This window comes from Oncorhynchus masou, chromosome 12 (assembly GCF_036934945.1).
Source record: "Oncorhynchus masou masou isolate Uvic2021 chromosome 12, UVic_Omas_1.1, whole genome shotgun sequence".
Taxonomy (NCBI): domain Eukaryota; kingdom Metazoa; phylum Chordata; class Actinopteri; order Salmoniformes; family Salmonidae; genus Oncorhynchus; species Oncorhynchus masou.
In genome coordinates, this window is record NC_088223.1 from 61,733,597 (window position 1) to 61,855,251 (window position 121,655).

At 41.6% G+C, this 121,655-nt stretch overlaps 5 protein-coding genes across 7 annotated transcripts; all 5 read right to left on the minus strand.

The window, feature by feature from the left end:
* Window positions 1-2,551: 2,551 nt before the first annotated feature.
* On the minus strand, window positions 2,552-8,197 carry LOC135550581 (protein CWC15 homolog). Its single transcript, XM_064981523.1, has 7 exons — window positions 8,109-8,197; window positions 7,374-7,515; window positions 7,109-7,221; window positions 6,832-6,923; window positions 6,628-6,741; window positions 3,114-3,256; window positions 2,552-3,017 (listed from the first exon to the last, which is right to left on the minus strand). Exons 2-7 carry the CDS (start codon window positions 7,502-7,504, stop codon window positions 2,888-2,890), a joined length of 723 nt encoding a protein of 240 aa, XP_064837595.1. The 5' UTR covers window positions 7,505-7,515; window positions 8,109-8,197; the 3' UTR covers window positions 2,552-2,887.
* A 2,596-nt stretch (window positions 8,198-10,793) lies between these two features.
* Window positions 10,794-27,147, minus strand: LOC135550582 (sestrin-3-like). Its single transcript, XM_064981524.1, has 10 exons — window positions 26,833-27,147; window positions 18,524-18,589; window positions 18,043-18,243; window positions 15,134-15,316; window positions 14,715-14,948; window positions 14,416-14,563; window positions 14,196-14,314; window positions 13,818-14,008; window positions 13,458-13,602; window positions 10,794-12,723 (listed from the first exon to the last, which is right to left on the minus strand). Exons 1-10 carry the CDS (start codon window positions 26,908-26,910, stop codon window positions 12,637-12,639), a joined length of 1,452 nt encoding a protein of 483 aa, XP_064837596.1. The 5' UTR covers window positions 26,911-27,147; the 3' UTR covers window positions 10,794-12,636.
* Window positions 27,148-48,056: 20,909 nt separating this feature from the next.
* Window positions 48,057-56,847, minus strand: LOC135550584 (protein FAM76B). 3 transcript variants are annotated; one of them, XM_064981529.1, is made up of 10 exons: window positions 56,385-56,847; window positions 55,378-55,442; window positions 55,197-55,251; window positions 54,944-55,099; window positions 54,656-54,840; window positions 54,372-54,422; window positions 54,158-54,235; window positions 53,762-53,894; window positions 52,409-52,510; window positions 48,057-49,797 (listed from the first exon to the last, which is right to left on the minus strand). In XM_064981529.1, the coding sequence occupies exons 1-10, from the start codon at window positions 56,469-56,471 to the stop codon at window positions 49,708-49,710; spliced, it is 1,002 nt and encodes a 333-aa protein (XP_064837601.1). In that variant the 5' UTR covers window positions 56,472-56,847; the 3' UTR covers window positions 48,057-49,707. The 3 variants fall into 3 exon arrangements, with proteins under 3 accessions (XP_064837601.1, XP_064837600.1, XP_064837599.1); XM_064981528.1 differs by having other exon boundaries at window positions 53,762-53,897; window positions 56,385-56,846; XM_064981527.1 differs by having other exon boundaries at window positions 53,762-53,897; window positions 54,134-54,235; window positions 56,385-56,846.
* A 570-nt stretch (window positions 56,848-57,417) lies between these two features.
* Window positions 57,418-67,960, minus strand: LOC135550583 (myotubularin-related protein 2). The gene is made up of 16 exons (XM_064981525.1): window positions 67,738-67,960; window positions 67,121-67,226; window positions 66,982-67,005; window positions 66,799-66,862; window positions 66,615-66,709; window positions 66,426-66,530; window positions 66,115-66,219; window positions 65,948-66,031; window positions 65,720-65,869; window positions 65,383-65,571; window positions 64,971-65,156; window positions 64,689-64,895; window positions 64,321-64,413; window positions 64,034-64,147; window positions 63,647-63,823; window positions 57,418-59,563 (listed from the first exon to the last, which is right to left on the minus strand). The coding sequence occupies exons 1-16, from the start codon at window positions 67,815-67,817 to the stop codon at window positions 59,402-59,404; spliced, it is 1,941 nt and encodes a 646-aa protein (XP_064837597.1). The 5' UTR covers window positions 67,818-67,960; the 3' UTR covers window positions 57,418-59,401.
* Window positions 67,961-68,181: 221 nt separating this feature from the next.
* LOC135550585 (cGMP-dependent 3',5'-cyclic phosphodiesterase-like) lies at window positions 68,182-116,997 on the minus strand. The gene is made up of 29 exons (XM_064981530.1): window positions 116,647-116,997; window positions 86,932-87,021; window positions 85,408-85,499; window positions 83,140-83,249; window positions 82,638-82,693; window positions 82,485-82,544; window positions 82,225-82,378; window positions 80,461-80,513; window positions 80,280-80,354; window positions 80,137-80,178; window positions 79,965-80,033; window positions 79,697-79,827; window positions 79,437-79,548; window positions 79,219-79,258; window positions 79,078-79,141; window positions 78,905-78,986; window positions 78,608-78,782; window positions 78,354-78,466; window positions 76,437-76,514; window positions 76,190-76,312; window positions 75,906-76,099; window positions 75,721-75,808; window positions 71,030-71,077; window positions 70,792-70,866; window positions 70,601-70,700; window positions 70,112-70,224; window positions 69,668-69,706; window positions 69,439-69,545; window positions 68,182-69,277 (listed from the first exon to the last, which is right to left on the minus strand). Exons 1-29 carry the CDS (start codon window positions 116,749-116,751, stop codon window positions 69,121-69,123), a joined length of 2,745 nt encoding a protein of 914 aa, XP_064837602.1. The 5' UTR covers window positions 116,752-116,997; the 3' UTR covers window positions 68,182-69,120.
* Window positions 116,998-121,655: the final 4,658 nt, after the last annotated feature.

Sequence of the window (121,655 nt, forward strand, 5' to 3'; positions counted from 1 at the left end):
TTTTCTGGAAGCTTGCTTCAGAGCTCGGGTAGTTTCTGTAATACAGGGAGCTAGTTTCTTATGACAAATGTTTTTAGTTTTTAGGGGTGCAACTGCATCTAGGGTATTGTGCAAGGTTAAATTGAGTTCCTCAGTTAGGTGGTTAACTGATTTTTGTCCTCTGACGTCCTTGGGTAGGCAGAGGGAGTCTGGAAGGGCATCAAGGAATCTTTGTGTTGTCTGAGAATTTATAGCACAACTTTTGATGCCCCTTGGTTGGGGTCTGAGCAGATTATTTGTTGCAATTGCAAACATAATAAAATGGTGGTCTGATAGTCCAGGATTATGAGGAAAAACATTAAGATCCACAACATTTATTCCATGGGACAAAACTAGGTCCAGCGTATGACTGTGACAGTGAGTAGGTCCAGAGACATGTTGGACAAAACTAGGTCCAGCGTATGACTGTGACAGTGAGTGGGTCCAGAGACATGTTGGACAAAACCCACTGAGTCGGTGATGGCTCCAAAAGCCTTTTGGAGTGGGTCTGTGGACTTTTCCATGTGAATATTAAAATCACCAAAAATCATAATATTATCTGCTATGACTACAAGGTCCGATAGGAATTAAGGGAACTCAGTGAGGAACGCTGTATATGGCCCAGGAGGCCTGTAAACAGTAGCTATAAAAAGTAACTGAGTAGGCTGCATAGATTTCATGACTAGAAGCTCAAAAGACGAAAATGTCTTTTTTTTTTGTAAATTGAAATTTGCTATTGTAAATGTTAGCAACACCTCTGCCTTTGCGGGATGCACGGGGGATATGGTCACTCGTGTAACCAGGAGGTGAGGCCTCATTTAACACAGTAGATACATCAGGCTTAAGCCATGTTTAAGTCAGGTCAATCACATCAAGATTATGATCAGTGATTAGTTCATTGACAATAATTGCCTTAGGGATCTAACATTAAGTAGCCCTATTTTGAGATGTGAGGTATCATGATCTCTTTCAATATTGACAGGAATGGAGGAGGTCTTATCCTAGTGAGATTGCTAAGGCGAACACCGCCATGTTTAGTTTTGCCCAACCTAGGTCGAGGCACAGACACGGTCTCAATGGGGATAGCTGAGCTGACTACACTGACTGTGCTAGTAGCAGACTCCACTAAGCTGGCAGGCTGGCTAACAGCCTGCTGCCTGGCCTGCACCCTATTTCATTGTGGAGCTAGAGGAGTTAGAGCCCTGTCTATGTTGGTAGATAAGATGAGATCACCCCTCCAGCTCGGATGGAGTCCGTCACTCCTCAGCAGGCCAGGCTTGGTCCTGTGTGTGGGTGAGTCCCAGAAAGAGAGCCAATTATCTACAAATGCTATGTTTTGGGATGGGCAGAAAACAATTTAACTAAAATCCAATTAAATTTGAAAATGTTTCTAATTCCAAAATTATGTAACAGAATTTGGGTATTCCAGAACTGTAATTTACATGTAAATAAACATAACCCTGTTTTATGTTTTTAATACTGCAGATAGAATGCTCTGTGTACCAGAGATGGTACCATTCAACTTGTCTGGGGATGACAAAGAAGGACTTCAACAAAGGAAAAGTAGAAAATTATTGGAAGGGGCCTCTTTGCTGTTAAATTAGAGATGTATAAATAAATGACTGTTGTGCCTTGAAACTACTTTAAAATGTGGAACTGTTGCACTCAAAATGCAAAAATTGATTACATGTTACATACAAAATGTAACATATACTAAATGTATGGAGACAGATTTACATTTATTATGTTACGTCTACCCCAGAGTCCAGATTCTGGGCTCACAGGCGTGGGCTTGATTCAATCAGATCCTCATTAACCGGTGATAACTGACAACTGCATGGCAGTTTCATTGTTTATTATTTAGGCGATGTTGGGGGTGTAACTGTGTTGGAGCTGTGAAATCAGCAAGTGGCTCCCATTATACCTATCGTGGACATTGACATTGGATGCACAATCCCACGTAGCCTGTTACAAGTTCAAACACTGGAATGTGTTGTAATCTACACCTCAATTAGGCTGACATCAATCCTTATTATGTTTCACGACTTTCAATTTGAGTGTCATTTCCATAAAGCCTACACTTTCTCATTCTGAACTTCTAATGCGAGAGGGATTTAAGGACGGATGTGGTTTCGCGACAATGACAAGAGCAGCCGCTCACAGTATTTGATGGCTTTAACGCAGTTACACCTCGACATTGCCTAAATAATAACAGCTGTCAGTTATCCTGGGTTAGCTCCAGAACTGATTGAATCTTAGCCTAAATTGAACATAAACTTCACTTCAGATAGACTTAAATATCCTCTACAGAAAGGTTTGAACCTCCTCTTCATCTCCTAAATTAAAGGCATCAGTCATGAAGGTAATGTGGCACAGAGGCTTTCACCACAAAGACCTTTTTTTATTTTTTTGAAAGGACAGAAAAAAAGTCTTGCTGCCGAGCTTTTAATGGAAGTCATTGCAGAATTCTAACTCCCGGACACAAAACTAAAATCACTGAGAAAAGCATCAAGGCCCTCTCACAGACACAGGGTTTTCTTTTTTGTTGGTTTATTGACATTGGAGCTTAAAAAAGGTAAAAGTTAAATAACAACAAGTTGACATTGATGATGTCACTATTACAACCATTCCTTTCAGGGGTGGAAATTGATTGTACACGAAACCAAACTAGTTGAAATTTGTTTGCAGGTCAGGCATTAGGTTACTTTATATACAGAGGATTTTGTGCGTGTTCCATGTCAACGGATGATACCATTCTTCAGGCTCATTCAATGTTTTCAGACCAATCTCTATCACGTCCTCCTTGTCCTCTTAGAACTGGGAACAGAGCAGAGAGAAATGGAACACCTTCATAGCAGAGCTGCAAGTCCTACTTCACATATTTCTCCATGAATTTCTTGTGGAACTCCGAGCGCAGAGTGTCATTGACAAAGCGTTTCTCCCGGCGTGCCTCATCCACTCCCTTTGCACAGTTCTTGAACACGACGTCATCGTCCCACCTTAAAGAGAAAGAGAGAGGAGAGGATGTAAAGCAACAGTCATCCACAGCCATGCTCTAAGCAGTGGTGTGTGTGTGTGTGTGTGTCTCTCAACACCTTCTCTTGACGCTGAAGGCACTCGGGGTGGGGACTATCTGTTGTTGCTGCTGCTGCTGCTGTCCAGCTAGGTTGAGCAGAGGATTCCCACTAAGGATGTTCTCCATGCGGATCCTCTCCTCCTCTGCTTTCTGCTCCCGTTCCTGGCACAGGACACATGTTGGTCAGAGAGGACCAGGTGCAAAGCTCTCATTCGCTGAAGTATTGCTCTTAGCAACGCTTTCTGATTGGCCTTGATTAAAGATGGTTGCACAACAAGCACTGATCTAAAAAAAAAAAAAAACATCTACAAAAAAGGTCAACATGTTTAACGCTAGAACTACTAAAGCGGTCATTTGGACTGCTCATAAACTACAACTTTTTATTACTCCGAAATGTTGGAAGTCATGATTTTTCCTAAATAAGTCTGTATAACACACTGTTGTTAGAATATTAATATCACAAACAGAACTGGAGCTATAAACCAGTTTTAGGAGGGCAAGTCATTTTTTTTAATGCCCCTCCTCCCAACAGTAGGGCCTGCTCCGCTCTTCCGATAGTTGAAGGTTCCGTGCCCAGTTGATAATCAATCCAATAATTTCTTCGAAACTGAACCTAAACCAAAATGTATTTCACACATATAACAGATGAAATAAATGAAGTAAAGTATGATAAGAGAGAATGGGTATTGATGAGCGAGGGGAAGTAAACGATGCAGAAATAAAATAATGTAATCACCAACTGTGAATGAAGAACAGGGCCGAAGAACAGCATCCGCCATTCTGTTATTCTAACTATAATCTCAAAATGGTATGTACCCTATATCAGTCCACCCTGGCCTACTTGGAGTAGGCTACACAGTGAAAGTGTGCATAATTTACAATGGCAAGAAGACCAAGACGAATGGATGCACATGCTGAGTTAGCATTGCTACAAAATCTGAACGAAAACGACTCAGTTGAGGAAGAAATTAACCATGACCTCTGATGATTATTCTTCTGATTCTCAGCCTCAGCCTGAACCTACACCCCCGAGGCCCAGGCTCGAAAAAAGGCAGAAACAAATGAAAGGTGAGACAGGAAGGGATGGCACGGTTTGGTAGAACAAGCAGGTGACAATGCTACAGGCCGATTATCAGCACAAAATGTAACCACAGAGCGCAGACCCTACATCTCAAGCGGAAAAACAACATCAGCAACGCACTCACCAGCTTTTGTTGTTTGTGTGACATGGACATGCCCCAACTGATGCCATTGCGTGAATATGCACACTGTGTAAGCACAAGCTGAAAATAATAAATGGTTTGACTGCTGCCATATCGACACTTACATTCATTATAATGCCATTATTGCTTTTGTGCCAATTTTCAGTATTTATCAAGCACACCCTTTTGCTTATAATGATGTGTAGACTACATAGTTTTTCATTTTGATTGTGCGTCTTGCTGGTTGGGGTATTTTTTAAATATATTTTAAGCTATTGCTGTGTTTCAACAAATATGCTTTCTGTTTTCATAGTTGTAACAAAGGCACTCCACGAATAAAACTGATTGAACACTTGAATGTTGGTGTTTTTTGTTTTTAAATATAGTCTACAGTAACAAACTAATACAAATACTAGTGTTATTTGAAATATATATATATATATATATATATATATATATATATATATATAGCTCAAGAAAATAAAGGGAACACTAAAATAACACATTCTAGATCTGAATGAATGAAATATATACATTTCCCCTTCATAGTTGAATGTGCTGACAACAAAATCACACAAAAATGATCAATGGAAATCAAATTTATCAACCCATGGAGGTCTGGATTTGGAGTCACACTCAAAATTAAAGTGGAAAACCACACTACAGGCTGATCCAACTTTGATGTAATGTCCTTAAAACAAGTCAAAATGAGGCTCAGTAGTGTGTGTGGCCTCCACGTGCCTGTATGACCTCCCTACAACGCCTGGGCATGCTCCTGACGAGGTGGCGGATGGTCTCCTGAGGGATCTCCTCTCACACCACAGTCTGTGGTGCAACGTGGCGTTGGTAGATGGAGCGAGACATGATGTCCCAGATGTGCTCAAATGGATTCAGGTCTGGGGAACGGGAGGGCCAGTCCATAGCATCAATGCCTTCCTCTTGCTGGAACTGCTGACACACTCCAGCCACATAAGGTCGAGCATTGTCTTGTATTAGGAGGAACCCAAGGCCAACCGCACCAGCATATGGTCTCACAAGGGGTCTGAGGATCTCATCTCGGTACCTAATGGCAGTCAGGCTACCTCTGGCGAGCACATGGAGGGCTGTGTGGCCCCCCAAAGAAATGCCACCCCACACCATGACTGACCCACTGCCAAACCGGTCATGCTGGAGGATGTTGCAGGCAGCAGAACGTTCTCCATGGCGTCTCCAAACTCTGTGACGTCTGTCACGTGCTCAGTGTGAACCTGCTTTCATCTGTGAAGAGCACAGGGCGCCAGTGGCGAATTTGCCAATCTTGGTGTTCTCTGGAAAATGCCAAACGTCCAGCACGGTGTTGGGCTGTAAGCACAACCCCCACCTGTGGACGACGGGCCCTCATACCACCCTCATGGAGTCTGTTTCTGACCGATTGAGCAGACACATGCACATTTGTGGCCTGCTGGAGGTCATTTTGCAGGGCTCTGGCAGTGCTCCCCCTGCTCCTCCTTGCACAAAGGCAGAGGTAGCGGTCCTGCTGCTGGGTTGTTGCACTCCTAGGGCCTCCTCCACGTCTCCTGATGTACTGGCCTGTTTCCTGGTAGCGCCTCCATGCTCTGGACACTACGCTGACAGACACATCAAACCTTCTTGCCACATCTCGCATTGATGTGCCATCCTGGATGAGCTGCACTATCTGAGCCACTTGTGTGGGTTGTAGACTCCGTCTCATGCTACCACTACAGTGAAAGCATCGCCAGCATTCAAAAGTGACCAAAACATCAGCCAGGAAGCATAGGAACTGAGAAGTGGTCTGTGGTCACCACCTGCAGAACCACTCCTTTATTGGGGTTGTCTTACTAATTGCCTATCATTTCCACCTGTTGTCTATTCCATTTGCACAACAGCATGTGAAATTTATTGTCAATCAGTGTTGCTTCCTAAGTGGACAGTTTGATTTCACAGAAGTGTGATTTACTTAGAGTTACATTGTGTTGTTTAAGTGTTCCCTTTATTTTTTTGAGCAGTGTATTTTTCAGATTCTAATGTTACCTGAGACGTTCATAAACACAGCCAAATTATTATTTTTGCGATAGCTAAATGCCTCAATCCCAAATGAATAGGTGAAATAGGCTGGATCTACACAACAGATGCTCATCTCTACATTAGATGACCTTTAAAGTCTGAAAATGTCAGAGATAAATTAATGGATTGTTTTGTTTGATATTAACAAGTCAATAGAGCCCTATTTGCTGCTCCTACTCAGCAACACCTGAAAAATCAATTTGCACTTGGTTGGACTCAACTGGCATGACTGACCCAGCAGCGATTGATTGTCTTGTCGCGACTTACCTTGCGTTCCTGCTCCTCAGCCCGCTCCTTCTTGATTTTCTCCAATTCAGCCAGCAGAGCCGCAGTGTCATCGTCATCACTGTCCTCCTCAGAGTCATCATCCTCCTCCTCATCCTACACCACAAAACAATGAAGATTAGAGGCTGAGCTTTAAAAAAAAGCACAGACTTTACGGTGACTGGTGGATGAACAGGTGGCACCTACGTCAGTGAGAGGGTCATCTGCATCCAGGTTGGCAGCAGGGATTTGATCTAGTCTGGGCCTCTTAGAGGATGAAGATGAGGATGTGGTGTGTTCTGAAAATTGAAGAGACAAACCACCATTTTAATGATGCTGGCTTGAATCCCCTGCAGATGACCCATGTCAACAAAACAAAATAGACAAAACTTTGGGCATAATAGTATGTTAGATGCAAAAATCCCATTGATCTTCTTTACACCCAGTTAAACACTGACATATTTTACGTTCAGGTCAAACTCACCTCTTGGTCCCCTCTCTCTAGTCTTCTCCCGGACAGCAACACGCTCCCTCTCCTCCAGCTCCCTGCGGAAGTCCCGGGCACGCACCTCCTCGGGGGCATCCTGGGTAAGCTGCCTGAGGGAATCACACAGGGAGACATACTGGATGAGACAGCACATTATCTTTAACCAGAGGGACCTGTTCCCAACTACTGGTGCAAGACTTAGCCACAAGGACAAAGACTGATGCCAAGATGCCACAAGGATAGGTGGTGTTGTGTCACTCACCTGTACTTGATCTTAGTGTGACCAGGCAGATCTCGGCTTGAGTACTGTTTGGACAACGCACTGAGATCGCCCTCTCCCTTCCCTCTCCCTCCTCTCGCTGGCTCAAACGTCGGTCTCGCGGCTGTTGTCATTTTTGGTGGCTCTGTAATATTGTGTGAGTGTAATATTTACGGTTCACTTTGTTTATCCCTTTAACTTGCTTTGGCAATGTAAACATGTTTCCAATGCCAACAAAGCCCATTGAATTTAATTGTAGCTGGCTGGAACAGAGGGCAACAAATATAAATAGATGAAATATTTTATCAACATAACGTTAACAGAAATCAATCCGTATTTAGCTAGCTAACGTTAGCTAACTCGCCATGAGAAAAACAACCCGGTGGTAGCTAGCTAACGTTACTTAAAATATCCATATAGGCTTGCTATATAGTTAACCAATCGACCAAGCTAGCTATATTAGATCATTTACAAACGATTTCACCATTGTGTGGGTTTTATTATAACATCGGTATTGATTATGGCTGAGCAAACACCAACACACTTGTCTACGCTAACGTTAGTAGTTACTGTAGTGTAGCAAGCTTTCTTACATGCTGCCAGTTAACGTTAGTATGCTGGAAGAATAACTGTCATAAGGTAATGCAAGCTACAGGTTTACTAAAATAATACCATAACTAGCTATCTTTCTCTTTCAAAAACAACTAGCTAATGTGGACTAGTTTGCTGGAAATGTACCTTTTCCCTCAAACTATCAGAAGAGAAAGGGCCCTTTGCTTTGGATTGTAGACGCTGTTGTCACAGCGTATGAACAACGCCTACGGAACTGTGAAAGGTCAAACAGCAATTTTGAAACGCGTTTTTGCAGTAGGCGTGTGAGAAACGTTTTTCAAAATAGCCACATTTTCATTCCACAGTTTCAATGGTGGAAAAAGTACCCATTTGTCATACTTGAGTAAAAGTATAGATACCTTAATAGAAAGTTACTCAAGTAAATGTGAAAGTCAGCCAGTAAAATACTACTTGAGTAAAAGTCTGAAAGTATTTGCTTTAAAATGTATTTAAGTATAAAAAGTATAAATATAATTGCTAAATCATACTTAAGTATCAAAGGTAAAAGTATCAATCATTTAAAATTCCTTATATTAAGCAAAGCAGACGGCACCATTTAAAAAAAAATGAATGGATAGCCAGGGGCACACTCAGACATTATTTCCAAAAATGCATTTGTGTTTAGTGAGTTCACCAGGCCAGAGGCAGTAATGATGGCCACGTGTTCTCTTGATTAAGTGCTTGAATTTGATCATTTTCCTGTTCTGCTAAGCATTCAAAGTGTAACGAGTACTTTTGGTTGTCAAGGAAAATGTATGGAGTAAAAAGTACAATGTTTTCCTTATGAATGTAGTGAAGTGAAAGTAAAAGTAGTCAAAAATATAAATAGTAAAGTACAGATACCCCCAAAAAACGACTTAAGTAGTACTTTAAAGTATTTTTACTTAAGTACTTTACACCACTGCACAGTTTTTCGATCTCAAGAATGAGAAAGGGCTTTCCTCACCACCTTAAATAAGCATGCCCTATTCAAATAATGTAGAACTAAGAACAGATATAGCCCTTGGTTCACCCCAGACTTGACTGCCCTTGACCAGCACAAAAAACATCCTGTGGGGTTCTGCATTAGAATCGAATAGCCTCCGCGATATGCAACTTTTCAGGGAAGTCAAGAACCAATATACTCAGTCAGTTAGGAAATGTAAGGCTATCTTTTTCAAACAGAAATTTGCATCCTGTAGCACTAATTCCATGAAGAAAGTCCATGGAGAATAAGATTACATCCTCCCAGCTGCCCACTGTGCAGCCATCTTCATCAACCTGGCCAAGGCTTTTGACTCTGTCAATCACCTCATTCTTATCGGCAGACTCAATAGCCTTGTTTTCTCAAATAACTGCCTCGCCTGGTTCACCAACTACTTCTCAGATAGAGTTCAGTGTGTCAAATCGGAGGGCCTGTTGACGTCTGGCAGTCTCTATGGGGGTGCAACAGGGTTCAATTTTCTCTGTAATATATCAATGATTTCGCTCTTGCTGCTGGTGATTCTCTGATCCACCTCTACACAGACGACACCATTCTGTATACTTCTGGCCCTTCTTTGGACACTTTGCTAACAAACCTCCAATCGAGCTTCAACGCCATACAACACTGCTTCCATGGCCTCCAATTGCTTTTAAATGCTAGTAAAACTAAGTGCATGCTCTTCAACCGATTGCTGCCCGTACCCTCCCGTCCAACTAGCATCACAACTCTTGATGGTTCTGACTTAGAATAGGTGGACAACTACAAATACCTAGGTGTGTCTGGATAGACTGTAAACTCTCCTTCCAGACTCACATTAAGCATCTCCAATCCAAAATTAAATCTAAAATCTGCTTCCTATTTCGCAACAAAGCCTCCTTCACTCATGCTGCCAAACATACCCTCGTAAAACTGACTATCCTACTGATCCTTGACTTTGGCGATGTCATTTACAAAATAGCCTCCAACACTCTACTCAGCAAACTGGATGTAGTCTATCACAGTGCCATCCGTTTTGCCACCAAAGCCCCATATACTACCTACCACTGCAACCTGTATGCTCTTGTTGGCTGGCCCTCACTACATATTTGTCGCCAAACCCACTGGCTCCGGGTCATCTATAAGTCTTTCCTTGGTAAATCCCTGCCTTATCTCAGCTCACTGGTCACCATAGCAGCACACGCTCCAGCAGGTATATCTCACTGATCATCCCAAAAGCCAACACCGCCTTTCCTTCCAGTTCTCTGCTGCCAATGACTGGAACGAACTGCAAAAATCTCTGAAGCTGGAATCTTATATCTCCTTCTCTAACTTTAAGCATCAGCTGTCAGAGCAGCTTACCGATCACTGTACCTGTACACAGCCAATCTGTAAATAGCCCATCAAACTACCTCGTCCCCATATTATTACTTTCCCGCTTGCTCTTTTGCACCCCAGTATCTCTACTTGCACATCATCATCTATCACTCCAGTGTTAAAGCTAAATTGTAATTATTTAGCCTCTATGGCCTATTTATTGCCTTACCTCCCTACTCTTCTACATTTGCTCACACTGTACATATATTTTTCTATTGTGTTATTGACTGTACGTTTGTTTATGTGTAACTCTGTGTTGTTGTTTTTGTCGCACTGCATTGCTTTAGCTTGGCCAGGTTGCAGTTGTAAATGAGAACTTGTTCTCAACTGGCCTACCTGGTTAAATAAAGGTGAAATAAAAAATAAATAAAAAACATTTTTATGATATTAAAATGTTGACTGATGAAACAGATTTGATATGTAGCACACATACCGGTATCATACATCAAGTTATCAGGATGCATGTTAATGAATAAATAAACAGAACACATATCTAGATGTATTTCTTAACTTCTTTATTGTTTTTTTATTTCCTAACAGGCACTGTGTGAAATATCATTTCAGTTGTACAGTTTTCATTTTACAGTTGTTTTAATTGAAAAATGACAATGTGGCTTTGATAATGAAGAAACGACCTCCCAACAATCTTGAAGCACAATCTCGGGTAAGAGAAACAAAAGTGCAGCTTTAACTCTCAGACCAGTAGATTATCATTTTGTAAAGTTTAGACAACTCAGCTTCCATCTTCATCGGTTATAATATGAATGATACATTACCTAATTGTTCTTGTTAATACAAGCTGTTTATCCCACCAATTAAAACACCTGCAAAATATAAAGTAGGTTGGCAAACAGTAAATAGTAATTTGGTGAATGGCATCTGAGTTCACAAAGATATGTTTAAAGAATTTGATCAATACATCTAAACTATCTAAACCTTCACACAAATGGGGGGAGGGGTGCTAATATTGAACACATTTCACATCTGAGACATACAATGCAATGTCTTAATATTTGAGAAAGATTAGAGAGAAGAGAGAGAGGATTTAAGGAAATAAACATTTCTTGCATATTTCCAACTGGGAATTACCAACGTTCCAACGTGCAGACACAAATGTCTGAGCAACAATCATTCATAAAAGCACCATGACTTTTCCAACCCTACACTGATGAAGAAATAAGCATCAAATAAATGCTGGTGAGACTCAAAGTTAACAGTGCAGATTTTAGGGTATTTTGCACGTGGTGATACCTCAAAACGAAAACAAAGAGCACATTCCCAGCACTACTGTAGCTTATCTCAGTTCTGAAATGTACTGTACTTCCTAATGGAATATACATTTTTTATTTGAAATGTCTCATGGATCTAACATCTGTACTGTGCACTGCATCTTTGGTATAAATATAGACAAGTAGGCAATAGGAATGTCTTACAGACCCTTTTAGAAACATTTGGCACAGAAATATGTCACAAAAAGGATGAGAGAGGGAAAGCAATAAAGAAATCATACAATTGCTGATAATGTTGCTTGTGCACTCCCTGCTGTGATACAGTCTCTATTAGGACATATATTGCAGAGAAATAATTCTCAATAAATATTTGAATTAGCCTACTTTATCGACAAAGGTCTAAATAGACTGAAAAGCATAAGTATTCTGTCACAGCCTTTTAAGTTGCAAGAAATATATAATAAAAAAAGGTAAGAAGAATGAAGACCATATTGCACTTTTTAAAATATCTGAGTGCCACAAAAGGGCTTGTTCTGTCAATCAGATAACCTTCTAATCTTGTTTCTGATATTGGTGGGTCTGTCTCAAATCAAGGCATTACATTCAGAGGTATATTCTTGTGTAACACTGTTTCTGCCTATACAGTATCCTCCTTAGAGCTGGAGTTCAGTACTTTGTGAGGTTGCTTGGATAAACAATTTCCAAAAGTGAGTCATGAACTCCAACCACTCCACTTTATGTCACTGAAGCCAAACTGCCATTATGATTTTGGCAAAAGGAGGATACTAATAGTCAGTCATGTGTACCCGTTTTCACTTGCATACACTCACAATAGGATTTCCTTCATCTTCACAAACTTCCTCTTTACAAGGGCATTACGCTAAAAAGACCTTACAGTCCCCACCCTACCACACAGTAGGAGGCCAGTTTTAGAGTCATGTGCCTGGTAGAGAGACAGTCTTCTGGTTTCAAGAGGCCTCGTTCCTGGGGCTGTGGAAAGGGGAAGGCCGGTGGTGGTGTTGGGGGAGGTGGGGTGATGAGGACTGTAGAGGGCTGGGGTTTTCTATTGGTCAGTTGGAGAAAGACAACCCGCTGTGGTCGGTCAGGGTCAGGTCATGTAGCGTGTGATGGCACGCAGGGTGTATAGCAGTTCTGCCTGCATCCTGGCCTCCATTAGGAGTAGGTTCACATGGACCTGGAGCGGGACAGGGAGGCTGAGGATTAACATACCATACATACTATAACACAGTACAGTTACTTTATATAACTGGCATGGCATGGTCTGCATTATGGACAGCCACTGATCTGTAAAATGGATATGCATTTGCAGAAAATAGGCTACAAAAGACATCTCACTGAGTCTCATATGTAAACGTAGTGAGAGATTTGGTTCAGACAATACTTTTTAATGGGGGCCAAAGAAAAAGCTGTTTGTACAGACATGATAATTACTAACTAAAGTGAACACTGCTGTCCTCATTACGTCAGAGATGAGATGTTTGTTCCAGGTTGTCTTGACATGAGCTTTAAGAACAAGACAATGACCCTTCTACTCTGCTGGTCCTAATGATACACGCTGTAACTTGCTCGTCTTTCATCTCTTTCAGCCCAGTCAGATTCCAACAGGGGGCCTCTCTGCAGAACAACCCAAACACAATAACAGCATGTTCCTGTGGCCAAGAGCTTCATTTTCTTCAGCTCTGCTCAATAGTCCTAGTGTACTCATGAGCCAAAGCCTCCTGCACAAACACAATCAAACAGCATGACCAGTCCTGCCCCTGAACTTTGGCCTAGTTACAAAAACATTTCAGGATTCACAATCTCTTTTTTTGCGGCTGTGGACGATGAATGCTTGATTGCAAAGAATACAAACAACATAAGACTATGCCCTCTCACGAACACAAGCACGAGCATTGACAGTTTTCTAACCTTCTCGGAGTGGCGGAACTGGCACCAGTAGCTGTCGTACATGCGGCGAGTGGTCCTCTCTGGATAACATGTTACCGTCTTTATATAGACCTTCAGACTGCGTTCCAATAGCTGATTCACCTCCCCATAGTCATAGTCATCATACCTGCAGACAGGACATCAAATAAATCACACTATCAGACTGGAGCATCACTTTACTGTCTACTAGGCCATTTATACTGTACATCAGGGACTATTCTAGGGCTTCAACAATCACACTCATTTAAATATAATAATTATCCCACTAACTTGACATTAAGTGTCCACACTTGATAGTGCATGAGAAGTGTATGTGACTGAGGATAGAAGGCGTTGTCTTACCTGATGCCATACATGCAGTGCACGTAGTTGAAGAGTGCACGTCGGAGCATGGTGGTGTCCACGTCCTCGTGACTGGCCATGTTGTAGTAGGTTAGGTCACACGCTGTTCGGAACTTGTCATCCAGCAGCAGACCAATGTCTGAGTACAGCCTGTTGACCAGAGAGAAACCATGGTCCTCCCACGAGTAGTCCTACAGGCAGGCAGGCAGGCAGACAGACAGACAGGCAGGGCAGGGCAGGGCAGGGCAGGGCCGGGCAGGGCAGGGCAGGGCAGGCAGGGACATTTAGGTGTTAAGAAGTGACTGTTAAATCTATAGATCTTGCACTTATGGTATGATAGTAGAATTTACATTAATTTGATCTATAATTATTCCCCACCTGTGCTCTAAATGTTGGTGGGTTGTCTTCTCCGTGTCGAGCAAAGTGCTGGTACCCAAAGGTGGCATCCTCTACAAACCGAGACACTTTGGATGTGGGCATCACCTTATCCTCCATATCTACAGTCACATTGGAGATGTATTATAATCAGTCATGACTTCACTGACAGGTTTACATTAGTACTCAGTGAGAAACAGACAACAGGAAAAGGTTGCAGTACCCCCAGAGCCCACCAGGAGGCTCTCTTCCTTCTCTTTCTCAAAGCGTGTGGCCATCTCCTCCTGCGAGGCCTCGTCCTCCTCTTTCTCCTCCTGCAGCCTCTTCATTCTGTCCATCAGTGCCTCTAACTCACTGACCGAGTCTGTGGTCTGAAAAACACAAAACAAACCAGAACTCTATTAATGTGACAATAGAGTCACACATACTTAGATACATTTCCAACACAATCCCTCCAAACACACATAGCTAAATCAACTCAGTAAAGCATAGATCAACAGTAAGTCATGTATGTCATTTCACCATGGGGCTGGTGTTGCTGAGGTCTCGGTCCAGGTGATGGTCGCTGGCCAAGTCACATGTACAGTAGTCACTGATGTAAACGGACTGGAAGCCATTGGCATTCTGTGGATCTACCTGGGGGTTGATACCACTGCCAAACACAAAGCTGGCCAGGGAATGGAAATGGGCCAATATGACCACAGCATGGACCAGCTCTGCCAAAGACCAACTGTGCTCCCCTGTTTTCACCAAGTTCTGAGGTAGAGGGAGGAGAGAAAAACGTTTAGTGGGAGTTACTTAATGTGTGAGTATGTGGATCAAAGTCATGCATACATGTATGTGTTAGTGAATAGATATAGATATATATATATACATTGTACGTGCATATGTAGATAATGTACTTGAATATGAGTATGTTTTATGCACGTCTGTGTTCTAACCTGAATGTGCTCTTTGGTGATGAGCCAGGGCCTGTGTGCTAGGATCTTGTTGATCTCGTTGAGGTTCCTCAGTCTCTGAGGGGCGTACTGTAGACCCTTCAGCCAGTCTAGACACATCCCCATCCTGTAGAACTCACGCACATGCAGAGACACCAGGAAGCAACACTGGTGACGCGCTGCAGCCTGGAGACACAGAGAGGTTTTTTATTTACATGAATTCTAGCTCACTGTGAAAACTCTTCCTTCACTGTATATGTTTATTACTGGCTAAACTGTCTTTATATTAATGTTCTATATACCTGTCTTCTGGGTAGCACTGTATTTGACAATCCAGTTTTAGCTGGCATTCAGCAAGTACTAAATTGTACAAAGTGTTGCTTGTTTCAAAGAATTTCTCAAAAAACAAAAACGTCATCAGTATGCAATTATTATTTTACTATGTAATGTCTAAGTAAATAAGCAGACTGTAATATAAAGCATGAATATTTTCTGTAAAATGCATGACCTTTAAATTAACATTTTACAGTATATGCATATTGTATTTGTTTAAATTCTAAACATGAACTATTTTACTCTGTACATTCAATGTTTCCACATGGTTCTTTAACACTGCATTGCATTCAGCTGTTCCTTATGACATAATATACGGTGTCTTTAAGAGGGAGGGGGCTGACTTTGACCTAGTTGTGGAGGGGCCACATCAGGAAGAGAGTGAGTTGGAAGTGGGCTGGGGCAAGGGTCAGGGGGTTGGTAGGACCATCTGAGTTTGCTGCATACCAAAGATACACAGGTGTGTAGGCCAGTGTGTCTGAGCACAGGGCAAACACTGCCCTGCTTAATGTCTCCACTACCTCTTCTCTCTACTAGCTACAGAAGCGTTCTCAGTCCAGCACCCCCCAGGGTCATCTCAGTGCTGAGGCGAAACTTTTAACATCATACGGAAAACATCATCCGCCACTCCGGGAAAGAGCCATCGGTTGTTATGGAAATGGGTCATTAGAGAAATATGAATATGGGTCAGCAGGAGATTTGTGTTAGGTAGGTCTTCTGAGCAAGGAGAGGGAGGCTCTAAGGGAGGATGTGTATATGCAGGAGACATTTTCTCCCAGCTTAGCTTGAGCTTTGACCTGTCCCGTACCATGCAACTGCAGGTAGAAGCTGCCTGTAGGATCAGCTTACCTTACCACCATTCCCAACCTCAACCCTTACAGGGAACAACGGCTGCGTTGGAAATGGCACTCTATATATAGTACACTCCTTTAGGGCTCTGGTGTAAATATTTGTATGAACATAACAAGATTCAACAACTAAGACATAAACTGAACAAGATCCACAGACATGTCACTAACAGAAATTGAATAATGTGTCCCTGAATGAAGGGGGGGGGTCAAAATTAAAACTAACAGTCAGTATCTGGTGTGGCCACCAGCTGCATTAAGTACTGCAGTGCATCTCCTCCTCATGAACTGCACCTGATTTGCCAGTTATTGCTGTGAGATGTTACCCCACTCTTCCACCAAGGAATCTGCAAGTTCTCAGACATTTCTGGGGTTGAATGGACCTAGCCCTCACCCTCCGTTCCAACAGGTCCCAGACGTGCTCAATGGGATTGAGATCCAGGCTCTTCACTGGCCATGGCAGAACACTGACATTCCTGTCTTGCAGGGAATCACGCACAGAACGAGCAGTATGACTGGTGGCATTGTCATGCTGGAGGGACATGTCAGGATGAGCCTGCAGGAAGGGTACCACATGAGGGAGGAGGATGTCCTCCCTGTAACACACAGCATTGAGATTGCCTGCATTGACAACAAGCTCAGTCCGATGATGCTATGAAACACCGGCCCAGACCATGACGGACCCTCCATCTCCAAAATGATCCTGCTCCAGACTACAGGCCTCGTGTAATGCTCATTCCTTCAAAGATAAACGTGAATCCGACCATCACCCCTGGTGAGACAAAACCGCGACTTGTTAGTGAAGAACACTTTTTGCCAATCCTGTCTGGTCCAGCGACGGTGGGTTTGTGCCCATAGGCGACGTTGTTGCCGGTGATGTCTGGTAAGGACCTGCCTTACAACAGGCCTACAAGCCCTCAATCCAGCCTCTCTCAGCCTATTGCAGACAGTCTGAGCACTGACGGAGGGATTGTTTTCCTGGTGTAACTCGGGCAGTTGTTGTTGCTATCCTGTACCTGCCCCACAGGTGTGATGTTTGGATGTACTGATCCTGTGCAGTTGTTGTTACAGGTGGTCTGCCACTGCGAGGATGATCAGCTGTCCGTCCTGTCTCCCTGTAGCACTGTCTTAGGCGTCTGCAGATGTGGCCAGGACTGCCCTGGCCACATCTGCAGTCCTCATGCCTCCTTGCAGCATGCTTCAGGCACGTTCAATTTTTGTTTGTTTTTCAGAGTCAGTAGAAAGGCCGCTTTATTGTCCTAAGTTTTCATAACTGTGACCTTAATTGCCTACCGTCTGTAAGCTGTTAGTGTCTTAACAACAGTTCCACAGGTGCATGTTCATTGTTTATGGTTCATTGAACAAGCATTGGAAACCCTTTACAATGAAGATCTGTGAAGTTATTTGGATTTTTATGAATTATCTTTGAAAGACAGGGTCCTGAAAAAGGGACGTTTCTTTTTTTGCTGAGTTTAGGTTTTTCACCTACTGTACCCACTTACTGTAATGTTACAATTTTCATATTAACTATCAACTGATTCTGTATTTCCACTACAGTGCACATAAAATAAATAACATTTTCCTTAAAAAATATATATATTTGTAAAATGTGATTGAAAAAAAACATATAAAGAAATATGAATTGTCGGGTCTCAGGAGAATAGGGAAATAGGATGTAATTTCAAACACACCCAATGAGAATCTCTAGGTTCATCCTATACCAGAGTTTACCATGATGGCAATGTAGTGTCGGCAGTGGAGAGGCAGAGGGCCGTCCATCCTCAGCAGGTAGAACTGGCTACGCAGGAAGGACTCCAGGTAGTGGGGGTGCAGTCCCATCACCTGGGTCAGATGGTCCACGTGGCCTGACAGAGAGTAGGCCTCGGCCAGGATCTGCTCTGTTTGGGGGTCCACCTGGGACGCCTCCACAATCTGGACCCAGGGAGGAGGTTTGGGGGGAGGGGTCAGGCAGGACAGGGAAGAGAGGGGTTTCAGTCAGGCATTGTGTATTGAACCATTTTACAGTAAAGCTGCTGCTGCTGTAATCTGAAATCTGGTTTATACCTCTGAGTTCAAGGCAAGGTGAAGATAAAGGTGGGAAGATAAAGACAAGGGGGGAAAAGCGAGAGAGATTAAACGGAAGTGAGAGAACGAGAGAGAGTCAGCAGGACAGGGGAAATATAGCCTCAAGGCACAGAAAGTATTTTCTCACCTCCTCTTTTGGAATGAAGGCACTGGGTCCACTGGAGAAGGGTCGCGGCACCCTGACTCCTTTCTCCTGAGACAAGACAAGAGCGGCAGAGAGGGAAACTGGGTTAGCTAAGGAACTATACAACACAAGGAGCTTAGATGTACAACCCCACTTTTGGCACAACCTAAATGAACTCTCAGCTATGTTGGCAAACACAAAAAAAAACATCAAATTAAAAGATAAAAAGAGGGCATGTATAGAAGTGAGGTTTGATATGTAACAGCCAGGCCTTTGTGTGTCAGTCCATTTGCTCAGAGGTAAAGTAACCCCCTCCTCCTGTTATCTGTGGAGATGAGCAAACAGCCTGTGCACACACATTAGCCAGGGAACATGGCCTGGGCAGAGAAAAGGACGGTAGATTTATGGTTCACATCGTCTTTTATGCGTGTGTGTGTGAGTGGGTGTTGAAATGTACATTTATGTTAGGACAGTACATCTATTGAAGTTAATATACTGAGAGCCTGTAGGAGAAGGATGGTAAAAATCTCTCTATAAGAGGCAGGAAGTCAGACAGGCAGGCATATAGACAGATAGGTTATATGGAGTGATCAATGCTGGGCTAAGGAGAGTAAGCCAGTCCTCCTTCAGTTACAGTTGAAATCGGAAGTTTATATACACTTAGGTTGGAGTCACTAAAACTCGTTTTTCAACCACTTCACAAATTTCTTGTTCACAAACTATAGTTTTGACAAGTCGGTTAGGACATCTACTTCGTGCATGACACAACTTATTTTTCCAACAATTGTTTAGACAGATTATTTAACTTATAATTCACTGTATCACAATTCCAGTAGGTCAGAAGTGTACATACACTAAGTCGACTGTGCCTTTAAACAGCTTGGAAAATTCCAGAAAATTATGTAATGGTTTTAGAAGCTTCTGATAGGCTAATTGACATCATTTGAGTCAATTGGAGGTGTACCTGTGGATGTATTTCAAGGCCTACCTTCAAACACAGTACCTCTTTGCTTGACATCATGGGAAAATCAAAAGAAATCAGCCAAGACCTCAGAAAATTGGAGACCTCCACAAGTCTGGTTCATCCTTGGGAGCAATTTCCAAATGCCTGAAGGTACCACGTTTATCTGTACAAACAATAGTATGCAAGTATAAACACCATGGGACCACGCAGCCGTCATACCGCTCAGGAATGAGACGTGTTCTGTCTCCTAGAGAGACTTTGGTGCGAAAAGTGAAAATCAATTCCAGAACAACAGCAAAGGACTTTGTGAAGATGTTGGAGGAAACGGGTACAAAAGTATCTATATCCACATTAGGATGAGTCCTATATCGACATAAACTGAAAGGCAGCTCATCAAGGAAGAAGCCACTGCTCCAAAACCACCATACAAAAGCCAGACTACGGTTTGCAAATGCACATGGGGACAAAGATCGTACTTTTTGGAGAAATGTCCTCTGGTCTGAAGAAACAAATATAGAACTGTTTGGCCATAATGACCATTGTTATGTTTGGAGTAAAAGAACACCATCCCAACCGTGAAGCACGGGGGTGGCAGCATCATGTTGTGGGGGTGCTTTGCTGCAGAAGGGACTAGTTCACTTCACAAAATAGATGGCATCATGAGGGAAGGAAAATTATGTGGATATATTGAAGCAATCTCAAGACATCAGTCAGGAAGTTAAAGCATCCAGTGAAATTGCAGAGCGCCAAATTCAAAAACAGAAATACTCATTATAAAAATTCATAAAACATACAAGTGTTATACATTGGTTTAAAGATTAACTTCTTGTTAATCCAACCACGGTGTCAGATTTCAAAAAGGCTTTATGGCGAAAGCATACCATGCAATTATCTGAGAACAGCGCCCAGCAGACAAATCATTACAAACAGTTACCAGCCAAGTAGAGGAGTTACACAAATCAGAAATAGAGATAAAATTAATCACTTATCTTTGATGATCTTCATATAGTTGCACTCACAAGACTCCCATTTATGTTTGTTTTGTTCGATAAAGTCCCTGTTTAAATCCAAAAACCTCAGTTTTGTTCGTGCGTTTTGTTCAGTAATCCACAGGCTCAAACTCGGTTTCAGCAGGCAGACAAAAAATCCAAATAGTATCCGTAAAGTTCGTAGAAACATTTCAAACAATGTTTATAATCAATCCTCACATTGTTTTTACCCTAAATAATCGATAATATTTCAGCCGGACAATAGCGTTGTCAATATAAATGTAAACAAGAAAGGCGCACTCTCGGTTACGCGCATGAAAAATCTCTTGGACACTGTAGGGTCCACTCATTCAGAGTTGTCTTACTCTCTCATTTTTCAGAATACAAGCCTGAAACAATTTCTAAAGACTGTTGACATCTAGTGGAAGCCATAGGAAGTGCAATTTGAGTCCTAATGGATACTGTAATGGCATTCAATAGAGAACTACAAACATAAAAAAATCCCACTTCCAGGATGTATTTTTCTCAGGTTTTTGCCTGCCAAATCAGTTCTGTTGTACTGACAGGCATTATTTTAACAGTTTTGGAAACTTGAGAGTTATCTATCCGAATCTACCAATTATATGGGCCTGAGTAGCAGGTAGTTTACTTTGGGCACGTGTTTCATCCGGAAGTGAAAATAGTGCCCCCTACTAGAAGTCGACCGATTAATCGGAATGGCCAATTAATTAGGGCCGATTTCAAGTTTTCATAACAATCGGAAATCTGTATTTTTGGACACCGATTTGGCCGATTAAAAAAACAAAATTGTACACCTTTAATTAACTAGGCAAGTCAGTTAAGAACACATTCTTATTTTTTTTCAATGACGGCCTAGGAACGGTGTGTTAACTGCCTCGTTCAGGGGCAGAACGACAGATTTTTACCTTGTCAGCTAGGGGGATTCAATTGTGCAACCTTACGGTTAACTTGTCCAACGCTCTAACAACCTGCCTCTCATTGCACTCCACGAGGAGCCTGCCTGTTACGCGAATGTAGTAAAAGCCAAGGTAAGTTGCTAGCTAGCATTAAACTTATCTTGTAAAAAACAATCAATCCATCAATCAATCATAATCACTAGTTAACTACACATGGTTGGTGATATTACTAGTTTATCTAGCGTTTCCTGCATTGCATATAATCGATGAATTGCGTATCGTTGCTCCAATGTGTACCTAACAATGAACATCAATGCCTTTCTTAAAATCAATACACAGAAGTACAGTGCCTTGCGAAAGTATTCGGCCCCCTTGAACTTTGCGACCTTTTGCCACATTTCAGGCTTCAAACATAAAGATATAAAACTGTATTTTTTCAGTTTTTGATTTGTTAAAAAAGTTTGAAATATACAATAAATGTCGTTCCACTTCATGATTGTGTCCCACTTGTTGTTGATTCTTCACAAAAAAATACAGTTTTATATCTTTATGTTTGAAGCCTGAAATGTGGCAAAAGGTCGCAAATTTCAAGGGGGCCGAATACTTTCGCAAGGCACTGTATATATTTTTAAACCTGCATATTTAGCTAAAAGAAATCCATATTAGCAGGCAATATTAACCAGGTGAAATTGTGTCACTTCTCTTGCGTTCATTACACGCAGAGTCAGTGTATATGCAACAGTTTGGGCCGCCTAATTTGCCAGATTTTTACTTAATTATGACATAACATTGAAGGTTGTGCAATGTAACAGGAATATTTAGACTTATGGATGCCACCCGTTAGATAAAATACAGAAACGGATCCGTATTTCACTGAAAGAATAAACGTCTTGTTTTCGTGATGATAGTTTCCGGATTCGACCATATTAATGACCTATGGCTCATTTCTGTGTGTTATTATGTTATAACTAAGTCTATGATTTGATAGAGCAGTCTGACTGAGCGATGGTAGGCATCAGCATGCTCGTAGGCTGTTTATGACTTATGCTGTTTATGACTTCAAGCCTATCAACTCCCAAGATTAGGCTGGTGTAACCGATGTGAAATGGCTAGCTAGTTAGCAGGGGGAGCGCTAATAGCATTTCAAACGTCACTCGCTCTGAGACTTGGAGTAGTTATTACCTTGCTCTGCATGGGTAACGCTGCTTCGAGGGTGGCTGTTGTCGATGTGTTCCTAGTTTGACCTCAGGGAGGAGCGAGGAGAGGGACAGAAGTTATACTGTTACACTGGCAATACTAAAGTGGCTATAAGGACATCCAATAGTCAAAGGTATATGAAATACAAATGGAATAGAGATAAAAAGTCCTATAATTCCTATAATAACTACAACCTAAAACGTCTTACCTGGGAATATTGAAGACTCATGTTAAAAAGAACCACCAGCTTTCATATGTTCTCATGTACTGAGCAAGGAACCTAAACATTAACTTTCTTACATGGCACACTTTTACTTTCTTCTCCAACACTTTGTTTTTGCATTATTTAAACCAAATTGAACATGTTTCATTATTTATTTGAGGCTAAATTGATTTTATTCAGTATTCACCATTCAGTATTGTTGTAATTGTCATTATTACAAATACATTTTATTTAAATCGGCCGATTTAAATCGGTAGCAGCTTTTTTTGGTCCTCCAATAATCGGTATCGGCGTTGAAAAATCATAATCGGTCAACCTCTACCCCCTACCCTAGTGAAGTTAAGGACAACAAAGTCTAAGTATTGGAGTTGCCATCACAAAGCCCTGACCTCAATCCTATAGACAATTTGTGGGCAGAACTGAAAAAGCGTGTGTGAGCAATGAGGCCTACAAACCTGACTCAGTGACACCAGCTCTCTCAGGAGGAATAGGCCAAAATTCACCCAACTTATTGTGGGACGCTTGTGGAAGGCTACCCGAAACGTTTGACCCAAGTTAAACAATTTAAAGGCAATGCTACCAAATAATAATTGAGTGTATGTACACTTCTGACCCACTGGGAATGTGATGAAAGAAATAAAAGCTGAAATAAATCACTCTCTGCTATTATTCTGACATTTCACATTTTAAAAATAAAGTGGTGATCCTAACAGACCTAAGACAGGGAATTTTTACTAGGATTAAATGTCAGGATTTGTGAAAAACTGAGTTTAAATGTATTTGGCTAAGGTGTATGTAAACTTCCGACTTCAACCTTACATACATCGTCTGACCTAAATCTCTGAGAAGAGGAGAGAAAACACAGCTGCGTCTAGAGGACAGTGAGAATTACATCACAAGTGGTCAAATAAGAAAAATTAACAAAAGAATCTTGGTCACCCTACTTCCTTTTTAGAATTAGAACACTCATAAACACTTTACATAAAGAGAGTCAACATTCCTGACTTTTTAGTGTTTTATAAGTGTGTTATTTCAGTAATAAAAATACTTCTGCTAGAACATATAAATGGCTTGCAGGTGATATGGAGTGTGAGCTGGTGCTTGGAAAATCTGTCAGCTAGGGTGTATTTTATTGTATATTCAATATACACAGAGTACAAAACATTAGGAACATGACAGACAGACCAGGTGAATCAGGTGAAAGCTATGATCCCTTATTGATTTCACTTGTTAAATCTACTTCAATCAGTGTAGATGAAGGGGAGGAGACGGGTTAAAGAAGGATTGTTAAACCTTGAGACAATTGAGACATTGAATTGCACACACACAATCTAGAGGGTGAATAGGCAATATAAAAGATTTAAGTGTCTTTGAACGGGGTATGGTAGTAGGTGCAAGGCGTACCGGTTTGTGTCATGAACTGCAACGCTGCTGGGGTTTTCAAGAATGGTCCACTACCCAAAGGACATCCATCCAACTTGGCACAACTGTGGGAAGCACTGGTGCCAACATGGTCCAGCATCCCTGTGGAATGCTTTCGACACCTTGTAGAGTCATTCCTCTGACGAATTGAGGTTGTTTTGAGGGCAAAATGGGGGGTGCAACTCAATATTAGGAAAGGGTTCTTAATGTTTTGTACACTCAGTGTATATCAAACTAATTTATAATAACTTAGACAGTTATTTAAGCAATAATACACGAGGCCATGTGTTATGATATTTTTTTACAGTGTTTACAAAGTTTATGAATTGCATGGCTGGGTAGTGGATTTGTAACAGCAGCAGCAGCAGCAGCAGCAGCAGTAGTAGTAGTAGCGCGTTGCAAGGTAACGAAGTAAACGATGACACTTTTTATGAATCTATTGGCCATGTGTATGTTGTCTAGTATATCATGGGCAAGATAGGCTCTAACAATGGGAATTCCAAACCACCTGTTGTATAATAAACACTAGACTGGGGTTGTCTGTGTATTTAGCTGTCTTACAGTACATCTCCATGGTAATAATATTACATAATGGTTAAGGGCCTCAAGTTCAAAGGTGGGAAGAAGGTTTATAGTATGAATGGATAACAAAGCTACATAAACAACCAAAATATACAGTAAGACACTGTAGTTCTCTATGGGTGAGAAAGTGTGTGTGTGTGTGTGCATGTGAGAAAGTGGTGTTTGCGTGTGCATGAGAGAGAGTTAGACAGAGACCCCTTCTCTGTTCTAGTGGCATATGTCTTGCTACATAACAGACGTTTGAATGTGCGCTCTGTCAACAGACAGGCCATTTCCTGTGAATTTAGCTAATTGGGTTTAAGCCCTGTGACTCCCACTGCTACCGGTGACACAGACAGACCTGCCCTGGGCTGCAGACAGTTTCACCCTGGTATTAATCCCTCCCTCTTTTCCTCTCTCTCCATCCCTCTCTCCTCCTCTCCTATCATATGTCCTCTCCACCCTCTGTCTGTCTGGCCCTTTGTGTGTGTTGGGTGATGAATGTCTGTTGTTGGGGAAACGTGGCTGATGCAGTTAACTGAGAGAGTTGGCTCCAGTAGAGAGAGGTGGCTCCAGTAGAGAGAGTTGGCTCCAGTAGAGAGAGGTGGCTCCAGTAGAGAGAGTTGGCTCCAGTAGAGAGAGGTGGCTCCAGTAGAGAGAGGTGGCTCCAGTAGAGAGAGGTGGCTCCAGTAGAGAGAGGTGGCTCCAGTAGAGAGAGTTGGCTCCAGTAGAGAGAGGTGGCTCCAGTAGAGAGAGGTGGCTCCAGTAGAGAGAGGTGGCTCCAGTAGAGAGAGGTGGCTCCAGTAGAGAGAGGTGGCTCCAGTAGAGAGAGGTGGCTCCATTAGAGAGAGGTGGCTCCAGTAGAGAGAGGTGGCTCCAGTAGAGAGAGGTGGCTCCAGTACCTCTCTACCTGCCTGTGCAGATTTACAGAAGAGCCTGGACCCGTCTGTCTCTATCATCTCCATCACAAAAAGAAAATAGCCTAAAGCCAGTTTATAAAAACAACAATGCTTTTTAAAGAAAGTTGTAATTGTGGAACTAGTATGTGATAGATAAGGAATAAAGCATCAAAAACCAGAATCTTACATCATAATTAATGATAGTTAACCCAAATGACAAATTGGTTTTCTTAACCTGTAAGCAGTCTATGGACCAGGTATGACAGCAACCATTGCTTTGGTTTTGTTAACCTGGCCACTGTTTCAAACGCAAACATTTGAGCATTTGTGTCGTAAATCCAATGCAAGTCAATTTGTACCTGTGTTAGCATTTTCACACTTCAAATCCAAATCATCTATAAGTAACATAATTGTAACATAATTGAGTTACACAACATGTTTTTTTGCATTTTCACACTTCATGTCCAAATCATCCTAATGTATCAAAAAATGTATTGTGTAACTCAATGATGCCCTGGAGATGACAGAAACGGACCTCCTCTTCTGCCTTGAGACCATCTTACGATGACTCCCTATCAAAAACTGGGTCATATGTACCTAGACTAATGGCTACTAATAATAGCAGTCAGACTCAGAAAGCAGGACACTAGAGAGAGATATCCATGTTCTTATCAAATCATCAATCTATCCCCCAACTCTATGCTATCATACTGATTGACGACCATCCTGGGAAGTAAATGAATCCAAATGGGTCAATCTGTTGCAGATAACTGTACATTATTAGGTTTGAGATGGTTAAACTAGGCCTAATTGGAATTACAAACGATTCTGAAGCAATTCTATAGATGATGTTGAAATACAGAATGCAGTTGAATGCACAAGTATCAGTAAGGCAAGGAGAAGACCAGTGAAAAGCAATATGTTTGTTCTGCAATCTGAATCAATAGATAAAATGAAAGTATACCAGGGCCTAGGCCACTACTCCTGCAGGATCTCAGTGACATCTTCATAAGATGCAATGATATTTTATCTAAATTGGAAGGAATAATAAATAGGCCTGACTGATCACCTTGATAAAACATGATATTGGTCGACTAGTAAAAGTAACATTTGGAGAAATGAAATCAGGAAACATCATACCTTTTTCCTTATCACCTTCTGACAGATGTTACAGATGTGAAATGGGTTGGAGGTGAAAGACTCCGCGCTGACGTTCATACTGGCTTCCACTTTAACAGTCCTAGACACCGTATTTTGAAAGGTTTTTACTGTAACGTTACTTTTTCTGTACAGTTAAATTACAGTATATCCTTCGATTGTAGGTGGGTCGGCAGCGGCGGCGGTGGTGGGTTGGAGATGGGGAGACCGAAGAGCTGTTAAATTACGAAGCCTTTCTCGAGAGTATTATAGGCTCCGTACTCCCCAGTCTCGCGCACCACACACAACGCCAGGCAGTTTTTGAGCGAACTTCTAATTTTGCTCTGCCGAAGGTAGGCACGCCCAACAGCCAATTGCCGCCAGAGGGGTGTGTTTGCTGAACAACAAAAATGTTCCACAAACGGAGCTTTTTAATAGGCCCCAACACAACTAAAAAGTACATTGAATCCGTAACAATAAAGCAAACCATTTCAGCAATAGAAAAACTATCATATGAGTTTTCTTTGTGTCACCCAGTATAGAATAGTCTTTAGGGTTACATTGCAATAGCCTACATTTGCCATAGGTAATTTAAATTGGATAGAACATGATAGATATAATATACTCAGGTCTACAAGGTTGGTTTTACTAATAGGCTTCAGAAAGTATTCACACCCCTTGACTTTTTCCACATTGTATTGTGCTACAGCCTAAATTTAAAATTAATTAAATATAGATGAATAAAAAATGAAAAGCTGAAATGTCTTGAGTCAATAAGTATTTGACAAGTCACATAATACATTGTATGGACTCACTCTGTGTGCAATAAACCTGGTTCAGTCTGATTTCCACCAGACACGGAGATTAATTCACCTTCCAGCAGGACAATAACCTAAATCACAAAGCCAAATCTACACTGGAGTTTCTTACCAAGTAGTAGCCAGTTAAATATATCCTGAGTAGCCAGTTGACTTAAATCTGCTTGGAAATCTATGGCAAGACCTGAAAATGGTTGTCTAGTGATGATCAACAACCAATTTTAGATTGAATAATTTTGAAAAGAATAATGGGCAAATGTTGCACAATCCAGGTGTGGGAAGCTCTTAAAGACTCACAGCTGTAATCTCTGCCAAAGGTGATTCTAACATGTATTGATTCAGAGGGTTGAATACTTATCTAATCAAGATATATTAGTGTTTTATTTTTTATATATATATATATATATATATATATATTTTTTACAAATGTTAGAATTTTTCTTCCACCTTCATCCAAAATCCCAAAATGACAATTAAATCCATTTTAATCCCACTTTGTAACACAACTAAATGTGGAAAAAGTAAATGAGTGTAAATACTGAAGGCACTGTAACTGTGCTAGAAACTTTTAACTTTTATGTAGTTGTGTGTGTGAATGTTTGTATACAAAAACGATGAAAGATGAAGGCTAAGTAATTCGCAGAGCAAAGCAACATATGCCTTCAGCCCAATAGATCTTCACGGTTACAACCATTATTTATATCTTTATACTGAAAGACTATGAACAAAGACATAAAGGAAGGATTTTGCTTTTGGTGTATGAGGCCATAGTAGTGCTGGTAGGACTGGAGTGAGACACCTATTTTCTGCAGGTATGCTGTAAATTCTCTTTCATTTGAAACGCATTTATAGTTCAGAGGAAGCAGGAAACATGAACTGCATACAAACACAACATTGAGTCAGCAAACAGAAAGAGAGCAGTGGTGGTAACAGAACCACTCAGCAATAAATCCTGACCAAACCGGTACCCACAGACATGCAAAGACGTCACCTCATCTCTCTTTATCCTTTCAAATGCCTCTCATCCAGCAACAACAACATTGTATCAGCTGAGACTCATCCTGTGACCAATTACAGTGCTGGATAGCTGGCTGCATGCGCAGGGTAGTAGGCGCATTTGAGTGGTAAGGCGAAAGCAACCGATGTAGACGAAAGAAGAGTGCAGTCGGGGGAGGTGCATCTGCGACAGCCAAAAGTCAGACACTAATGTGATTTTCCAAAAGCAAAACTCAGATTACTATGGCAGTGTTGCCATAATTTATACAAGTTCTTTATAATGTCAAAATAAACATGGCTCCAATCCCCACATCACACACTCACAAACTGAAATCGTATGTGTGTACATTGTACAATCAATACGTGAGAGAGAACATCAAATATCACATTCATTTGAACTATACACTGTATACATCGTGGCAAAGTTGGTTCACGGTTTCAGTCATGTCTTTGGTCACATTTGCGTGGGTCAAACAAAACACCCTAACGACTGGATTGCGATAGAGTCTCCCACAATGCAGGCGATGAAGTTGGTAAAGAGCAACTGCAGAATTTTGCAGTCGAAACTTCATGACCTTTGATCACATGATTTTTGTCATGTTCATGCAGTCGATTTGTAGGCTCAAGTCGGACAATTCTTAACCCCATAATGCAACACACGTTGAACGGCGGGGAACGGCCTTCACCATCTTGACAAAAAATGATCAGCTCGAAAAGAATGTGTTGTTTCCCTAGTTATGGCTGAAACACCGTCCTCTCACATCCCCTTCACTTACCACAGAAGTCTTTTCTGTTCCAAGAGTCACGCAAGTAATGCCTTTCTAGTGTGATTTGACAAAATAGGTTTTGCACATTCAATACAATACATTTATAGACACAGGCTGGAGTTACAATATTCCAAGAAAATAAACAATGTGTTCTTTGTGTTACGTTTCTCTCTACATTGGATATTGGTGCAAGTACATTTGGAAAATAGAGTATTGACATATTGTACATGATTAAACTAATTGTGGATAGTAATTTGACTCTCTTAATATCTCTATGATATCTCTTAGCACTGCCCTCTCTAATTTACTACCTCTTGCAGTTATGTAAATGATAATTTAAAAGAGATATGAGTTCACAGGCGTGATAATGAAAGAAACGGAAGCTTACACTGAGGGTGAGTAAAGATGTGTCACACTGAGGGTGAGCAAAGATGTGAGTCATTTATGTTGAAATGTCATCTTCAGTGTTGGTGAAGCTACTCTGAAAACATAGTTTACCAAGCTACCAATTACTTCACACAGGAAGAAGTTATGCTACACTAAAGCTACCCTAAATATAGTTTACTTAACTAAAGCTACTTAGCTAACTAAAAGTACTAAACTACATCCAAACTACCTTCTGAAAAATAATCTAAATCTGAAATGTCATAGGATACACATTTCAAGAACAGATCACAGTCGTCAGATGTTAACAGAATCAGTGGCAACCCGTCATTTAGGGCAGTTGGGGCAGAGTCCCACCTGTTTTGAGCCCCACATTTTGTTTTTGATTTGGTTTTTTTGGTGAATTTTCACCCTGTTTTCTCCCCAATTTCGTGGTATCCAATTGTTTAAATAGCTACTATCTTGTCTCATCTCTACAACTCCCGTACGGGCTCGGGAAAGACGAAGGTTGAAAGTCATGCGTCCTCCGATACACAACCCAACCAAGCCGCACTGCTTCTTAACACAGTGCACATCCAACCCGGAAGCCAGCCGCACCAATGTGTCGGAGGAAACACTGTGCACCTGGCAACCTTGGTTAGAGCGCACTGCGCCCGGCCCGCCACTGGAGCCCCACATTTTTAGCAAAAATAAATAAATAAACATTTTTTTGGGGGGGCTTACCTTTTTTGCATGTTATTTTGGCATTAATACGTGTCACATATCAGTTTGCAAACAATGTACACAAAAAATAAAAATCATTGAGTTAATGAAGCAGCATACAAACATGGTCTCTTTATTGATGAGTAAGGCAGCTCCAAAATGCAGGTGTTTCAGCCTAGCTCAGTGCTTTCTGTGGTGGTGGTGGGGCAGCCAGCAGAAAATGTGGAGTGTAGATATTGGTAATGTTCTCTAGTTGCGCCATGATTAGCTCAGTGTTCTGTCACTCATGGGGACAGTACGTCACCGCCAAGTAGGCCACAGATAAAAATTATGTCAAATCACATCTACAGTAGCTTTGATTGGACTGATATTTTCAAAATCTTAGCTAGCAGTCATCATCATGAATCAAGTCATCAATCTACTGGCAAATAATTTTTAATCTTTGTCATAATGAAGATAAATAATAGAGAAATTATAGATAAAACGTATCGGTGCTCATCGGCCATTGGACATAAACATTGCACAACGAGATGGAAATTGCAAATTCAACAATGAGTGGTTTGGAAGGAATCAGTGACAGGGCTAACTGCAAGCATTGCAAAGCAATCACTAGCCTGCTATTCAGTGAAGTGGCTGTGTGGTCCCAAATCTGGGATTAAGGTGTCAGGACCCGGTTACGAACCTGGGTCTCCGGAGTGAGAAACAGTAACTTAACCAACTGAGCCACGAATAGTCAGCAGAACCCAGAAGATGAGGCAGACACAGCAGTACTTAAGATGGTGTATTTAATAAAGTAAAAAGGAGAAGTCCTTCAATACAAAAAAATGGCAAATCCAAAAGGTGGTAGGAATAGCACAAAAAGGCCTCAAGAGATACTCAAAAACCAAAACAGAATTCCACAAGAGCATCCACCGGAATCGACAAGAATACACAGAACACTAGGGCTGGGTGCTAACATACAAACACAGAGCACAGAACTGAGGGAAACTAAGGGTTTAAATACAATCAGGGGAAACGAGGCACAGGTGCAAATAATAATGGGGAACAAGGGAAAAAACATAAGGTCAAAAAGCACAGTGGGGGCATCTAGTGACCAAAACCCGGAACAACCCTGGCCAAATCCTGACATAAGGGTCTCATTTCCAAGTTTAAAATGATAAACATTCAACATTGGCCATGCTGTCAATGAAGCATGATTTGTGCAGCGCTCAAAACAACTGCTAACTCGGAACTGTGAAAATGTCACTTCAGTGAGTTCAAGACAACTGGGAATTTAGGAAAAAACGAGCTCCGACTGGGAAATACGTTTTGAACGGTCATCCAACTCGGAATTGTAAGTCTGGAACTCGGGCCTCTTTCTAGAGCTACAACCTGAAGATCAATGACGTCATCATCATTCAACCTTGTTTTTTCTGAGTTCCCAGTTCTCTTGAAAGCACCATAAATCCAGAAGGACCCCAGTGCCACCTTCCTGTTCAAGTGAGCACAGCACAACAAGGTGAGTCCAAAAATGTCTTGTATGCTGCTGCATAAATCATATAATATGCCAGGGAGATATGTATACTGTAGATAAAAAAGTAATGCTAAGTGTATTTTGTGTAGTAAGCTGTTAGTAGCCCATGTGCCTCACCCTAATAATTTGGTCTATTTTTAACTCTTAATTTTGCCTACTGTTCTGACTTGGTGGTGCACATGTAGCCTATAACCTGTTTTAGAGAAATGTAATCATCAAATTGTCTACTTATATGCCTCCTTTAGTTATCTTATGGTTCTGACTTGGTGTACAGGGAGAACACTGTAAGAACAACCCATGTTCTGAATTCTGTCGCTGTACATTTCAAACGTGCTAAACAAATAGTTATATTGACTACGTCCGTCCAAGCTCGCTCCTTAATGTCTTAATCGAAATAACAGATTGCCTCATCCGCTTGTCGTCCCCTTATGCCATAGTTTGTACATCTCAATTGTCATTAGAAACCCCATTTGTTTCAGCAAGTCAGTCAAATGAGCTATGTTTTTTTAAAGGCAGTAAATGAGGCTGAATGAACTGTCTCGCTGCCAGACAAGGCTCCGCTGATAGCCAGGTGTAGCAGTGGTAAGATGTTGGGACTGCTGTTGGGACAGCTTTATGTAGACCCTAACAGTTTGTGGGCACTGTTTATCACCGTTATAGTGCAATTGATGTATTGTTTAGTGTTTTGTTGTGTAGTGGCTTTGCTGGCATGTATCACACTTATTTAATGTTTTACCCCACCAAGATTTACATGCTAAAATTGTCAATGAACAGAATGTGTAATGTATCCTCTTAAACACAAAAACAATGTTTCAAGTGAGAATTAGGCAGATCTGATACCAAAAAAGAAAGGAAATTATTGAATCAGAATTTAGTTCAACTACCACCAAGCTTCTGCAAAATGTAGCTTAATTACTAGTTGACACTAGTTATCTTATAATGAGTGGCACTGTAAACCCTTACTGACAGTTGTGGCTGCTTCACGTGATGTATTGATGTCTCTACCTTCTTGCCTTTGTGCTGTTGTCTATGCCCAATAATGTTTGTACCATGTTTTGTGCTGCTACCATGTTGTGTTGCTACCATGTTGTTGTCATGTGGTGTTACTACCATGCTGTGTTGTCATGTGTTGCTGCCATGCTGTGTTGTTGTCTTAGGTCTCTCTTTATGTAATGTTGTCTTTCTTATCGTGATGTGTTTGTCCTATATTTTTATTTGTAATCCCAGCTTCAGTCCCTGCAGGAGGCCTTTTGCGTTGTGGCAGGCCATCATTGTAAACAAGAATAAGAAATAAGCTAAAAAAATCAGCTTCTCACTCACATTCTCTTTTGAAATTACTGTATCTATTACTGTAACTATCTACATTGTTTTTTTACTTAACTGATTAAAAAGCAGACAGGTCAAAAGGTAGCTAGGAACAATCTCCTCCACCTCAGTACCAGGGAGTCTCAGCAGGCAATACCAGGGCCCGTATCAACAAAGCATCTCAGAATAGGTCCTAGGGTAGCAAGCATGAGTTTTTAATCACCAAAGTAATAACAAAGTGTGGAAAAATACTTAGTAACCTAGTTGTAGACACAGTCTGGTTACCTATAACTACAAACATAGTTATGTTGTTGGGGTTTTACATACTTCTTAACGTATTACCCACAATGCACTATTTCTCACGTCATATCAAGAATCTACACTGTTTATTTTTAAGATTAAAAAAACTCCTCTGCCCAGACAAACTCTAAGCCAGGAATAAAATCAACTCATAATAGTTTATCTCAGCTGGTAATCACAGCAGTTTGAGGTAGCCTACTGCAAAGGAAAGCTAGTGATGATGCTCATTGACATTGTTGCAAATTATGGGGAATAACCAATTGCCATGAAGCATTGCCAGCTGTGAGAATATGGTGTAATTGCAGACCGCAATTAGGGGTGTTACTTGATGAGTGTTCCGAGTTAAATAAAGGTTAAAAAAAAATTATATCAGAAAACACCCATTGATACCTGCCATTGGTCAGTTCCGGTGTTATGAACTGATGGTTTCTGGACACAGATGACTTGTTTACAAAGCAGGTTAGGATAACTCATGTGGCAGGTAGGTTAATTCGTGTGGCAGGTTAAGATTAGGAATAGGTTTAGGGTTAGGTTTAGCTACAATTGTCAACAACTGTTGTCCTGTAAAGAAATAAACGGCCACGGACAAATGGAGATCATCAATGGATGTTGCCTTCATCAGAAAACGCCCCTCACTGAGTTCTGCAATTACACCCTTCTCAGGTGTGAACTAAATTGCTGTCTTCAAATGCTAGTCGGAACTCAGAAATGTCTGACTTGCTAACTGGTTCAATGTGGCACGTGTAGCCTATAACTACAACCAGTTAGTAAGTTGGAAATTTCAGAGATTCCTAGTTCCAACTAGCACGTGAACCTGGCATATATGATCTCCTCTGGGCCCCGAAGGAAGGGACGGTAATTTATTCAGAGGAGTAGGATGAGGCGAGTTTGATAAGGACTCACCCGCTCCTGTACAAGGGACCGGAGACAGCCTTTTAACAAAGTGACTTTTTAACATGCTTCTCATGTCTTAAAAATGTTTTACCTTTGTTAGATCATTAGTACACATTTTAAATGGCTTTTAAAGATTTGATGTTTTTACAAGGAAAGTACTTTTATTCATGCTTGTTTTCATTGGTTTTAACAACATGTACTTTTTAACAACTTTAAATGTAACTTTCAAATGCTGTGTTTTATGCTTTGTTGCCGTTTATATGTGTATGAAATGATGTAAAAAAATGTATGAGCTGTTTTTAAAGGAAATGTGTTAATAAAACTCTTCCAAAAGAAAATAAATAAATAAATAAACTTCAGACAACCATGTGACTGTCCATCAAACGATGCAACGGTAAAACGTTTGATATCATTTTGCCTGACACGGACACTTTGCCTTTTGTTAAATTATCGCCTAAAGGAGCCAATTTGTATGGTTGTGTCGTGTCTTTGGCTATGCCGGATTCATTGCTATGACATGCTATTCTATAAAATAATTTCTCCGTAATTAATATCACCTGATTGAGCTAATCATGTAAATCCAATTAACTAGAGAGTCAGGGCACCACGAGAAAATATTTATAGAGCTGTTATCTTCCAAATAAGCTCTGAAAGATTAGTAATTGTTTTACATCCATAGCAGTCAACATTAATCGTCATTTTACTTCAGTCTCATAATCTGTCAATTGTAAATTCTTGGTTATCTGCAAGAATCCTGGCAAACAAGTTGAATCAGCAATACAAAATTGGGTTTAATTATGTATTTACTAAATACCTAACTAATCACACAGAATAACATATACAAAGAATTAATTATACCTGGATAATTCTTTACGTCATAGGAAACGTTCCTAGCGGGCAGAACAGATATGACAGCTTATTACACAAAGGAAAAGGGGCTGGGTTTGAGTGAAAGAGCGGGACACTGGAACAGAGGCGAAGCTGTGCTATCGTAAATACAGTATCTTAAGCATTCTAAATTACCGCCCATTTGGAAAAGGAAAATGCAATAAATATTTACTCTGAGCTGCGCTTCAGTAGGTTGGTGGTAGATGGAAGGCTGTGTTGCCAAACCGAGTCCTCTGTCCTTTGAAGAATGTCTCTGCTGGTAAATTGGAAATAATTATTTGATGCATGGCCTACTATTTCTAACTGGAACAATTAAATATTTTGTGAGTAAAATCCTTTTTTCCAAAATTTGATTTAGGTACTTTTTTGTTTAGAGGTATGAGGGTTGTGATATGGTTCATTTTTTTTGTATTTTCACACCAGTTTCGTGGTATCCAATTGGTAGTTATAGTCTTGTCTCATCGCTGCAACTCCCGTACGGGCTCGGGAGAGGCGAAAGTCGAGAGCCATGCGTCCTCCGAAACACAACAACTGCTTCTTTGACACAATGCCCATCCAACCCGGAAGCCAGTCGCACCAATGTGTCGGAGGAAACACCGTACACCTGGCGACCATGTCATTGTGCACTGCGCCCGGCCCGCCACAGGAGTCGCTAGCGCGCGCGATGAGTCAAGGATATCCCTGCAGGCCAAACCCTCCCCTAACGCGGACAACACTGGGCCAATTGTGCACCGCCCCATGCCGGCCAGGTCGTGGCCAGCTGTGACAGAGCCTGAACTCGAACCCAGAATCTCTAGTGGCACAGCGAGCACTGCGATGCAGTGGCTTAGACCACTGCGCCACTCGGGAAGCCTGATATGGGTAATTTAATAGTAAAACCATTTAAGGGATCAATACATTTCTATATTGCTTCCCCAGTTTCTGCATGAACCATCAGGCCAAGTGTTTTTGGTTGACCCTGCTGGACAGAAAGAGAAGGAGGAATCGTAACACGCTGCATTCAAATTCAGGTCTTAGTTATTCCATTGTACTGGATCTAATACATATTAGCATTTTACCTACATTCATAAGTGTAATAGTTATTTATGACATACTGTGAAAAACTCTCTTGACTGCTGGCTCTGTCACTTTCAGACATGCACAGAGCAGACTGAAAGGGGAAGAGTAGCTCTTGACTTGAACCACAGGGGTTCAGTCTGACTAAAGTGCCAGGGGTATGAGGAGAGACATCCTCCTTTGTATTTATGGGAACAAATATTTCCTAACACTTTGGATCCTATTTTTGGACAGTTAGAAGACACAATGCATCAATGCAACAAAAGAAAAGACCTGTGACTTCTTCTTTAAGAGGCTCTTCTGTCCTCCACTCGTTACCTGTATTAATGGCACCTGTTTGAACTTGTTATCAGTATAAAAGACACCTGTCCACAACCTCAAACAGTCACACTCCAAACTCCACTATGGCCAAGACCAAAGAGCTGTCAAAGGACAACAGAAACAAAATTGTAGACCTGCACCAGGCTGGGAAGACTGAATCTGCAATAGGTAAGCAGCTTGGTTTGAAGAAATCAACTGTGGGAGCAATTATTGGGAAATGGAAGACATACAAGACCACTGATAATCTCCCCCGATCTGGGGCTCCACGCAAGATCTCACCCCGTGGGGTCAAAATGACAAGAACGGTGAGCAAAACTCCCAGATCCACACGGGGGGACCTAGTGAATGACCTGCAGAGAGCTGGGACCAAAGTAACAAAGCCTACCATCAGTAACACACTACGCCGCTAGGCACTCAAATCCTGCAGTGCCAGACGTGTCCCCCTGCTTAAGCCAGTACATGTCCAGGCCCGTCTGAAGTTTGCTAGAGAGCATTTGGATGATCCAGAAGAAGATTGGGAGAATGTCATATGGTCAGACGAAACCAAAATAGAACTTTTTGGTAAAAACTCAACTCGTCGTGTTTGGAGGACAAAGAATGCTGAGTTGCATCCAAAGAACACCATACCTACTGTGAAGCATGGGGGTGGAAACATCATGCTTTGGGGCTGATTTCTGCAAAGGGACCAGGACGACTGATCTGTGTAAAGGAAAGAATGAATGGGGCCATGTATTGTGAGATTTTGAGTGAAAACCTCCTTCCATCAGCAAGGGCATTGAAGATGAAACGTGGCTGGGTCTTTCAGCATGACAATGATCCCAAACACACTGCCCGGGCAATGAAGAAGTGGCTTCGTAAGAAGCATTTCAAGGAGTGGCCTAGCCAGTCCCCAGATCTCAACCCCATAGAAAATCTTTGGAGGGAGTTGAAAGCCCATGTTGCCCAGCAACAGCCCCAAAACATCACTGCTCTAGAGGAGATCTGCATGGAGGAATGGGCCAAAATACCAGCAACAGTGTGTGAAAACCTTGTGAAGACTTACAGAAAATGTTTGACCTCTGTCATTGCCAACAAAGAGTATATAACAAAGTATTGAGATAAACTTTTGTTATTGACCAAATAATTATTTTCCACCATAATTTGCAAATAAATTCATTAAAAATCCTACAATGTGATTTTCTGGATTTGTTTTTCTGTTGCTGGACGTAAGGAAAACTAAAGGCGAATATCCAACCTGAAACTGTCTTTACCTCGGTTATATCAACACACTAATCACTCCCATTTAACATCTCTAAATCGCCTTGGCATAGTATGCATAGTATATAGTCACCTGCCAATAAAGTTGCATACAACATTTGAAAGGTTTCGAATTTTCATCAAACACAATCAAAGTTAACATATGCCTTAGATGCCTTCAATTGCCAAATGTATAGGCATGCCCAATGTTGGCATCTTTTTTTAACAACGTGATATTGCACTCCAATGGGATAACTTGAAATAACAATGTAGGCAATTAAATAATCCAAAGAAAAACATGTTAATTTATTAGCCTAGTGGTTATATGTATTTTGGGCAAAAAATGTGAAATAGACCTTACGGCACAAGAGGTCTTGATTATTTATGGTTTGATTTACATGTTACATATTAGACTTTTAGCAGATGCTCTTATCCAGTGCGATTTGCAGGAGTATTGGGCTTAAGTGCCTTGCTCAAGGGCACATCATCGGATTTTCCACCTAGTCGACTTGGGAATTCGAACCAGCGACCCTTTGGTTACTGGCCAAACGTTCTTAACCACAAAGCTATAGAAATATCAAAACATTATTTTAACAACTTCAAAGCAATTGCTTGTCTATGGCGCAGGAACCACTGACTCACTGTATTTTTCTATTATCAAGACACCTGCAGGTAACTTTTAACTAGTTAGGAGAGCTCATGAGGTATCCTAAAATACTGTATCTGTAGACTAGGTGTGACTCTTACGCTTGATCCGAAAATGTGATCGGAGGAGCGGTATGGATCATGTGAGGAAAAGCGAGTCTTTGGAGGCACACAGAGGCCAAATTGAGCACAGTACCGCATAGCTGTGCGCCTCAAATTTTGTAACAACATTGACATGATTGGTTGATGGTATGTGGGGGCTTGACAACTTCCTCCACAGCAGCTCTGCAGTACTCCTATCAGCGCAAGAAGTATGAATGCCCTGACTTCTGCAAAGGCCCAATGAGGATGAATGCCCTGACTTCTGCAAAGGCCCAATGAGGATGAATGCCCTGGCTTCTGCAAAGGCCCAATGGGAATGAATGCCCTGGCTTCTGCAAAGGCCCAATGAGGAAGAATGCCCTGGCTTCTGCAAAGGCCCAATGAGGATGAATGCCCTGACTTCTGCAAAGACCCAATGAGGATGAATGCCCTGACTTCTGCAAAGGCCCAATGAGGATGAATGCCCTGGCTTCTGCAAAGGCCCAATGGGAATGAATGCCCTGGCTTCTGCAAAGGCCCAATGAGGAAGAATGCCCTGGCTTCTGCAAAGGCCCAATGAGGAAGAATTCCCTGACTTCTGCAAAGGCCCAATGGGAATGAATGCCCTGGCTTCTGCAAAGGCCCAATGAGGAAGAATTCCCTGACTTCTGCAAAGGCCCAATGAGGATGAATGCCCTGACTTCTGCAAAGGCCCAAGAAGTATGACCATGCTGCCCCTTTTACGATTAAAGAGGCTTCATGCATAGCTTTCAGTGGTGTAAAGTACTTTAGTAAAAATACTTAGGGTTAGGGTTAGGGTACAAAGTCTTTTTTGGGGGTTATCTGTACTTTTGCCAACTTTTACTTCAATACATTCTGAAAGAAAATAATGTTATTTTTACTCTATACATTTTCTGGACTCTCAAAAGTACTCCTTACATTTTGACAATTCACACACTTATCAAGAGAACATCCCTGGTCATCTCTACTGCCTCTGATCTGGAAGACTCATTAAACAAATGCTGCGTTTGCAAATAATGTCTGAGAGTTGGAGTGTACCCCTGGCTATCTGTCAATAAAAAAAGAGAAGAAAATTGTGCCATCTGGTTTGCTTAATATAAGGAATTTGAAATTATTTATACTTTTACTTTTGATATTTAAGTACATTTTAGTGATTCCATTTATACTTAAGTATATTTAAAACCAAATACTTTTAGGCTTTCACTCAAGTAGTATTTTACTGGGTGACTTTCAGTTTTACTTGAGTAATTTTCTATTAAGGTATCTTTACTTTTTCTCAAGTATGACAATTGAGTACTTTTTCCACCACTGCTAGCTTTAAGTATAGTAGTAAAATGTCTTTATTCTCAGCACTAATTTTCTACTGAATGGTTTAATTAATGATCATGAAAACAATGTAAACCACATGCCATGACCGTCTATCACCAGATCTGAGCACAACTGGACACTTATGGGAGATTCTGAAGCGGAGCCCGAGACAGCATTTTCCACCACCATCAACAAAACACCAAATTATGGAATTTCTTGTGGAAGAATGATGTCACATTCCTCCAATAGAGTATTACATACACAGTACTGGCTTCCACAGTTTTGCAATGGAGTGTACCTTGTATCTGTACTTATCCTCCAGAAATGAAACATCCAGATTATTTCTATCTTTACCTCAAGACTCCAATATAAACCTGTCTGGTGTTCAAGATGTGTGCAACACTATATAACCCCTCTATACTGTCGTCTGTCTAATATAATCCCTCTGGCATTGAATCTAGTTTGTGCCTTTGTGTCCTTTTACCCTGTCCCTATAGCACAAATGTGCTTCTCCATTTGGTTCTAAAAGGTTGGTATTATCTGTCCACCTTTCTTCCAGTTCCTTTGTAGCTGATTTACTTTCCTGTCTGTGGCTAAAGCCACAGACTGATTCCCAGTCCCCTCTAACTAGGTGTTCTGAGGTTATATGGAAATGGCTTGGCTATATTGCAATTCGCGTTTATGCATTTTACAGTCTGCCCCACAGATAGGTAGTACAGTGACCATACTTAACCGCTGATTAAGATAACTTTTTAAACCAAAATAATATGTTTTCCCCCCATTGCTTGACAGTGACACAGAGAGGAAGTTCAGATTGGTTGCAGGTCTTATTATACCTCAGTGGCCAGTCCCCAGACGCGACTTCCACTTTTGGATGTAAACAATGAGACACTTCATTTTAACTCCTCTTCCATATTTACTGGATTGGTTGAACAGTGCAGAAGAGAACCTCCCCTGACAGGCTCTCTTGTTCAAGCTGTGTTTAGAATCTGAGAAAACATGATGGCTTTTGCCAATGTGATTATGTGAATTCCTTGCCAGTAATTATCTTATTATTCTTACATTATTAGAAGGCTGAAAGAGAAAATAGTGTATGATCTTATCAACATTAAATTGCACAAGCACCATTGTAAAAGTGTGAAATGACAGGGGGAAGGGGGATTTCTGGAATTGTAAAGGGCATTATAAAACAGCATCTGAAACCATAAATGTGGGACCACATCTATTGATCGGGTCTAAGTCATACAGTGAGGGAAAAAAGTATTTGATCCCCTGCTGATTTTGTACTTTTGCCCACTGACAAAGTAATGATTAGTCTATAATTTTAATGGTAAGTTTATTTGAACTGTGAGAGACAGAATAACTAAAAACATGACTTAGTACTTGGTGGCAAAACCCTTGTTGGCAATCACAGAGGTCAGACGTTTCAGTTGGCCACCAGGTTTGCACACATCTCAGGAGGGATTTTGTCCCACTCCTCTTTGCAGATCTTCTCCAAGTCATTAGGGTTTCGAGGCTGACGTTTGGCAACTCGAACCTTCAGCTCCCTCCACAGATTTTCTATGGGATTAAGGTCTGGAGACTGGCTCGGCCACTCCAGGACCTTAATGTGCTTCTTCTTGAGCCACTCCTTTGTTGCCTTGGCCGTGTGCTTTGGGTCATTGTCATGCTGGAATACCCATCCACGACCCATTTTCCATGCCCTGGCCGATGGTCTTGTAGCCTATTCCAGCCTTGTGTAGGTCTACAATCTTGTCCCTGACAACCTTGGAGAGCTCTTTGGTCTTGGCCATGGTGGAGAGTTTGGAATCTGATTGATTGCTTCTGTGGACAGGTGTATTTTATACAGCTAACAAGCTGAGATTAGGAGCGCTCCATTTAAGAGTGTGCTCTTAATCTCCGCTCGTTACCTGTATAAAAGACACCTGTCCACAGAAGCAATCAAATCAAATACTTATTTCCCTCATTAAAATGCAAATCAATTTATAACATTTTTGGCATGGGTTTTTCTGGCAAATGTACAAAATCAGCAGGGGATCAAATACTCCCCCCCCCCCCCTCACTATCTACATATACTTTATATAAAATGTAACTTATTTATTTTAAGACGCCCAAAGAAAAAAAAAGGACCTAAAATCCAATGTATTGAGATATTATCATGTTCATCACAGAATGTGCCATTGACATCACCAATAAATTCTGACAGGAGGAATAGGAAAGAGGGGAGAAGAGATAAACATCCATAGAGATAATACTACCGCATACAAAAGGACCCAGGTGCAAACCATTATGCATTGTTCCACATTTATACCTGCATTGAGCAACATTCTGGGCCGTTGACCCTTATTTCAGCACAGCTGACCCTCCTGAAGCCTTCATGTCCTTCAACCGAGCAAATAATAGATTAAAACACACTGTTTTGCAATGAAGGTCTACAGTAGCCTCAACAACACTCTGTAGGGTAGCACCATGTTGTAGCCAGAGGACAGCTAGTTTCTGTCCTCCTCTGGGTACATTGACTTCAATACAAAACCTAGGAGGTTCGTGGTTCTCACCCCCTTCCATAGACTTAACCAGTAATTATGACAACTTCCAGAGGATGTCCTCCAATTTATCAGAGCTTTTGAAGCATGAACTGACTTGTTGTTCACCCAATCAAAGGATCAGAGAATGAATCTAGTACTGAAAGCATAAGCTACAGCTAGCTATCACTGAAGTGCATCAAATGTGATGAGTAGTTGACTCAAAGTGAGAGAAAGACAATAGTTACAGTTTTGAACAAATTCATTTCTTAAAAAATGAAGTGCAAGAGAAAGAGAGATAGCTAGCTATATTTTGTGTTTTTCACTTTCACTTAACTAGCAAATGAATCTAGCACAGGAGGTTGGTGGTACCTTAAGTGGATTGGTATCAAATACATGGTTTCCCTATGTTTGATGCCATTCCATTTGCTCTGATCCAGCCATTATTATGAAAAGTCCTCCCCTCAGCAGCCTCCCCTCACATCTAGCTAGTTGAGCCAACTCAAACACCGAGCTCAAATAGAGAGGGATGCTATGTTAGCTAGCTGGCTATGGCTCTTCAACACTGGAACTCTTTTAAGTCAAGGTAAGCTTTTTGTTTTATTAATTTATTAACACCGGGGCCGACGGTTTAACCTCTTGAAACTAGGGGGCACTATTTTTATGTTGGGAAAAATAGCGTTCCCAAAGTAAACGGCCTATTTCTCAGGACCAGATGCTAGAATATGCATTTAATTGACAGATTATGATAGAAAACACTCTAAAGTTTCCAAAACTGTCAAAATATTGTCTGTGAGTATAACAGAACTGATATTGCAGGCGAAACCGAGAAAAATCAAACCAGGAAGTGGCTTCTATTTTGAAAACTCCATGTTCCATAGCCTCCCATTGCTCCATTTAAAGGGATATCAACCAGATTCCTTGTCCTATCACTTCCTCAATGTGTCAATAGTTTTCAGACATAGTTTCAGGCTTTTATTTTGAAGAATGAGCGTGAACATTGAGTAAGTGGATAGGTGGGGGCTCTCAGAGTGAATTGTGCGCAAAAGGCGGCCATTGTTACTCCCGGGCCTAGTGAAAAGACAACTGTCCCGGTTGATTTATTATCGAATACATATTTGAAAAACACCCTGAGGATTGATTATAAAAAAACGTCTGACATGTTTCTGTGGACATAATGGATATAATTTGGAATTTTTGTCTGCGTTGTCGTGACCGCTCTTTCCGGTGGATTCCTGGGCATAACGCACCAAATTAACGGAGGTATTTGGATATAAAAAATATCTTTATGGAACAAAACATTTGTTGTCTAACTGGGAGTCTCGTGAGTGAAAACATCCGAAGATCAAAGGTAAACAATTAATTTGATTGCTTTTCTGATTTTCGTGACCAAGTTACCTGATGCTAAGTGTACTTATTGTTTTGTCGAGCGATCGATAAACTTACACAAACGCTTGTATTGCTTTTGCTGTAAAGCATAATTTCAAAATCTGAGACGACAGGTGGATTAACAAAAGGCTAAGCTGTGTTTTGCAATATTGCACTTGTGATTTCATGAATATGAATATTTTCTAGTAATATTATTTGACTGTGGCGCTATGCTATTCAGCGTTGCTGATTACAATTATCCCGAATCCGGCATGGGTGGTTCAGAGGTTAACTACTAAACCGCTTGCTGACTGTAGACTGTACTGCATGATTGTAGTGGGTTTACTAATGCATTAATTCTAGTAGCTATGTTGATTATGACTTTAGCTAATATGGTGACAACGATGTAGTCTGTGTGTACGGTTAGAGGTTATGATATGAAGGTTTGGCCTGGAAAGGTTTTTTCGTCTGGTCACAGACATCTGATGTGGTGCACTGAAGTCCACAAGCAATGGGAAAAGGTCAGAGGAGGAGAATGCACAGATGCGAAAAGGAATTATACAACAATCAAAGGGATCATGCTGTTCGTATGTGGCTGCTATGAAACTGTGTTTGCATGTGATCAGGGATCACACGCAACAGAACAAAATGGGGATAAACACAATTGAATTTGTCCACTAGAAACTCTAGTTTGCAATTGTTGGACTAATGACTACACCCTAGCACAGCTAGATGCAGGCAAGAGCGTGCAAGACGGTATTAAATGTGTCAATGTCGGTCACCTTGATTACTCAAATGTCTCTCGACCTGTTCACCTATGTTGTAAACGTTAATTCAAAAGCTAGGTTGTAGCAACCTCATGATGGGGTATAGGGAACTTTTGAGAATCAAGTAGTAGCCTAAACTAATCAATGTTACATTGAACTGGGTAAATGGAATATAAATGACAGTCATCCAATATGCTGTAATAGAAATAAGGCCATACTCATAAAAAAAACATCCTCGCTCATCTTAACTTCTTAGGGCTAGGCCCCTTTTTTTCTTCTCAATTTCCGCCTGAATGACATGCCTGAAGTAAACTGCCTGTAGCTCAGGCCCTGATATGCTTATAATTGGTACCAATGGAAAGAAAACACTTTGAAGATTGTAGAAATGTTAAAATAATGTAGGAGAATATAACACAATAGATATGGAGGGAGAAAAACCAAAGAAAAAACAACCAGAATTTTGTTTTGAGAGAGACCATCCTCTTAGAAATGCAAGAGAAAGGTCATATTGTAAATTCTCCCTTGATGCAATTCCTATAGCTTCCACAGTGTATCAGCGATCTATGTTCAAGGTTTCAGGCTTGTAACTTCAAAAACGAATAAGAAATAACAGTTTTAGTAGAAGGACAGTCTTGGAAATCCGTGTTTGCGAATGCCATGAATAAATTACGCACCAGCTAAAATCGGTTTCCTATTGAACATACTTCTTTCCGAAATAAATATAGTTTAATTACATTTTAGGGGATCTGCTGAGTAAATAGAAACATATTTTGACTTGTTGAAACAAAGTTCAGGGCTAGATTTTTGGATTCCATTCTCTGCAAATTGAACGTGTGGATTACTCAAATCTATGGCGCCAACTAAACAGACCTTTTATATAATATATAAAGAAGGATTTTATCTAACAAAACTACGTTATAGCTGGGACCCTTTGGATGACAAATCAGAGGAAGATATTCAAAAAGTAAGTGAATATTTAATCTTTATATGGGAATGTATGAAACCTGTGCCGGCAAAAATATATTTTGTTCTGGGGTGCCGTCCTAAAACAATTGCATGGCATGTTTTCGCTGTAATAGCTACTGCAAATTGGAGTGCAGTTAGATTAACAAGAATTTAAGCTTTCAGTCAATATTAGACACATATGTACCTAAATGTTTAAAAATCATAATATTTATTAGAATTTATTTTAATTGCGAGCCCTCCAGTTTCACCGGAAGTTGTCCCGCTAGCAGGACACCGATCCTTACTAAATGGCACCGACCACCACTGGTTTGCACATACCATTTTTAATGACTAAAAGATAACATATGTACACTACAGGTCAAAAGTTTTAGAACACCAACTCATTCAAGCGTTTTTATTTTTTACTATTTTCTATATTGTAGAATAATAGTGAAGACATCAAAACTATGAAATAACACATGGAATGTAGTAACCAAAAGTGTTAAATCAAAATGTGTTACTTTTGAGATCATTAAAATAGCCACGCTTTGCCTTGATGACAGCTTTGCACCCTCTTGGCAGTCTCTCAACCAGCTCCATGAGGTAGTCACCTGGAATACATTTCAGTTAACAGGTGTGCCTTCTGAAAAATTCATTTGTGGAATTTCTTTCCTTCTTAATACGTTTGAGGCAATCAGTTGTGTTGTGAAAAGGTAGGGGTGGTATACAGAAGATAGCCCTATTTGGTAAAAGACCAAGTCCATATTATGGCAAGAACAGCTCAAATAAGCAAAGAGAAACGACAGTCCGTCATTACTTTAAGACATGAAGGTCAGTCAATACGGAAAATTTCAAGAACTTTGAAAGTGTCTTCAAGTGCAGTCACAAAAACCATCAAGCGCTGTGATGAAACGATCTCATGAGGACCGCCACAGGAAAGGAAGACCCAGAGTTCCCTCTGCTGCAGAGGATATGTTCATTAGAGTTACCAGCCTCAGAAATTGCAGCCCAAATAAATGCTTCACAGAGTTCAAGTAACAGACACGTCTCAAAATCAGGACTTCATGGTCGAATTGCTGCAAAGAAACAACTACTAAAATGACACCAATAAGAGACTGGCTTGGGCTAAATAACATGAGCAATGCACATTAGACTGGTGGAAATCTGCCCTTTGGTTTGTAGTCCAAATTGGAGATTTTTGGTTCTAACCGCTGTTTCTTTGTGTAACGCAGAGCAAGTTAACGGATGATCTCCACAAGTGTGGTTCCCACCGTGAAGCATGGAGTTGGTGTGATGGTGCTTTGCTGGTGACACTGTTGGGGATTTATTTAGAATTCAAAGCACACTTGACCAACATGGCTACCACAGCATTCTGCCACGATATGCCATCACATCTGGTTTGCACTTAGTGGGACTATCATTTGTTTTTCAACAGGACAATGACCCAACACACCTCCAGGCTGTGTAAGGGCTATTTGACCAAGAAGGAGAGTGAAGGAGTGCTGTATCAGATGACCTGGCCTCCACAATCAAACCACCTCAACCCAATTGAGATGGTTTGGGATGAGTTGGACCGCAGAGTGAAGGAAAAGCAGCCAACAAGTGCTCAGCATATGTGGGAACTCCTTCAAGACTGTTGGAAAAGCATGTCAGGTGAAGTTGGTTGATAGAATACCAAGGGTGCAAACTGTCATCAAGGCAAAGGGTGGCTACTTTGAAAATTCTCAAATATATTTTGATTTGTTTAACACTTTTTAGGTTACTACATAATTCCATGTTATTTCATAGTTTTGATGTCTTCACTATTATTCTACAATGTACAAATGTTTTAAAAATCTAGAAAAACCCTTGAATGAGTATGTGTCCAAACCTTTGACTGGTACTGTATACAAACGTGACCGAAGACTTGACTGAAACCAACTTTGCCGCCATTCATGTATACATACCCAAATTAATGTGATATGAGATACTCACTTATTGACTGTGCAACGTACACACATTTGATTTCAGTTTGAATGTGATATGGGGGTTAGAGGCATGTTTATTCTGATATTCTAAAGAAAACATTGCCATGTTGATCTGCCATGCAGATGCACCGCCCCCGACATTTATCTAGTCAGATGCTTCATCCTTACCACTCAAACGAGCCCCTTGAGTCAGCATGTCAGATCTTATAGAGTAAAGCAAATTAATGAGTGCTACCTAGTGGTTAAACATGGAATAGCCGTTGACAAAAAAAAAAAAAACTGGTGGAAGAGGAAAAAGTACACGCAAAATCCAGGCTAGAATGGGATTTGTGTGGGGTTGACACTATTATAAAGGATTGCTACAAAGGCCCAATAGTAAAGAGCCACTCCTTGAGATAATGGTAGTAAAATAAAAACACTACGTATGTTTAACCAGATTTAATATTTTTGAAACATTGGGTTTGGAAAAAGTACAAAAGTGATCAGTACGCCACAGTATGAAACCAGCTCAGTTTGGTGCAGAGCTGAAATGGTACGTTCCTTTAAAAAGCGTATTCTACAGATGTATTTATATAATTAACCAGCCTTACCTGACACACACACACTCACTAAAACCGATACAAGTTACACATTTTAAATACATAGGCTGATCCCTGTAATACCTTTACACGTATAAAAAAAAAAACATTTTTTCTTTTCTTAAAAGGCTGAAAAAGTACATTACAGCAGGGGTTCTCCACTTTTTGGGGCCTGGGACTCTTGTCATACCAAATTCATCAGGGACCCCCTCTTAACCAGAACACAACTCGAGTGAGAAGAAGTAGCATACAAGCTAATACCCTACAAGCTAATGTCCTGCAATTCTACACATTTTTCTACGAGGCAGAGAGAACTTTAATTACAGTGCATTCATGTTCTGCATTTTCTTGGGTGAGAGGGGGGAGAAGTAATGAGTTGAAAAATAGATAACTGGTGGAGTACTGTGGATACCAATATACCTGCCTCCTAGGGCCATTCTGCCCAAAGTTAAGAACAAACGTAGATGAATAATATTACATTGAATTATACCCTCTAAACTTAATCCACGGATCCCTTCAACACACCTAATTTAATAATTAATCTGTTAGTAATATTCATGATTTTCTTTAAAAAATAAAAAAAAATAAAAGTTATTTTGAGATCTGGCCGCAGACCTCCTGCATTACCTCCCCAGGGGCCCGTAAAACACAATTTGAGAAACCCTATATTATAGTACAGGAGACCACAATGCTAACTTGTATGTCAGTAAGTCATGCAGTATTACAAATCGTTCCACTACAGAAAAACAGCAAAGCACTACAGCTGTCACAGTGAGAAAGAGGGCAGCCGGGAAGTGTCTCTACAAAACAAAGTTTTAAAAATCTCTCATAGAGTTGATGGTTTTTGGACTTTAACGTCTAGAGGTCTCTGCTACTGGCCAGCAATGCTGTTGTCAGTGACCCTTTTGACATTTGCATACATAGTAAGTTGAGAAGGGTCTCCAATAAGGAGGAGTTTCTCTTCCATAATTAGTCCATTTAGAAAAATATAATTAATATGTTACGAGAAAGTTGCTGTTGAAGAAAAAACATTTCCCAAACCTGGGCAATGCTCTGAGTATGTGGTGAGAAAAAGACCAAAAGCTACAAAATGGAATTGAATAAATAAGATTGCATGACATCCGTAAAAAATCAAGTGGGATCTGTGATGTTGACAGAATCGTATCCACCTTGCGCAAAACATGCTGCTGGGCCCGGGCAGTGTTAACGAGGCTCTCTCCTCTTCCACAGTCACATCACATCCAGTGGCAGAGTAAAACTCAGGGTTAGAACATTTAAAACATGTTGAAATTGAGGATGCGTCCTTATTTTCATACCAACATGAAAGAGGATTTCCATGTATAGCATGGTCACCTGTTTTCCAACGAATAACATAACTGAAAAGATCCAAATGATTGAGAAAACACAGGAAGGAGGGAGGGAAAGGTAAAATGGCATCAGGCTTTCACAGTGTTAAAACAATGAAGCCACTGAGCCGTGGTTGGGTGGGCTTGTCGTTACGGTAACAGCAGTGAACTCCCTGTCCTGTCAAACTTCTTGCCCTTTGAGAGGGCGGCCACTTGTTTCAGCAGCTCCCGGTTTTTGGCCTGTAGTAAAAGAAAATAAGTGAGTATGTTTAATCAAAGACTTTACCACAAGCTAAGAGTGTTTGATTATAGTGCCTTCAGAAAGTATTCACACCCCTCGACTTTCTCTACATTTTTGTTGGGTTACAGCCTGAATTTTAAAAAAGGGATTAAATTTAGTCTTTAGTCAAAAAGTATTCAACCCTTTTGCTATGGCAAAATGGGCTTAACAAGTCACATGGACTCACTGTGTGCAATATGTGTTTCACATTTTTATTAAATGACTACTACTCTGTTCTCCACCAGAGCATGTGAGGGGAGTTGAGCGGTTGGAAATCCCACTCATTGAGTGGTGCACCACGCCGGTGCTCCAGGTCTTTCCCTAAAAACCACGCCGCGCTCACAGAAAAACAAACTGCCGCTCCAAATTCCCTCCATTCAAATCACAATTTAACCAACACCCATCTATTTTTGTGACCACCTAGACCTATCAATTGGTTTGTAAGTATTGCAACCAAACCATGTGGATTTTAATGAAAAGTATTTGAATAAACATGAAAAGAAGCTAACATTTCAAATAGACTAAATGTCATATTAAACAGCATATAAACACTAAATAGGCCAGTAGCCAGACAGGGAGCCTAAGAAGGAACTAAAATGAAATTTTAAAAGACATTATTTCAAGGCTATAGCCTACAAAAAAAAATACATTGTGAAGCATTTGCAAGTGCGATATAATAGGCTGGTAGGGACAAACATTTTGTTGTATAAAATAATGAATCTATAAATTGTGCATATATACTTAGAATGAAATATATATATATTTTTTTTTATCTTATTAAAAACGAGTTACGCCAGTCTATGGCTTCAGGCTCATGTGATGATGACTGGTGGCCAGGCCAGCAGCTGAGAATATCCTCTCCACACTTAGAGCCACTGGGGATGCTAAACACCCCTTTGGCCACTCTTGCCAGGCTGAATAGAAAGTTATGTTTGGGGCAAATTCATTTTTATTTATTTACATTTTTTATTGAATCTTTATTTAACTAGGCAAGTCAGTTAAGGACAAATTGTTAAGGCTACCCCGGCAGAGTGTTGGACTAGTAACCGGAAGGTTGCAGGTTCAAACCCCTGAGCTGACAAGGTACAAATCTTTCGTTCTGCCCACTGTTCCTAGGCCGTCATTGAAAATAAGAATTTGTTCTTAACTGACTTGCCTAGTTAAGGATAACTATATTTCTGTCTATTTTTTTGTGTGGAACATTTAGAATGAAAAGTTAAGATTGGGCTACAATCAAATGTGATAAACTTTCCCAATGTGTCTTCTCTGTCTAGCCTACAGGAAGCTGTATGCCATGAAGGTGAGTCTATCATCTTTGACATTGTCTGAATATAACACATTACGGAGTACCACTCATATTTTTAAGCATAGTGGTGGCTGGATCATGTTATAGGTATCCTTGTAATCGTTAAGGACTGGGGAGTGTCAGGAAAATATTTTTACAGAATGGAGGTAAGCACAGGAAAAATCCTAGAGGAAAACCTGGTTTAGTCTGCCTTCAACCAGACACTGGGAGATGAATTCACCTTTCAGAAGGACAAAAACCTAAAACACAACGCCAAATTCTACACTGGAGTTTCTTACCCTGAAGACTGAGTGGCCGAGTAACAGTTTTGACTTAAATCTGCGGCAAGAACTGAAAATGGTTGTCTAGCAATAATCAACAGCCAATTTATTGAAAATAATGGGCAAATGTTGCACAATCCACGTCTGCAAAGCTCTTACAGACTTAGCTGTAATTTCTGCCAAAGGTGCTTTTACAAAGTATTTACTCAGGGGTATGAATACTTATGAAGAAACAAGTTTTCACTTTGTCATTATGGTGTATTGTGTGTAGAAAATATATTTAATCCATTTTGAATTCAGGCTGTAACAACAATGTGGAATAAGGGGTATGAATACTTTCTGAAGGTATGGTTCATCCTACTGTGTCTAACTTGTTAGGAAAGTTGTTTGAATCCCATGTGCTTGAGAAGCAACAGGTATGTTGCAATATGAGGTCCTCCCACGACAACTCAGGAAAGCATGCAGTTTATTAGGCTACAGATGAAATAAGTTATGATGAACTTCACAGGGTGGTGAAAGTGCACAGTGATGAGCTTCATGCTCCCCTCCAATAAAATGTCAAGAGTCTTACTATTTGACAAATAAAAATGATCTTGCTCTTTTGTCCATAACAAATCATGTAGGCTATACCTGCACTGTATCTGCAAGCTGTTGGCTAGAGTGCATGTGCCAATACCAGAGCGGGCACATTCACTATAGAGTGCAAAATGTTGAGAGAAAACGATCAGTAGAGTTAAAAATGCAATGGATACCCATTTAACTTGTATATTTATTTGGTACATGGGAATTTAACCGCAAAATATATTTTTTACGTGCACCACGTCATCACGCAATGCCTTTTATGACCAACAAGTCAATTTGATGGAAACATCTTGGATGGGAAATTGTGCGTATTACTTTTATGCAGATTTTACATGAAACTGTGTTGCCAATTGGATGGAAAACTAGCTAGGGACCCACAAGATGTCTTGTTTTTTCATGTCTGTATGGTAATTTTTACTCTACCTGTTGCTGTTCCATGGCCTCTTTGTGCACCTTCTCCATGTTGTTCATCTTAACCCTCATGTTAGATTCCTGGTACTGGAAGTCTGCCTTGAGTTCTGTGAGCTGGAAGTACAAAACAAAGAGGGAGACGATCTGGTGAATACAACATGACCAGAAGTCACATTGAACATAGCAAAACGGATAGTTAGTCAAATCAAATAGAGTGTCACATGTGCTGAACACAACAGGTGTAGTAGACCTTACTGTGAAATGCTTACTGACAAACCCTTAACTAGATTTTCTTAACTGCGTTGTTGGTTAAGAAAATATTTACTAAATCAACTAAAGTAACAATAACGAGGCAATATGAAATGGGATACTAGGTCAATGTGCGGGGGTACAGGTTAATCATGGTCATTTCTACATGTAGGTAGAGGTAAAGTGACTATGCATAGATAATAAACAGTGAGTAACAGCAGTGTAAAAACAATGCAAGTCAGAGTGGCCATTTTAATAATTATTCAGCAGTCTTATGGCTTGGGGGTATAAGCTGTTAAGGAGCCTTTTGGTCCTCGACTTGGCGCTCCAGTACCGCTTGCCGTGCGGTAGCAGAGACAATAGTCTATGACTTGGGTGGCTGGAGTCTGACAATTTTGAGGCCTCCCTCTGACACTGCCTAGTATATAGGTCCTGGATGGCAGGAAGCTTGGCCCCAGCGATGTACTGGGCCGTACACACTACCCTCAGTAGCACCTTACGCTCAAATGCCAAGCAGTTGCCCTACCAGGCAGTGATGCAACGGGTCAAGATGCTCTCGCCGGTGCAGCTGTAGAACTTTTTGAGGACCCATGCCAAATCTTTTCTCCTGAGGGGGAATAGGCTTTGTCATGCTCTCTTCACAACTCTCTTGGTACCATGATAGTTTGTTGGTGATGTGGACACCAAGGAACTTGAAGCTCTCGACCCAACAACAGCCCCGTTGATGCGAATGGGGGCGTGTTCAGCCCTCCTTTTCCTGTAGTCCACGATTGGCTCATTTGTCTTGCTCACATTGAGGGAGAGGTTGTTGTCCTGGCACCACACTGCCTGGTCTTGGACCTCCTCCCTATAGGCGGTCTCATCATTGTCAGTGATCAGGCCTACCACCGTTGTGTCGTCAGCAAACTTAATGATGTTGGAGTCATGCTTGGCCACGCAGTCGTGGGCGAACAGGAAGTACAGGAGGGGACAAAGCACGCACCTCTGAGGGTTCCCCGTGTTGAGGAACAGCGTGGCAGATGTGTTGTTGCCTACCATTACCACCTGGGAGCAGCCCGTCTCAGCAGTGGTCGTTTAGGGGCATGAATTACTGTGATGATACAATTAGGTGTGTACCTTTCGGTCCTTCTCCAGTATTGTCTGATCCCTCTGTTGAAGCATTCTCTTTAATGACATCACTTCCTCTTTCAGCTGGCTGATCAGAATAAAGTTGTCCGTTCCTCCAGAATCCATAGATTGGGTAATGGAACTACTGATGGGAGAGAGGACAGAGAGCAGGGAAAAAAAGTTGTCAGAAAAAGGAAAGTACCTTAACTCAGATCTTTCACACTGACCCACTTTGTACCATTACCTGCTCCAACACACCTTGATGGCATCTATCACAGAGATGTGTGTTAGAACAATGGAGGTCAAAGAAGTGTCAGTAGGGACCTACTGGATGTTTTCCATGTTTACTTCAAAAGTTAGAGCTGGCTTGTAACTCCTTACATGTGATTGAAACTCCTCTCGTACCTGTCCCCGTTGGATGGCTTCACATCCAGTTTTGGCTTCTTCTTTGGGGTCTCCTTCTGGATCGAAGACGATTTATGGCTGAGGGGAGAACCAACACTCAACTTTAGCCACTGAGGCTCAGACCTGATCAGACCTGTAAAGTGTCCCAGAGTATACCATAGTTCAACTAAGTTGTATAACAGTCAATCAAGACGGGAGGGGGTACACGTCTTACCTCTGCTTCCACAGTCCCTGCTCCTGCTCTGGACTTAGGCTCCCACTGAGTCTACAAAAAGACAAAGAACAAACACCAAGTTATCAGAGATGTTTTCAACATGTTCTTTCAAATATCTGACACATGCATCATTACTCAGAGACCACAACATCCTTCCAAAAAGTGCCCGTTCAGCACAATAGATATACAGTATTGTGACAGAGTAGAGACCTGCAGAAGACCCGCATCACAGAGGAAGTAATGGCCTAACAGTTAGAGGATAGGGCTGTGGCACAATGGCCTACTTATGTGAGCTGCTGTGTCTGTGCTGCTGGTGGTGTTGATGATGCTGCTGCCTGGAGTGGTGGTCCTTCTCATTGAGCGAGGAGTTGGAGTGGGAGGAGCTGAAGCCTTTCCTTTGCTCCTTGGTCTTCTGCAGCACACGGCGGTAGGACAGAGTGCATAGCCAGCACAGCAGCTTCCCATCCACCTGACAACACACACACAGGACAGTGGAAAATGGTAAATACGAAATCCCATGAGTGCTGGACAAAGTGTGTTAGGGTATCAATGCAGCGGGTGTGCGTGCCTACCTTCCTCCTACCCTCTTCCTTGCGGTCAAATGCACACTGTTGTTTGCACTGCTCACAGGTCTGTGGAGGGCCATACTTCTTCTCTGAGTTAGTGCAACGCTGACACTTTGTTCCAATGAAAGCAGCAATGATGTTACAATACTGGCAGGGTTTAGGCTGAGTGGGGAACAGAAGATTTGGCAAACATAACCATAACGAAGTCAATACATGTTGTAAAATTGTAACAGAGGCGTCAATTCAAGTCAAAACTTACCGTCCCAAACTGCTTTACATTCTGGGCACATTTCTTGCAAATTGTGTTTGTTTTGCTGGAATAGAGAACGTGAAAAAGAAATCGCATCAACATCCTGGAACCAATGTTATCACTATATTACATGGTGATGCCTTTAGAATAACAATACCATACACAGTAAAGGTGATGGAGCAAAACTCGCCTCTCCTGCTGAAACTCTGATCTGCAGTATGTACACTTGACAATGGGATGAGCGATGCGACACTCCTGTTGACACAAGAAACAAAGCAGTTCAAAGCCATTTGCTTAACAATAAATGCAAACAGATACAATGTAGGACATAACATTTTAAGATTTCACTAAAATCTAAATCAGAGAGTTTAGTTTGTCCCAAATGTCAAAACCCCTTTGTATGGCGTTATTTAGTGTTATGCATTTGTTTACAATAATTAACCATGCATGGAATAGTGTGCTTACCTTTTATTCAGACACAGGTTTTCAAGCCTTCTGCCCAGTATGTGTGTGTGTGAGGTATGCTTATTATGGCAATGTGAAATATGCATTTCCAACGCACCCGCATAAATACAAAAATGTGATAATTTGCCACAAATTTCAACTTGATTTTTGCCATTGCATGAAGAATTTATGTGGAACATAGCCTACACTACTGGGCGAAGAGGGATGCGACACTGTGCCTCCTAGAATTCAATTTCGTAGCTGCCGGTAGGTTAAAGACACAGACGCTGTGGCTACATCGATGATAAATCCAATTTGTATTATTTGTAAAGGGCATGAAGTGTAAACAAATGCTAAATGAACAGGTCATGGGAGACGTAATGTGAAAAGATCTAGTTAGCTAGTTAACCAATGTTCATCTGGCGTTATTTTGTCTGCTACATCCAGCAGACTGCATGAATAGAAAAAAACATTTCGCGAATAAATTATATCGTCCTGCGTGTGACATTATCTAACAAGGTGGCCATTTGCGTCCCAGACAGGCTGCAAGGATAATAGTTAGTTGTTACATAATCTATCGTCAAAGCCATCGCTTGCGTTAAGTGCTGAATGTGGCCAGATACCTTATAATTAAACATCCAGGGAGCAGTCGAAATGCATGAGTCTGTAGCAGTTGCTTTGTAATCTATTCATATTGCAAAATGTGGTGCTAGTTAACTAGCTAGCTATCACCCAAACACTTCCAGTCCAAACCTTGCACAGTTGCTGTCCCTGCGACAGTTCTTCGAAAGGATACCGCTGGTTACACTTCGTACACGCGTACAGGGCCGATGTTGCCATTATCACCAAGATCAAGAAAAAGTCAAAGATAAAAACAAATAGAGTGAAATAGCTAGTCACCCAGACAATGTGTTGTCAAACAATTTCCTTGGTAGCTAACGTTAGCTAACTAAGCCTGTAGCTAGCCAATAATAGCTAAGCTAATGCTAAATAAACAGCTAAATATTCTTAAATATCTATCATCTCTCTCCGTTGGCTAGCTAACATAAGTTACTTGACATAGGTAGTCAAAAATACTGATCGAGCATTCGCAAAATGTATAAACATGAGTAAAATATAAATAGTTTTTTCGCTGTTCTTAGCTAGCTATTCCTATTTTCCCTTTCTCTTTTTTTTGTATCCGCAGCGTCGTCATTCAAACCGGATGCGGCCAACGACAGAAGAAAGAAAGAGAAGCCAATCATGACACATCATTAGTGCGCGGGACTTTGTATTTTGAAACAGAAGCCAATCACAGTGCAAAACAACACAGCGATTAAATTCCATTAAGCTGCCTCAATTTGTATCACTGTGATAAGAGGAATATGGAAACAAAGTAACTAGAATGTACATATGCAGTATTACTGTTAGATCTTTTAATTCTAAAAGCTAGCTGCTACATGTAATTAAATGTCATTGTAAGGTGGCTGGGGATAAAAGAGAACAATATATTCATACCGTTGTGTACATTGTCAGAGTCATTCTGAAAATATTAGGCAATGCAATGGTACTATGAATTCTGTTGAAGATTGTGTTCACAACACACATTTAATTTGTGGTGGTCTTTTATTTATCATTAAATGAAGTCAACAGCAACCGGGGTCAATCCCGGATCAAAGAGCAAAGTAAATCCAGGCTGGATAAACTGCTGATGTGCTGGGTCATATGCTGTGGTTCACAGGCAATATAAAGTACTTTGTCATGTTGTATCTAACTACCTACTAACAATATATTGGTGATCATAATATATAAGGACAAGAAATAGTTTTATTTCCAATTTTGCAAATTAACATTTAAACAAAATATTGCGGTCAAACGTGTATTGTTGACAGGCATGGGTTATTGTCCATGGTAGTCAGCTTGTTCTAAGTTAATGGCCCGCAATTAAATTGACCATAACATTCTTACCAAATTAATTATTCTACTAACACATAAATATTGGTTAAACAGTTAATGATTTATATTGATTAAGGATGTGCCCTTGCGAGGCCATGAAAAAAGCCACTTCGTCATTGCACTAGTGGGGAATGAGCCTCACTACTTTTCCTCTGGTTAGTAATCAGATCACTGTTCAAAGACAAAACCCTGTTGTGACTATTTATTTTAAACAACAGTGCAAAGCTCTACATCACTGTGCCTGTGAGATGCATGTTATTGGAGTCTTAACATTTTCCATGGAGGAATGGTTAGTGCCATCTGTGGCATTCAGTTTCTAGTTTCTGTAGAATTTGTTATTCGATACATATGCAGCATTTATTAACAACCTGTGGGTATGACCTTTCAACTTAAACCATGTCATGCACATTTTTTTTATTTTTTTTTACCTTTATTTAACTAGGCAAGTCAGTTAAGAACAAATTCTTATTTTCAATGACGGCCTAGGAACAGTGGGTTAACTGCCTGTTCAGGGGCAGAACGACAGATTTTGTACCTTGTCAGCTTGGGGATTTGAACTTGCAACCTTTCGGTTACTAGTCCAATGCTCTAACCACTAGGCTACACTGCAATTTTACTGATCTGTTTTGGGATCTGTTTTGGGTAAACAGTCTGCAACGTTGACATACACATCATCACCAAAGCCCTCAAGTTATCACCTAATTATAACTGCGACTCAGAGCTCAGTATTAACCTAAAAGTCTATGGTATAAACTGTACACCCAACCTAGGCTAAGTGAATGGAAATAATATGTAGTTAACTTGCTAGTAAAAAGAACTCAACAGCTTAGAAAAAAACATCAACATACTGATCAGATTGAATGTCATACATAACTATACACCCACATTCATTCATACCTATTTGGTCAAAATATGTGTCCATCCAGTAACTATTTTCTCAGCTTCAAAACCATTTGCAGACATTTCTGACCTCAAAACCTATTTGGAATATGTCAAGTAGAAATAAACAGAAAATTGCTTAAATAGCATGTCTTTTTTCTTTTTCAATTCTCCACCTCGCTTTCACAACAAAAAAACTAATTGAGCATATTAGCTACTTGTTTTATCCTATTAATTAATAATTTAGTGTACTTATTACTTTACAATAAACTAAAGCATTAATACTGGATGTAGTTAAGCCGATATGCAATAGCATACTTGTGAGGGATTATTTGATGATCATTATATGTTACAGTACTCTTGACCCTGGTAGCAGAGATCAGTGAAGTAAAGTATGGCTATAGTGAGGTGGTCTCAGAGATAAATAGAGGACTCATTTATATATGTGCCATTATAGCATGTGTGACAGCATGGGCAGTGCCATTGAGGCTACAACCCATAGGAATCCCCATCCTTTTGAAAACGTTGATTACTTTAAAATGGCAGAAGCATGGTGGAAGCCCTTAATGATGCTGCCCATGCTAAACAGCCTTTTAGCCACTAGAGGCCTCTGTTATTGTCTATGGGTGGTCTGAAACAGAGGCAGCACGTCTTTTTGATGCATAGACAACATAGGGTTCTGACCATAGACATATACATTCATATTCTTATTCTATTTCTATGGGTCTGACCCTGTACGACCTCAGCTGTTGGAGCAGCAGTGAGATGGAACATCCAAAGGCCAATACATGGTTTCTACAGACACTTGGTGGTTGCGTTGCTTTCTACAGGAGTGTGTCATGTTAAGCAGGAATGTGTGACACAGCAAGTCCCCTGCAGTGCAGTCTATTAGTTATGGGCATGGCACCTTATCGTTGTGAGGCCACAGTCCTTAGCCTTACTCTATAAGCCCCCTGTCAAACAAAGGTCTGAACGGGAGTGATGGAGCGGGTGGGCGAGCCAGCCCTCTCAGTGGAGGAGGCAGAGCGATTGGTCACGTCTCTCTGTAGCTCCTCCACCCTCTTCTGAAGCTCCGCCCGCTTGGCCAGCAGCTCCTTGTAGCGCTGGTGAACAGGCTCCTGGGAAGAAGGTACACAAAAAGTAGTCGTCAGCACTAGAACATAACTATGCTAAAACAAGCATATAAACTGCCATTTATACTCATACTAACAACACAACAGTAAAAATGTAGTCCCCCCACAAATTATGCAGCCACCCCCGGCCAATTGAGATACCGTGTTTTGACTAACAGAACCTGCCTTGGGCCAATCATTGTAATTTTGTAAATGTCGGATCTTTATGGCAAATCAAATCAAATTTTATTTTATTTGTCACATACACATGGGTAGCAGATGTTAATGCGAGTGTAGCGAAATACTTGTGCTTCAGGTTCTGACAATGCAGTAATAACCAACGAGTAATCTAACCTAACAATTTCACAACAACTACCTTATACACACAAGTGTAAAGGGATGAAGAATATGTATATAAAAATATATGAATGAGTGATGGTACAGAACGGCATAGGCAAGATGCAGTAGATGGTATCGAGTACAGTATATACATATGAGATGAGTAATGTAGGGTATGTAAACATTATATTAAGTAGCATTGTTTAAAGTGGCTAGTGATACATTTTTTACATCAATTTTTCCATTATTACAGTGGCTGGAGTTGAGTCAGTATGTTGGCAGCAGCCACTCAAAGTTAGTGATGGCTGTTTAACATTCTGATGGCCTTGAGATAAAAGCTGTTTTTCAGTCTCTCGGTCCCCGCTTTGATGCACCTGTACTGACCTCGCCTTCTGGATGATAGCGGGGTGAACAGGCTTTGGCTCAGGTGGTTGTTGTCCTTGATGATCTTTATGACCTTCCTGTGACATTGGGTGGTGTAGGTGTCCTGGAGGGCAGGTAGTTTGCCCCCGGTGATGCGCTGTGCAGACCACACTACCCTCTGGAGAACTTTGCGGTTGTGGGCGGAGCAGTTGCCGTACCAGGCAGTGATACAGCCCGACAAGATGCTCTCGATTGTGCATCTGTAAAAGTTTGTGAGTGCTTTTGGTGACAAGCTGAATTTCTTCAGCCTTCCTGAGGTTGAAGAGGCGCTGCTGCGCCTTCTTCACCACGCTGTCTGTGTGGGTGGACCAATTCAGTTTGTCCGTGATGTGTACGCCGAGGAACTTAAAATGTACTACCCTCTCCACTACTGTCCCGTCGATGTGGATAGGGGGGTGCTCCCTCTGCTGTTTCCTGAAGTCCACGATCATCTCCTTTGTTTTGTTGACGTTGAGTGCGAGGTTATTTTCCTGACACCAACACCGAGGGCCCCCACCTCCTCCGTGTATGCCTTCTCGTCGTTGTTGGTAATCAAGCCTACCACTGTAGTGTGGTCTGCAAACTTGATGATTGAGTTGGAGGCGTGCATGGCCACGCAGTCGTGGGTGAACAGGGAGTACAGGAGAGTGCTCAGAACGCACCCTTGTGGGGCCCAGTGTTGAGGACCAGCGGGGTGGAGATGTTGTTACCTACCCACACCCCCTGGGGGCGACCCCTCAGAAAGTCCAGTAACCTGTTGCAAAGGGCGGGGTCTAGACCCAGGGTCTTGAGCTTGATGACGAGTTTGGAGGGTACTATGGTGTTAAATGCTGAGCTGTAGTCGATGAACAGCATTGTCATAGGTATTCCTCTTGTCCAGATGGGTTAGGGCAGTGTGCAGTGTGGTTGCGATTGCGTTGTCTATGGACCTATTGGGGCGGTAAGCAAATTTGAGTGGGTCTAGGGTGTCAGGTAGGGTGGAGGTGGTCATTGACTAGTCTCTCAAAGCACTTCATGATGAAGGAAGTGAGTGCTACGGGGCAGTAGTCATTTAGCTCAGTTACCGTAGCTTTCTTGGGAACAGAAACAATGGTGGCCCTCTTGAAGCATGTGGGAACAGCAGACTGGGATAAGATTGATAGAATATGTCCGTAAACACACCAGCCAGCTGGTCTGCGCATGCTCTGAGGACGCGGCTGGGGATGCCGTCTGGGCCTGCAGCATTGTGAGGGTTAAAACCTGTTGGGGCGAGGGTTAAAACCTGTTGGGGCAAGGCGTTCCCCTCAGGGAAAGGCGTTCCCCTCTCCGTCATGTTGGGAGTCAACAGAAATACAAAATTACAACATAAATATTCCCTTACCTTTGATGATCTTTCATCAGAATGTAGTGCAAGGAGTCCTAGTTCCACAATAAATCGTTGTTTTGTTCCATAATGTCCAATACTAGTGTCCAAGCTGCATTTGCTATCACTTTCAGCTCACGTTTCCAAAAACTGACTGCTGGTCCAAGATAACTTGCATGAAAACTTCCAAAAGATATATTCCAGGTCGAATAAACTGGTCAAACTAAGTACAGAATCAATCTTCAGGATGTTATAATCATATATATCCAATAACATTCCAACCGGATCATTCGTTTTCATCTGGGGCTGATTGGAACAGCCGTAGCACTCACAGAGAAATGCGCCACAGCAAAATGGCATTCTGTTGCGACACCGACTATTTTCCCTCCCATTAGGTCAAAGTTCACAGCAAATGCTCCATTACACTTTCTACTGAATGAGGACATCGAGTGGAAGGCATAGGAAGTGTTTCCAGATCCATAACTTGTTGGGAAGGGAGGGGGCGATGATGTCAAAGTTGCCCCAACTTTCAGAATTTCAAAACTTGTTTGGAAGATTGCCTGCCCTATGAGTTCTGTTATACTCACAGACATAATTCAAACAGTTTTAGAAACTTCAGAGTGTTTTCTATCCAATAGCAATAATAATATGCATATATTAGCAATCTAGGACAGAGTTTGATGCAGTTCACTATGGGCACGCAATTCATCCAAAGTGAAAATACTGCCCCCTATCCACAACAAGTTTTAACATGTTTAGAAGTTTTACTCACGTCGGCTGCAGTAAAGGAAAGTCTGCAGGGTTTGGTAGCGGGCCATGTCAGTGGCACTGTATTGTCTTCAAAGCGAGCAAAGAAGTTTAGTCTGTCCGGGAGCAAGACGCCCTGGTCCGAGACGGGGCTGGTTTTCTTTTTGTAATCCATGATTGACTGTAGACCCTGCCACATACCTCTTGTGTCTGAGCCGTTGAATTGCGACTCTACTTTGTCCCTATACTGACTTGTTTGATTGCCTTGCTGATGGAATAGCTACACTGTTTGTATTCAGTAATGTTTCCGGTCAACTTGCCCTGGTTAAAAGCAGTGTTTCACGCTTTCAGTTTCGCACGAATGCTTCCATCAATCCACGGTTTCTGGTTTGGGATATTATTATTATTATTTATTTTTTTACCCCTTTTTCTCCCCAATTTCATGGTATCCAATTGTTAGTAGCTACTATCTTGTCTCATCGCTACAACGCCCGTACGGGCTCGGGAGAGACAAAGATTGAAAGTCATGCGTCCTCCGATACACTACCCAAACAAGCCGCACTGCTTCTAACACAGCGCGCATCCAACCCGGAAGCCAGCCGCACCAATGTGTCAGAGGAAACACCGTGCACCTGGCAACCTTGATTAGCGTGCACTGTGCCGGCCCGACCACAGGAGTCGCTGGTGCGCGATGAGACAAAGATATCCCTACCGGCCAAACCCTCCCTAACCCGGACGACGCTAGGCCAATTGTGCGTCGTCCCACGGACATCCCGGTCGCGGCCAGTTACGACACAGCCTGGGAGCAAACCCAGAGTCTCTGGTGGCACAGCTGGCGCTGCAGTACAGAGCCCTTAACCCCTGCGCCACCCGGGAGGCCCGGTTTGGGAATGTTTTAATAGTTGCTGTGGGTATGACATCGCCGATGCACTTGCTAATAAACTTGCTCACCGAATCAGCGTATTTGTCAATGTTGTTGTTTGACGCAATGCGGAACATATCCCAATCCACGTGATCGAAGCAATCTTGAAGCATGGAATCAGATTGGTTGGACCAGCGCTCAACAGACCTGAGCGCAGACCTGAAATCAGGCCAGTGCTGTAGGAGATATTGCGTGTGACTAATATACTAACTGGCAGAGAGAGATCCATAATCCCCTCCTCAATTTCATTCAGAGGGACAATTATTCAAGATAGCATAAATATTACTACTATCAACATCATTACTACTACTATGAAAGTGAGGTAGTTTGCCCAGACCTGTGGCCTCATGCGAGGGTTCCAGCGGATGTAGTATCCCACCCAGAGCTCCAGGTGGCGCATGCTGACCACTGGGAACAGCACATGGTTGGAATAGTTGACATAAAGAGGGTTGGTGAACTCCTCTAGCTGGCTGTTGATGTAGGCCCACAGAGAAACTGTCTTCTTAGGCAGCTCCTGCAGAACAATTAGATGTATGAGATGTTGGTTTTAACATTAGCAAATAAAACATATCCATTAGCATATTCCTATTAGCACTGTTATGACAACTGTGTATGAAATGTCATCCATGAGAGACAGTCAAATAAAAATTGAGTTTAGTTTCAGGTTTTCTAAATTGCACTCCATCCAAGTGGTGTTTAAACCTAACATAGTCTGCACTCTCACCTCCTTCACCCTTTGCTGTTCACTGTTACACATGAATGTCCCAAACAGGCAGCTGTACATGTGGTCCAGGATGGTGACCAGGAAGTACTCGTTGTACTCAAAGGCTGCAGGAAACTAGACAGGAACAGTTAAATTATAATCCATATACGATCAGGAGAATCCAGAGGGATTATGTACATCAGTAAATCATCCCGTGTGTAATGTGCACTTTATTACTAAGCCTGGAATTTTTTCTGCTCAGGTCACATAACTACCCATCAACACCCCCTACCAGTGATGTCCCTCACCTGTCGGGTAATCTGCCACACACAGTCAATGAACTGCAGGAAGACAGGCGAGCGGTCTGCGTCTGTGTGGTTCTTATCCCCATGACCGATCCTCTGGAAGGAGAGTGGGGAAGGAGGGAGAAGAACAGAAAGTCAAGTGACCGTAATGGCTGAACAAAACACAAGAAGTGTAAAGCTGTGCCATGGCGATGGTTGACCCATGTGAGTCAGGAAATTAGGCAGTTTCAAACCATTTTAACTTCTCTTACCACATTAGAATGTCCCGAGCATTTCCAAAACGTAAATGAATAATCAAAAGAAGGTGTCCCAAGTGTTCTAGCTTGGTATAAGGAACATTACACAGTGAGAGGGAGTAAAGGCTTATTTACTAGCTGGAAGCGGTGGCCAAAGCTCAGCCACTCTTTCTCCAGCAGCACCTGGAAGCCGCGGATGGTGCGGTAGTGTCCGTCCAGCATCAGCATGGCCAGGGAGGTGAGCTGGGCAGTACGGTCCCATCCATCACTGCAGTGAACTACCACTGAAGTCTTCCCAGACTCCACCTTGTCTGCAATACGCAGCGCCCCAGCCAGGATCAGCTACACAGGGCACAGACAGACAGGTTCAACAAATAACCTCAACCTTGATTTTTTTTCTCTCCCTTCTGTCCTCACCTTGATGTGCTCCAGCCAATGAGTGGACTCGAGGTTGGAGAGCCAATGGGACTCCTCGATGTTGGGATAGACCACCTCCTTCAGCTTGCGCAGTGACTCTCTCATCACATGGATGTTGTGGATGTCCAAGAACACCAGCTCTGCATTCTGATAGGCATCCTCACTCTCATAGCCACCCCCTTTCATCTGAGGAGAACGCAGGGAATGTAGTCATCTCTTGGAATTGAATATACTCTTTGAATAACACTGAATAGTTTTCATACTTATGGAATATAATTATCTGTGAGAGGAGATCAAAATCAAATCCAAATAAAACAACACTATGGGTTGCGCATTGAACTGTATAGGCACTGTGTGTGGGAAATGCACTTTGACGCAAAATAAAACGTGATTATTATTACTAACTACATACCTTGTTGGCGGCAGCATTGACGCTAGGCCTGGCATCGAAGATGAAGAGCTTGTGGGACTGAGCGTTGGCATCCATGATGGCCTGGAGGTACTTCTCATCGTCTTTGCTACGCTTGCCGTTGACCCCGACCATGGGCTGACTACAGCGGGTCACTGTGGCCTGGCTCTCTGGGTGAATCCACGACAGCACCTGCAGAGCCACAGCAGAGGCATTGGCACGGACAGTAACACAAGACTGCAGGTACTACATCAGCGTGGTACAACAACAGCGTACTACTACAGAGGTACCGCAGACAGTTAAAGAGTGGGGACAGTGTGAAGTGTAGATGCTAACTCACAGGTATCCTGCCCTTGGCTCTGAAGGCAGCCACTCTCTTCAACTCCTCATCTGGTATGTTGACAGGCACCACCAGGTTTGATGGGTAAGTGTCACACACTTCGTAGTGATCATTCACTTTAGTTATCCTCCAGCTCTCGTTGGGTATTCCCTACACACACATACGAGTATAAATTTTTTTTTAAACAACTTATACCTAAAGCCCAGATTTTTAAAATCTTCCAAATACCTGTCTTTTGTATTCCGCTTGAGCATCATACACTTTCCAGCCATTTTCAGGATAGACCTGCCCATACTCAAAGGCAAAGATTGGCTGTGGATGACAGAGGGAAAAACAGAGGGCCTTTATAGTACACAGTTGCAGACCATGAGCAACAGACCTAGTGACTCACTCACCAAACCATTGGAAACAGGAAAGGCAAATTTCATCAGGATCTCAAAAATGGACTTCCTGAGTGAGTCCTCCATCTGCTTGTGTGCAAACCGCAGATTACGGATATCCTGAGGAGACAGAGTGACAGGTCACTGTAACCATTGTCATTTACACTCAGAGAAAGAAGAAGCACTAGAATGCAGTGATTAGAGTCTGAAGTATAAGACAAATAAGAAAAGTGCCTGTTCTCTTTGAGAGCAACAAAGAGATTATATATTAGTATAAACAGCAGGTAAGGGATGTTCCAGACATTTTTTTGGTGGTCACTGCTCACCTTGCAGACCAGCCCGTAGGAGACCTCACCACGGCTCGATGCACCTCCTATCTTCTCCACACGGCTCACTACCCCCAGGGGCAAGTCCAGCACAAACGCTGGTTCCTAGGAGACAAAGGAAATAATAAGAACACTGATTTGACCTCCTGAAGAGTGGAATGGAGACAAATCGAAAGCTGAAAAGCATACCCTGTCCATGCATCTAAAGAACAGTCTATAGTTGGTGACAGTCAATGTCCCCCTCAGTGCACCGATGTAAGGACAGATGTAAGTGACGTCTTTGGCTGTTTGAAAATACAAAACAAAAGTTTAAGCAGGTCATTCCATTAAACCCAAAATAACCCATAGCTGGGGGGTGGGGGAAATGACCTACCCATGTCTTGCACAATTTCCTTTGGTAGTAACTGTGGTTCTTCTTTGTTTGAATCCCTGAGCACCTGTATATAAAACAATATCCAATGTTTAGGTAAAACATACAGAGTAGCCAACAGCACAAATCAAGTTGATTATTTTTACTTAAACACCAACCAAATCTTTGAGGGAAGAAAGACTATACCTTGGCAGCAGCTTTAGGTCTGCCCTGAAATCATTAGGAGAAAAGCAAGAGGGTTAACCGCAGACATGTTTAAGATGCTATTGCTACATTAGTAGAACTGAATCTATGTAAAGTTGTAGGTGAAAAGCCATGTACCAACCCGTAGTTCTGGGGAGAACTCTGTTGAGGTGGACACATTGTCAGAAGACATCGCATAGGGGGTCTTGGCAGCGTGAGTGGACCGGTCAGAACGAGACGTGGACGTACTGTCAACAGAATTGCAGAATAATTGTACTATAGGATAATGACCAGTGATAAATAATACCATACCAAAATTGCTTGTTCATTTGACAGCCGTGTTCGCTAAAGCAGAAACTAAATGGCTGGCACCTAGCCCAGGGGACTGGAGAATAGATCCACTCTGTATGTTACAGACCCTCTCTGGTTTCCAGTCCCCTGGGCTATTTGTACCCAGACTAGATGGCTGTGGAATCTGACATTATGTCTAGCTAACTAGATAACGTTAGTCGTATAAACTAAGGCTGCTATGTTGGGCCAACTGTTTACCTTCTCGGGCTGCCTGCTATAGCAACTTTTGTAACCCGAATCTGCCAGTAAGTTTTAGCTGATACTTCAACATCTTTCATTGAAATACACTAGTATAATTCAATATCTTCCCTGTCGACATTTTTCGCCATATTTAGATAGCATGTACTTAGACAACTATAAAAGCTTCTGTCAATCGACTACACAGGGAGCTAGTTGAACGAGCCCCACCTGGACAATGAATCAACGCTGGCCTGCCTTGACGAGGATTGCTTCGAACCCAGACTGTCGATGCTTCCACTCTTCTCCATGGTAAATCTTAGTAAAGTTTTCAAATATATGAATTTGAGGCGATTGGGCAGATATCTACATGCAACTGTTTTGATTCCGTCCTTGGTGAAAAGTAAATCCCAGGTACAGACAGGAAGCTGCCATCTTTTCCCAGAGTCCCCAATCCATAATAAACAAGGGAGTGGTGTTTGGAGTTAGGGGTAGCGCCCCCTGCCGCCATTACTGGTTATTACATGTAGCCCAACACTATCTTCCTCATGAACAACAGCAACATGCTTCAGATTAGAGATTTTTAAAGATAAATATGTGGAGAGAAGGTGAAGATGTGGATTGAGAAAGGACACGTACTCAATACATTGTGTGAACAATATTTTACTTGTCCACAACTATCAATTAAGAACAAATGTAAATATCCAGTGCATGATGTTAACATGTAGATTCAGAATTCACAGAATTATCTCTATTATTTGGAAATAGGAAAATGCAAACATACATACTGTACAGTACATCAACATAATAACTGAATATAGCTGTAACAAAAACAAAAAGCATATAGACCCTATGCCATTTGTACCTGTCACACATTCAAAGAGCAATGTCCAAAGGGTGAGATGATCAGTCCCAGATTTAGACCAAACCCTGAAAACAACGTTTGGGGTTATGCAGGCAATACAGGGAATCCCCAAAGTGGTGGTAACGCCAATTCAACCATTTACATGTTAAGAAAAATCTGTGCGCTATCAACTAGTACATTTATAACAACAAATATACAGTTTTACAGTGTTATGTATTCCAATCACTAACATTGTTATATACACAATACCACAAAGTATATATTATCAATCCAGCAGTTTCTCACATTGAAGGCAACTTAGACAAAGTAAGGCAAGCTTGTAACATTCTGCTTATAATGTACATGTTTTGACCTGGTAACACTCAATACCTGCCTGTAAAGATTCACACAAAGTTCAAATATCATTGATAGAAACTCCAGGCAAAGGGGGGGGGACAAATCATTTTAAAAATGAGATCAAAGCCATCAGTATTGTCTTCTACAATGATGCGCAATCAATCCTTTTCTGCCTCCCCCTGCTATCTGCATTGTGTTGCTCTATACCTGCTGCAATGTGACACACTCTAATGATCATTTAGATATCTGTATCAGCAACAACACCACACAACAACCTGTAAAATAGGTGTATTTTCAGGGGGAGTTAATACATTACTGATGATGTAGTTGTTAGTTTGGCTTGCTGTGTCCTAGAGCTGGGCCGGAGGGCTACCATTGGTCTCATCGTCCCTTCCCTGCTCTGTCTTTCCATCCTATCCATTCTGCTCTTCCTGTAGCTTCTCAAACTCTGCATCTAGATAATCCAGAGAATGGTTTCCCGGCTTGTGAGAGACCCTGCCCCACTGTTCTCTATTGCTGGCCACGGTGTCATACAGCTCTGCCGACCCGGGGAACAGGTCTTGGAGGAGTCTGCAGGAGAAGAGAGCAAAGCCGGGAGGAAAGTATAGTCAGACTCAAGCTAAGGAGGGACCACTAATATGCATATACAACACACAACAGTTGTTATTGTCTGAGTTAACAATTACACCACTCATCTAGATATGGGTGTTACAGATCAGTCAGAGGCTCACTTGTAGATGGGCATGGCTATGTGCTCCATGAAGCCTGTCTGTAGCTCTGGGATGTAGGCCTTCTCTCTGTCCATCATCTCACTGGGACGGTTCCCCATAGCCTTCTCCTGCAGCCACAAGCACAGAGACACACACACACAGGACATTGTAAAGGTACCTGTACTACATGGACACAGAGAACAATATGATGGATACAATTTTTGGCATTCATAAAAAGTTACATACATACCAGATCTCCTTGAGAAAAGAATTCCTTGTAAATGAGTCCCTGTCACAAAAACAAACATGAGTTTCATGTTAGCATACTACATGGAGACCATCTTACTAACAATAATAAAATAGATGTAAATGCAATAAGGAGGAGGGGTGAACACAGTTGGTTTAGTGGCGGCAGGTAGCCTCAAGGTTAGAGCATTGGGCCAGTAACCGAAAGGTTGCAGGTTTGAATACCGGAGCCAACAAGGTGAAGGATTTTTTTAATCTGTCGCTGTACCCTTGAGCAAGGCACTTAACCCTAATGGCTCCAGGGGTGCAACCCCACTTCCTGCAGGTGTCTCAGGGGGAATTTGAATATCCCCCAAAAAAACATTTCCATTACACACGAGTATAAAAGGACAAATATAAGCACCCCCAAAATTCTTATTAGAGGAGTCAGATCTGAGTGGGTACTTACTGCGATCTTCCAGGTGGTCTTCCAGTCTTTGGTCTGGTCAGAGAGGTCACATGAGGTCATGATCAGGCACAGTAGCAGGTTATGGTGCTGAGGTTCTTTGGTGTTGTAGCCCACTGGAAGACAAAACAGACAATATGATCTAATTTAATTTTTATTTAACGTTTATTTAACAGTGGGGTGGCAGGTAGCCTAGTGGTTAGAGTGTTGGGCCAGTAACCGAAAGGCTGCTAGATCGAATCCCCGAGCTGACAATGACTGCCTACCCTGGCCAAACCGTAACCCGGACCAATTGTGCCCCGCCCTATGGAATTCTTAGTCACGGCCGGCTGTGATACAGCCTGGAATCGACCCAGGGTCTGTTGTAATGCTTTGACCACTGCATCACTCAGGAGCTCTACTAAGAAATGGAAGAGCTGTAGAAATGAAGATCTACCTTCCTACCGCTCACAAGACACTCAGACAGGATGTATGGGCCGGGGGATGACTTACCATCTGCCATTTTCTGTAGATCCTTCAGGATCCGTAGGTGATGAGCCAAGTCTGTGGCCAGGATGATGTCCCTCATCAGGTCAAGCATCCTCTGGTAGTCCTGGCAACCAAAAACACAACACAGAAACAGAGTCAAAATAGTACAAAACCAACTAGAAAAGAGGAATGTTCTTACATTGCCTTTGTCTTACCTTTCTGGAGAACTTCTCAAAGATATTGCAGCCCTGGGTGTTGAGGATGGCAATCGCCTGAGCAAAGTGGTGTCTCTGGAAATGAAAGCCAATAGTCAGTGGTGAGGCTGCAATTACATTTTATATCCACTAGAGGACAGCAAATACCTAGTGCGCAATCAACTCTCATGTTTTTACCTTTTACCTTTAAATGAAGGACACACATAATACATTTATGTTCATGATACTTTGTGTTTACCTCCAGCACAGATCCCTCAGAACTATACAGGCCAGCCAACACAGATTTCTGGAGAAGAGAAGACAAAACTGATTGTTTTTGTAATGCATGCTTCTGTGGCAGTTTGTGTGACTCCAGTAAGCAAAATTATGTTTATTTGTTGGTCATTGATTCTATTGCTAAATTTAAAGGGAAACTCCGCCACTTTTATCATTTGGGTTGTTATTAAGAAGTATTTATTAATGTCTTACACAGTGTGCAGTATTATGATTTCATGTATATTGACTGTTTAATGATGAGCAAAATTGGAAATTGTTTGTGAAGTTTTCAAGTAGAATCTCTGAGATGACTAATAAAAGTTTTTATGGACAGTCATGTTCAGCTATCTATATAACTCATCTGCAGTTTTCTGATCATATTGGAACAGCCTGATATATGTTTTGTGGTAATTTGTCAAATCCGTCACAATTGATGTATAACAAGCCCAAAATGTGGTTTCTAAAATCTGATTATATTTGGCTGTTTTCACTGCATAACATTTAGAAGTTGTCCTATTTCAGTTTTAGAAAAACAAACTCATTCGTATCAGCATACAGAAATCAAAAGTGGTAATCAAAGTAGTTTTTACCCGTAATGCAGTTGATTGATGAGGATGACATCAACGTATTGGGGTTGACAGATTCTGACCCCAACATAGTGTGGAATACACATATAAACAATAGCCTAAATGTAGAATCATTTTGCTGTGGAACAATGAGGAGATTCTTGGGGGGAAACGGTGCAGTGGTTTTACATCATGCTGTCTTGGCTGAGCTCCTGTGTCAAGCACTGGGAAACGGACTCCAACATCTCAGAAGAGGTAAGGTCTGGTCTTTTCGTTTAGCTAGTGGCTGGTAGCTGGATGGCTATAGAGATTAGCCCTGAATCACTAGGAGTGGTGCAGTGCAGACCAATTTATTGGCTGCGTATGAAGAGCTCTCTGAAGCGCAAGAAGTATGAATGCTTTGACTTTTGCGGAGGCCGCATCTCAGTAAACGCTGTACGGCCACTGCAGATGATGGATTGACCATGCATAGCCTTTTAGTCTGGGCTTGCTAGCCAGCTAAGCTAACTGCAGACTGGGAAATGCATTGCATCCTGGGAGGTGAAATGCACCCTGGGAATTGTAGTATACGGTACATGAGGGCAAAACAGAAGCAACCTGTTAAGGCTCGGGACAATACTGCCCCCTTTGGATGAATTGCGTGCCCATAGTAAACTGAAAACAAATCTGTCCAAAATTGCTAATATATACATATAATAATTATTATTGAATAGAAAACACTCTAAAGCTTCTAAAACCAATTGAATTATGTCTGTAAGTATAGCAGAACTCACGGGGCAGCCAATCTCCCAAACTAGTTTTGTCATCCAGAAAGTTGGGGCAACTTTGACGTCATCGCCCCCACCCTTCCCAACCAGCTATGGATCTGGGAATAGTTTCTATGTCTTCCGCGAGATGTCCTCTATCAGTAGAGCGTTTAATTGTGCCCCGCGAGCTTTGACCCTTTGGCAGGCAAAATAGTGAGTGTCGTGAGAAAATACATGCGCTTTCGGGCGCGCGTTGGGCACAGAGCTCCCTTAGTTCCAACTTGGATGAGAAGAAGTCAGATTGTCCGGTTGAATTGAGAATTGTTTTGTACTTTAATAACATCCTAAAGCTTGATTCTGCACTTAGTTTGACCAGTTAAGTCGACATATAATATGTAATTTTGAAGTTTTGATGTGCAACTGTTCGGGACCAGAAGTCATTTTGGATGCATTTCAGCTGGAACTTGTCGCATATGCTAATACAAAGACACACGACTTGAAACCAAACGATGTATTGGGTAATTATGACTCCTTCCACTACATTCTGATCAAAGACCATCAAAGGTAAGGGAATATTTATGTTGTAATTTTGTGTTTCTGTTGACTCCAATGTGTATTGCTGTTATCTGGCGTTATCTGGCGGAGCTATCTATAATTTCTCCGGACATTTTTTAGCATTTTCTGAACATGGCGTCAATGTAAACGGAGATTTATGGATATAAATAGCATATTATTGAAAAAAACATAAATGTACTGTGTAACATGTCCTATTACTGTCATCTGATGAAGATTTTCAAAAGGTTAGTGAATTATTTTTCTTTTAATCCTGCGTTTTTGATTGCATCTTTTGTTCGACAAAATGGCTACATATCGTCTGTGTCTTTGTGGTGGTTTGACATACATATGTGCTATGTTTTCGCCGTAAAACATTTTAGAAATCTGACTCGCTGGGTAGATGAACAAGGTGTTTATCTTTCATTTGAGCTATTGGACTTGTTAATGTGTGGAGGTTAAATATTTCAAATAATATTTTTGCATTCTGTGCGCCACTTTTTGAGTTGAGCGGGGGTGTCACACCCTGACCATAGTTTGCTTTCTATGTTTATATGTTTTGTTTGGTCAGGGTGTGATATGAGTGGGCATTCTATGTTTCATGTCTAGTTTGTCTAGTTCTATGTTTGGCCTGATATGGTTCTCAATCAGAGGCAGGTGTGATTCATTGTCTCTGATTGGGAACCATATTTAGGTAGCCTGTTTGGTGTTGGGTTTTGTGGGTGATTGTTCCTGTCTCTGCGTTTGCACCAGATAGGGCTGTTTTTTTTTTTGTTGGTTTTCCACGTTTATTGTTTTGTAGTGTTCATGTTTATCTGTTTTTATTAAACATGAATCAATATAACCACGCTGTGTTTTGGTCCTCCTCTACTTCACCACAGGAAAACCCTGACGGGGGTGCCCTTGGGGAACGTGTAGCGTGAACACGTTAAAAACATTAAGAACACCTGCTCTTTCCGTAACAGACTGACCAGGTGAATCCAGGTGAACGCTATGATCCCTTATTGATGTCACCTGTAAAATCCACTTCAATCAGTGTAGATGAAGGGGAGGAAACAGGTTGAAGAAGGATTTGTAAGCCTTGAGACAATTGATGTGTACCATGCAGAGGGTGAATGGGCAAGACAAAATATTTAAGTGCCTTTGAACAGTGTATGGTAGTAGGTGCCAGGCGCACCAGTTTGAGTGTGTCAAGACCTGTAATGCTGCTGGGTTTTTCACACTGAACAGTTTCCCATGTGTATCAAGAATGGTCCACCACCCAAAGGACGTCCAGCCAACTTGACACAACTTAGGGAGGCTTTGAAGTCCACATGGGCCAGCATCCCTGTGGAACACTTTCGACACCTTGTAGAGTCCATGCCCCGTCAAACTGAGGCAGTTCTGAGGGCAAAAGGGGGTGCAACTCAATATTAGGATGGTGTTCCTAATGTTTTGTACACTCAGTGTATACAGGTACTTACAGCACAATAACTGGTTATAAAGTGGTGGAATTGTCCTTCAAATTGCAAATACATTCTCAATGAAGCATTATATCACAATGTTTAAATCAATTTAATATAGGAAAGAGGAGCCAACTAAAAGTGGCAGCGATGATGTTCAAAGTAGTCCAAGCTACAAAATAAACCAACAGACCACTTCAAATACAATAACTCTCATTAACGGTTACAGAATTTTGTTTTGACTGTGATATGTTATTGTTTATCTACCTTAGTTGAATGCACTGACTGTAAGTCACTCTGGATAAGCACGTCTGATGAATGAACTAAATGTAAATTGTAACAGCATTCTTCCTCCTCTTCTGAGGAGGAGTAGTGAGAAGGATCGGAGGACCAATGCTCAGCGTGGTAAGTGTCCATAACGTTTATTTTAAGACAAACTGAACACTATGAAATACAAAACCAATAAATGTGAACATGAACAAAACAGTACCGTGTGGCAACAAACACTCACACGGAAACAAACACCCACAAACCAAAAGTGAAACCCAAGCTGCCTAAGTATGATTCTCAATCAGAGACCACTAACGACACCTGCCTCTGATTGAGAACCATACTAGACTGAACTCAAAACCCCAACATAGAAAAACACACATAGACTGCCCACCCCAACTCACACCCTGGCCATACTAAATAAAGACAAAACAAAGGAAATAAAGGTCAGAACGTGACATAAATGTAGAAACAAACACCTCCTGGATATTATTATAATGAGCTCAGTCCCCAAATAAGTACAAATTTGAACAGATCCTAGGCCATGTAGGCCATGTTTCACAAGTTGAACAGCATAGTACAGTACGGCACAGTTCAGTACTGAAGAGCACAGTAGAGTACGGTACAGTGCAGTTTAATTCAGTAGAATAGAGTACAGTTTAGTAGAGTACATTAGAATAAAGTAGGGTACAATACACTACATTATACTGTGCTAAACTGTACTCTACTGTACTTAGCTATACTTTACTTTTCCTTACTTTACTGTACTGTACTCTACTGTGCTATACTGTAATGTGCCGGACCGGACCAAATCTATGTTTGGGCCAAATATAGGCCAGTTCGAACCAGACGTGTCCGGATGTTGAATTGAAGGCTAGTCCGGACCAGAACAAATCTGAACCAAACATAGACGTCTATGACCTACTTTGGTGGATGTTGAAATCAAGGCTTGTCGGGACGGCACCAAAAACAATACAAAATAAAGACGGTTGGTCCGGACAGGACCAAAAAAAGACATCCAAAAGATGTCGGCGTCAAACTGTGCTTAGTGGGCAATAGAACAGTCTGTCTGTGTGTTTGTGGTATGAGGGATCTTACCGATGCCACCTGGAAGGAGTTGTTGGTCCCTCTGTGGTCCAAGTCATGACACATGCAGGACACAAAAAGCGCAAACATCTCGATGTCCCTGAAAGAGGACGCTGCAGTGTGAGTTGAAGTGTTCATGAGGGTGTTTCACTTTATCGTAACAACGTTTTTAAATGCATTTCTCTGTGTGTTCTTACTCTAGGTAGTTGGATAGCTCCAGGTTCTTGCAGAGGAGGTAGCAGAAATGAGAGACTGAGAACGCGTGCATCCAGTTGTGATATGGAGGATCCCTGTAGCCTCTCTTCACCATCAGACAAAACCTGGCCAGCGTGTTCATGTTGATCTTGTAGGTGTTTATGAAGCCCATGTCCTCAAACATGCTGATCACGGCCTAGGAACAGGAGGCATAATCGAGAGACATGAGAAAACAGAAATAATACACACTACCAGTGTCACACTACCAGTGTGTTGACTGTCTCACTGTGGGTGTGCTATCTTCTGACAGGGAGCGAGGTGTGTAGGTGAAGCTGGAGAATCTGGGGTGTATTTCCCCTACAGCCTGGATGCCCACAGTCAGTAGCCGGGTCACTTCCTCGTCTGACACCTGAGAGACAGGGTCAAAGGTCAGGACATTAACTGCCAAATATAACAAAATGGCTGGATCTGCATTCATAGATTGAAGAGATAAGTTGAATAGGTTGAAGAAGAACTCTGATTGGATGCGTTACCATCATGTGGTACTTCATCATCTCATTGGCCAGCTGACTCCTAAACTGTGCTTCATCGACCCTCTTATACAGGAGGGACTGAGGAACAGAAAGCACAGGAGTCATTCAGCATGATGACAATATTGTTGATGACAAATTATTGTTAAACAATTTATCAATATCCACAGTAAGGATGATAACTTTAACTTTTTGGTATTTATTATTGTTCTAATTCAAGTGAACAGGAGCGTTCATAGTACAACGACAACTACAAAAAGAGTGGGGAACAATTACAAGAGCTATCGTTTGGATCACTTTCAAAGCGATTTCTTTTCCATATCCCTTTGATGATAAAAAATTGACAACCAATCGAAAAAGCATTCTCTTTAAGTTTTCTTGGTTCTAGGTGCGCGGGGCTGCTCGGGGAAGAGAAACGGCTGAGTGCATGGTAAGCTTGCCTGAATAACTGGGCATGTGTGAGCATATTGGTGGCCACATTAATTATAGGACGACTTGGGAGAATGATGATCCACGACAAACAGCGCATGAGAAGGCCATATTTTACAAGTTTGTACCATATTTTACAATACATTCTGACAAAATATACACTATGACTGGCCTGCTAATATGCCTTTCTGGACCTTGTAAACGGTTGAGAATAGACCAATAACTAATCGAAAGGGTTGCATAATCAATGACATGATGTAAAAGATGTGCAGGCTAAACAGCGTTTGTTGTTGAATTACTACATTTAAATATGAGTTTCAATATTACATGTGCACCACCATTCAAAAGTTTGGAGTCACTTACAAATTTCCTTGTTTTTGAAAGAAAAGCAAATTTTTTTTTGTCCATTAAAATAACACAAAATTGATCAGACTAATGACTATTGTAGCTGGAAACGGCTGATTTTTAATGGAAGATCTACATAGGCGTACAAAGGCCCATTATCAGCAACCATCACTCCTGTGTTCCAATGGCACGTTGTGTTAGCTAATCCAAGTTGATCATTTTAAAAGGCTAATTGATCATTAGAAAACCCTTTTGCAATTATGTTAGCACAGCTGAAAACTGCTATTCTGATTAAAGAAGCAATAAAATTGGCCTTCTTTAGACTAGTTGAGTATCTGGAGCATCAGCATTTGTGGGTTCTATTACAGGCTCAAAATGGCCAGAAACAAAGAACTTTCTTCTGCTACTCTATTCTTCTTCTGAGAAATGAAGGCTATTCCATGCGAGAAATTGCCAAGAAACTGAAAATCTCGTACAGCGCTGTGTACTACTCCCTTCACAGAACAGCACAAACTGGCTCTAACCAGAATAGAAAAAGGAGTGGGAGGCCCCGGTGCACAACTGAGCAAGAGGACAAGTATGTTAGAGTGTCTAGTTTGAGAAACAGACGCCTCACAAGTCCTCAACTGGTAGCTTCATTAAATAGTACCCGCAAAACACCAGTCTCAACATCAGCAATGAAGAGGCGACTCCGGGATGCTGGCCTTCTAGTCAGAGTTGAAAAGAAAAATCCATATCTCTGTCCAGTGTCTGTGTTCTTTTGCCCGTCTTAATCTTATATTTTTGAGATATGGACAAAAAATTGCTTTTCTTTCAGTAACAAGGACATTTCTAAGTGACCCCAAACTTTTGAACGGTAGTGTACATTGAAGCTCTGAATGGTCTTGTGTTACTACCTCATTACAAGGCCTACAGCGTGCAGTAGGATGCGTTAATCAGCTGATCGACAGGTGTACTGCAGAACGATTAGCGGTCCACTGGTGTGGATGCTCAAAATATAGTTATGTATAATTTATTATTATAGTTATCTTTATAGTTATTGTCCTTGGTGTGGATGGCCCTTTAATCTATACAAAAAACATGATGTCAGGTAATAATCAGTTATAAGGTCAATAGGATAAGCAAAGGGGATGCCTGTGCACTCACATGAGCGATGCTGATGCCACAGTATATGGAGAAGGCTGTGGCCAAGTCCTCATCCAGACGGGTGAACCATGGTCCATTCGTCTTGTTGACCAGCTCAGCCACGCCAATCACTTCTGAACAGAGAGAGAAAGAAAGAGAGAGAGATAGATGAGAGATATACAATTATCAGTAGATAGATCAGAAATAGGGAGACAGGGAAATGGAGAGAGAAAGAAAGAAAAGCGGGCAGAAAAAAAAGAGACGGAGAGACAGACCTCCATGTTCGTCCTTTATGGGGAAGCAGAGGATGTTTCGTGTTCTGAAGCCTGTGCTGTCGTCCACGGCACGGTAGAAGAGAGGGTGGGTGTAGGCATCTGTGATGTTGAGGATCTTCCCTGTGGTGGCCACATGGCCTGCTATGCCCTGGTCAGCAGGGATACGCAGCTCTGTCTGAGATGACAAGAAAGAGGCCATTACACTATGGAAATAAGTCATATGCAAAATCATTTTGTCTAAGATAAAAGTCTGTGGATTAGAGATTTGGGGGGAGTGAGTTTAGGAAGATGACCCACCTCCTCATCGATAACCACTCCTCCATTAAACACCTTGGCAACTAGTTCCTGACTGACACTGTCCAACAGGAACACAGAACAACTGGAGGAGAGATAGAAGGGTCATATTAATCAATGTTACTAACGCTTTTGTTAGCATCTTTGTGATAGCCTTATGGTAATACAGTACTTACATTTCTGCACTGGTGAGACTCCTGGCTTCTGCAATAATCTCTTTCAGCAGGACTGATACATCATCTTGAGACAGAAATAAATAACTGTTGTTATAACAACTGACATTGCGCCACTAAAAATAGGCTAAGAATGATACTCACCCAAATGTGTGAAGAGGTTTTTGGCGACCTGAAGCAGTGCCTATAAGAACCCAAACAGACACAGGTAACAGTTGAGAAGACCAGAAGTGTATTTGTGGTTTTGCTAAAGATTCTCACCAGGTTAGGGATTGTTATGGACAAAGTCGAGCAGAGCAAGGCTAGCACAGTACAGTATTGGCTCAGTGGTCAATGAATGCAGTCAGGTAGCGTCTCCTTACCTGACATTCATACTTCAGTCTCTGTTCCTTCTGGAAGGCCAGTGTGCTGGTCAGTACTGAGGATGTGTAGCGGAAACAGTGCTGCACTATGTGTTCATCCAGCTCTGTGTGTCTGAAGGATGACAAACACATACACACACACACACACACACACACAGTATTTTACAGTAAGACACACACAGATGCAGCTATCCATGCACACAGGCATACACTCACAGGCAGCAGTATGCATGCTTACGCAAACACACATAGATAAATACCTGTCTGCTCCTTTTTTGTTGAAGGCACAGGCGAGGGCCACAACCTTGGTGGTGGCCCGACACTCAACAGGAACACACAGCATAGAGAGAACTTCAAATCCCAGAGTGCTGTTCAGCTGCTGGTGTTCCTCCTACAGTATCAGCCCAGAGAAGAAGGGAAAGGGGCAGAGATGTAGAGAACACGAGCATCAAACACATCCAAACCTACTACTTACTGTAAGACTACAAAACACCACAATACTGATCAGGAACATTTCAGTGTTCTTACTGGAGTGACATCTTGCAGGGAGGTGCTCTTCCTCTTCTCCACAGCCTGACCAAGGTGGCCAAACGTCAGCTGGACCCCAGACAGATAGACAGGGTCAGGCTGAGTAAGGGGCAGCAGCAGGGGCACAGGTGGTAATGTCAGAGGGGAAGAAGGGCTGTGTTGTGTAACTTACTGGGAAACTGATCTCTGCCTTCAGAACCTTGTCTCCAACTACCTGAGGAATAACAAAGACATCCAACAAACTTGTTATTGTTTGTTTATTTTTGCAACTTTTGCTTTGTTTTAGAATATTGAATATTGTGTGTGTATGTGTACCTGACAGAACAGTTGTTGATTATCCTCTGATACCAGAAGTAAACAGCAGCACAATGATTGAGTCTGCTCCTCCAGCTGTGAAAACAACAATACAACCCATTCAGTCAAACAGTCACTGTATATCAATCAAACAATCACCCGGCTTTGATAATTCACAGTTTATTTTTTGGTCTAGACTCACATAACGAATTACTTTTAGTTGGAGAGAGGCAGCATCCAGGTCATACAACTCTCCTATAGTAAGAAGGTGAAAGAATCAACATGAAGTCATTACTTTATATTATTTTATAATATATTATTATCTACCATTATCCAATACTCAGCATTGATGTATCTACATTGGCAAGAAAAAGTATGTGAACCCTTTGGAATTACCTGGATTTCTGCATAAATTGGTATCATATTTGATCTGATCTTCATCTTAGTCACAACAAGACAAACACTGTGTGCTTAAACTAATAATACACAAATTATTGTATTTTTCTTGTCTATATTGAATACATAATTTAAATATTCACAGTGTAGGTTGGAAAAAGTATGTGAACCCCTCGGCAGATAACTTTTCCAAAAGCTAATTGGAGTTAGGAGTCAGCTAACCTGGAGTCCATTCAATGAGACGAGATTGGAGATGTTGGTTAGAGCTGCCCTGCCCTATAAAAAACACCCACAAAATATGAGTTTGCTATTCACAAGAAGCTTTGCCTGATGTGAACCATGCCTCGAACAAAAGAGATCTCAGAAGATTAAGAATCATTGACTTGAATAAAACTGGAAAGGGTTGCAAAAGTATCTCTGAAAGCTTTGTATGTTCATCAGTCCACGGTAAGACAAATTGTCTATAAATGGAGAAAGTTCAGCACTGTTGCTCCTCTCTCTAGGAGTGGCCGTCTGCAAAGATGACTGCAAAAGCACAGTGCAGAATGCTCAATGAGGTTAAGAAGAATCCTGGAATGTCAGCTATAGACTTACAGAAATCTCTTGAACATGCTAACATCGCTGCTGATGAGTCTACGATATGTAAAACACTAAACAAGAACAGTGTTCATGGGAGGACACCACGGAATAATCCACTGCTGTCCAAAAAAAAACATTGCTGCACGTCTGAAGTTCGGAAAAGAGCACCTAGATGTTCCACAGCGCTTCTGGCAAAATATTCTGTGGACAGATTAAACTAAAGTTGAGTTGTTTGGAAGGAACACACAACACTATGTGTGGAGAAAGAAAGGCACAGCACACCAACATCAAAACCTCATCCCAACTGTAAAGTATGGTGGAGGGAGCATCATGGTTTGGGGCTGCTTTACTGCCTCGGGGCCTGGACAGCTTGCTATCATCAACGGAAAAATGAATTCCTAATGTCCTTTATCAAGACATTTTGCAGGAGAATGTAAGGCCATCTGTCTGCCAAATGAAGTTCAACAGAAGTTGGGTGATGCAACAGGACAATGGCCCAAAGCACAGAAGTAAATCAACAACAGAATGGCTTCAACAGAAGAAAATGTGCCTTCTGGAGTGGCCCAGTCAAAGTCCTGACCTCAACACGATTTAAATTGCTGTGGCATGACATCGAGAGCGGTACACACCAGACATCCTAAGAATATTGCTGAACTGAAAAAGTTTTGTAAAGATGAATGGTCCAAAATTACTCCTGACCATTGTGCAGGTCTGATCCGCAACTACAGAAAACGTTTGGTTGAGATTAGTGCTGCCGAAGGAGGGTCCACCCTACACTGAATGTTTACACGGTATGTTCAATAAAGACATGAAAACGTATAATTGTTTGTGTGTTATTAGTTTAAGCAGACTGTGTTTGTCTATCTTTGTGACTTAGATGAAGACCAATTTATGCAGAAATACCGGTAATTCCAAAGGCTTCACATACTTTTTCTTGTCACTGTATCGACAACAAAATACAGGTGCATGTCTCAAAATCCCACTATCATACCGCAAAGCCTCAGGATCAGATGGTCCAGTGCACTGTAGTCCACATCAGGTGTTGTCCTCCTGTTCAGGGAGAGAAATGGTGTCCTGTTGACCTCTGACTCCTGGGTGAGCCTTTGGCCCTGCAAAGCCTGGACTCTCTTACAGGCTATGGTGACCTGTGATATACCAGCAAATGTCAGCTACATTCAGAGCAGGCCTACTGTCCCCAAATATGATCCCATGAAAGGACCGGTGGGTCTGGAGAAGGCATTTCAGACTCACATGTTTCTCCAGGACATCAAGGCTTTGTTCCTGAGCTATAGTGGGCAGTGTACAGCAAACCTTTTAGAATAGAGAAGACACAGATTTTTTAGAAAGTATTATCTTTCACACTGTAAGGCAGAGAGGTGAGAGGGTTCAGTGGAGCATGCTCACCAAGAGGAGGGCGGTAGCTACTCCTTGGTCCCGGTCCAGAATTGGAATGATCAACACTGGGGTGGAGGTGGAGAAGATGGAGAGAAAATTATAGAAAATGAGAGGGTGGAGAGGAGGGACGTATTAGCCTGGAGGAGGACTGTGCACTCTTTTGAACTCTCCTTGAACTCTCTCAAATCGTTTAGAGTAGAGTTGCTGTTGTTCACGCTGCAACCCACACAGATACTGATACTGGGTGGCAGGCAGCCTAGAGTTTAGAGCATTGGACCGGTAACAGAACGCTTGCTAGTTCAAATCCCCAAGCCGATGATGTGAACAAATCTGTAGATGTGCCCTTTAGCAAGGCACTTAACCCTAATTGCTCCAGGGTCACCCTCTCAGAGGGTCTCTCAGGTAGATGTGGAATATGCAAAAAACATATTTTAAATTTACACGTGTGAAATAGGACAATTATAAACACCAACCAAATTATTATGACAGATAGACAAAAACAAACACACACCTCTTTTGTCCTGCTGCAGTGGTTCTGTTAGTCTCTCTCTCTGTTGCCCCTGCAGCTCTGAGGAAGGAAGACCCTCACACTGTACTCTCCTCTGCTGGACAACCACATTCCTGAGAGAGACAAAGATTTTATTGATTGGTCACACTTTATTTGGATAGTCCGGATTTTTCATCTATAGATGCCCTACAGATGGTCATACTATCAGAAAACTATCTGTTGATGAGCAACTGCTTGATCATGTTACGGTTAGGTTTAGAATAAGTGTTACGGTAAGGGCTACGGCTAAGGTTAAGTTTAGGTTTAGGCTGTTAAACAGCAACCACTAACATTGAGTGGCTGCAGCCAACACACTGACTTGACTCCAGCCACTTCAATAATGGGAATTGATGGGAAAGGATGTAAAATATCACTAGCCACTTTAAACAATGCTACCTAATATAATGTTTACATACCCTACATTATTCATCTCATATGTATACGTATATACTGTACTCTATCATCTACTGCATCCTTATGTAATACATGTATCACTAGCCACTTTAACTATGCCACTTTGTTTACATACTCATCTCATATGTATATACTGTACTCGATACCATCTACTGTATCTTGCCTATGCTGCTCTGCACCATCACTCATTCATATCTTTATGTACATATTCTTTATCCCCTTACACTGTGTATAAGAAATTAGTTTTGGAATTGTTAGTTAGATTACTTGTTGGTTATTACTGCATTGTCGGAACTGGAAGCACAAGCATTTCGCTACACTCGCATTAACATCTGCTAACCATGTGTATGTGACAAATAAAATTTGATTTGATTTGATTTGGATAAGGGTTAAGGTTAGGATTAGAGCTAGGGCTAGGGTAAGTAGATAGTTCGTTGAAATGTTATTGATAGTCAAATAAAGTATTGCCAATTGATTTAAAGGGTAGGAAGCATGAGTTTTTACTCACCAAAGTAACAACACAAAGTGGTCAAAGACTTAGTAACTTAGTTGTAGTCACGATCTGGTTACCTATAACTACGTTTTTACATATTTATTAACTTATTTCTGGATATCTTCAGAACTACCCACAACGCACTATTTCTCAACGTCATATGGAGAACCGGTGCTACCTAGCTAGTTCCATCTGGCTAACGTTAGCTACTAGCCATGCTAGCATGTAATTACATTCCACACCAAGTGTTGGCGCTAGTGAGCTACTATGTACATCCACGCAGAAAACATATAAATGAATGCAAAAAACGATCTGCTCTTCTCCTGTGCGTTTGGTAGTAGTAGACGAGCGAGCTAGTAATTGTTGTAGATTTTTCCTTTGTCCGTAGCTAGTGCTCGTTTTCATTTCAGACCCAACAGCTTTTTTTTAAGTGCAACCCAACAGGTTTTTTAGAAACTAAATATTACAAGTAGGTGTGTTGTTGTTGGGTGCAGTAATACCCACAAGGACATGGTTACGACTCATTTGTGGCCCAAAAACAAGAAGCTAGCTTTGAGGTGGGACTGGTTTGTCCGGTTGAAGCGAGCGTATTGGAGTAAGGGAACCGGGGGCATGTCTACTGTGTGTTGTACTTATTTCACCCTAGAGGATTTCGATGGCTATAACCAGTGGAAGACAGGATTCGGTAAGGAGACTCCGACTGAAACCAGGTGCTGCACGTGAATGTGAAGCCTGCAACCTGTTTCCTACCGACCTTCTAGGTACATCCCGAGTGTCAGCAGTGATGGAGATAAACTGGGTAAATTCATTGTGGTAAACCTCTAATATAGCTTATCTAGCTTGTCAACTTGTGACTGTGTTCCAAAAACATGTTGACACATTTCTGGGATTGAGACATGGGAGCCAGCTTGCCTTGTTAATTAACTTCAGCTAAAGTTATTTTTGACGATGGTCCTGTTGGTCAATGTCATTGCATTGGATTGTCCCCTGAAAGTTGAGCGCCAAAAGTTGAGCACCTAAAATGTTCTGCCAATATTGTCTGCCAAATTAGTATACCAAAAGTTGGCTGGCTATCTAGGTCAATTGGTAAGCTAGCTAGCTAATTCACTTTTAGCCAGTTAGGTAACAACCAAAGCCATCTAGATAATATTTCCTATATTATAGAATATTGCTTGTATGTCATAAATGACAGGCAGTCTTTATAAAAAGACACAATGCATTTGGCTGATATATTACATTACAAACAATGTCACTTGAGGGAAAATGAAGACTAAATTATGACTCTCTGAAGTACAGGTCAACTGGGCACCACATCAGCCTATTACCTGAGTTTCCCCTCCTTCTGTAGCTCATGAGGTGGTTCATCACACCACAAGCATCCTGTCTCTGCATCTAATAGATAGACGTATGCACTGTCCTATAAGAGAGAGGGGGGAAGGCAGCCTGTTAATTTTTTATTTTTTTTATTTAACCTTTATTTAACCAGGTAGGCTAGTTGAGAACAAGTTCTCATTTGCAACTGCGACCTGGCCAAGATAAAGCATAGCAGTGTGAGCAGACAACACAGAGTTACACATGGAGTAAACAATTAAGGGGATTAAAAACCACATGCACTCCCCTCCATATGTATTTTTGGACTGTAAAGCTAAAACTCCGGTATTCTCATTCAAGATATAATGTTTTATATTAGACGACAGTAAAGAATGTCAGATTTTGTTTGAGGGTATTTTCATACATATCTGTTGTGAAAGCACTTTCTGTTTCTAGTGCCCCAATTTCAGCAAGTCTACAATTATTTGGACAAATTCACTTATAGTGTATTACGTTTAGTCAAAAGTTTGTTTTTAGTCCCATATTCCTGGCATTCAATGACTACATCAAGCTTGTGGCTCTACAAACTTGTTGGATGCATTTGTGGTTTGTTTTGGTTGTATTTTCGATTACGTTTTGCCCAATAGGAACTGAATGATGAATAATGTCTTGTGTCATTTTGTAGTCACTTTTATTGTGAGTAAGAATCAAATGTGTTTCTGAACACTTCTACATTCATGTGTATGCTACCATGAGTATGGATAATCACGAATGGGTTGTCAATAATGATGAGTGAGAAAAAGGTTACAGGGGCACAAATATTATACCCCCAAAAAATGCTAACCTACCCTGTTAGTGGTAATGGTGAGAGGTTAGCATGTCTTGGGGGTATGATATTAAATGCTAACCTACCCGGTTAGTGTTAAGGGTGAGAGGTTACCATTCAGTTTCTATTGGGCAAAACATAATCCAAAATAAACCGCAAATGCATCCAACAAGTTTGTAGTCACAAGCTTGATGTAGTCATTGTGTGCAAAGAATATGGGACTAAATACTAAAGTTTTGACTACTTTAATACCCTGTAAGCTATTTTTTCCAAATACTTATGACACGGGGAGAGTAGATACTGTACATAAAGTGCTTTCCTTTCTAAAGAGTGAAACAGATATATGAACATACCCTGAAATAAAGGTGACATTCTGTACTGTTGTCTGATATAAACATTTTATCTAAATTACAAAATGCTGGTGTATAGAGACAAAATAAAATAAAAATAGCTTCACCGTCCAAATACATATGGAGGGGAGTGTATGTATGCTTTAAGAGCAAGCAGGAGAAAATATGGTTGGAATATTTATGACATTTTCTTCATTACTTGGTCAAACATGTACAAGTGGATGGTATTTGGCCTGTTTTGTGTCATTCACTTGGTTTCCTGTTTCTCTGTAAGCTCTACCCAAGGGAGAATACAGTGTGTTGGTGAGTAGGATGGAGACAGACTTTAGATATAAATCATGATGGAGACAGTAGAAACACACCACTTCAGAAAGGACAGCCTGGAGAGCCTTTCTGATGGCATCCCGCAGGGAAGAGGAGTCTGTGACTGAGGCCAGTCGGAGCAATGCATCCTGGGAAATGAAGTAAAGGGAAATAATCATTTATATCATGGTGACTTTGATGTAAAGATACACAGAGGAGAAGGAGCAGGAATGGGCTCTGGATGTTACTCACACAGAGCTGCCTCTCCAGTAGCTCATATTCACTGGAGACACATTCACTGTAGAGTACAGCCAGACCGACCGGTGACACATACAACACACTCACTATTACAGCAATCAATGCTAAATATCAGGATATATCTCAAAGGATGTAGCCGGGTCAATTCTCTAACTGTCAAACTGTGACTGGCAACAAAACACTCAGCCTCCAAAAAACTGTAAGTCAGAATAGACATTTTTGTCTTTTAACAGAAACTCTCATCGAAAGCGACTTACAGGAGCAATTAGGGTTAAGTGCCTTGCTCAAGGGCACATCGACAGGTTTTTCACCTAGTCGGCTAGGGGATTTTAACCAGAGACCTTTCAGTTACTGACCCAACACTCTTAACCGATAGGCTACCTGCCCCCCAAATGACAGTAAGTTACAGTCATAACCAAAATTATTGGATCGCTTGATAAAGATTAACAAAAAATACTATATAAAATAAATAGTACAAATACTGAACTACACTGAGTGTACAAAACATTAAGAACACATGCTCTTTCCATGACATAGACTGACCAGGTGAATCCAGAGGTGAAGGTTATGATCCCTTATTGATGTCATTTAGTGTAGATGAAGGGGAGGAGACAGGTTAAAGGAGGATTTTTAAGCCTTGAGACAACTGAGACATGGATTGTATATGTGTGCAATTCAGAGGGTGAATGGTCAAGACAAAAAAGTAGTTGCTTTTGAACAGGGTATGGTAGTATGTGCCAGGCGCACCGGTAAGTGTCAAGAACTGCAAAGTTGATAGGCTTTTCACGCTCAACAGTTTCCCATGTGTATCAAAAATGGTCCACCACTCAAACGACATTCAGCCAAGCATTAGAGTCAACATGGGCCAGCATCCCTGTGGAATGCTTTCGAAACACCTTGTAGAGTCCATACCCCCAACCAATTGAGGCTGTTCTGAGTGCTAAAGTAGGAGGGTGCAATAGTAGGAAAATGTTCCTAATTTTTTGTATACTCAGTGTATATTGTATGCTAAAAAAATGGAAATTACATAATTTTATACTACTTCAATTGTATTAGAGAGAAATAATTAAAACATCTGAAAAAGATACGTGCCAAAATCTTTGGCACCCCTAAAGATTCTTATAAATAAATAAACAAAATTGAATCTGCATTAACATTCTTTGTTTTTAAATTAATCTCTCTATTGTGGCCATGTATGGCTTCCTGTTTCACTGGGGTACAAAAACGAGATAAAGCATATAAATTCCTTTGTCATCCATCACCAAGGGGGAAAGTAAAGTACTCACAAATTAAGAGAGAAATTGTTGTTGACTTTTATAAATCAGGCAATGGGTACAAAAAAACAACTGATAAACCAAATACTGCTTACCACTATTAGGGCACCAATTACAGATGTAGGATCTTAGTTTGAGCCAGTTTGCTACAGCAGGAAAATAATCCTGCATCAACAGGAAATGTGAATTATTATGTGGATTATAATTAATGGACATTTTTTGTAGGGGTTGATACATTTTTCGTTACGGCAAATCAAGTCTTTTTAAACCTTGAATACACTACATTTTGCATTTCCTGTTGCACAGGAAAATTATCCACATAACAGAGTGATCAAATTAAGAAATGTAAAACCACTGCAACAGTGGTACATTTGCCTGAGGGAATGTGACGGAAGATGGAGGAAACTGAGGTTTTGTTTGAAACTGCTAGTGACCCATGAAGCTAGTACAGAAAGTGGGAATGAGTGGGACCCATTGGCGAAAAAAAGGGGAAACAAGAGAAGTAAAGCTATGTTGGAAAATAGGAAACCACTAGACTCATTTTTAGTCGGAGTCAGGATTTTGGATCAATGCTACTTAGGAAATCCGTTTAACGTCTCCAGGAAAATCTGGAATGTGTTGGAGGAAAGTGTGGAGTCAGTGAGAGTCACAAGAAGTGTTCTTATTTAGATTTTTGGTGTGTCTGCGGAGCAGAAGAAGTGTGTTTTAAGACTCAAAAAGATATCGGAGTGGAATGTTTCCTGCATGGATTTTTGTAGCAGTGCGCCTATCAAGGGTGTTATTTCTGGGGTGGTGCAAGAAGTAAAAGCTGAGGATGTAACTGAAGACATTGATGGAGTGGTTGGTGCACGTCGACTGGACAGAGAAAAGAAATTCACTTCATCCATGCTACTGTTCTTTGATGAAGAGTCTATTTCTTGTCACATAAAGTTAGATTCATGAGATACCAAATCACATCACATTTTATTGGTCACATACACATGGTTAGCAGATGTTATTGTGAGTGTAGCAAAATGCTTATAAAATTCTCTTACCCTGTACGAGCTTTTGTGCACAAGCTCCTTCAGTGTCATAAATGTAAACAATTTGGTCATGTGTCAAGGGAAGAATATTGTATGCCAGATGGAGGGAAATGCTGCAACTGTGGAGGTGAACATGAGCCTGAATTCCTGGGGTGCCTTGTTAGGGTGAGTGAGAATGAGGTGGCGAGGGTAAGGAGTGTCCAGTGTGTCTCCTATCTGGAGGCGGTGAGAAGATTGGAAGGAACGAGTGGCGGGGAAGAAGCAATGTTAGTAGAGCCACCAAGACCAGTGAACCGAGGGATAGTGAAATGCTACATGTTAAAAAAGTGGACTTTGTTTTATTTACTGCAGTGTTCATAATCTGTACAGCACAAGTGGAGAAGAAGTGGAAGTAAATAGGAATCATTGTGAATGCAGCTGAAACTTTTTTGGGGTCTTCAGGATTTCATAGCCGAGGCCTTGGAAGAAATCGCATCCAAATCAAATCTAATTTATTGGTCACATACACGTGTTTAGCAGATGTTATTGCGGGTGTAGCGAAGTGCTTGTGCTTCTAGCTCCGACAATGCAGTAACATCTTACAACTAATATCTAACAGTTTCACAACATATACCCAAAATACACGTAAATCTAAGTAAGGAATGGATTAAGAATATATACACATATGTCAGAGCAGCATTGAACTAAGATACAGTGGCATATAGTATAGAATACGTATGAGATGAGTAATGCAAGATACGGAGACATTATTATAGTGGCTAGTGTTTCTTTTCCTTAAAGTGGTCAGTGATTCCGAATCTATGTATATAGGCAGCAGCCTCTGATGTGCTGGAGATGTCTGTTTAACAGTCAGTGGTGTAGTTATCACAGCTTCTAGGAGTAGTGGGTGGGGAAGTCAGGCGCAGAGAGCAGAGGTAGTTCAATCGTGATCTTTTAATCCAGAACAACAAGTAACGGTAACGCCAAACACTAAGGCGCATCACTTAAACCAGCCCAAAAGCAGGACCAAACAGTCCAGAGAAAATAGTCCACGAGAATACACACCACATGAACAGAAAAACAAGCCCGCACAAAAGCAGGCGGGCGTACCTGGTTTAAATAGCCCAAATCAAAACCCAAACAAGAAACAGGTGTAACACATCAGACAAAACTAACTGAAACAGAAAAGGGGATCGGTGGCAGCTAGTAGACCGGCGACGACGACCGCCGAGCGCCGCCCAAACAGGAAGAGGAACCACCTTCGGCGGGATTTGTGACAGTAGTATAGAATACAATAGAGTATATACATATGAAATGGGGGATGCACTATGTAAACACAATTTAAAAGTGACCAAGATACCGTAGAATAGTGTAGAGTGCAGTTTATACATATGAGATGGGTAATGCTAGATACAGAACAGTATTATAGTGTCTAGTGATCCATTTCTAAGTGTCTAGTGATTCCTAATCTATATCTATAGGCAACCGCCTCTGATGTACTAGTGGTTGCTGTTTAGCAGTCTGACGGCCTTGAGATAGAAGCTGTTTTTCAGACTCTCGATCCCAGCTTTGATGCACCTGTACTGACCTTGGTGGTTGATGTCCTTGATGATCTTTTTGGCCTTCCTATGGCATCGGGTGGTGTCTGTGTGGGTGGACCATTTCAGGATGTCGGTGATGTGTACGCCGAGGAACTTGAAGATTTCCACCTTCTCCACTGCAGTCCCATCGATGTGGATAGTGGGGTGCCTCCTCTGCTGTTTCCTGAAGTCCATGATCATCTCCTTAGCTTTGTTGACGTTGAGTGAGAGGTTATTGTCCTGGCACCACACTCCCAGAGCCCTCACCTCCTCCCTGTAGGCTGTCTCATCGTAGTTGGTAATCAAGCCTATTACTGTCGTGTCGTCTGCAAAATTGATGATTGAGTTGGAGGCGTGCTTGGCCATGCACTCATGGGTGAACAAGGAGTACAGGAGGGGGCTGAGCACGTACCCTTGTGGGGCCCCAGTGTTGAGGATCAGCGAAGAGGAGGTGTTGTTCCCTACCTTTACCACCTGGGGGCGACCCATCAGGAAGTCCAGGACCCAATTGCACAGGGCAGGGTTCAGACCCAGGGCCTCGAGCTTAATGATGAGCTTGGAGCGTACTATGTTGTTGAATGCTGAGCTATAGTCAATGAACAGCATTCTTACATTGTTAGGACTCTTGTCCAGATGGGACAGGGAAATGTGCAGTGTGGTGGCGATTGCATCGTCTGTGGATCTATTGGGGCGGTAAGCAAATTGAAGTGGGTCTAGGGTGGCAGGTAAGATAGAGGTGATATGATCCATGTCTCTCAAAGCACTTCATGATGGCAGAAGTGAGTGCTACGTAATTTAGTTAAATTACCTTTGCTTTTTTGGTATAGGGACAATGGTGGCCATCTTGAAGCATATGGGGACAACAGACTGGGATAGGGAGAGATTGAATATATTTGTAATCACACCAGCCAGCTGCTCTGCAAATGTACCACCGGCCCCTGAGCCTTTATATTGACTTTATTGAGAGCAACCAACGAATGCAATCACCAGAGCGGTATCCTACGAAGCAAGCTCGATCTACTCAGGGTTCGCTTCTATTCCATTTGAGGCTTTATTCGTACTATGACGGTGTATATTGCTCGTCCGCCTGGCGCTAATACTAGCAGGCGTTTAATTGCGTGTGCATGTCGCACATGGCTAGTTGACTGCCAAACTCTTCATTGAGACAATGCTGAAGCATTAATTCATGGGCTAGTCAGTGCCACATTTGTGCCGAATTCAAAATGAAAGACAAGTTTTATCTTGCAAATTCAGTAGGCTATGGTGTGAAAGTGGCTTTTAGAAGTGCCGTCTTTATTTTATTACTCATCATTAATGCCGTCTTTATTTTATTACACATCATTAATGCCGTCTTTATTTTATTACTCATCGTTAATGCCGTCTTTATTTTATTACTCATCGTTAATGCCGTCTTTATTTTATTACTCATCGTTAATGCCGTCTTTATTTTATTACTCATCGTTAATGCCGTCTTTATTTTATTACTCATCGTTAATGCCGTCTTTATTTTATTACTCATCGTTAATGCCGTCTTTATTTTATTACTCATCATTAATGTCGTCTTTATTTTATTTATCGTCATTTATTTTATTACTCATCATTAATGTCGTCTTTATTTTATTACTCATCGTTAATGCGTCTTTATTTTATTACTCATCATTAATGTCGTCTTTATTTTATTACTCATCATTAATGTCGTCTTTATTTTATCACTCATCATTAATGCCGTCTTTATTTTATTACTCATCATTAATGCGTCTTTATTTTATTACTCATCATTAATGCCGTCTTTAGTTTTCTTTCATGTGCTTATCAATGCTCAAGCACCTTTTTTCCCCAGGCCTATCGCTAGGTTATCTTTATTAAGTCATACAAAAGTGTTACATTATTTGAAGTTTAAAATGCATTCTGTCATGACTTAATGTGTAATGTGATATATTTTAACATTACAATTTTTTTACACACAAAAAACATTTGGTTAATAAAATATTTAATCAATAGTCTTCCTCAAATATTTTTTTATTTATTTATCTAGGCAAGTCAGATAAGAACAAATTCTTATTTACAATGATGGCCTAGGAACAGTGGGTTTACTGCCTTGTTCAGGGGCAGAACAACAGATTTTTACCTTGTCATCTTAGGGAGTTGATCCACCAACCTTTTGGTTACTGGCCCAACGCTCTAACCACTAGGCTACCTGCCTCCCCCGTGGGGACGATGATGCAATCTTTGCAAGAGGGAGGGAATCTGATTTCATTGGTCCTCGGCTCAGGTGAGCCACTTTCGTAACACTGGTTCCGAGTTGAACTCAGAGTTCACCAAAATTACTTTGCTAATTCCTTAAACCTGCTTCATAGGACACTCCTCTGGAGTTTGCTAAATGGCGCTGGCACTTGGATTAGAACCGGGTGCTATTGTCAGATGAGACAAAAATAAAGCTCTTTGGCCACACACACCAGTGGTGGGTTTGAAAGAAGGATGCATATAAGAAAATTATCTCATATCTACTGTACAATATGGTGGTGGATCCTTGATATTATGGGGCAGAATGAAGCATATCAAGGATCTGGAAAGACTGTATGGATGAATGGTCTAAGATCCCTCCCAATGGGTTCTTCAATCTCATAAAACATTATGGAAAAAGGCTAAGTGCCGCTATCCTCCCAAGGGGAGGATGCACAATGTATTGAAAACAGGGGAGCCAATAATTTTGACACATATCTTTTTTAGAGTTTATTTTTTTACTTTTCTATTAGTATAATATAATTTTGTTTGAGCATACCATATAGCTCAGTATTTGTATTATTTGTCTTTTTTGCTAACTTTATGCCAATCATGTCACGCCCTGGCCTTAGTTTTCTTTATTATTTTGGTTAGGTCAGGGTGTGACATGGGTGATTATACGTTTTTGTATGTTTATGGGGTTGTAACCAGTCTAGGGGTTTTGTATGTCTATGGTTGTCAAGATTGGTTCTCAATTAGAGGCAGCTGTTTATCGTTGTCTCTGATTGGGAACCATATTTAGGCAGCCATATTCTTTGAGTATTTCATGGGTGATTATCTATGTCTAATGGATGTTGCATCAAATCAAATTTTATTTGTCACATACACATGGTTAGCAGATGTTAATGCGAGTGTAGCGAAATGCTTGTGCTTCTAGTTCTGACAATGCAGTAATAACCAACAAGTAATCTAACTAACAATTCCAAAACTACTGTCTTATACACAAGTGTAAGGGGATAAAGAATATGTACATAAAGATATATGAATGAGTGATGGTACAGAGCAGCATAGGCAAGATACAGTAGATGGTATCGAGTACAGTATATACATATGAGATGAGTATGTAAACAAAGTGGCATATCGCATGTTTTGCACTCAGTGTTGATAGCGGTCACGGTCGTGTTATTATTTTGTTTGTTTCATGTACTTCGTGTTATTTCGTTTTACATTAAAAGTATGTATTCACATCATGCTGCGCTTTGGTCTCCTCACTACGACAAGTGTGACAAATAATTTCTGTTGTGGCTGTATTTTCCTTTTCATTGCATTATCAAAGAACATGTGGCTTTATCCGTGCCTTCATAATTTTGCACAATTAAAATGGAAGCTGGTTTTAATATTGTTTTATAGCTGTGTTTTTAGTAATATCAACAACACTTTAATGTTCTCACGCATGGGGAATGCACCTGGAGAGGGTCCCTGTTTTATAATGCATGATCATTTATTGAAGTTCATAAACTTGGACTTTTATCAGCTCTCTGGGCCAGAAGAATATGGAACACCAAGAATGATTAACATTTATAGTTAAGTGATAATTCATTTCAATCTTCCACACATACATACACACCACAGTAGGCTGCTGAGGGGAGGAAGGCTCATAATAATGTCTGGAATGGAGTGAATGGAATGGTAGCAAACACATGGAAACTATGTGTTTGATGTGTTCGATACCATTCCATTAAAGCCATTACTATGAGCCCGTCCTCCCCAATTAAGGTGCAACCAGCCGCCTGTGGTAGAAACATACTTGCCACACAGGAAACCTTCCCTTGCCTTAGTCTAAGTTACAAACAGGTCTGGAGAAACAACTTCATCATACACAGTGATCATCCTTAATCCCAGAAGCCAGAGTAGGGTTGCAAATGGAGGGTATATTACTGGAAAGTAATGTGTGTGTCTCCTCCACAAATCGACAGATAGCTAACAACTCTAATAATAATGAAGATCCAGGAGGCAGGAATACCATTTGGGTTCTTTAGTAAGGATGATAGTAAAACTGCAATACAAAAAAGAGAAAATATGTATCACAACATGTTCTGCATCCATTCACATCAAGCAAACACAAAGGCTGTCATGTCTTATTATGTCTGTTCCTGTCCTTTCTCTTCACTCTGTCTCTCTCTGCTGGTCTTATTAGGTTACCTTCTCTTTCTCTCCTTCTCCAGCTGTTCCTCATCTCCCCTAACTACCTCGTTCACCCTTTCCCCACCTGTTCCCTTTTTTCCCTCTGATTAGGTCTCTATTTCTCTCTCTGTTCCTGCTACTTTCGGTGTCAGATTCTCGTTTGTGTTTCTCATGCCAGAAGCAAGCTATCGTCTCGTTTGCTTCCTCCTTGTCCTATCCTGTCGGAGTCTGCCTGGCAGGTGCATCCTGTACACTACTAAACTGTCTTTCTTTGCACTGTGTCCAGTTCATCTGATGCTACGTGTGATCAGGTACCACCGTTCCTCTATGACCCGCGCCTACCCATAGCGACCTGCAGCCTGTCGCCGCTACCCAGCTATTCTCCTCTGCTGCTAAGAAGGGGACTCTCTTGCTATTCATCAGAGGGACTTTATGTTTCATTTGTCGCCCTCTCTGCGGGTAGTCTATTGTGCCATTGTCAACGTCTGAAGAGGATCTATGTCTTTCCTGTTTTCTCATTAAAGAACTCTGTTTCTGTTAAACCGCTTTTGGGTCTTCACTCAAGTGCATAACAAAGGCATACAAATAATGATTTAGAAATACACCAATGAATAGCATGAATCCGTGAACTTACCATCCCGAGCTAACAAGGAATAGGGCCTAGCTTAGCTAGCAAGGATAAAATGACTTGCAGAAAGTATGACAATTCTAATGACAGGAACATATGCATAAAATGACTGAAACCCAGTACACACAACTATGTATACATACAATGTAATTAAAATAATACAATCTCGTAACATACTAAGCACTGAAATTAGCCAGCTAGCAACATTTCATCACGGAATGGGAGCAAGCATGCTAACACACAATGTTAAGTGGTTATCGTCACATCTGTGTATATCCCCCCGCAAGTGGATACCAAGACGGCCATCAGGGAACTTCACTGGACTTTATGCAAACTGGAAACCATCTATCCTGAGGCTGCATTCATTGTAGCTGGGGATTTTAACAAACTAATCTGAGAACAAGGCTACCTAAATACTATCAGCACATCGATTTCAGTACACGAGCGAGTAACACATTAGAACACTGTTACTCTATCTTCTGCGATGCATACAAGGCCCTCCCACGCCCTCCTTTTGGCAAATCTGACCATGACTCGAACTAAAACAGGAAGCACCCATGCTTAGGTCTGTCCAACGCTGGTCTGACCAATCAGATTCCACACTTCAAGATTGCTTCAATCACGTGGACTGGAATATGTTCTGGGTAGCCTCAGACAATAACATTGACGTATACGCTGACTCGGTGAGAGAGTGTATATGGAAGTGTATAGGAGATGTTGTACCCACTGTGGTTATTAAAACCTTCCCTAACCAGAAACCGTGGATTGATGGCAGCATTTGCGCAAAACTGAAAGTACGTACCATCGCATTTAATCATGGCAAGGCAACTGGAAACATGACCGGAAACATGACCGAATACAAACAGTGTAGCTATTCCCTCCGCAAGGCAATCAAACAAGCTAAGTGTCAGTATAGAGACAAAGTAGAGTCGCAATTCAACGGCTCAGACACGAGAGGTATGTGGCAGGGTCTACAGTCAATCACGGACTACAAAAGGAAAACCAGCCCCATCGCGGACAACGATGTGGTTGACAAACTAAACAACTTCTTTGCTAGCTTTGAGGACAACACAGTGCCACTGACTACTGCCCGCTACCAAAACCTGCGGGCTCTCCTTCACTGCAGCTAACGTGAGTAAAACATTTAAACATGTTAAACCTTGCAGGGCTGCCGGCCCAGACGGCATCCACAGCCGCGTCCTCAGAGCACGCGCAGACCAGCTGGCTGGTGTGTTTACGGACATATTCTATCAATCCTTATCCCAGTCTGCTGTTCCCACATGCTTCAAGAGGGCCACCATTGTTCCTGTTCCCAAGAAAGCTAAGGTAACTGAGCTAAATGACTATCGCCCCGTAGCACTCACTTCCGTCATCATGAAGTGCTTTGAGAGGCTAGTCAAGCACCATATCACCTCCACCCTACCTGACACCCTAGACCCACTCCAATTTGCATACCGCCCCAATAGGTCCACAGATGACACAATCACAATCACACTGCCCTAACCCATCTGGACAAGAGGAATACCTATGTAAGAATGCTGTTCATCGACTACAGCATTTAACACCATAGTACCCTCCAAACTCGTCATTAAGCTCAAGACCCTGGGTCTCGACCCCGCACTGTGCAACTGGGTCCTGGACTTCCTGATGGGCCGCCCCATGTGTAAGGGCTATTTGACCAAGAAGGAGAGTGATGGAGTGTAGCAATCAAATGACCTGGCCTACACAATTACCCTATTATTCTACAATGTAGAAAATAGTAAAAATAAAGAAAAACCCTTGAGTGAGTAGGTGTATCAAAACCTTTGACTGGTAGTGTATATATAATACATTTTTACACACTCAATATTTCTTTGTTGTAAATGTTTTGGCGCCAAACTGGTGGCAGTTGTGAAAAAAGTCTATAATTGGCAAAGTTAATTGAAAATAAGTTAATTGAAAATAATGCCATTGTTAATTAGATGGTTATTTTCTCTTGAACCATATGGTCAATTCAGTAGAATTATGGACATTTATGGAATTATAGAAATACTATATATGAATACACTTTTTAAAAGTTATTCAAGTATAAATTTCCAAAGTTACCATAGATTACCTGTTAATTACCAAAATGACTGAAGATTCCAGTAACTTTAGTAAATGACCGGTAGCTTTGCAACCCTAAACCAGAGTGAGTTAAGGCACAGTGCACTATTCAGACCCCTTGACTTTGTCCACATTTTGTTATGTTACATCCTTATTCTAAAATGGATTAAGTAAAAACATTTCCTCATCAATCTACAAACAATACCCCATAATGACAAAGCAAAAACATTATTTACGTAAGTATTCAGACCCTTTACTATGAGACTCGAAATTGAGCTCAGGTGCATCCTGTTTCTACAACTTTATTGGAGCCCACCTGTGTTAAATTCAATTGATTGGACATGATTTGAAAAGGCACACACCTATCTATATAAGGTCCCACAGTTGAAATTGCATGTCAGAGCAATATCCAAGCCATGAGGTCAAAGGAATTGTCCGTAGAGCTCCAAGACAGGATTGTGTCAAGGCACAGATCTTGGGAAGGGTACCAAAAAATGTCTGCAGTATTGAAGGTCCCCAAGAACACAGTGGCCTGCATCATTCTTAAATGGAAGAAGTTTGGAACCACCCAGACTCTTCCTAGAGCTACCCCAGTAGGGTGGTTGTGTGGAGGGAGGAAGGATGTGGAGTGGAGCACCCATTGCATCTGGAGTCATGTGTCTGCTGGGTGAATTGATCTATGCTAAAGGTCACAGTAACCTTACGGAGAATATAAGCACTGAGTAATCACATCACCTGGAAAGAATAGGACTCCACCTACACTATATGGCAGGCATCTCTGCTTTACAATACAGTCCTGCTTCAACTCCTGAGCTGCCTCATCTGAGGTAATTGACGTCTGACTTTCGACCTGTGGCTACGGCAGGCCAGCCTGGAGGTTACCTCTGTCCGAGTTTGAGCAGAATTGAAGTCTCTCATAGGTAGCATAAACACTATCATTGCTGGAAAACAAATTTCAAATCATTAATGAAAGAGGTAGAGCGAATAAAATAACTCCATTCATCTCAACACATTCACATCAAAGCCTAATCATATTTATTGACTGCTGCTACTAGAGACTGAGTTGGATGGTAGATGTGTCGGATGAAACAATTTTAACACAAGACCATGCGGTGACAGAGAGGGATAAATATTTATTGCATTTTCCTTTTCCTAATGGGCGGTAATTTAGAATGCATGAGATACTGTATTTACGATAGCACGGCTTCGCCCTTTGTTCCTCAGTCTTCCCGCTCTTTCACTCAAACCCAGACCCTGTTATTTTGTGTAACAAGCTGTCATATCTGTTCCGCCTGCTAGGGACGTTTTCCTTTATGACGTAATTTGTAATCAAGTTATGATTAATTATGTGTATGTGTAATTCTGTGTGATTAGCTAGGTATTCACTAAATAAATAATTAAACCCAATTTTGTATTGCTGATTCAACTTGTTAGCCAGGGTTCGTGAAGATAACCAAGAATTTACAACTTTCAGATGAGACTGAATTAAGGTGATGATTAATATTGACTGCTATTGATGTAAAATATTACTAGGTCTTTAAAGTTTATTCGGAAGATAACAGCTCTATAAATATTATTTTGTGGTGCCCCGACTCTCTAGTTAATTACATTTACATGATTAGCTCAATCAGGTAATATTAATTACGGATAAATTATTTTATAGAATAGCATGTCATATCACTTAATCCGGCATAGCCAAAGACACGACACTGTCCAGTATTATATACATGGCTATGATAATATAATTTTACAGTTATTTGAGTGCATTACAACTATATCTAACAGTGGTGGGCCGTCAGGGCCAGCAAGGCCTTCTCTGCTGGCCTAAACATCATCAGAATATATATATTTTTTAAATATATTTTCCCACAAATATGTATTAAATTATTCCCCAGAGTAAGAGTTACACTCTTCATTTCATAGTGTTCCTCTTGGTTGTACTGCTTCCAGCCCCAGGTTGAGATTTGGAGGGCTGGTCTTTATGTTAGATATTTTATCCAATCATATTCAGCCATCATGTGTTGCCAGGGGTCTAAAATCTGCCCTCAGCGCTTCAGAATCAACAGTGCGGGCGCTTGTAGCTTAAAGTGAATGGAAATTAAAATTTTGTGTCAACCACTCAGCTTTAGAGTTGGCTATTGTACGCCTGCTGGCTGGCTCCAGTGTTACACAGGAGCCAGCTAGCAGGCGTAGTGCCTGCACGTCTTTTGATTGGATTACCAATATTGAGAGGCAGGTCCTATATGGGCAGGTCTCCTATATGGGCAGGTCTTTTCAAGAAAAGTTAGACATTGTCAGGAGAGGTAGATGCCGACGCTACAAAGCCGACGCTACAAAGACAGGCTTCGAGAAGCACTGCAAACTGTACTGCTGGGAATGCCTATTATTTGCAAGTGATCGATTTGGTGTTTGTAGCCACACTGGCTTTGCAAACCTGAGTTGTCTAACCAAGGCAGCAACGAGACACCAAAGTACGACTGGGCACTTACAAACAATGGTGCTTTTGAAAACTTTTGGGGACACCCGAGTGGATCTACAGCTCAACGAACAAGCGTGCAGGGCAACGAAGCTGCACAATGAAAAGGTATTGTACTCTTCCCCTGCAATTCTCTGAATAAAAATGTCAATTTCAAGGTGACGCAACGCCTGGTTATACTGCGTTTCTGTCTAAATGTATAGTGTCTAGAGCCATGGCATCATAATGATGGTAATAAGAGGTGGATTAATTTGGGTGGGACTGTGTAGGACCTCACTGAAGGCCCAGGCCCCAGAACCACGGCACGCTACTGATATCTAAATACGCCATCAGGAGGATAAACAAGAGGAAATTCACCATACCACAGTCTGCCTACGTAGGATACTAGCATAATCCACTGTTAAAGTTGTAAACCAGATGTATAGTGTATACGTGGTGAAAGACCTCTTCCATCACATACAGACAATAACAGTGGCACACAGACATGCCAAAACCTCCCCACCATCCTTATTGGGAATGTCAACACTATGACTCTGGCCTGTATTAATTTGCTTGCCAGATGCACTCATCCCTGGACATCAAACACTTGTCTGTTACCCTTTGACAGGTAGCTTACACTTTTCATCAGCCACAGTTTATTACACATAGCGTTATCTGCTGCTAAAATGTTACAGTGTTAATATGGGGTGTAGAGACCTTTGGTTCAGCATTATGCCATTGGAGGACTGCCTGAAAGCACTGGGACTGAGTAATCCGAGGGTGTTCCTATAGAAATAGCATAGTAGTAAAAGCATAAGTAGCTCATTTGAATGGTTTTCAGCCTCATTCCATGTGAATAAAATATCATTGTGAGAGAATGTACTGTGGATACAGAACCAGTTTGGACACACCTACTCCTTCAAGGATTTTTCTATATTTTTACTAATTTCTACATTGTAGAATAATAGTGGAGACATCAAAACTATGAAATAACACATATGGAATCATGTAGTAACCAAAAAGTGTTAAACAAATAAAATACATTTTGATTCTTCAAAGTAGCCACCCTTTGCCTTGATGACAGCTTTGTACACTCTTGGCATTCTCTCAACCAGCTTCACCTGGAATGCTTTTCCAACAGTCTTAAAGGAGTTCCCACATATGCTGAGCACTTGTTGGCTGCTTTTCCTTCATTCTGCGGTCCAACTCATCCCAAACCATCTCATTTGGGTTGAGGTCGGGTGATTGTGGAGACCAGGTAATCTGATGCAGCACTCCATCACTCTCCTTATTGGTCAAATAGCCCTTACACAGCCAGAAGGTGTGTGGGGTCATTGTCCTGTTGAAAAACAAATGATAGTCCCACTAAGCGCAAAACAGATGGGATAGCGTATCGCTGCAGAATGCTGTGGTAGCCATGCTGGTTAAGTGTGTCTTGAATTCTAAATAAATCACTGACAGTGTCACCAGCAAAGCACCCCCACACCATAACACCCCCTCCTCCATTCTTTACAGTGGGAACCACATCTGCAGAGAACATCAATTCACCTACTCCGCATCTCACAAAGACATGGTGGTTGGAAACAAAAATCTCAAGTTTGGACTCTTCAGACCAAAGGACAGATTTCCACCAGTCTAATGTCCATTGCTCGTGTTTCTTGGCCCCAGCAAGTCTTTTCTCCTTATTGGTGTCCTTTAGTAGTAGTTTCTTTGCAGCAATTCGGCCATTAAGACCTGATTCACGCAGTCTCCTCCGAACAGTTGATGTTGAGATGTGTCTGTTACTTGAACTCTATGAAGCATTTATTTGGGCTGCAATTTCCGAGGCTGGTAACTCTAATGATCTTATCCTCTGCAGCAGAGGTAACTCTGGGTCTTCCTCTCCTGTGACGGTCCTCATGAGAACAAGTTTCATCATAGCGCATAATGGTTTTAGCGACTGCACTTGAAGAAACTTTAAAAGTTCTTGAAATTTTCCGGATTGATTGACCTTTATGTCTTAATGTAATGATGGACTGTCATTTCTCTTTGCTTATTTGAGCTGTTTCTTTTCCAATATCTGGACTTGGTCTTTTACCAAATAGGGCTATCTTCTTTATACCACCCATACCTTATCACAACATAAGTGATTGGCTCAAACACATTAATAAGTAAAGAAATACCACAAATTACCTTTTAACAAGGCACACCTGTTAATTAAAATGGATTCCAGGTGACTACCTTGTGAAGCTGGTTGAGAGAAGAGTGTGCCAAGTGTGTGCAAGGCTGTCATCAAGGCAAAAGGTGACTACTTTGAAGAATCTGAAATATAAAGCATATTTGATTTGTTTAACACTTTTTGGGGTACTACATGATTCCATATGCGTTATTTCATAGTTTTGATGTCTTCACTATTATTCTACAATGTAGAAAATAGTACAAATAAATAAAAACCCTGGAATGTTTTGGTGTGTCCTGACCTTTGACTGGTACAGTATACTGTAAATATCAGTGTTCGAGCGATGCAGATTTAGGAAATTTATCTTAACAGGGAAGTCTGAATGTATGTAAACAACGTTGTAGAGGGCTTAATGGGAAGACAGAAGAGAGGTGTACTGTCACGAACGTCGTCGGGGAAATTACCGGACCAAGGTGCAGCGTGGTAAGCGTACATTTCTTTTTATTTTGAATGTCGCCAACAAAAACAACCATGAAGCTTACTAGGGCTATACAGGCCACTAACAAAGTCAACTACCCACAACTAAGGTGGCAAAAAAAACTCCACACTCCAAGACTGCTTCCATCACGTGGACTGGGACATGTTTCGGTGTGCGAGTTCATTAGAACGTGCGTTGAAGATGTCGTTCCCATAGCAACGATTAAAACATTCCCTAACCAGAAACTGTGGATTGATGGCAGCATTGGGTCCCCACAAGGGTGCGTTCTGAGCCCTCTCCTGTACTCCCTGTTCACCCACGACTGCGTGGCCACGCACGCCTCCAACTCAATCATCAAGTTTGCGGACGGCACAACAGTGGTAGGCTTGATTACCAACAACGACGAGACGGCCTACAGGGAGGAGGTGAGGGCCCTCGGAGTGTGGTGTCAGGAAAATAACCTCACACTCAACGTCAACAAAACTAAGGAGATGATTGTGGACTTCAGGAAACAGCAGAGGGAACACCCCCCTATCCACATCGATGGAACAGTAGTGGAGAGAGTAGCAAGTTTTAAGTTCCTCGGCATACACATCACAGACAAACTGAATTGGTCCACTCACACAGACAGCATCGTGAAGAAGGCACAGCAGCACCTCTTCAACCTCAGGAGGCTGAAGAAATTCGGCTTGTCACCAAAAGCACTCACAAACTTCTACAGATGCACAATCGAGAGCATCCTGGCGGGCTGTATCACCGCCTGGTACGGCAACTGCTCCGCCCTCAACCGTAAGGCTCTCCAGAGGGTAGTGAGGTCTGCACAACGCATCACCAGTAGTGGGGGAAAACTACCTGCCCTCCAGGACACCTACACCACCCAGAGGGTAGTGAGGTCTGCACAACGCATCACCGGGGAAAACTACCTGAGGACACCTACACCACCCGATGTTACACTTACAGGAAGGCCATAAAGATCATCAAGGACATCAACCACCCGAGCCACTGCCTGTTCACCCCGCTATCATCCAGAAGGCGAGGTCAGTACAGGTGCATCAAAGCTGGGACCGAGAGACTGAAAAACAGCTTCTATCTCAAGGCCATCAGACTGTTAAACAGCCACCACTAACATTGAGTAGCTGCTCCCAACACACTGACACTGACTCTACTCCAGCCACTTTAATAATGGGAATTGATGGGAAATGATGTAAATATATCACTAGCCACTTTAAACAATGCTACCTTATATAATGTTACTTACCTTACATTATTCATCTCATATGCATACGTATATACTGTACTCTATATCATCGACTGCATCCTTATGTAATACATGTATCACTAGCCACTTTAACTATGCCACTTTGTTTACGTACTCATCTCATATGTATATACTGTACTCGATACCATCTACTGTATCTTGCCTATGCTGCTCTGTACCATCACTCATTCATATATCCTTATGTACAATATTCTTTATCCCCTTACACTGTGTATAAGACAGTAGTTTAGGAATTGTTAGTTAGATTACTTGTTGGTTATTACTGCATTGTCAGAACTAGAAGCACAAGCATTTCGCTACACTCGCATTAACATCTGCTAACCATGTGTATGTGACAAATAAAATTTGATTTGATTTGATTTGAAAACAGGCTGCCTAAGTATGATTCCCAATCAGAGACAAAGATATACAGCTGCCTCTGATTGGGAACCACACTCGGCCAAACACGCAGAACTACAAAACATAGAATGCCCACCCCACATCACACCCTGACCTAACCAAATAGAGAAATAAAACGGCTCTCTATGGTCAGGGTGTGACATGTACACAGTGAGACAGGACATTAGAGTGCCTCTAGCCTCCACTGTGGTCAGAAAAACATTGTTTGTTGCTGTCTGTAAACAGCAGAGGGGTTTGAGGGTAAAGACCAGGGGTCTGACAGATGGTTGCTGATGCAAATTGGTCCATATTGATTTGCAGCATGCTAGTTGTGACCCAGAAATACCTTCCCTATTTTTACCCCATTGCATGCGCACACAGTACGTCAGAGAACTGACAGTGACAGTCAAAAACACAGAGCGCTGTCCTCACCCTAACTGTGCTTTGACGAGCAGCTCAAATGCCAACGCCAGCCTCCCAGCAGGCCTGTCTCCATCAGCAAACAAGGCTCTGGAGGATCATAGTTAGAGCTGAGCATCACCAACGTAGAAAGGCACCCCACTGACAAGTGCTGTGTAGAGACAGCTACGCATCACAGAGATAAGAGTCCACTGTGGCATCACTAATGGGTAGAGACATCATGGGGCTCTGTGGTCAACAACATCCCTGACTATCTCTGAAGCTGAGCTGCCTTGATGCCTTGCACAGACACAGCCCTGCCTGCCTGTCTGTCTGTCAGTTTGCATAGAAGATCAACTGAAACTGTCAGAGGACTCATGGGAGGATTTTGTGGACATATTCAGCAATTACAGTGCTGAGTGGGAAGAAGAGAAGTCGCTGATATAAGTTCTACACAAATAAATGAAGTGTTTCGTAACACTAAAATTAGTGGCAAATGAGCTACCACCACCTTAAACATAAACTTTGCTGGAGTATTTAAACATATGGTTGTGAGGGTATTGGGACAGATTTAAGGTGTACTGAAACATTCATCCTGAGGTGTTCTGAAACATGACATGGTGTTTTGTAACACTAAATAATAAAAAAATGTGCAGCACCTTGTCAGAGACTGGGAGCACGAACACTGAGAAGGTTGAAAACACTATTTGAGTTTTGAGTTCTGTTTAGTGCAGAATTAGATCCCTTCTCTTTTGGTGCTGTTTCCTATTTCTAAAGCTTCTAAACACTATTGTGGTGTTTTACATCCTGTCTAGTGCAGAGTTAGATCCTGTCTTCTGGAGTTTTCAAATACTGTAAATGGGAGTCCCTTTCTCAGTGTATATTCCCTGACCTTATATGGTGCATTTACAAACTTATCAGTAATTCCAAAAGGTCAAAAATGTTAATTATTATGCTCAAACAAAGGACACCAGAAAATGTATTAATGGGTTTTCACAAAACTCAGTTTGTCCAGAATAATAACTTATGAGTACAAAATTACTGTTCAATAAATAATTTTCAAGCTTCAAATGCTTTATATTTCATTGACAAATTATCAAATGAAAACATTAACAAGTCTAAAATGTTTATATTGATAAAGTAAGACAGTTCAAAGATCTGTGATGTATTTATCATATTAACATCCTTAAAAAAATACAGGCAATGACTGCTAGAAGTAACACTTATAAAAAACTTGTACATAACTTCAGCCCAGGGCTCAATACGATCGCTCAATACAATCCACCAAATCAAATCAAATTGTATTGGTCACATACACATGTTGAGCAGATGTTATTGTGTAGCGAAATGCTTGTGTTTCTAGCTCCGACAGTGCAGTAATATCTAACACCTTCACAACATACACACAAATCTAAGTAAAGGGAATTGAGAATATATAAATGTGGATGAGCAATGTCAGAGCGGCATAGACTAAGACACAGTTGAATAGAATAGAATACAGTATATACTGTACATATGAGATGAGTAATGCAAAATATGTAAACATTGTTAAAGTAACTAGTGTTCAATTTCTTAAAGTGGCCAGTGACACTTTATGCTAATGTCTTGACCTGAGTCTTTATATTCAGATGATGTCCAGAATGGAACAGGGCCCTAATCGACCATTACCGCTGCAGTCTGTGCGAGGACGTCCTGAGGAAGTTGGCCTGCAGAGACACCACCCTCACAATCGACCAGCTGGTGGACCTGTCCATCCGGCTGGACAACCTGCTAGCTACCCGCGGACGATCAGATCGGGGTCTGGTGGTTCCATCCTCCCGCAACCCCTCTCCAATACCCATGGAGCTGGGAGGGGCGGTATGCAGGGAGACCGGAGGGGGTTCCAGCTGGTGCACCATCTGTTGCCGCAGAGGTCACACTGCTGGTCGGTGCCAGGTTGGTTCCTCTGGGGATCGAGGCAACAGGTAGGGCGCTCTGGCGTCACCCCAGGTGAGCCGGCACCATTCTCACCCAGAGCCCTCTGTTGCACATATGTTTGTGTATGTCACTTTCCCTGAGTTTTCCCCGCATTCCCAGCATAAGGCGCTCGTCGATTCTGGCTCGGCTGGGAATTTTATTGATAGAGCGTTAGCCCATAGTTTAGGGATCCCGATTGTTCCCGTGGCTGTGCCCTTCCCCATTCACACCTTAGATAGTCGACCATTAGGGTCAGGGTTGATTAGGGAGGTCACCGCTCCTATGGGCATGGTGACCCCGGGGGTCACAAGGAGATAATTAGTCTCTTCCTTATTGACTCCTGTGTTTCCCGTGGTGCTGGGCCTACCCTGGTTAGCTTGTCATAACCCCACTGTTTCTTGGCCACAGAGGGCTCTCACGGGGTGGTCGCGAGAGTTCTCAGATAGGCGTTTAGGCGTGCTACAATGGTGGAGAGTCCAGACCAGGTCACCACCGTGCGCATTCCTCCTGAATATGCCGATTTGACTCTTGCCTTCTCCAAAAAGAAGGTGACTTTCCAGGAGTAACGTGTATCCCCTCTCACCGACAGAGGCTATGGAAACATATGTCTCCCTGCGTCAGGGGTACATTCGGTCCTCCACTTCACCCGCCTCCTCAAGTTTCTTTTTTGTGAAGAAGAAGGTGGGGGGTCTGCACCCATGTATTGACTATCGGGGTCTGAATCAGATCACTGTGAGGTATAGTTACCCACTACCACTCATCGTCACAGCGATTGAGTCAATGCACGTGGCGCGCTTCTTCGCTAAACTAGATCTCAGGAGCGCTTACAACCTGGTGCGTATCCGGGAGGGAGACGAGTGGAAGACGGCTTTTAGTACCACCTCAGGGCACTATGAGTACCTCATCATGCCGTACGGGTTGATGAATGCGCCATCCAGTCTTCCAAGCCTTTGTAGACGAGATGTTCAGGGACCTGCACGGGCAGGGTGTAGTGGTGTATATTGATGACATTTTGATATACTCCGTTGCATGCGACGAGCATGTGTCCCTGGTGCGCAGGGTGCTTGGTTGCCTGTTGGAGCATGACCTGTAGGTCAAGGCTGAGAAATGCCTGTTCTTCCAATAGTCCATCTCCTTCCTAGGGTATCGCATTTCACCCCAGGGTTTGGAGATGGAGAGTGACCGCATTTCAGCCGTGTGTAATTGGCCAACTCCCACCACGGTAAAGGAGGAGACACCTGAAACCCCACCTCTTCAAGGAATACCTAGGATAGGATAAAGCAATCCTTCTCACCCCCCCCCCCCCTTAAATGATTTAGATGCACTATTGTAAAGTGGCTGTTCCACTGGATGTCAGAAGGTGAATTCACCAATTTGTAAGTCGCTCTGGATAAGAGCGTCTGCTAAATGACTTAAATGTAAAATGTAATGTAAATGAGGTGCAGTGGTTCTTAGGATTTGCCAACTACTACCGGAGGTTTATCCGGGGTTTTGGTCCCATTACTTCACTGCTGAAGGGGGGCCCGGTACGCTTGCAGTGGTCAGCTGAGGTGGACAGGGCTTTTAGTCACCTGAGGGCTCTGTTTACCTCGGCTCCCGTGCTGGCCCATCGGATCCCTCTTTGGCATTCATAGTGGAGGTGGACACGTCCAAGGCTGGGATAGGAGCCGTGCTCTCTCAGCACCCGTGTATGCCACCGAAGCTCCGCCCCTGTGCCTACATCTCGAAGAAGCTCAGCGAAACTATGAAGTGGGGGACCGGGAGCTGTTGGCTGTCGTCAAGGCCTTGACGGCGTGGAGACATTGGCTTGAGGGGGCTAGACACCCTTTTCTCATCTGGACTGACCACCGCAATCTGGAGTACATCCGAGCAGCGATGAGACTGAACCCTCGCTAGGCAAGGTGGTCCATGTTTTTCACCCGTTTTGTGTTTAACCTTTCCTACAGACCAGGCTCCCAGAACGTGAAGGAATACGCATTGTCCCGGCTGTATGACACAGAGGAGCGGCCCATGTATCCCACTCTCATACTCCCCGCCTCCTGCCTGGTGGTACTGGGAGTGTGGGAGCTGGACACGGACATTGAGCAGGCTTTACGTGCAGAGCCCGCTCCCGTTCAGTGTCCCGCTGGGCGTCTGTACGTCCCGTCTGCTGTTCATGACCGGTTGATCTATTGGGCCCACAAGTCACCCTCCTCTGGTCATCCTGGGATCGGTCAGACAGTGCGCTGTTTGAGCTGGAGGTACTGGTGGCCCACGCGCCAAAAGGAGAACGCAGTTTGCCACCACAGTGAGGCCCTGGTGTTCACACTGGGGGACCAGGTCTGGCTCTCAACCCGAAACCTGCCCCTCCGCCTGCCCTGCCGGAAGCTTGGGCCGGGGTTTGTCTGTAATTGTTTCTTGTAGTGCTTATGCACGGTATGCTGGTATTTACCGGGTTTTGTTTGACCCATTTATTGTATTGATCTGTTGATGGTGGTTTATGGATATTAAACCACGCCGTTGTAAATCAGTTATCCCACTACTGCGCCTGACTTCTCTGCAGCCAGTACGCACCTCAGTACGTATGTTTTTCTGCAGGGAGACATAAATTACTAACAATAACAAATAATAATGATAGGACATAAATACATAATTAGGTTCTCAATATTGTAATATTAATAAATTGCAATATGAATTTACAATTATGAAACATATCAATAGCAATATGCAAAATGCATACATGATTAAGCTATGCAAATATAGCAACAAGATAACAATATGAATTGTCAATAGTATGATGCAATAACATGGTGTGGTATGGTAGGTCAATGCTAGAGCAGGCTAAATTGGCAGTGGTTATTTACATACATACATCAAACAATAGATACAGCTCATAAAGTTAGTAGGCAAACAAGCCGGTAGTATTAACTAAAAAGCAGGCCTTAATTTAAAACAGGTGCACAAAAGGTGCAAGCAAGGATTTGGCAATTAACGACTACATGTAGCATCATGAAAACTGATCAATTAATTAAAATGGCTGTTTGACTTGGATTATTAGCATTGGTGGCTGAAATGCTACACAAATCAAATATTCTTATTGAGTGAATTCCTTTACCGTTTCCTTTCTCAATTTGATAACATTGTACTCACGTTTTCATTGACACATACATGGATTGTTGTGGACAGTTTTATCTGAGCATCAAAGATTTTCTATTATATTGACAAGATAGTCGTGTTACTATTAACAATGGAAAAACATGTCCTCGAAGATGGAAGGCAGGCTGGAGGAGGCAAGATCAGGTGGGACCATTCTAGTCAATGAGAGGGCAGATATGTGTGTCCACAACAGGCAATTGAGATAGATAGAGGCCTCATCTTTATGTCTGTGCCATTGAGGCTATCTCCATTTTAAAGTAGTCAATTCCTTCATTGGCTGATTGCTCCCAACTCATAGGAATCCCCACCCAGTTGACTACTTTAAAATGGTGGAAGCCCTGAATGACAATGTCCATGCTAAAATGAGCAATGATGAGTCTATCTATGACAACAAGCACAATTCCAATATAAAGTTGCTTTGGGGTAAGTTGACAAAATGCTACATGCGTCTTCTTATGTCAGTGCATTTGTAACAACCTAACCATTACAAAACTTATATTCGATTAAATAAGCTGCACGGGGCGGTGTGTTTGGGATTATTGTCATGCTGAAAGACCCAGCCACGTTTCATCTTCAATACCCTTGCTGATGGAAGGTGGTTTTCACTCAAAATCTCACGACACATGGCCCCATTCATTCTTTCCTTTACACGGATCAGTCGTCCTGGTCGCTTTGCAGAAAAACAGCCCCAAAGCATGATGTTTCCACCCCCATGCTTCACAGTAGGTATGGTGTTCTTTGGATGCAACTCAGAATTCTTTGTCCTCCAAACACGACGAGTTGAGTTTTTACCAAAAAGTTCTATTTTGATTTCATCTGACCATATGACATTCTCCCAATCTTCTTCTGGATTATCCAAATGCTCTCTAGCAAACTTCAGACAGGCCTGGCACTGCAGGATTTGAGTCCCTGGCGGCGTAGTGTGGCTTTGTTACTTTGGTCCCAGCTTTCTGCAGGTCATTCACTAGGTCCCCCCGTGTGGTTCTGGGATTTTTGCTCACCGTTCTTGTGATCATTTTGACCCCACGCGGTGAGATCTTGCGTGGAGCCCCAGATCGAGGGAGATTATCAGTGGTCTTGTATGTCTTCCATTTCCTAATAATTCCTCCCACAGTTGATTTCTTCAAACCAAGCTGCTTACCTGTTGCAGATTCAGTCTTCCCAGCCTGGTGCAGGTCTACAATTTTGTTTCTGGTGTCCTTTGACAGCTCTTTGTGGAGTTTGGAGTGTGACAGATGTCCTTTATACTGATAACAAGTTCAAACAGGTGCCATTAATACAGGTAACGAGTGGAGGACAGAGGAGCCTCTTAAAGAAGAAGTTACAGGTCTGTGAGAGCCAGAAATCTTGCTTGTTTGTAGGTGACCAAATACTTATTTTCCACCATCATTTGCAAATAAATTCATAAAAAATCCTACAATGTGATTTTCTGGATTTTTTCCCCCTCTTTTTGTCTGTCATAGTTGAAGTGTACCTATGATGAAAATTACAGGCCTCTCTCATCTTTTTAAGTGGGAGAACTTGCACAATTGGTGGCTGAAGAAAAACTTTTTTACCCCACTGTACATTTGCCATCTTACTGCCCCAGCATTCAGGGGTTACATTTCTTGTCTCCCCTGTCAAAATTTCACTCCATAATAAAGGTGGAATTTCACAAAAATATATTATCTCTAGGCCATATTCAGACTTGAGATAAGATGACTTAACATGACTTGAGTCTACTCATCTCAAGTCTGGAACGGGCTCCAGTGCTCAGTGTAACAAGGGTGGTTTAGCACACCAGTTTAGTCTTGAAGACTGGCTGAGTGCACTAAGGCAGTGTTTTGACAAGTGGGAGACCTGGTTTCACATCCACCTTCTTACATGAATGCCATTGATGAAGGCCCACTATACACATGTGACCTCTGCTGTAACTTGCATAGCCCTAAACATTTTGATTGTAACATTATTTATCATATCACAATGGGCTTGGCAACTGTAGCCTATAATTAGTGCTAAAGTCTACCCTGGAAAAATTATTCAATTCCCAGTGTCTTCTTTAAAATGTTAATCAAAATATTTAATGAAAATCCTCAATCAATATTTATGCTATAAACCATTTGCAATTTAAAACCATTTGATTGTATGGGAGACAGTCTGCCAAAACATAATTTTAATGTTTTAATGTTGCCTTTCAAATGCACTGAAACACCAAAAGTGTTTTCCCAACACTCACTTAAGAACACAATTATTCAGATTAAAGAACCAATTTGGGTGTTTCAGAGTACTTCCAGTCTATTTTTAAATACATTCAGTGTATCATAACATTTACATTGGGTTTACATTAAAACAGCAGATCTCACCATAGGCGCACTACTTTTTATGGTTTTACTACACAATGATGGTGTTGTGAGTCTTTCTATTTTAACAGTGTACACTCCCAAAACAAGAAAACAGACATACCAGTTAAAAGATTGTAATACAAGGGTGGGTTGGAAAGGTTATGATTATAATTGCCCAAATGAGGTAGCCTTGTAATTACAAGACTGTGCAGTGAACATTCATGTAAACTTGTGAGATTGAGAGGCTTCGAGGCTGGAAATGAGGCTGAGAACAGATGAATCCATTTGCTCTGTTGACTTACTAGGATACTTCAAAACAGAATCAATATATAGTAAGCCCTTTCATGAGTAAATACATGTTTGCTCTCAGGGTTTGATACCCAGTTCAATCACAAATAGATATCTCATGTGTAAGTGGCCCTCATGCTAATATCCTTGCTTCTGTGCTATACAAACGGTCCTTCCCTAGACAATGAGCTCTATCCTGTAGGGAGAGTCATAATAACAGCCTGTCAGTCAGTCATGGATAATTAAGTGTTGATTTCACCTTGCCTGGTGGGACCCCAGGGACTGAGGATGCTATCACCGTCTGACTATCACTGTTTATAAAACGAATAATATCCCTCATCACACTGACCACTGCATTTCAACCAGCCAATGTTTACCATGAATAAAGCTAAAATAAACACAATCGCCCATGCAGACACACATAAACACTGAGCCAATGCTGCTTTCTTATCTGACCGCTATGAACGCCCTCTAGCCAAACAAGTTTCCTCAGCACAGCAATAAGGACCAGGCTAATGATGCAGACAGTCAACATGGAAGAGGAGGGGCAGCTTCTACACTAAATGTACCAGAAAGAGAGAAGGACGACATTAAACAAGTTTTAAAAAGCTGAAATAAATTACGAAAAACATTACCAACACTGAAAGTAAACAAAAATGTAACTTTTTTAAATACTTTTCCGTGGCTGTAAAAGAGCTGGATCTTGGCTTGGCTTTGGGGTTAAAAGAAAAAAAATAGATACAGTACCAGTCAAAAGTTTGAACACACCTTTCATATATGACATTCTTCAATGTAGCCACCCAATACCTTGATGACAGCTTTGCACACTCTTGGCATTCTCTTAACCAGCTTCATGATGTAGTTACCTGGAATGCATTTCAATTAACAGGTGTGCGATGTTAAAAGGCAATTTGTGGAATTTCTTTCCTTCTTAATACATTTGAGCCAATCAGTTGTGTTGTGACAAGGAAGGGGTGGTATACCGAAGTTACCCCTGTTTGGTAAAAGACCAAGTCCATAGTTTTTTTTATTTAACCAGGCAAGTCAGTTAAGAACAAATTCTTATTTTCAATGACGGCCTGGGAACAGTGGGTTAACTGCCTGTTCAAGGGCAGAACGACAGATTTGTACCCTGTCAGCTCAGGGGTTTGAACTCGCAACCTTCCGGTTACTAGTCCAACGCTCTAACCACTAGGCTACCCTGCCGCCCAGAACAGCTCAAAGAACAGCTCAAATAAGCAAAAATAATTGACAGTCTATCATTGCTTTAAGACATGAAGGTCAGTCAATACGGAAAATTTAAAGAACTTGGAAGTTTCTTCAAGTGCAGTCGCAAAAACCATGAAGAGCTAAGATGAAACTGGCTCTCATGAGGCCTGCCATAGGAAAGGAAGACCCAGAGTTACCTCTGCTGCAGAGGATCAGCCTCAGAAAGTGCAGCCCAAATAAATGCTTCACAGAGTTCAAGTAACTGACACATCTCAACATCAACTGTTCAGAGTTACCAGCCTCAGAAAGTGCAGCCCAAATAAATGCTTCACAGAGTTCAAGTAACAGACACATCTCAACATCAACTGTTCAGAGGAGACTGAGTGAATCAGGCCTTCATGGTCGAATTGCTGCAAAGAAACCACTACGAAAGGACAGCAATAAGAGACTTGCTTGGGCCAAGAAACACAAGCAATAGACATTAGACTGTTGGAAATCTGTCCTTTGGTCTGATGAGTGCAAATGTGAGATTTTTGTTTCCAACCACCGTGTCTTTGTGAGACGCGGAGTAGGTGAACGGATGATCTCCGCATGTGTGGTTCCCAACGTGATTCATGGAGGAGGAGGTGTGATGGTGTTGGGGTGCTTTGCTGGTAACACTGTCAGTAATTTATTTAGAATTCAAGGCACACTTAACCAGCATGGCTACTGCTGCATACTGCAGCGATACGCCATCCCATCTGGTTTACGCTTAGTGGGACTCATTTGTTTTTCAACAGGACAATGAACAAAAACACACCTCCGGGCTGTGTAAGGGCTATTTGACCAAGAAGGAGAATGATGGTTTTGCATCACCCGACCTCAACCCAATTAAGATGGTTTGGGATGAGTCGGACCACAGAGTGAAGGAAAAGCAGTCAACAATTGCTCAGCATATGTGGGAACTCCTTCAAGACTGTTGGAAAATCATTCCAGGTGAAGCTGGTTGAGAGAATGCCAAGAGTGTGCAAAGCTGTCATCAAGGCAAAGGGTGGCTACTTTGAACAATCTCAAATATAAAATACACTTTTAACACTTTTTTTGGTTACTGCATGATTTCATATGTGCTATTTCATAGTTTGAATGTCTTCATCTATTATTCTACAATGTAGAACATAAAGAAAACCCCTGCAATGATTAGGTGTGTCCAAACTTTTGATTGGTTCTGTACATTTGGGGTTGGGGGCCCCCTGAAGGTCTCCCCCATAGAATTAGGAAATAGAATACTAGAATGGCCATGAAACTTCTAATGATGGGATAAAGGTCAGCCATTTTGGTCAGGGAGTTGTTCAACCATGGTTTGCCAGTGCTGTGATAAGATATTGTGCCATTATGACAACATTCCATTAAAACAATTGCAGTCAATCCACAGCCATACACTGGCTGGAATCAGTAGATGACAGGACTTAGACAAGTACTGATATTGTATCATATAATAACTCTCAGCTTTCCAAGAATACAAAAATGTGGACATTTATGGTCTTTGTTTTACTTTCCTGCATAAGTCAAATCCGGATTATGCCTCTACTGCCATTTATTCCAATTAGACTGGGTTGGATTTCTCCCTGACCAATATGGCTGCCATTTTCACCCCACTCTGGAATTTTGAGGGTTTATGACATAGCCTCTCTAGTATTTGAATAGGACTTCTATGGTAGGCCCCCTCCCCGAACAGTCGTAAAAATATAATAACAATTGCTGTAACACTGCAAAATGTTCTATCAGCATCATGGCAACGTGTAGAATAGCAGGAAAATAGCTTTAGAAATGCTCAATTATCTCTGTCTCATTGCAAAATGTGTAGAATAGCATGGGATTAGCTATAAAACTGCACGTGTTCCTCTCTGCCCCATGGCAATATGTGTAGAATTGCAGGAAATTAGCTTAAAAATGCACAACTCTTTTAGAATCATTGCAAAACATATAGAATAGCATGAGATTAACTATAAAATGCAAATTGTTATCCTTACCCGATGGCAAATGTGTAGAATTTTAGGGAGGGGGGGGGGCTAACAGGTGGCTATCGTACCTCTGACACACAGACTAAGACACAGATACACAAACGCTCCACATTGCCACCAGTAAAACATGAACCATTTGGTTGAAATCGGAAAGTCCACCTGCATTTGACAAGTCTAAACAGCACAGCCATACCGGAGGCCTCTACCAATCAGCTGAGCATGGAAATTATAAACACTTCCAACTCTGAGCTGGTGGGAATCATCTTTCTCTCACATAGATTTACTCACTACTGCATGCAACGGATTTTAGTTGAAACATTATAAAAAAGAAGAAACCAGCACACTGCTCTTGACTGACAGCTGTCACTATGGTGACTGATCAAATCTCTAAGAGACTGACATAAGCCAGTCCTTAAGTTTGTGGAGTACAGATACTTGTGGCAGGAGACAGACGGTGTGAGGCTGGGACAGATAAGGAGTCTTACCTGTACGGAGTTTGAGTAAGCCCCTCTCTCCTCCACTGGTGGGAACACCTGCCGTCCTGCTCTCCTGAAGAAGCGAAACAGGGCCATAAGAACCCACCGCAGCATAATGCCTGTGTTTCTATTGCTACCTCCTATCTCTCTGTCTCTTTTTCTTTATCTCTGTGTTTCGTTTTCTATTTGTCTCTGTCCTTCAGCCACTAATAATATCTTTCTATCAGTCTCTTTGGCTCTCTTCATCTATTACTCTCCTGGTTGTCAGAGTAAGTGGAGACAGTCTCAGTACATAAACAAGCCTACACATTTCTGTGCATGCTCCAGGCTTCTCTCTCGGTCTAACACTCTCTCTGTCTCTCTCTCAAGACTCTCTTCAAATCTCCTCCCCTCCAACATTCTCTCCACTCAGCCCCACCCCCCTTGTCTGTCATAATAATACTGTGAGTGGGGTTATTATGTTGCGTGTGTGTGTGGTTTAGGCAATCCGTATGTGCACACTTGTATGGAAACTACATGTTTGTGTGAATGTCTGTGAATATCCCCAATGTCATCCCCACCTGCTCCAGAACAACTGCAGAGTTCCAAAAACAGACAGAGGAGCAAAGAGGAAATACCTTCAGAAGTATCTCACTCTCCCCCCTCTCTTTCGCTCGCTCTCTCACACGCACGCTCACACACACACACACACACACACACACACACACACACACACACACACACACACACACACACACACACACACACACACACACTCACACACTGATATTGATCTTTAAGTGCCGGTGAGTGAGAGAGATATTGTTTCAGACCAGGGTCAGAGAGGCTTGCTGGCTCATTGGGGGTTGCCTTTGTGCAAGCTCCTATAACAGAAGGCTTCATGGAGCAGCATTCTATCACACACACAAGTCTATTAGCTTACAATAGCACTGTCAGGTTGGTCTGTAGAGTACCGTAGGTAGCCTATGATAACTAGTTGGTTTTAAATGTAATTAAATTAAGGTATTAAATAAGTTTTAATAATCCAGGAGGATGATTGTTACATCAATGTGACATCAATGATAATGTTTGGTCCCATGATGAGGCATCTCTATTGACACAAGATTCATTTGACTCTGAGTCATATTAGCAACAAAACAGTCAAGAGGTGGAAGGTAGAATACTCATATGACTTTCCAGATAAAAGGTTTGGTTAATGATAGGCAAAGGCTGAACACAGATAGAACATTGGGGGAATAATATGCAACACAATGTCCTTTATATGATAATGAGGGCAAATAACAAAGACCCTGATATCATAACGGGCCTGTCCCCTGTCAAGAGTTACTGAAAAGATTTTCAGTTACCTACTGAAAAGCACAGCAAAGAAAACAACCAAAAATCCACCAGCATGTGCAATTGGCATAACTTTGAAATGAGACACAGATAATAAGACAAAGAAGGGCCTCCTGAGTGGCGCAGCGTTCTAAAGCACTGTATTGCAGTGCTTGAGGTGTAACTACAGACCTGTGTTCAATCCCATGCTGTGTCCCAACCGGCCATGACCAGGAGCTCTATAGGGCGGTCCACAATTGGCCCAGCGTCGTCTGGGTTAGGGGAGGGTTTGGCCGGGGGGGCATTACGTAGCTCATTGAGCTCAAGCGACTCCTTGTGGTGGGCCGGGCGGGTGCAGGCTGACTTCAGTCGTCAGTAGAACAGTTTTTCTGACACATTAGTCCAGCTGGCTTCCTGGTTAAGTGGGCGGGTGTTAAGGAGCATGGTTTGGCGGGTAATGCTTCGGAGCACGCTTGACTCAACCTTCGCCGAGTCCTTTTGGAAGTTTTAGTGATGAGACAAGATCATAATTGAAATTGTGAGAAAAAGGGGGAATAATAATAAGACAAATACAACTTTATAGGCTCGTGTGATTCTATTAGCTCTGAATAAAATAAACTCAATCTCCCATCAAGCATAAAAACTGAATTACAGTATATGGGTATTTCTATAAACTAGGGTATCAGTGAGGATTTCCTACACTGGACAACTTTTTACGGCTGTTGATAAGTAATTGATAACAATCTGACAATTTTTTTTCATGTCATTACATTAAGACATAAGAGGGGGGGGGGGGGTCATAGCTATATTCAATGAAATTCACAAGTTGATTTAAAACCTGTTTAACAATTTATCATGGTTGGTGTCTTGGCGGATTTGTCCAAAATCGTGTGACATAAAACCATTTTTGAAGTAACCAAAGAAGTGTAAAGCAAATCAAAATGTATTTTATATTTGAGATTCTTCAAAGTAGCCACCCTTTGCCTGGATGACAGGCAAATAAATCACTCCACAGAGCTGGGCTTTATGGAAGAGTGGCCAGAAAAAAGCCACTGCTTAAAGAGAAAGGCATGTGGGAGACTATGTCTGGCGCAAACCTAACACTTCTCATCACCCCGAGAATACCATCCCCAGCATCATGCTGTGGGGATGTTTTTTATCAGCAGGGACTGGGAAACTGGTCAGAATTGAAAAGAATAATGGTTGGCACTAAATACAGGGAAATTATTGAGGTAAACCTGTTTCAGTCTTCCAGAGATTTGAGACTGGGACAGGGATCACCTTCCAGCAGGACAATGACCCAAAGCATACTGCTAAAGCAACACTCGAGTGGTTTAAGGGGAAACATTTAAATGTCTTGGAATGGCCTAGTCAAAGCCCAGACCTCAATCCAATTCAGAATCTGTGGTATGACTTAAAGATTGCTGTACACCAGCAGGAACCCATCCAACTTGAGGGAGCTGGAGCAGTTTTGCCTTGAAGAATGTGCAAAAATCCCAGTGGCTAGATGTGCCAAGCTTACAGACATACCCCAAGAGACTTGCAGCTATAATTGCTGTAAAAGGTGGCTCTACAAAGTATTGCCATAGGGGGGTGGATAGTTATGCATGTTCAAGTTTTCTGTTTTGTTGTCTTATTTCTTGTTTGTTACATAATAAAACAAATTTTGCATCTTCAAAGTGGTAGGCATGTTGTGTAAATCAAATGATACAAACCCCGCAAAATCGATTTTAATTCCAGGTTGTAAGGCAACAAAATAGGAAAAATGCCAAGGGGGGCGAATACTTTCGCAAGTCACTGTATATGTTGTTATATAGGTGAGGCCAATTTGCATATACTCACATTTATTCCTCTGGGTACACATGTGGAACTGCATGAAAATCATTTTTATTTCAAACCATTTTGAAATGTTTATCTCAATGTCACACATTAGCCCCATTGTTTATAGAAAGGCCCATATCTCTAAATGGTTTAGTGAAAATTATGTGCATGAATAAAATAAACCAACTACCCTTGAATGAGAGCTGACTAGCAGAGAGTTAATACAAATATTCACTTGAGCAATAAGCAATTTATTGACATGATCAAACATGAGATTTAGACAAGCAATACAAATTATTATTAAAGCTAAGAAAACATTTTATAAATGTTTTTCTTCATCTACCGGTATTACATTTAACTGTCTCTCTATTCTGGGCAGTACGTTGTTATGAGTGGAAACTGAGTGGAATATGTCAGTATTGTAACGGAAATGGTTAGCATGCCATGAGATAAACACCTCACTCGTATTTTGTCCTTCAGATAGCCTTTAAAGATTCATGACACCAGAACACCACCAGAGAGATATATTCCTTCTTTGGTTTCTAATCTAGCCCCATGAATGACCACTAAAAATGTTATTCTAAAACATTTTGGACCTGCAATTGGCATGCAGGGCTTCTATTAAACATAGACATTTTTAAATCAATGTCAGGTAATTAAATGACAGACCAGTCAGCAAGATCTACATGTCTGCAGGATGAGGAGTGAGAAAAGTTGCTCTAAAATCTAAGATTCCATAACGAACGTAGCATTTGTGTGTCAAGTATGTGCAGGTTATGGTAACGTTGAAGCTTAATGGGCGTGGTGATGTAAGAACTGGGGGTGAATGGGAGTGCATGGTTATTACCAGGGATGACTGAGCCACTTCACCAGCCCTGAGTTCCTAATGTAAAGCCATTACCCACACAGCCTCATGTCTAACGACATACAGCTGAAAAATAAAAGGATATTAGAAAGCCTTTTTACTGAGCGAGAGGCACTTAGCTCCACAAGAGCACCAATAAAACTTTATGGGCGATTGAGAATAGTGGTGGTGATGGTGGTGGTGGGGGGGGTTTAATGTGCTGTAGCAACATGCCAGAGATCCAGTCTTAAACCCTTTAAGGTACATTAACATAAATAATAATCAAATTTTGTGTTTCTATGGTGATACAGCTCTGAAGGAGAAATCCTCAACAACTATCTGACAGCCCTTTTATTTCTGAGCATCTTCTACAGTAGGACTGGATATATTAAATCGTCAATGCTTTGGCTTTCTATTATTTCACCAGGTAGGCCAGTTGAGAACAAGTTCTCATTTACAATTGCAACCTGGCCAAGATAAAGCAAATCAGTGCGACAAAAACAACACAGAGTTACACATGGAATAATCAAACGTACAGTCAATAACACAACAGAAAAAAAATCAACCAAACAAGTCGAGCAGGATTTGAAGTGCCCAAGCATCCTGACTTCAGACATCAAAGGAATGGTTGGATAATGATTGTAAGAAAAAGAAAAACTATACACATTGTATTCAAAAGACACAGTTTTAATGTTGAATGACATACAATGATATCAACATTGCTTAATCACAATAAGGTTTTCAGATACCAATTCAAAATCAGCCTAAAGAGAGAGAGAAACCTCTTGGGCTTTGACCAGCCAGGCACTGGACAACAGCAACAAGATCAGTCTTCTTTCCCTGCTCTAAGGGCGGTGTCTAGCTAACCTTCCCTCAGATTCATTTTTATGTTAAGGTACTGTTAAAGGATTAGTCCATTAATAAAAAGAGAAACTGCACATCACTGTAATGCAACAAGCTGTGGTCTTGAGTAATGACAGGGTTGAAATCCTGCTCTCCAATAATTACTGACCACCACTGTTACCATAATAACATGAAC

Excerpts from the sequence above, each read along its gene's own strand:
- LOC135550584 (XM_064981527.1), bottom strand. The coding sequence starts at position 56,471 with ATGGCAACATCGGCCCTGTACGCGTGTACGAAGTGTAACCAGCGGTAT. Across the intron at positions 55,443-56,384 it reads AGGGACAGCAACTGTGCAAG|GAGTGTCGCATCGCTCATCC; the intron begins GTTTGGACTGGA and ends TTGTGTCAACAG. Across the intron at positions 52,511-53,761 it reads TACTGGAGAAGGACCGAAAG|CTCACAGAACTCAAGGCAGA; the intron begins GTACACACCTAA and ends TTGTACTTCCAG.
- LOC135550581 (XM_064981523.1), bottom strand. The coding sequence starts at position 7,504 with ATGACAACAGCCGCGAGACCGACGTTTGAGCCAGCGAGAGGAGGGAGA. Across the intron at positions 3,257-6,627 it reads CTGAGGAGCAGGAACGCAAG|GAACGGGAGCAGAAAGCAGA; the intron begins GTAAGTCGCGAC and ends GTCCTGTGCCAG. Across the intron at positions 3,018-3,113 it reads GCCTTCAGCGTCAAGAGAAG|GTGGGACGATGACGTCGTGT; the intron begins GTGTTGAGAGAC and ends TTTCTCTTTAAG.
- LOC135550582 (XM_064981524.1), bottom strand. The coding sequence starts at position 26,910 with ATGAACGTCAGCGCGGAGTCTTTCACCTCCAACCCATTTCACATCTGT. Across the intron at positions 14,949-15,133 it reads TCACCAAAGAGCACATTCAG|AACTTGGTGAAAACAGGGGA; the intron begins GTTAGAACACAG and ends CCTCTACCTCAG. Across the intron at positions 13,603-13,817 it reads CACTGCATGTATGGCATCAG|GTATGATGACTATGACTATG; the intron begins GTAAGACAACGC and ends TCCTGTCTGCAG.
- LOC135550585 (XM_064981530.1), bottom strand. The coding sequence starts at position 116,751 with ATGCTGCGGTGGGTTCTTATGGCCCTGTTTCGCTTCTTCAGGAGAGCA. Across the intron at positions 79,142-79,218 it reads AAACCTCTTCACACATTTGG|ATGATGTATCAGTCCTGCTG; the intron begins GTGAGTATCATT and ends TTCTGTCTCAAG. Across the intron at positions 70,701-70,791 it reads TTGAGAAGTTCTCCAGAAAG|GACTACCAGAGGATGCTTGA; the intron begins GTAAGACAAAGG and ends TTTGGTTGCCAG.
- LOC135550583 (XM_064981525.1), bottom strand. The coding sequence starts at position 67,817 with ATGGAGAAGAGTGGAAGCATCGACAGTCTGGGTTCGAAGCAATCCTCG. Across the intron at positions 66,710-66,798 it reads GGAAATTGTGCAAGACATGG|CCAAAGACGTCACTTACATC; the intron begins GTAGGTCATTTC and ends ATTTTCAAACAG. Across the intron at positions 64,148-64,320 it reads TGTGGCAGATTACCCGACAG|TTTCCTGCAGCCTTTGAGTA; the intron begins GTGAGGGACATC and ends GTTCCTGTCTAG.